At 45.5% G+C, this 143,243-nt stretch overlaps 2 protein-coding genes across 2 annotated transcripts in view; both read left to right on the top strand.

Moving 5' to 3' along the window:
* The first annotated feature begins 49,478 nt into the window (after nucleotides 1–49,478).
* On the top strand, nucleotides 49,479–122,040 carry BSN (bassoon presynaptic cytomatrix protein). The gene is made up of 10 exons (XM_072650979.1): nucleotides 49,479–50,659; nucleotides 86,544–86,981; nucleotides 87,342–94,085; nucleotides 102,295–104,488; nucleotides 104,876–105,699; nucleotides 107,041–107,149; nucleotides 107,825–107,965; nucleotides 109,052–109,106; nucleotides 109,829–109,925; nucleotides 112,848–122,040. The coding sequence occupies exons 1-8, from the start codon at nucleotides 49,505–49,507 to the stop codon at nucleotides 109,090–109,092; spliced, it is 11,646 nt and encodes a 3,881-aa protein (XP_072507080.1). The 5' UTR covers nucleotides 49,479–49,504; the 3' UTR covers nucleotides 109,093–109,106; nucleotides 109,829–109,925; nucleotides 112,848–122,040.
* A 5,038-nt stretch (nucleotides 122,041–127,078) lies between these two features.
* Nucleotides 127,079–143,243, top strand: part of APEH (acylaminoacyl-peptide hydrolase) — an 18,259-nt gene continuing 2,094 nt past the window's right edge. The window contains exons 1-18 of the mRNA XM_072650942.1: nucleotides 127,079–127,177; nucleotides 127,262–127,394; nucleotides 128,574–128,700; nucleotides 129,795–129,888; nucleotides 130,213–130,288; nucleotides 130,485–130,642; nucleotides 131,517–131,654; nucleotides 132,042–132,133; nucleotides 132,360–132,400; nucleotides 132,780–132,901; nucleotides 133,912–133,972; nucleotides 137,858–137,955; nucleotides 139,063–139,114; nucleotides 139,833–139,921; nucleotides 140,837–140,975; nucleotides 142,134–142,217; nucleotides 142,306–142,386; nucleotides 142,783–142,871. Of these exons, the coding sequence (XP_072507043.1) occupies nucleotides 127,166–127,177; nucleotides 127,262–127,394; nucleotides 128,574–128,700; nucleotides 129,795–129,888; nucleotides 130,213–130,288; nucleotides 130,485–130,642; nucleotides 131,517–131,654; nucleotides 132,042–132,133; nucleotides 132,360–132,400; nucleotides 132,780–132,901; nucleotides 133,912–133,972; nucleotides 137,858–137,955; nucleotides 139,063–139,114; nucleotides 139,833–139,921; nucleotides 140,837–140,975; nucleotides 142,134–142,217; nucleotides 142,306–142,386; nucleotides 142,783–142,871 (1,686 nt within the window). The 5' untranslated portion in view covers nucleotides 127,079–127,165. The remainder of the gene's footprint in view (nucleotides 127,178–127,261; nucleotides 127,395–128,573; nucleotides 128,701–129,794; nucleotides 129,889–130,212; nucleotides 130,289–130,484; nucleotides 130,643–131,516; nucleotides 131,655–132,041; nucleotides 132,134–132,359; nucleotides 132,401–132,779; nucleotides 132,902–133,911; nucleotides 133,973–137,857; nucleotides 137,956–139,062; nucleotides 139,115–139,832; nucleotides 139,922–140,836; nucleotides 140,976–142,133; nucleotides 142,218–142,305; nucleotides 142,387–142,782; nucleotides 142,872–143,243) is intronic.

The following is a 143,243-nucleotide window of genomic DNA, read 5'->3' as shown; positions in this document are numbered from 1 at the left end:
TCAAGTTCTTTTCCAACTCTGAGCTGATGTGGTTCTCCGAAAGGGTTTAGAGGAAGAGAAGGAAGTGGTTTGTGAACTAGACAAATAGCTATTCACAGCTGCTTGTGTTTAGATTCAAAGGAAACCAAGCTATGCCTTCCAGAAGAGTGGCTGCCTCAGACACTGAATAAATCCCACTTTTCTGCAGTCTTTTTTTGAGCTGATAAATTTTGTTTCAGTTTATCTTACAAAGCCCCTGATGTATTCACTGTTGAATCTTCCAGAAGGTAAAATCCCTGAAAAAAAGTTACACAAAGCAGCATAAAAAAGATTGCAAGTGATAGTAATGCAAGCTTCATTTGAATTTTTCGCCCTTAACTTTTTTTGAAAGATGCGGGCATGGTTTATAAATTAATGTCATTGTTGTCTAGTGTTTTTGCCATAAATGTTGGTGTCACTTAAAGTTATCTTCCTTTATGTAGCTGTCACAATTATGCACATTCTTCTCTCTATTTTGTTCCCTCTGCTCCACTTGGACAAAAGAATGACAAAAGCAGATTTATTAAGTATAATAGTGTTTATACAGCACTTTAAGGTTTGCAAAACACTTTACAAATATTACCTCACTTTGTCCTCACAACAGTTCTGGGAGGCAGGTATTATTAGCCCTCTTTTAGAGATGAGGAAACTGAGGCAGAAAGTGGCTGAGTGACTTGCCTAAGGTCGCATGACTAGTAAGTGTCAGGTCATCCTGATTCCAGGTCCAGTGCTCTGCCCACTGAGCCCCTAGGTGCTTATTATGTATTAATGATTATATCATGAAGGGCTTGCTATGTGCAAAGTCCTGTTTGAGGCACTGGGGACAGGAATGAAAAAGCAAGACAGACCCTGCTCTCATGGAGCTTATATTTTAATGGGGAGAGACAGCAGAAATGTGAGGTCATGGCTTCTTGCCCGGTGGATGGGTCCAGGGGTTGTGAGGATTAACTGGCATTTTCTGCAATGTCCTTTTCACTGATAAAACTGCCTTTATTTCTGAGGTAGAACCATTTGTCAGTGACAAGAATTTTGGTATCGAGAACATTCTCTTCTTTTTGTTCAGTAGTCTTTGTTGCTAAGGAGGCAGGGACTGGCCACATATACAGTGGGAGGTGTTTGGTTGAATGAGTCTCCTTCGTAAGGATTGCTTGCCTGGAAGATGGCGGCAAAGAGCCTGTTGGAAGCAGGATTGGTGGTCTGGGGGTGGGGAAGGGATGGGGAGAGTGGGTTATGGGGAGATACTGTTTCTGGGCTCTTGAGGGCAGGCCCTAGGGCCCTGGGCTGCCTCCATCAGCATCTGAAGGCAGGTAGTAAAGGGAGTTTGACCAGACTGACACATTTTGCCTCCCGTCTCAGCTTCAGGGCACCTAAGCTGACTTTGCCTGACCCAACAGTGACAGTTTCTTGGCAGCTGGTAGCGCTGGGGATGGAAGCCACCCTCGTGGAGAAGAGACCCACCTTCCCCACCACCATCCATCAAATTATTTATAACTATAAACAGATCTATAACACATAGTTTGCAATAATGATGGGTTTATAATGTAATCTGAAATCTTATAATGCCAATTTCCCTTCATTTCTACTTTTCTTCATTATTTGCCGGATAATCTTAACCTTTCTTCCTCCATATGAATTTTGTTATCATTTTTTCTAATTGTATAAAATATCTCCTTGGTTATTTGATTGATAGCAATTAAATCTGTAGATTAATTGGAGTGGTTTTATCCTTTTTACTGTATCGGCGCGGTCTTGCCATGAATACTGTGTATCCTCATATTTTGGTCTTCTATTTCTACGATCCTTGTTTTGTGGCGGTATTGCTTTAAGTTCTCTGCGCTCGTCTTGCTAGACTAACTCCCAGATAGTTATTAATTTGTTTTTATTTTAAGTGCTATTTCTCTCTCTTTCTCCTGGTGTTTGACAGTAAGATATGCAGAAGTGCTAGTGACTTTTAAAAAATTGTTTATTTTAAACTTAAATACAAGATGAGAAAAGAAAAAAGAAACACTGCCATATACACAGGAGAACATGAGAGGATTCAATATAAAATAATACATTTCCAATTCAAGAAAGCCGATATAGTAAATACTACACGTTTGTCTTCAAAGCTTCCCAGCTTCTCTTTGCTTCCTGGTAGATTTTCCTTTGTTCTCTGCTGTGCATTTTTCACTTTATTTTTTCCCCTTCCCTTCCTCTACCCTATCATAAAAAAGGCTATAGTTAAGCATGGAGATCTATCTATCTATCTAATCTATCTCTCTGTCATCTATAATATATATACCTATATGTATATACATATATGCACATAGGCATGTATATATACACATATTTATATGTACATATATACACATATACATTCATACACTTATATGTAAGACTGTATTATGCTTATTTCTATGTAAGGTGGATAGCATCTTCCTTCAGAAGTCCAAGTCTATGTTTTTCTGAATCAACCAGCTCATCATTTCCTACACCACAGCACAGCACTATTCCAACCCAATCACATTCTATCTGAGAGAGAAATTGTCTATGAAAACATTTTCCCTCATTTTCTACGTTCCTTCTATTCTTGGCTTCATAGATTTTATTTATACAAGAAAATTTTAAAGTAATCATGATTATCCATTTTATACATCAACGATGCTCTCACCTTATAATATAGTTTAAAGTCTGATCCTACTTAATCTGCTTCCTTTACATCTTCTTCCCCTGGTTTCTTTGAAGTTCCTGACCTTTTGCTCTTCCAAATGAACTTTGCATTATTTTCCTAACTCAGTAAGATAATTTTTAGTAATTTAATTGGGATGGCATTAAATAGAATAGTTAGGTAAAATTGTCATTTTTTTTTATTATATTGACTTTACCCACCCCTGAACAACAAATGTTACTTCAATTATTTAGATATGATTTTATTTATATAAAAAGTATTTTATGTTTATGTGTGTATAGTTCCTGTGTCTGTTTTGGCAGGTATTTTATACTGTCTGGTTATTTTAAATGATCTCACAGGGGTAGAGAACCTGCAGCTTGAAGGCCACATGTGGCCCTATAGGTCTTCAAGTGCAGCCCTTTGACAGAACCCAAACTTCACCGAACAAATCTTCTTAATAAAAGAATTTGTTCTGTAAAATTTGGACTCAGTCTAAAGACCATAACCAAGGACCTAGAAAGCTACATATGGCCTCAAGGTCTCAAGTTCCTCACCCCTAAAACAATATTGAATAAGACTGCTGACACAATGTAGTTTTTCTGTTTTGAGTAAATCTTTTTTTAGCTTTAGCTTTGTCTGAGATCATGATTTCTACTCCTGCTTTTTATGTAGTAAATTCTAAGCGTGTCCTTTATCTTTTTGTATATCTCTCATTTTTATTGTGTTTCCTCAAAGCAATATGTTGTTGGATTCAGATTTATCTGCTATCCATGTTCATTTTATGGGTAAATTCATCCCATTCACATTCTAAGCTATAATTACTTGTGTATTTTCCTTCTTCCTATTTTTCCTCTCTATCCTTCTCACTCTATTTACCCCATCCCACCTCACTTCTCTACTTTGCTTCTGCCTGCTGCTTTGCCCTTCTATTGCTTAATCTACCCTTACAAGAATCCCTCCCTTATCCTCTCCCTCACTCGATCCCCTTGCCCTCTTATTTCTCTGTGAATTTAGAAGACTTTTATAATTTTCTAGAAATATCTATATATCTGTCTGTCTGTTTATCTATCTGTATATGTGTGTATCTATATACCTATGTCTATATCTATATCTGTCTCTCTATATGTATATGTTGCTCCCTCTTTAACCCATTCCCAATGCAGTACTACCCGCCTTCCCCCCTACTAGCTTCTTCTGTATCGGTTTTTCCTTTTATGCCTCATTTGTATGAGATTAGTACTCCTTTTTACCTCTCTAAGGTTTTATTTTTTTAGAATTTCCCCATCATACTCAGCTCAGCCTAAGCCTTTCTTTCATACTGCACAAATGATGGTGACAGTCATAAAAGTACTGATAACATATAAGAAGTAAACAATTTGATGTTGTTGAGTCCCTTACAATTGTTCTTAATGTTTACCTTATATTTCTCCTGGGTCTTATGTGTTCCATTTTCCTTTAAGTTCTGCTGTTTGTCACAAATATCTGAAACTCTTTCAATTTGTTAAATGTCCATTTTTTTCATTTAGGATTCTACTTAACCTTGTTGGGTAGATTACCCTTGGTCATAATCCCAGTTCTTTTGCTCTGCAAAATATCGTATTCCAAGACCTGCAGTTCTTCAAGACAGTAGCTGCTAAGTCTTGGGTAATCCTTATGATTATTAATTAATTAAATCCTTATGATTTAAATGGTATTTAAATTCTTTTTCTCTTGTTGCTTCCAGTATTTTTTCCTTACCCAGGGAGCTTTGACACTTGGCTACGATATTCCTGTGAGTGTTCCTCCTGAGATCTCTTTCAGGTGGTGATCAGTGGGTTTTTTCTATTTCTGCGTTACCACCTTGTTCTGGAACTTCAGGGCAATTTTTGTTGACAATTTCTTGTAACACCGTATCAAGATTTTTTAGAAATCATACTTTTCAGGTAGTCCAACTGCTCTCACATTATTTCTCCTCTCTCTGTTCTCCAGATCAGTTGTTTTTCTGATGAGATGTTTTAGATTCTCTTTTATTTATCATTCTTTTGATTTCGTTTTTTTATTTCTTAGTGTCTTAGAACATCACTTGCTTTCCTTTGCCCAATTCTAGATTTAAAGAAATTATTTATTTCTTTGAGTTTTTGATTCTCTATTTCAAGTCGGTTGACTTTCTTTTCATAATTTTCTTGGATTTCTCTTTTTTCATCTAATTTTTCCTCGATCTCTCTTAACTGATTTTTAAAGTCCTTTTTAAGTTCTTCTGAGAACTCTTTTGTACTTGGGACCATCTGGTATTTCTTATTGAAAAAGGAGTAACTTTTTAAGCTCCATTATCTTCCTCTGAATATGAACCCAAATCTTCTATATTCCCATAGTAGCTATCTATGGTTGAGTTCTCTTTCCTTTGCTTACTTATTTTTATTTATTTATCTATTTATCATTTTGTTTTGTTTTTAGCGGCTAATAGTGTAATCAAGTTTTAATCCCACAATATGTGGTCCCAAGCCTTAGGTCCTTCTTACCGTTATTGTTTGAGGTCTGTCCTAGGGCTCAACCTTGGGCTGTCCTCTTCGCTACTCAGCCATGGATAGGGCACCAGCCACACTGTCCTGAAAATGGTCTTAATCCCTGCCATCCCTTGAATGACTGCTAACTACTGCTCTTCTCTCTATCCTGAAACTGAAACCAAGGGCTCTGTTCTCCTGCAAGTGCCCACAGCCAGCAAGGTCCCCACCCCTCTGCTACTGCACTCACCAGGTGTGTGCTAGCTCCTTCAGCTGCAGCCCAGCCCGGGATGTGTCTGGTCAGCACAGCTGTACTTGGGGTCTCTCAACAGTGGAAGATACTTCAACTTTCTCCTCCTCAGCCATCAGACCTCCACAGCCTGTGAGATCCAGCTGCCTAAATGGGGACCCAGCTAGCTGGGTAACTCAGCTCCTCCTCTCCTGTCTGTCACACCCTCCACTTCCTTCTCCTATCCAAAAGGAAGGTAAATTTGGATGAGCAAAGGAAGATGCCCACTTAACTTGGGGTTTACTGGCTAGATCCTTTCCATTCCTTTCCTTTCCTTTTCCCTTTTCCCTTCCCTTCCCCCAAACCTTAAAACTACTGCACTCTGAAGTCCATAGATTGTAACACACCAGACCCCTGCCCAAGCTCCACTTCAGGGCTGTTTTCTGGACCCTCCTGGCTTCAGAGTGATTATCAATAGGAACTGTGGCTGGTTCCCTACCAGCCTGGTGTTTTTCTTTTTCTTTGCCTCATTAAAGGGGCTGTGCCCTGACTGCTTCTTAAACAGGCCTATTCAATGAATGGCCATTACCTCACCCTAAGTGAGAGCCTGCAAAGACCTTGGCCTAAAGGGCCCAAGGTCTCCCAGTGCATCCTGGGTCATCTCCAGTCATCCTGATGAATATCTGGTCACTGGACCCAGATGGCCCTGGAGGAGAAGTGAGACTGGTGACCTGCACTGCCCTCCCTCACTCAAAACAGAGTCAAGTGCGAGTCATGTCATCATTTCTCTGATGGCAATGAAGGACGAACACAACAACAACAACACTATCCAAGAGAAGAAAGTTTCTAAGGCTGCCTCCCAACTCCAGCCGCCCCCGGGCTTGCTGTTTGCTGATTGCACAGAGTTGCCCTGGAAGGTTTGCACTTCACTCAGACCGAACCTCTGCCCCTAGAGGCCAGGTCTTTCCTGGGGTCTTCTCTCAGGTTGTCTCAGAAGGTCAACTGCTTTACCCTGACCTTAGTTTGTGTTCCTTCTGAGGTGATGTTCTGTCTTTTTTTTTTTTTTTTTTGAGGAAATTTGGAGAGCTGCAAGTTTTCTGATGTACTCTGTCATCTTCCCAGAATCCTCCCCAGCGAATGACTTTTTAAATTCATTTTGTATCTTCACACTTTAATGAGGCAGTTTAGTGCCTCAGTTTGTTTTCCCTCTAGTTTCCAGGGGTTTCTAAGGAAATCATCATATCACAATCTTGCCCGATTTCCTAACATCCTCTTTTTCTAACCTTATTGTTATTGTTGGTGTTTCTCGTCCTACGTAGCAGTGAGTCCTTGCTTCAGCCTTGACCTTGAGAAAGTTCTCCCTGTTTCTCCATTAGAAAAACAGTAGTTCTTAGTTAAATATTTTCAATCATGTGAAGGAAAATACTTTTCATTCTTATACTTTTCGGCACTTTTAAGTATAAATAAAAGCTTTATTTTATTAGTCTTTTAGGTCTTTACTGTTATATACTTGTTTTAAAAATTAATATTATTTAGTAATAATGAACAAGTATTTATTAAACACCTGCTGTGTGCCAGACACTGTTAGATTATGAGAATACAAATAAAAAATGGACAATCTGTATTTAAGGGGAAACAGCACATTCACAGAGTATAGACAAACACATACACAGTGATTAGACGGCACTAACAAATCAGAAAATCCTGAAATCATTATTGCAACTTCTTTTTTAAGTCAGTTGAAACAATAGATTTTATTCTAGCTTTTTATTTGAATTTTTTGAGTCTTTATGCTTTAGATACATTCCTGTTAGCAGCCATTTGTTGTGTTTTGCTTTCTGGTCAACTTTTGGTGTTTGCTTCTTTTTTATTGGTGAATTCATGAACATCCAGTTATAATTGTTAAGTTTGGTTTTCCCTTCATTAGCGCCTGTTAAACCATTTCCCTTGCTCCCTTGTTCTTCATTAACACAATATACCCATTTTGGTTTTGACAGCCCAATGTTATTCCCTATACCCACATAAATACCTTCCCTCCTGCCCATGCCAAACACAGATAAAACTTACCTTACTTTGTAACAATACCATCTTGCTCATTTCGCTCTTTCTCCATTCCATCCATTTATAACACGTATTCTAGGATTCTACTTGTGCTAATAAAAAGTGTTTTTTTTAAACCATTCCTCCATGCAGTTCAAATAACAGTGAGACCTGCCACTTTCATTTCCCCAGCTATATTTTACCTCAGGTCAGTCAATCAATAAACCTACACCTTCTAGGTTGCTGGTGAGCTCCTTACAGAAGCTGTGGGAAATAGCAAGGTCCCTGCAGCAAACCTTGAGTTCTCAACTCACATCCCTTCAGTCTTTTAGAATAGCTAATTCCATCTGTTCTTTTTCAAAAGATTTTTCTCAAGTTCCCAGCCTTTGTCTTTTCTGTGACCTTTATGTTTGACGTGACTTAAAAGTAGCAGTGTATTTATCACCTTTTTTATAGCATTTAAATCTTTACTCATTTGCTTTATGTCCTAGATTACATTGTGGCGTTTCAGCTGTTTGGTTAATTTGCATGCCAAAAATCCTGCCCATTTCATAGCAGGAAATAATTAAATTTTCTGACCTCATTGAATAGACAAAATTCAATTACCTTATTTAGCGCAAACAAACTGTTAGATTGTCCTAAAACTGCAGGAATGTCTAACAAACTTAGATATCCCTGAAATTCCAGAGAGTTGCCTTGGGTTTTCATTTCTCACTATATGGATCCTTCATGCCAGCCCTCAATGTTTGCTATGTCCATATTCAGTTATAGAACTGAGTTGGTTCACCTGCAATGTCATTTCCAAAAAGCCATTCATTCAGAACCAGATATTGAAAAGCTATCTCTTCTTGTGATGGAATATGGTCAGCATGGTCAGTTTTTTTGGTTTAAATAATTTTGAAATTAAGTTTGATTTCCTTTTTTTTTTAAGATTTAAATTTATTCATTTATTTTTAGTTTTCAGTATTCATTTCCATAAGATTATGAGTTCCAAATTTTCTCCCTTTCTTTGCCTTCTCCCCACCCTGAGATCACATGCATTCTGATTATCCTTCCCCCCAGTCTGCCCTCTCCTCAACCACTCCCCATGCTCCTCCCCCTCACTTTCTTGAAGGGCAGGATAGATTTTGATACTCCATTGCCTATATATCTATTTCCCAGTTGCATGTAAAAACCAATTTTTTAACATTTATTTTTAAAACTTTGAGTTCCAGATTCTTTTCTTTCTTCCCTCTTCACCCACCTCCATTAAGAAGGCAAGTAATTTAATATGTTATACATGTGTAGTTATGCAAAACACTTCCATAATAGTCATTTTGTGAAATCCTGTCTTGTCTCCCAATCATTCTATTTTTTCCTTTGACTCTGTCCCTTTTCTAAAATGTTTGCTTCTGACTATTCCTCCTCCAATTTGCCCTCCCTTCTATCACCCTCCTTCTTATCCCTTTCCCCCTTACTTTTCTGTAGGGTAAGATACCTAATTGAGTGTGTATATTATTTCTTCCCCCTCTTCCCCTCCATTGGGAAACCTTTTTCTTGCCTCTTTTATGTGAGATAATTTACCCCTTTCTATCTCTCCCTTTCTCTTTCTCCCAATATATTCCTCTCTCATCTCTTAATTTTATTTTTTAGATATCATCCCTTCATATTCAACTTACCCTGTGCCATCTATCTATCTATCTATCTACCTATCTATCTATCTATCTATCTGTCTGTCTGTCTGTCTGTCTGTCTGTCTGTCTGTCTGTCTATCTATCTGTCCATCTATCTCCTCCAACTGCCCTAAAACTGAGAAAGGTCTCATGAATTATAAATATCATCTTTCCATGTAGGAATATAAACAGTTCAGCTTTAATAAGTCTCTTATGATTTCTCTTTCCTGCCTACCTTTTCATACTTATCTTGAATTCTTGAATTTGAAATTCGAATTTTCTATTCAGCTCTGGTCTTTTCAGCAAGAATGTTTGAAATTTCTCAATTTCTTTGAATATCCATTTGTTCCCTCGAAGGATTTTGCTCTGTTTTGCTGGGTAGGTGATTCTTGGTTTTAATCCTAGCTCCTCTGACCTCTAGAATATCATATTCCAAGTCCTTTGATCCTTTAATGTAAAAACTACTAAATCTTGTGTTATCCTGGTTGTATTTCCACAATACTCAAATTGTTTATGGATACTTGCAATGTTTTCTCCTTGACCTGAGAACTCTGGAATTTGGCTACAATATTTCTATGAGTTTTCCTTTTAGTATCTCTTTCCAGAGGTGATCAGTGGATTCTTTCAATTTCTATTTTGCCCTCTGGTTCTAGACTATCAGGGTAGTTTTCCTTGATAATTTCTTGAAAGATGATGTCTAGCCTCTTCTTTTGATTGTGGTTTTCAGGTAGACTAGTAATTTTCAAATTATCTCTCCTGGATTTATTTTCCAGATCCGTGGTTTTTCCAGTGAGATATTTCACATTGTCTTCTATTTTTTTCATTCTTTTGATTCTGTTTTATAATTTCTTGATTTCTCATAAAGCCATTAGCTTCCATCTGCTCCATTCTAATTTTGAAGGAATTATTTTCTTCAGTGAGCTTTTGAACCTCCTTTTCCATTTGGCCAATTCTGCTTTTTAAGTAACTCTTCTTCTCTTTGGCTTTTTGGACTTCCTTTGCCATTTGGGTTAGTCTATTTTTTAAGGTGTTATTTTCTTCAGTATTTTTGGGGGTCTCCTTTAGCAAGCTGTTGACTTGATTTTTATGATCTTCTTGCTTCACTCTCATTTTTCTTCCCCATTTTTCCTCAACTTCTCTTACTTGATATTCAGAATTCTTTTTGAGCTCCTCCATGACCTGTGACCAATTCATATAACTCTTGGAGGTTTTTGATATAGGAGCTTTGACTCTGCTGTCGTCCTCTGGTTGTATGCCCTGATCTTCTTGGTCACCAAAGTAAGATTCTATAATCTGAGTTCTTTTACAGTGTTTACTCATCTTCCCAGCCAAACACTTGACTTTCTAACTCTTTGTCAAGGCAGGACTCTGCTTCTAGTGGGGGTGGGGGTGGGGTGGGTGTACTGTCCCAGGCTTCAAGGGTTTTGTATCAGCCACTTGATCCCCCACCATTGTGGACCCAGAGATCCAGAAGCAGTCTCTGCTGTTGCTGCTACTATTGCTGCCGCCCCTGCCCCCGCCACCTTGGGGCTGAGCCTGACCCAGACAGACTACCTCTTTCACCCCCTTTCACTCTTTCCCTTGCTCCTTTTTCACCTGGGTCCACAGAGTTTTCCCACTGATCTTTTTGGTGTTTGTGGGTTGAGAAGTCTGGAAACTTCCATAGCTGCCAATGATTCAGTCCCCTGAGGCCTGCTCTGGCCTGTTTGTGCTGGTGTGGCCCATGCCAGACTGTGATCTGCTCCCAGCCCAGTATGACATACCCTTCCTGTCATCCTTCCATCCTTCTGTCTTGTGTTAATGATTTGTTTCACTGTCATTTTGTGGGTTCTGTAGCTCTAGAATTTCTTTAGAGTAGTTTTTTAAGTAGGTATTTGGAGGGCTCTGGAGAAGAGCTCCGAGAAGTCCCTGCTTTTTCTCTGCCATCTTGCCTTCACTCCCTCCTTTGCTTTTTCAGCACATGACATTCCATTCTTTTCTTTCATTTCTGATCACCACTGAGTAGTCTTGCACAATTAAAAACGGTGTTTTTTGATCTGTGAATTGCCTCTTTCTGAGTGCTGATAAGATTCTCATTGATTTTTTCTCTAGCAGAATGTGAAGTCCTTGAAAGCCCCATTGTTTTCATTTAGAGATCTGGAATCTTGCAGTTTTGCTATTTTAAATTTCACTTCTGTTGTTTGTCCTTCCACTGTTGTACGTATTGTTGTTGTATCTGAGCAGCTCTGCCCTTTCCTGTGGCTTCCCGCCGTCTTTTCTGGGTTATTGGTCCTCGTGTTCATCTTTTTGGTTTCTTCATTTAGTAATCTTATTTCCAATCTTACACATACCAACCTTTTTTTAACCTCTCTTATTCTGATTCTAAACAATTCTTGAGTTTCTTCACGTTTTCCAACCTTTCTTCTAAAAGTGCAGCTGATATGGTGGTTTTTGTTCTTTTTTCCTGGATATTTCTCCTGTCTTCTTTAACTCCCAAAATAATTGTTCATTGTTTGAGAAGCTTCTTTTTTATGTGTTCACTTTTTTTCCAGTCTTTTTGTTAGTTTTCCTATAACTTTTTTCCTGTGAACATTTATTTCCTTTCCCTTTTTTGTTGTTGTTATTCTCTTATTTTATTTGGCACTGTTTTGAGGTGGTACATGAGGAAATCTGGACTTAGTCATGAACATTCATTCAGCCATCTTGCCAGAACTCCTCTTTGGATGGGGTTTTCATGGGGTTTTACATTTTAGGAAGAACTGGATTTATTTGCAGGAAATCAGTGCCTTGGCTTCCCACATCTGAGCGGTATTAGTGGGGAGAAGGGGGAAGAGAATGGGCTGAGCAGGGCGAGGGTGTAATCGTTAGCATCAATCAGCCACAGCAAACGTTTCTGAAGCACTTTGAGGTTTACGCAGCAGAGCTGGTAGGGTAATTACAACTTGTCTTACAGAAGAAAACCCTGAGACTCAGAGCATTGCCTGTTCACACAAACTGTGAGTGTAGGAGCTGGGATTTCATGCCAAGCTTTCTGACTCCCAGACCAATGTTCTTTTTCCTTTACTGCTGAGTCTCCTGGATCGTCATTAAGCTCCTTTCAGAACTGATGGAAACAAGGTCCCTGTAGCACATTTTGGGAAGATCTCTTAACTTGGCAGACCAACCAAAGCCAGGCTGACAGCAATGATGAAGGAAGCCATTGGCTTTCATTCCTTCTCCTCTAGCTATTCAGCCATCTTCTCCATGCCAGGAAATTAGGCCCCTCACCTCACCCTGCTCTTTCCCTCTTATGCTCTGTTAGAATTCAGCTTCAAAAGCCTTGCCATTATGAAAAGAAAACAAATTAAAAGAAGCATACCTTGTCAGGCATGCCTAATGACTTGCTTTGTTACAGGGGGTAGTTTGGGAGTCGAATAAAGGGAAATGAAGATGAAACCCCCTCCCCTCAAAAAACCCTCTATCAATAAAGTGAGGAAAAAAGTCAAAGAGTATGTTTGTGATAAATGCAGTCCTTTTGCCAAAGTAACTGCCTGAGCTTTGGACCTCTGAGGAGCCATGCTTCTCAGGAGTACATTTTATGCTTCTGAATCAATGAGCAGTTATCTTCTCTCATGGAAGTGGGAGCTTCATAAGCTTAAACCCAAACCTGACCATGCTCCAGAAGGGCTGGAGGAGTCCCCGGGTCCCCTGTTGAAAGTGTGTCATCCCCACTTTGCTTTTTGAATCAGCACAGTTACCAGTGAGGAGAGATAGTTTGGAGCAGGTTAGTACATAGCCAGGAAGCATCTTTGCCACAAGGACAAAGCTAGATGCTATTAGAGAATACTGCTGCCTTAGGAAGGAGACACAATGGAGGGAGGGAAAGAATCATAGCCCTGAAGTTCATGATAAAACATCAGTGTGGGTACCACATTTGAGAAGAAATGTGAAGAAGCTGAAGCGTATCCAGAGAAAGATTTCTTCAAAACTCTGCTCAAATACCACTTCCTACAGAAGGCCTTTTCTGATCCTGTTGGCTGCTGGTGCCTCCCCCTCCCTCATCTAACCCCACCCCACCCCAGTTAACTTGGATTTATTTTGTATATGTATGTGTTATCTTCCCTGATATAATAATATCCTATGCTCCTTGAGGTCAAGGACTAAAGTTTCACATTTGCCTTTGTATTCCCCCACACCTAGCGCAAGGTCTGGCGTTGTTGTTCAGTCACTCAGTTGTGTCTGACCCTTTGTGACCTCATGGACTGTAGCACATCAGACCCTTCTATCCTCCACTATTTCTTGAAGTCTATCCAAGCTCATATTTGTTGTTCCCATGACACTATCCATCTCATCCTTTGCTGTCTCCTTCTCCTTTTGCCTTCAATCTTTCCCAACATTAAGGTCTTTGCCAATGAGTTCCATCTTCTTATGTGGTCAGGGTATTTAAGTTTCAGCTTCAGTATTTGACCTTCCAGTGAAAAGCCGGAATAAATTTCTTTAAGTATTAATTGATTTGATCTCCTTACTGTTCAAGGTACTTTCAAAAGTCTTCTTCATCACCGCAGTCTGAAAGTGTTGATCCTTCAGCACTCAGCTTTCCCTGTAGTCCAACTCTCACAACTGTACATTGCTATTGATAAAACCATAGCTTTGGCTATGTAGACCTTTATCAGCAAGGTAAGATGTCTGCTTTTTAATATGCTGTTCATATTTGCTATTACTTTTCTTCCAAGGAGCAAGCATCTTTTAATTTCATGGCTGCAGTCACCGTCTGCAGTGATCTTTGAGTCCAGGAATATAAAATCTGACACTGCTTCCATTTCTTCTCCCTCTATTTGCCAGAAAGTGATAGACCAGTTGCCAAGATCTTAGATTTGTTGGTTTTTTTTAATGTTAAGCTTCTAACCAGCTTTTACACTCTTCTTTTTCACCCTCATCAAGAGGCTTCTTAATTCCTCTTCACTTTCTGCCATCAGAGTGGTATCATCTGCATATCTGAGATGGTTGATATTTCTCCTGGCAACCTTAATTCCAGATTTTGATTCATCCAGTCTGGCATTTCAAATTATGTATTCTGAATATAAGGTAAATAAGATGACAATATACAGCCTTGTCATCTTCCTTTTCCGATTTTAAACAAATAATTTGTTCCATGTTCAGTTCTAATTGCAGCTTCTTGGCCCACATATAGGTTCCTCAGGAGAATAGTGAGATGATCTGGTACTTCCATTTCTGAGAACTTGCCACATTTTATTGTGATCCACATAAGCAAAGCTTTAGTGTAGTCAATGAAGTAGATTTGGGGGGGTGAACTCTCTTGCTTTCTCTATAATCTAGCGAATGTTGGCAATTTGGTCTCTAGTTCCTCTGCTTCTTCAAAAAACAACCTGCTCTTCTGGTAATTCTCTTTTCACATATTGCTGAAGCCTCGCTTGCCGAATGATGGCATGTGAAATGAGTGCCGTTGTTCTGTAGTTTGGACACTCCTTGGCATTACCCTTCTTTAGGACTGTGATGTGAACTGATCTTTTCCAATCCAGTGGTTGCTGGTATATTGAGTGCAGCACTTTAACAGCATCATCTTTTAAATAGCTTATCTGGAGTTCCATCACCTCCACTAGCCGTATTATTAGCAATGCTTCCTGAGGCCCACGGGACTTCATTCTCCAGGATGTCTGGCTCCAGATCAGTAAACATACCATTGTAGTATCAGTCATGTTTCTTGTATAGTTCTTGCATGTATTCTTGACACTTCTTCTTAGTCTCTCCTGCTTATGTTAAATCCTTACCATTTCTGTCTTTTATCATGCCCATTTTTGCATGAAACTGTCCCTTGATATCTCTAAGAGAGATCTTTCTTGAAGAGATCTCTTGCTTTTCCCTTCTATTGTTTTCTTCTATTGCTTTGCGTTGCTCATTTAATAAAATCTTCTTATCTCTGGTATATAGTTGGTGCATAATAAATGCTTATTGATTGCTAGATTGAAGATGATCAGTATCTCTTGTCTTTCCCTTCTATTATTTTCTTCTATTTCTTTGCGTTGCTAACTTAAGAAAACTTTCTTATCTCTAGCATATGGTCTGGTATATAGTTAATACCTAATAAATACTTATTGAATGATGAATTGGAATTGATAAATATGTCACCAGAGGGCAGAGTTAGGAGCATTGGTAGAAGCCACAGGGAGGTAAATTTCAGTTCAACATATAAAAAAATCTTCCTAACAATTGTTGTTTAGTCATTTTTCAGTCACGTCTGACTCTTCATAACTCCTTTTGGGGTTTTCTTGGCAATGATACTGGAGCGGTTTGCCATTTCTTTCTACAGCTCATTTTACAGAGGAGGATACTGAGGCAAATAAGGTTAAGTGACCTGCCCAGGGTCACTTAACTATTAAGTGTCTGAGGCCAGATTTGAACTCAGGAAGAGGAGTCTTTCAGACTCTAGATGCAGCGTTCTATGCACTACACCATCTAGCTGCCCTAACAATTTCCAAAGGTGACATGTACACCTTAGAAGATAGTGAATTGATTGTGAATGGAGGGTGTATCAGTGGAATCTGAATTATCACTGTTGTGTCAGGGATGTTGATCAGGGCATGCTGATATATGTTTAACAACCAGTTCTCTGTAAAACAGAATGTATCCATGACACTTTAGGTTTAATTTGTATTATTAACATTTTACCCATCACTTTAAGTCTAGATAATCAACAAAACAATAAATCAAGCCCTAATTTCTGTCATTTTCTGGTATAAATTTCCAGGGTGCAAATGCTCACACAAAAATTTAACAATCAGCTCTTGCAAGCCAAGGCTAAGTCTCCAAGACTAGTGTTCTTACTGCTTTGTAATTACCACTGCCATTTTTCCAGTTACCAGACTCAAAACCTTGGTATCACCTTTGACTTATTCCTCTCTTTCATTTCCCTTATGTCTAGTCAGCCACTAGGTCCTATGAATCCTCCAAAATATTCTTTCTAGTGCCTGGCATATAGTAAATGATTAACAGAAGCTTATTGACTTCCTTTCCTTCCCATTTTTACTGTCTTAAACCTATTCAGGCCCTTATCCTCTCACATCTTATGTGGAAGCTTGATGTAACAAAAAACACCACTGGCCCCGGAGTCCAAAGACTCATGACACCTGGAGCTCAGGTCTTAGCTGCACCTCTTGCAAACTTTATGACCTTGGAATGAATCACATGTCCCAAGTGATCAAGTGATATTTGTTCACACCCAATATAATTATTTATGTATAATATTATTATTGTTACACATGGCAAGGAAAGGAACCAGCAATATAACAATCTCAAGTCAGTCTGACTCACTATACCTGGCCCAGAGGCAAATGGAGCAAAAGAAATGTTTTCTAGGATTTTTCCCTTTCAAAAACCCAGAGAAAAAAAATTTAAAAAAAAAAAACTCTAGAGAGCCACCTACAGCCCTCCTACCTTGGAGGAGACAGAGACGTGGCTGCTTTTGGTGTTCACAAGACAGAGGGCAGTCATTCCTTAAGATTTAATGCTAGAATAAAGCTTCATAGGCATCTAGTCCAATACTCTCCTTTTATAGATGAGGAAATTGAGGCCCAGGAAGGGGAAGTGGCCACTCAAAATCATACAGGTAGCCCTAACCTCATGTTCTTTCCTAGAGGAAGCTAGGTGATGAGTCCAGAGACCCTGAGTTCAAATCCAGCCTCAGATACTTATTAGCTTTGTGATCTTGGGCAAGTCATTTAACCTATATCTATCTCAGTTTCCTCATTTGTAAAATGAGGATCATAATAGCACCTGTCTCTCGGAATTAGAGCAAAGATAAAATGTGGTGGTATTTGTAAAGCGTTTTGCAAACTTGAGAGCAATACATAGACATCCATACACACATATATGTATATGAAGATGTATATAAAAAGACATACATATGTGTGTATGCATATATACATATATTATGTGTGTATATATAATATTGCTAGCTATGATGATGACGACGACCACAAAGATGACATGATGACAGTGACAACGGTGTTTGGTGTGATGGGAGTTGTTGGCAAAGCCATTGAGCTCCAGCCCCAGGGCTCTGGAATCCTGGATATAGTGAGTTGTGGACCTTCTCAGATGATGGCCTCATGTGTCCCACCAAGAAAAGGAAAGTAAGTCTGAGGTCCAGCTCTTGAGGGGAAAGTCTTCTTTCTCTTCCTGTAGCCGCTGTGGTTCAGATCCTCATGACCTCTGAACTGGACTCTTGCAGTAGAAACTGTTTTCCATACTTGGTTTCCATACTTGGTTTCCATAGTTTCATTCCCTCTCCCTTCCAATCTGTTCTCCACCCAGATGCCAAACTGATACTCCTAAAACAAAGATCTGCCCATACTACTCACCTGCTCAAAAGTTTTCAGTCTCTGAGCTTCCCCTTTGCCTCTGGGGAAAACTACAAAATAGCCAGTCCAGCGCTGAAAGCCTTCCATGATGTGACTCCACATACCCTTCCAGGTCTGTTCATGTAATTTGACTTCATTCATTCTCTGCTCAAATCAAACTGGCCTGTTAGCTTTCCCCTGAACTTGACATGCCATCTCCAGATGCTCTGCCTCTGCACATCTGTTCCTTGTGTTGTTTTTATACTTCCCTTCTCTCCCCTGCTTCCTAGAATGTTTAGCTTCCTTCAAAGGACAACTCCAATGGTACCTCCTACACGGAGCCTTCTAGGATTCCCTCCATTGTTTGGGCCTCTGTCTTTTGAAATTATGTACACAAGTATTTACTTCTCCATGTACATGTACCTACCCTGTAGAATACAGGGTGTCCTTAACATCTTAGTGCCTTATAAATATCAGTGAAGGCTTAGGAGCACAGTGTTGGGATCATGGTAGAGACTGTCTTGTTGTTCAATTGTTTAGTGGTGTTTGACTCTTTGTGACCCCAGATGGGGTTTGTTTGGTTTTTGTAGCAAAGATTCTTGAATGGTGTGCCACGTCCTTCTCTCATGGATTAGGCACGCAGAGGTTAAGTGTCCAGGGTCACACAGCTAGTGAGTGTCTGAGGCCAAATTTGAACTCAGGGCTTCCTGACTCCAGGCCCATACTCTATCCACTGAGTCATCTCAGAGGATGGCTCTCTAGGTTGTCTAGTCCAATCTAAATCTATCTCCCTTCTTTCATAGATAGCGTGTTTCCTCGTTGGTCCTCCAGAATTGAGAGCGGTTCCTATTGATCATAGTTCTTACAGCATTTAAGTTGTTTGTTTTTAACGTATTGTTGTTATTATGTAAATTAATTCTTTGGTTCTGCTCACTTCCTTCTTCATCAGTTTATAAAATCTTCAAAATTGCTCATTGTATTATAATTTTGATGTTACAGTATGAATTGTTCTTCTGGTTCTGCTTACTTCACTAGTTCGTAGGTCTTTCCATGTCTTTTTGAAGCCATCTATTGCCTCATAAAGCGCAACAGTATTCAAACTGTTCGTGTACCACAGTTTCCTCCATTGATGGGCATTGCCTTCGTTTACAGTTTTTTGCCACTGTGAAAAGAGTGGCTGTAAATATTTTTGTGCATAAAGAACCTTTTTGGTCCTTCTTTGATCTCTTTTGGGTCCATGCCTAGTAGTGATTTGGCTGGGCTAAAGGGCATGCACTGTGTATTAACCTGATGTGTGTGATTCCCAATTGCTTTTCTGAACGATTGTCCCCATTCCCAGGTTCACTTACAAGTGCATCGGTGTGCCTGTTTTTCTACAACCCCTCCAACGTGTATCCTTTTCCTTTTTTATCATCTTTGCCACTCTGGTGGGTGTGAAGTAGAATCTCAGAATTGCCTTAATTTGCATTTCTCTAATTATTAGTGATTTGGAACTTTTTTTTTCATATAGCTATAGATAGCCTGGTTTTCTTCCCTTGAGAACTGCTTATTCATATCCAGACCGTTTGAGGAATTGTTTCTGTTGCTCAGAGAAACTTGCTAAAAAAAAGAGGTATTTTCCCCCAGTTGTTTCCCTTATAATCTTAGCTTTATTAGATTTATTTCTGCAAAAACTTTTTAATTTTATGTAATCAGAATGATCCATTTTTCTCTTCTGTGATCTTCTCTATTCTTTGTTTGGTCAGGAACTTTTTTCCTATCCAAAAATCTGATGGACAATTTTATCCACATTTCTCTAATTTGTTTATGTTGCTATATCTTTCAGGGAATGTTATGAAATTCTGAAAAAAACTAGATCCCATAACCTTTTCTTTCTTGTCGTATCATAGTGTTGATTCATAATGAACGTACAGTCTGCCAAAATTCTTATCTGTTTTTCACAGGAGCTATCACTGAGCCATGACTTCCCATCCTATACTTGGGAAGTTGTTCTTTTGAACCTAAATGTAGAATTTAACACACATCCCTTTTTAGTTTTGGCTTATTAGATTTGACCTATTATTCTATACTGTCAAAGTCCTTTTGGAGAGCCTGGCTCTGATAAGCACCATGTAAGCTGCCCTGCCCAGCTTTGTATCATGTAACAATTTGATAAATGTGCCATCTGGGCCTTGGCCCCAATCACTGATAAGTATTGAACAGAAGCAGGCCAAGGTTGGACTTCTTTTACTATGATTGTGCACCATAGCGTAATGAAAAGAGCATCTGATCTGGCGTCAGCATCCCAGATCAGACTCTCACTCGCTCCATGAGACTGAACAAGCTATTTCACTGCTCACAGCCCCACTTTTCTTATCTGTAAAGTGAGGAAATAATACTTCTACCTCAGAGTATTGTTGACAACTGGAGTCCAAGCAGAGGAAGTGATTCTAACACCTCCTAACACCAAAGGATTCTAACAAATAGTTTTCAAAAGAAAAATGATTTTAAAAAGTCCATATTAAAATGTGTTTTCTACATAATAAAATAAGAATAGTCATATTAACTAACAATGAAATGTAAATGAACAGCTCTGAGGTTTTACTGCATACCATACAAATTGGGAAAGAAGACCAAAAGTAGGAGGTCAATGTTGGCAAGGCTGGGGGGAGACTGGCATTAATCTACTCATTCCAAGTAACAGAACTGAGTAAGAAAAATGCACTCTTGGACCCACAAACCCACCACAGCCCTTCATATCCTCAAGGAGATCAAAGACAGAAACAAAATTCCATCATCTACCAAAATATTAATGATATAGCAAAGGACTAGAAATAAAGTAGATGCCCATTAATTAGGTGATGGCTGAACAAGCTATAATTATACATGACTGTGTTACATGTGTACACAGTCTTGTTACAAAGTAAGAAATAACAAATATGAAGAATTCAGAGAAATGCGGGAAGATTTGTATGAACTGATGCAAAATAAAAGAAGCATGACCCAAACCCCATACACAGCTAGTGCATTGTAAATGAAAAGGCCACTCCAAGTAAACCAGACTCTGAATGACTGAAAAAACAAACCCCAAACAAAAGCAAATAGCCATGGAAAACAGATGATGAAATGTACCTCCCTCTTCTCTCCTGGAGACCGTAGCCTACGCTATCAGAGGAAATCACCATATCAGTTGTATTAGCTTGACTGTTTATTCCAAGAGAAGGTTCAAGAGGGGGTTGAGGAGGGAGGCACATCCACCAATGACTGTGATGGAAAAACAGATTAAAGTAGCCATATCAGGCATAGACACCTTTGTTATCAAATTTATAAGAGAATTATTTTTTAAAATCTCAGCAAATATCAAATAAAATAAGGAATAATATCCCCAGTAAAATTTTTAATTTCAAATTATTTACATCTTGGTGGAAAAAAACCTTTCACAAAATAACTTTTGTTGTGAGTCCACTTTTCATCTGTGTTCTTAGAAAGTTTTCTTGCATAGACAACTTTTTTTTCATAGAAATTGAGTCTCCCTATCTCATTCCTGTTAGAAGTACAGTGGGTACTCATGGGCCTGGCCTCATTCCTGCTGATTGGTATGGAAGCTTCAGCCTTTCCTATTTCCCACCTGGGCCAGTTCACTGCTTCTTAGACTGGCCCCTTATTCTCAGGGCTCATCATATAGATGACAGACTTAATATAAATACCTACTATAGCTCATAACTCCTAAGCTCACGTGATTCACCGGTCTCAAGAACACCCCGTAGCAGGAATCGCAGGTGTACATCACCATACCCAGAACATGGACACCTTTTGAGGCATGGGAATGGGGAAAGGTGACTCTTTTTTTTTAAAAAAGGATGATTTATTTATTTTTAACATTTAATTTTTTGACCAAATAAGAGAAACATTATGAAATACAAAATAGATAATTTTGATTACATTTAATTAAAAAGTTTTTTGCATAGACAAAACCAATGCAAGCAAGCTTAAAAGGAAAGCAGAAAGATGGGGAAGAATTTTTACAGCCAGTGATAAAGACCTTATTTCTCAAATATATAAAAAAAAACTGAGTCAAATGTACAAGAATACAAGTGATTCTCCAATTAATAAATGGTCAAAGGATATGAACAGGCAGTTTTCAGATGAAGAAATTAAAGCTATCTATAGTCATATGAAAAGATGCTCTAAATCGATATTGATTAGAGAGATGCAAATTAAAGCAACTCTGATGTACCACCTCAGAGGTATCAGATTGGATAATGTGAAAGAAAAGGAAAATGATAAATGTTGGAGAAGTTATGGGAGAATTGAGGCACTAATGCATTGTTGATGGAGTTGTGAACTGGTCCAGCCATTCTGGAGAGCAATTTGGAACTGTACTCAAAGGGCTATAAAACTATGCATACCGGTTGATCCGGCAATACCACTGCAAGGTCTGTATCCCAAAGAGATCATAAAAAAGGGAAAAGGACCCACATATACAAAAGTATTCATAGCAGCTCTTTTTGTGGTGGCAAAGAATTGGAAATTGAGGGAATGCCCATCAATTGGAGAATGGCTGAACAAGCTGTGGTACATGAATGAGCAGGCAGACTTCAGAAAAACCTGGAAAGACTTATATGAACTGATGCTGAGTGAAGTGAGCAGAACCAGGAGAACATTGTACACAGTAATGGCAACATTGTAACAATAATAGCAACATTGTGTGATGGTCAACTGTAATAGACTTAGCTCTTCTCAGAAATACAATGATCCAAGACAGTTCTAAAAGACTCGTGATGGAAGATGCTATCCACATCCACAGAAAGAAATACAGAGTCCAAATGCAGATCGAAGCAGACTAATTTCATTTTGATTTCTTTGGTGACTTTTCACTTTTATTCTGTTTCTTCTTTCACAACATGCCTAATGTGGAAATATGTTTACATGGTGGCACATGTGTAACCTGTATCAGACTGCTTGCCATCTTGGGGGAGGGGATAGGAAGAAAGGAGGGAGAAAAACTTTGAAACTCAAAATCTTATAAAAAAATAAATGTTGAAAACTATCTTTACATGTAATTGGAAAAGATAAAATACTACTTGTGAAAAAAATGTAATTTAGGCCCTGAAAATTTTTTTTGAATTCCAAATTCTCTCCTTCCCTTACTCTCCTCCCCTATCCACTGAAAAGGCAAGTGATATGATATCAATTGTACATGTGAAATAATGCAAAACATGTTTCCATATTAGCCATGATGGCCAAAAAAGACAAGACAAACAAGGAAAGTTTAAAAAAATTATACTTCAGTGTGTACTTAGAGTTCATTGGTTTCGTGGACAACTTTTAAAAGAAGTTTCTTAGTGAAGGGGGAAAAGAGAAATGGAATGGTACCTGCATGGGCCAGCAAGGGCAAGGGAAGCCTATTTTAGGACCAGGGAGACCTGAACATGTTTATAGGCAGATGGGAAAGAGTTCTTGGAGGAGAACCCAGTTTCCTAATACAGCATCTTACCTTTTGAATTAGAGGATTTGTTCCTAAGGGTCAGGAAGGGCCAGAATCCTTGGTTTAGTAAAAGCAGCATTTAGGACAGGGAAGGCACCCAATACATGTGAAATCTTCAGCAGAAGAGGTGGGATGTGTGAAGTAAAGCAGGGAGGGTGGAAAGAAAAAGATCCAAGCCCCTGCAACAGATGGACCCAAGGCCCACTGGCACTGTGCCACCTCCTCCTCCTCCCCCCTTTGGCTGCCTGCACTCCCACTCTTTTTCCGGCAAGGGCACTGAGTTCCAGATGGTAGTGGGAGGTGGGCATTGGTGAGTGCTCTACCCCTGTCTGCCATGCCCAGTTCCTCTCCTCTCTTTCCTTGGACTGATGCCCCATAGCTTCCTCAGCTGTAGCATGGTATTTTCAAGAACGTCCCAATGCCTGTACTAGCCACCACCATCAGTCCTAAGGGGAGAAGAGCATAGCAGCACAGAGTTTTGCAATTCAAAGGGACCTCAGGAAGCCTGTACTGATTTGCAAAGGTGGAAACTCAAATCCCAGTGTCCCCCACCAAGGCCAGCGTACTTTCAATCGGCAAATATATAGTAAGGGCCTACTTGGCGTCAGGCACTGTCTGTGTCTCCCCATTTTTTGGTCTTTGCCCCTCCCCTTTGAAGACCTTTCCGTACTGTCTCTTCCAATTTTTCCTGCTCTATGGGTTCGACAGATCTAAAGTGGAGAGGACATGAAGGGTGGTTTTAAGGAAAAGGGAGGGGGCAGATTTTCTTCAGAGGCAAGGCAGCGTAACAGGTAGAGGTCTAAAGTCAGAGTCAGGGACACTGGGTTCAAATCCTGGCCCCAACACTTCCTTCTTGCCTGAGGCGAGTCACTTTGCATCCTGGCTTGTCCTCAGTTTCCTCTTCTGTAAAATGGAAATAGTAATTTTTGTGCTTCCCACCTCACAGTGTTGTTGTGATGAGAAGTAATTTGCAAACCTCTAAGTACTAAGTGAATGAGAGTTATTATGCTTATTTCCACCTGAAATTTAGTTCAGTTTAGCAAACATTTGCTCTGTATGCAGAGCATTATACTTGGTGTTGGAAGAACACTTAAAGTTAGGAAAAACAGTCTTTGCTGTCATGAAGTTCACACTTTAACATGACTATTGTATATACATAGATCTCACATATTTTCATGACTATACAAAATATCACATCATAAGTGCAGAAGAGAGGTGGGAAGTGAAAGGTAAGAGTGGAAAGAGCATTATTGATTAGGGAAATGAGTGAAGACTTCCTGGAAGAGGTGGCATTAAGAGACTACAGATTAAGAGGATGAAAAGTGGAAATTTTAAGTACATTTTAAGAACATCCTACATCCAGGAAAACAAAAAGAATATAGTCCAGATGGGCTTGGATCTTAGCGTATGGGGGATGAGACTAGAAAGGTAGCATGGCACCAGATTGTGGAAGGCCTTGAATACTAGGCCAAAAAAAAGTTTGAACTCAACTCTGTAGGCTGTAGAGAACCGTGAGTGATTTTGAGCAGAGGAGTCACATGACCATCTCTATGCATCAGGGAGATTGGTCAGGTGGCCAGTGATTGACAGGAGGTGACTATGGGAGTGGGAAAAAGCAGGTGGAAACGGGGGTGATTATTTATTCCTAACCCTAATAAGAAAAGTCTGAGGAAGAGGTACAAGTCTTGTGGGGGTCACACCACTGCCTGTACCCTGAAACAGGAAAAAAAATTAGGGGAATTCCCTTGCCTAGGAATGAGCACTGACATCACCAGCTGAGATAAAGTGTCTAACATTTTTAAGAAATCTTCACAGCCAGAAGTTTGTGCAGGTGCAGAGGACCTCTTGACCTAAGGAGGAGTTCCTGGTTTAGGTGAGGAGTTGTAGGGGCCAGAAAACCTTTGTGCTCTGATGTGGAAGAGTGAACCTGGACTTTTGTCCTTCACTTGTTCTGTGAGCCACATGAACTGTGCAGGTCTAAGGAAAGGGAGTTGGCCTTCTAGTGATCCTGAGTATTAATCATCATTTGGGGTGAGGGAGAATCATACCTCTCTCTCAGGATGTAGTTATAAGTCTATAAAGATTGGGGAGGTCCTTGAGGCCTCTACCATGGGAAAGATTTTTTGACTTTCTGCCAACCCTGATTTCTTTCCTCTTGTGAGGAAATCCATCTAAGGTAGTTCTATAAATTGGGAGTGTATAGGTCCCTAAGGAAGGTGGAGCCCACCAGAGGGTGAAGTTGTCCTCATTGTTTATGGATTCAGTTATGAGTTCCTTGGTTTTGGTTTCAAGTAAATTGTCTTATATTCAATGTTTTGTTAGCCTATGTATTTATTTCCATGAGAGCTGAGGATCCCTTAAGGGGACAGGAGCTAAATTTTGATACCAGGGGGAAACCTTGGGTGAATGCATGAGCCAAGGGATTAGTTATTGAAAATTAAGAAGAGATAGGTCCACAAGAATCTAGAGCTATGTAATATAAACGCTTTTCAATCTAGTGCCCAGATCCATGGAGTGCAGGCCCTAGAGTGTAGAGAAGGAAAGAGCTCATCAGATTCCAAAACTGGCTCATTGTGACTGAGCAGAATCAGCCCAGAGGACAAAACGATGCCTCTTCTCACCTTCCTGGGTAGACACAAGGAAGATCAGGAGACAGGTTTGGGGAAATGACAGGTACTTTACAGATGAGATTTGATTAGAAATGTCTCCTAAAGTAGCCAATGGCTAGTGATAGACTTGGTTAGTGACTTGTAAGTGTTAATTAGCTGATTCTAACCCACAAGATTACACAGCTCTTTCTGTCCCCTGTGCCTACAGGACAGCTTGTGGCAGCGAAAGCACTAGGCTTGTTTCCAAAGGCCTCAACCTGCTGCTGTCATCTCCCATCTGTCCCTTTAAGACCGTGGGGCTTGGGCTGGGTTCCTTTCTGGCAGTGGTGGTCCAAGGCCTTTTTCTTTGGGTATGGGCCAGCAGTTGTCTTCTTTACCCTATATCCAATGACTTTGGGGCTTTCTTTGTGATGGCACTGGATATACTGGATGGAGGCCATGGAAATGGCTAGGCTAGATGGTTTGTGAGGCCAGGGTAGAAGCATCTCTCCTCCTGAGCAGCATTCAATTCAATTCAACTCAACATATGTCTGTTAAATACCTACTGGGGATACTGGAGAGACTAGAGTTAGATAAGACAGAGTTCTGACCCTCAGACAGGGCAGGTAAGTTTAGGATAAGACAGAAGAGATATGGGTTGGGTAATAGTACAGTTAAGAGCATTCAGAACTAGCTGAATGGATAGAATCAGAATAAATGGCTAAATAGCGGCTTGGAATGAGGTCCACAATGGAGGGCCCCAGGCTCCTGGGCCAGCCCTGTGTTGTTTAGTATTTTAAACAATGACTTAGATGGTTTGTTTATTTAATCTGCAGTTGACACAAAATCAAGAACAGGAGTTAATGGATTGGGTGACAGAGTTAGGACTGAAAAAGATCTTAACAGACTGTATGTTTTCACTGAATCTAAGATGAAATTTAGTCCAAACCTATGACTTCGTTAGGCAGGAAGCTCTTGGCAGAGAACCTTTCTCTATTGGTGCAGATCACCAACTCATCAGTAATTTATCATCTTAAAGACTGCCAAGGGGAACTTGAGAGATTCAATGACTTGCCCATTGTCACACAGCGAGAACATGGCAGAGTTAGGGCTTGAACTCAGGTCTTCCTGATTCCAGGAACAGCCCTCTATCTATTACACTATGCTCTCTCTGTAGGGAGACTTTAATAGAAATAGTTATTTTTAAAAAACCCCATCAACTTCACAAGTACAGAAGGAGGGCAGAATTAGCAGTTCATCTGAAAAACATGTGGGAAATTTAACGGTGGTGCATGATTAAAGTGTAGGATGGGGAGTCGGGAAGACCTGAGTTCAAATCCTGTCAGAGACACTTTCTACCTTTGTGTCCTCTCTCCAAGCCTTCAGTTTCCTCATCTACAAAATAGGGGTAATAGCACCTTCTTCCGAGGGCCATTGTGAGAGTCAAATGAGGTATTTGCAAAGTGCTTTGCAAATCTGGAAGGCTTTATAAATGCTAGCTGTTATAATTATTATTATTTGTAGTAATAGTAGTAGCAGTAGTGGTAATCGTAGTAGTGGTAGTAGTAGTGGTGGTGGTGGTGGTGGTAGTGGTAGTAGTAGTGGTAATGGTAGTAGTAGTAGTAGTAGTAGTAGTAGTAGTAGTAGTAGTAGTAGTAGTAGTAGTAGTAGCAGCCACATTGTCTGCAAACTAAAAAAAAATTAAAGCAATCTTAGGCTTATTTAAGGGAGGTATAGGTCCAGGCACGAGTCCAGGCATTGAATTTTGCTCTTGTGAGACCTAGTCTAGAATAGAGAGTGTTCAGTCATGGTCACTACCTTTTAGGAAGGGAACTGATAAATTTGACAAGATCCAGAGGACAGCAGGAAGGAATGACCTCAAATTCATACAGTGTGATCATTAAAAGAACCCGGGGTGTAGATCTTAAAGAGAAGCCTGAAGTGGGAATGTGATACATATAGGTTTCTTCAGGTGTAGGAAGAGCTGTCCAGTGAAAGGGGACTAACCTGACAACTTCACCCCAGTGGGTAGAACTAGGAGGGGTAAGAGGAAGTTGCAAAGAGGCAGATTTAGACACTGTCAGGGAAAACTTCCCAACACTTCCCAACACAACATCCCCCAAAGAGGGATGGACTGTTTCAAGAAGTGGCACATTCACCCTCACTGGAAGATGTCAAGCCAAGGTGGGATGACCGTGTGTTGGGCATCTGGAGGAGAAGACACCTGTAAGGAGTCTCTGATGTCCATTCCCACTCATCTTCTGGGATACTGAGGAAGGAGGATACTCCAGGCATAAGGAAAACCATGAACAGGAAGACAAGAAGGTACAGAGCAGATTCAAGGGGCAGAGTTATTCTGGTTGAATGCCTGCAGAGGAAAAGAGTGAGGCAAGTCTGGAGAGGTGATGTGGCACCAAATTTTGGAGAGTGCTATGGAATTAGAATTTTACTTGGTAGGCAATAGGGAGCTATTGGAGGGTTTTGACCAGAGGAGTGACATGACCAGATCTATACATAAGGAAGATGATTCTGACAGTGATATGAAGGGTGGCATGGAGGGACAGAATAAGGGAGTGGGAAGACCCGAAAGGAGGCTATAGGAATCATCTAAGTGGATGGGAAGGAAATCCTTCACTCTTGTGGCGTCAGGGGGAACAGAAAGGAGAAGACTAATGCAAGAGGTGTTGTGAAGGTTCAGGCAGCAGGACTGTAATTGATTGGATATGAGAATTGGGAAAAGGGCTCCTTTCTTACTGCTCAGCAGTAGGTGAACTTCCTGAGGGTGTTTTCTAGTTTCTCTTGTAGCTACGTGTCAGTGGACACACAGTGCTACCTGTGGCTGCCTCAGCGTTGGGTTCTGGTCAGACAAGGACTGACAGGCAGTCAAGGATCATCTCCCAGGCCTCTTTCAGTGGGATGCCTTCCTGAAAGGTTGGGTTCGCTTCACGTTGTCACCGACCTGAAATTCTCATCCATTGACCTTGGGTTGAAAGAAGGACGAAAGCAAGCATGTTGCTTTCTTAGGTGATGTCTTCTGGGGCTGTCTCTCTCAGTGGTTAGAGCAGCATGGCTAGATGTTTCCTAAGCTCAAAGTGAGTTCTTTCATTTGAACCATTTTGCCATAGTTCTCCTTACTGGGTTATTCTGGACATGTGTGTTCTTTGTGCCTAGGCACACTGGGGTCAGAGAGTTTGGAGGGACAGGTGTAAAGAGCACAGCAGCAGAAATCTAGGGCTGGAATGGACTTCAGAAAGCCATCCTTTTCAATACTCTAATTTTACAAGTGGGGAAACCGAGTTTTGGGAGTTTAAAGTGACTTAGCCAAGTTCTCTTGGGCAGTAAGTAGCAGCCACTACTAGAGTTATTGCTCAGACCATGCACACTGTTGTTGGGCATGAGTTTTGTACATTTGCTGTTCAGTCATTTCAGTCATGCCTAACTCTTCATGACCCCATTTGGGGTTTTCTTGGCAAATATACAGGAGTGGTTTGCCATTTCCTTCTCCAGCTAATTTTACAGATGGGGAAACTGAGGCAAACAGGGTTAAATGACTTGCCCAGGGTCGCACACCTAGTAAGTGTCTGAGGCTGGATTTGAACTCAGGACCTCCTGATTCCAAGTCTGGCACTCTCTCCACTGCACCACCTGGCTGGTCTATTATTAGGGAAAATGGAAACTTTGTAAAGCTATTATTTCTTGGCTTCTTATGATGCCAAGAGAGGGGACGTTGACTTGCCCAATCAGATCAATTCGCTAAATATTTATCTAGCACCTAGAATGTACAGGGCCTTGTGTTTAGAGCTGAAGACAGAAGCATGACAAGTACCATAGACCCTGCTCAGGTCCTCCTACTTGTGAGACAAGTCACTGCCTACAAGAAGCTTTCCATCTGAAGGTGGCTCCTTGGTGTGCTTAGTGAGAACGGTAAGAGTCAGCTTTGGTTGTTAGCTTATACTCACTGGGCATGCTTTCAGTATTATTCTGTATTAGTCAGTGTTACTGTCTAATATAGTCCTCAGTTACTTATGTGGTGTCTCACTCTGTGAGGGGCATCTCCCCTAGGGGATAGGAGACTTTAGATGCTAAGAGGAGAATGGACCCATCATCATCAAAAGACCTGGCTGGGAACTAGGAGGAACCCTAGAGGTCACCCAGTCCAAATCCCTCATTTCAGAGAAAAGAAAACTGAAGTCAAGGGGGTGGGGGAGGCAGCTAGGTGGCACAGTGGACAGAGCACTGGGCCTGGAGTCAGGAGGATCTGAGTTCAAATTTGACCTCAAATATTTACTTGCTATGTAACCTTGGACAAGTCACTTAACCCTGATTGCCTCCAAGAAAAAGAGGGGCGAGGTGTGAATTACCTAAAGCCAACACAGGTAGTCAGTGGCAGATAGAATTCATACCTAAAGCTGCTGATTCCACATCTTGTGCCCTTTCCACTATCCCTACACTAACTCCTTTTAGGTCAGGGCTAAGTAGTTTGAAGAGACTGTTTGTAAGAGTGTAGAGAAGGACCCCATGCCCAGCCCTGCCCTCATGGAATGGCCCTGCCGTCCCCATGCATGGAAAACTTGTGGCCCAGGGGCTGCTGATGCTGAGACCCTGGAGTTTCTGGGCTGTGGTCCTTTGGCCTGGCCCGGACAGTGACGCATACACTGCAGTATTTAAGTCAGTGCTAGCAGAAGGGCTCCACAGGAACTCCTGCGTTTGGCACCAAGCTCAGAGGGCACCTCTATGTGTCATTTCTGTGGTTTTTCAACTTAGACCAAAATGGAAAGACCAGACAAGGCATCTGGTGTGGTATGAATGACACATGGAGCAGAAACAATCAGAAGAGATGCTGGGGGTCCTTCGACAGTGCTTTCCACAGGCAGGAAGGGAAAGATTTCTCCTTCCCATTTCCTGTCAGACTGAAGACAAATGTCATCCCCTCTCAGCAGGACCCTGATGACAGGGAGGCCAGGAGGATCTGATGACGACAATGGTGATGATTAAAGCTAAGCAGCTGTTCTGCACTTTCTCTGTCAGCACTGGTCTAGTGGAAAGAGCCCTTGATTGGGGGTCAGAAGACCTGGGTTCAGAGTTGAGGGGTGCCACTTACTACTGCCTTTTCTGGGCTGCAGTTTCCTCTACATAAAAAGAGACAGGATGGTACAATGGGAAGAGCCCTAGATCTGGAGTCTGAGGACCCAGCCCTGCCATTTACTTCCTGAATAACTATGGGCAAGTCACTCCCTCTCACTGAGCCACAGTTTCTTCATTTGTAAAATGAGAGGGGTATTTTAATGACTCCTAAGTGCCCTTCCAGCCCTATACTCATTGGACTTTTAAGGTTCTTTCCAACTCTAAGGCTATAACCTACGGCTTCTTGTCTGAATGCAAGACTTTTAACTTGGCTGTTAGGAATTGTGGCAAGAAGCTGTCTAGGCAACTGTCCTGCCCAACATCATCCAATGATGATGCCCTGAGGGATAAAGAAATAGCCACAGAGGCTGGCAGAGTGTAGGGGCAATCAGACAGAAGACTGTAGCCCATACTGGAGAGCTGCTGTGATGTGATAACCTGCCTCTGTCCCAGAGGTCACGTCTCATTCTTGGAGAGTGGCATTTGTGTCATCCCCAAACCCTGGGGACTGGCCCACACCACCAGTCAAGTGGGTCCTGGGATGTAGCCAGATGCTTGGCACTGAAACAAAACTCATACCAGCCTAGCTTCTGTGGCCTAGGTGGGAGTGGAGAAAGCACTCGGCGGGGTTCCAGCCATGCTTTGTGCTGAGTTCAGCAGGCCAGGGATGGCAGGGTGCTCAGTCTCAGCCACAGGGACCAAGGAACCTACTCAGAATGAAGGTCAGCTAGGTGGGCTGGGAGTTCTCTGGGAGAAGATTTGAGGGCTAACTGACGGTGAGAATTCAGAGGTCCCTTCCTCTGTGGGAAGTGATCTTTCTCTGCAAATTTCCCAAAGCATTTCATTCAAGCCTCTCCTCGGCACTTTCCCTCATTGTCCCTTGAATCACGCAGGGATTCTTGCCCTTCTCCCCGTTGGATCATTAAGTTTCTCCAAAACAGGTTCTCATAAGTCCATGATCGCAATCCTTGCCTCAGTGCTTTGGAGCAAAAGGCAAACTCCTTGCTGGCAGATTCATTTTTTCTTTTTGTCTTTGACTCCATAGTACTGAGCCCAGTGTCTGGCACAGATGAGGCATTTAGCAACTGCTTGTTGAACAAATGGATGGATGGACAGATAGATGGACCTTCCTCCCCCTACCTTCCCATTCCTCAGACCTAGTAAGCGTTGGACAGAGAAGTCAACTATAGATCTCTTTAAATCAAAACACCACATGATTCCCAGTCAAGAAAGCACTATGCATACATAACCCCTAGTCCCTCCTGCTCCAAATAGCCTTTGTACTTTCTCTGTCCTGCTTCCTGCTACTGGGTTCTGATAGCTTCTGCCTCCTAATGGGAGCCCTGGCCTATTCCCTTTCACCTTCCTGAATTCTCTCAGGACCATGAGGATGCCCTCCCTCCTCTGCTCCTGACTGGTCCCCTGGATTCCTAGGCTGCCTCTGTGATCTTTGCTTGGGGTAAGGAAGTAAAGGGAAGAAGGGGAGAGGGTGGACAAAGTGCCCTATCTCTAGGCTCCAGTGTTTGGTTGGGTCTTGGTTTTCTGCTTTTCCTTCTCATTACCATCTTCCTTCTACCCCTTGAACTCCAGCTGGGGAAGAAGGTTCTAATGGAAAGCTAATGTTCCAGCCCCATCCCCATTTACCCTGCTAAACACAGAAGCTTCTCTCTTGTTAAATACCATACTTTCCACCTCCCTGTGCATCTGATCTTGGCTTTGAATTGAGTAAAAGCGATGCATTGAAAAGGATATAGCTGGTTTCAGTTCCCTACTAATGAGCTGGCAGGCTCCTGCCTCCCAGGGGGGAGTAGAATTCTCTGCCTCAGCCTTTCTCTGTCTCCTCTGTGCCACCAGGGAAACAGGAGGCAGAGCATCTGAGAATGTTTATGTGAGTGGAGGTGGGAGCAGCAGGGGGAGTGGGGGCAGGTGAACATCCACCTGCCTCAGTAGGTCCAGATGTTTAGCCTTCTTCATCAGTGTGGTACCTTGCTGACTTTTTCACTCACTGGAGTCCACTGAGGCTGTGAGATCTTTTCCTACTATACTTGAATCAAGGTAGGATATCACGTTACCAGGTTATGACCCTCAATATTAGATGGGCTGTTGTGCAGATGAAATGAATTCACATATATACAGTGCTTTGCAAACCTTAAAGCTTGATATATGTATATATATATTTAAAATAGCTATTATCATGACATCTTTCTTGAAAAGATGAATACACTAGGAGTCAGTAGAAGCAAGTTTCAGTTCCACCCTGAGGTCTCTGAACCTCACTTTCCTCATCTGTAAAGTGGAGGGGTTCCTTTTATAGCATGGCATAGTGGGTAGAGAACAGATATTAGAGTCAGATGGAGGAAGAGTTAAAAGAGCGTCTGAGGTGTGGAGTAGGAGAGATGGGGGAGCTCCCAACAAATGGCCTGGATTTTCTCAGTAGAGTGAGGCCATCTACAGAAAGAGAAGGAATTATGGATGGGTGGGGGAGCTTGAGGAAAGAGGACAAATTTTAGAACAGCCACTTAAAGGAATAAATACTCAATCTGGAAAATTTAAAGAATTGATATCTATTAGGGGTTTCTAACGCTTTTGGGGGGCAGTCTGGTGATCCTATGGACTCCTTCCTGGAATAATGTTTTTTACATGCACAAAATAAAAGACATAACATTACAAAGGAAACCAATTATATGGAAATAGTTATTAAAATTTTTTTTAAGTTTTTGGACCCTTGGTTAAGAACCCATAGAACAATAAAGGCTTAGTTGAGATTAGGTGGCTAATTTGGTAATGTACCCAGCTGGCAGAGTTGCTTGACTTTCTCCAGAGGTATTCAGTGACACAAGGGTAGAAAAAGAGAAAGTAGAGAGGAAAGTGAACCATGGTTGAGGATTAGTAGGGTATGAATGACCACAGTACTGAGGGCAACAGCTTTCAGGGTGAGAGACAATGTACATGGTTGGTTTGGTCCACCATAAGGTCAAGAATGTGAAAAGAGGAAAGTGAGACCAAAGTTAGAGCAGTGGTTTGGGAACAACAGAGAGGTATGGAGAGACTAGAATTGTTTATGAGGATGAAGAAGCAGGAAGAGGCAAAACCCAGGAAATTATGATGAGGGAGGGAGAATTTCAGAATTCAAAATCGTGGAAATGGCACAGCTGTGAATGATGGTGAATTGAGATTGACCTTTGAAAAATTGGGATATAGTTAAGAAGTCAGAGATTCATACCCTAAGAGGCCAGAGCACTTGAGGAGATCCACACATAAATGGAAATCTCCAAGATAAGAGAGGAAAGTGTGAAGAGAAAGACTATGAGCCAGGTATGAACTCCCATTGAAAGGATAGTGAAGGGGTTGGGCAGCAGCATCTGAACCATGCGACAGTGAATTGGAGGAGGAGGAGTTGCTGAGTTGTTGCTAGCGGAGAATAGGTCTGGACGTGGAGTGCCAACTCCTGTTCCCTAGCCCAGTGGGTCAAGGTCTGGAGAAAGAATCACTCACACTGTTGACCATGGTCAAGAGAGAGTAGGAGTGCTCAAAAATGTAAGGGGTGATATGGAGACATACAGTATGAAGGAAAATTGTTATTTTTTGGAAAAGAATGTGAACTCTTAAATTCCCAGTGACCTTGGAGGTCTCCACAAGATCTCGCTATGACCCTGGGGCTGATGTGGATATGAGTGAGTGTGTGGGGAGTAGTGACAGAGAAAAACACTTTCCTGGAAAGTAAGAGAGCCGAAATACAGATCATAGGGCAGTTGCACTGAGGTGACTGGAGATAGGTAGCAAGGAGAAAAGATTTTCATTAGGTCAGATGGAAACTCTCACAAAGACTGGGCAGTGCACTAGCCATAGAACTGGGACAAGAACCAGCTGATTAGGGACTCCACCAATGAAGGTCCTAGTGTAGTGTGAGAGACATTGATTTCCTCAGTTTATTACTCCAAATAGTAGGGAACAAGGAGGAGTTCTGACTGGGTATATGGGCTAATAAGTACCTGGTGATCAGTTCCCAGGGCCATGATGAACTCATACTCAAGCTACCTCCGTGGGAGATGAGATACATCCAGAAGATATTCTGAACTTGGCTTCTGATCTCTGAGTCTCAGTCAGTGAAAATTTTCTAGTATATCTGTGCCCTAAGGCATAGGTTCTCTAATGGATCTGAGTGACCTTAACACATTGTCTCTGGCTCCCTGAAGAAGGGACCTTAGAGATCATCCAATCCAACCCCCATATTTTACAGAGGAAGAAACTGAGGTCTAGAGAAGAAATTATTTGTTCACAATCACAAAGCTAGTAAGAGACACAGCTGACTGGGATTGAACTCGCCACTCTTTCTTTCCAGCTTAGTCTCACATTACTCCCTTCCATGTTCAGTCAAACTGGACTATTCTTTGCCCTCTAACTCATAATTTGTTAGCTTTCCTTCATATCTTCACTTAGGCTCTTCTCTGTGCCTGGAATGGCCTCTATCTTCCTCTGTTGAATAGCTGCTTGTCCTTGAAAGTCCATCTCAAGTGACGGTCTTCCAGGAAGATTTTTTTGATCACTCATTGGGTAGCAACCGCCTCATCAGAAGGAATGCAAACATTCCTAGGTAGGCTATCTGTGACAGTCTCACCTCCTCTTGCCATTGCCAAGAGATGGTCCTTTTGATTTTTGTAGCAATCTGGTGGCATCACCTTATATCCCTGGCTTTAGAAATGAACTATTTGAGAATATTAGTAACCTGGCCTGGGCTGGGCTTTGCTTGATTTGACTGGCCCCACCAGAACTTCGTTGAGTTTCTTTGGTCAAACCTTCAGTGAAACTGGACGACTGTTTCCCAACTTAACTGTTTCCCAGCCTCAACTCTCCCCAAACTCAACTCTCCCATCTTCTCCCTCCATTTGGATTTTTTTGTCATTAAAAGTTTTTTTGAATTTAACAAAAAACAAATAAAATTAGTTTTTCCAAATAACAGAAGATTGCACAATGAAACTGCAAATCTCTATTTTGTAGATTCTGCTTCTCTTTATAGGGCTTTACTTCATGCTTACAATCCCCTCCCTCTTTATCACCATGAGGAAGCCTTATCTGCCTTCAAGGCCCATCCCAAAAGTCATCTTGCCCAAGAAGCCTTTCTTGATTTCTCCTATTACTAATGCACTCTTCCCTTTCAAATGACATGTTTTATCACTTTATTTTTGGACATACTGTCCTCTTTCCATCCCACTTGCCAAAAGAATGTAAACTCCTTGTGGGTAGGGATAATTGTTTTTGCCTAGCTGTTTGTGATTGTCCAGTCATTTCTGACTCGACTCCATTTGTGGTTTTCTTGTCAAAGATACTGCCATGGTTTGCCATTTTCTTCTCTAGTTCATTTTACAGACTAGGAAACTGAGACAAACAGACTTAAGTGACTTGCCCAGGGTCACAACAGCTAGTAAGTGTCTAGGGCAGATCTGAACTCAGGAAAATGAGTCTTCCTGACTCCAGGCCCTTCCTGACTTAATCCACTCCACCACCGAGCTGCCCAGTATAATAGCCTTACCCAAGCATTTGTTTAATCACTGGTTATTGAATTGTTGATAGACTCTTTCTGACCTCCCATTCCGGGAGAAACCTAAGAATTCCCCCTACTACACTAGCTAGCTCATTTGTAAGATGTCCTGGAGATCATGGGAAGGAAGGCGAAGGTACACAATTCCCAGTCAGTCTTGTTAATTAAGGGAATCAGGCGTCAGTGTGTCACAGAGAAGGGCTCTCCAGGGGGAAATATTTCATTTCGAACCACTTAGCCCTTATGGTTTAGCTTTTTCATTTGCTTAGTAAGCATTTGCTTTCCCAGACAATAGTGACTGAGAAAATATACGTACCAGAACAACCTTTTCAGCCTTTCGCCCTTTCCCCCTTTCGCTTTCCTCCTTATGGATTCTGTTTGTGGTGGGAAGGTGAGCATTGCTTCCATGATCCAAATTTCCCTATTCCTACTGAGAGGGAAGACTGTCACCCTTCTGGTCGCCTAGGTTCCCAGTCTCACAATTATCCCCTCCTTTGCTTTCCCCCATCCTGTCAGTTAACAAGTCTTGTGCATTTTACCTCTACAACTTGTCTCCCATCTGCCTCTTCTCCACTTACAGGGCTACCCCCTGGCTAAAGCTCTTATCCTTTCTCAGCTAGATTACTACAGTAGTCTCCTAATTGGTGTCCCTAGCTTCAGTCTCTCTCCCCTCTTGTGCATCCTTCACAAAATGGCCAAGTTTAGATTCTGAACATTCTAGTTTGACCTCATCATCACTCCTTTGCTCAAGAAGCTTCAGTGGCTCCTTATTATCCCTAGAATAAAGTACAAGCTCCTCTTTTTGTCACTGAAAACTCTTTATGGTCTGTCTTCCTACACTGAGGTCATATTAAATCCCTTCACTCCTGATTCCCCTTAATTTTAGAGCTTTCCCTCTATTCCTTATTTCTAATTATTCTGAATCTGTACAAGCTGTTTGCACGTTGTCCCCTCCGTTACACTGTGAGAGCACGGTGCCACAGTGCCTTGCACCGAGAAGGTGCTTAGTAAATGTTTAGTGCCTGACTGACTTTATGCCGTATTCAGACTAGTCAGCTTGTGTTCCCTGCCCACAGCATTCCATTTCTAGCCCCCCTCTGTGCCTTTGTAATGACTGTCCTCCATGCCTCGGATAATCTCCTTTCTCACCTCCTTTCAAGGCTCTCTCAAATACCTCTTTCTGCACAGGAGCTTTGCTGATATCCCCAAATGTTAGCACTCGCCTCTTGCCCCCAATAGCTTTATATTTACTTCCTATATCTTTTGGCTTTTAGTCTTAAGAACTTGCCTGGGAAACTGAGGTTAAGTGACTTACCCAGGATTACACAGCCAGTATGCGTCAGAGGTGGGGCTTGAACCCAGGTCTTCCTGACTCTGAACCAGCTCTCTATTTAAAAAAAAATTACTTGTTTTTAGCATGAATTTAAAATGTGTTTGAGTTCCAGATTTCCTCTTTCCCTCCCTCCTACCTCCTACCCAGTGAAAAGAGAAGTAGTATGATGTCAGTGAGACATATTAAGTCATGCAAACATATCTCCGTATTAGCCATGCTGCAACAAATAAGTGAATAAATGAATGATAAATAAAAGAATGCGAGAAACAAAGAAAATGAAAAGGCGTGTGCTTTGGTCTGCACTCAGAGTGGATCAGTTCCGTCTCTGGAAGTGGATAGCATTTTTTTATTGTGGGTCTTTTGGAATTGTCTTAGATCACTATCTTGATCAGAGTAGCTAAGTCTTTCACAGTTGATCATCCTACAGTGTTGCTGTCACTGTTTACAATGTTCTCTTGGTTCTGTTCACTTCCCTTTTTATCGGTTCCCTTTGTATCCAGATTTTTCTGAAAACACTTCTCCCCCCCACCCCACCCCCACATACTTCTTATAGCACAATAATATTCCATTACATTCATATACCACAACTTGTTCAGCCATTCCCCAATTAATAGGCATCCTCACAATTTCCAATTCTTTCATCACAAAAAGCTGCTATAACTGCCCTTGTACATATAGGTCATTTTCCTTCTTATTTTAATCTCTTTGGGATACAGATCTAGTAGTGCTATTGTGGGTCAAAGGGTATATATGGGTTTTTTTAGCCTTTTGGGCATAGTTCTAAATTGTTCTCCAGAATGGTTGGATCGGTTCACAACTCCACCAACAGTGCATTAGAGTTCCTATTTTTTCCACCTCCCCTCCAACATTTGTCATTTTCATTTTTTGTCATATTAACCAATCTGATAGGTGTGAGGTGATATATCAGAGCTGCTTTAATTTACATTTCTTTAATCCATAGTGATTTAGACCATTTTTTCGCATCTATTGATAGCTTTAATTTCTTCTTCTGAAAACTGCTTGTTCATATCCCTTGACCATTTATCAACTGGAGAATGACTTATTTTTATAAATTTGGCTCTGTCTCCTACATACTTGAGAAATGAGGCCATTATCAGAGCCAGTTCTCTATTCATGCTCTCTCTCCCAATGCAGAATCCTGTGTATTCAGTTATTTGTGCGCATGTTTTTTTTTCCCCATTAGGAGTGAGGTCCATGAGGATGGGGGCTATTTTCATTTTTGTCTTTCTCTTCCCAGAAACTAGCACTGGGCCTGGCACAGAGCAGATGCTTTGCAAATACTTGTTGAAGCTAATTGGATATGCAGGGTAGATTTGACATAGCTCTCCACTCATGAAGGAAGAAAGCCCTCTGATGATAAGGCCTAGATCTGTAGTTGACTTTTGGTGTCCCTATCCAGGGACGTGCTAGTTAAATGTTTAACAACAGGTTTTGTTTGCAAATGTGCACAGGGCACATTTTTAAGTTTAATCGGCATTATTAACATTTCCTAGACCATTTTCTTACAACCAGACAAACAAGAAGACAATCCATCAAGCCCTGAGCTGCAGTATTCCCTTGATTTCCAAGGAGTAAATGTTCATATTGAAAATTTAACAGCTGGCTCTGGGGAGCCAGTCCTGACTGTCTGTGGCATGTCCCTGTACTGAAAGCTTGTGCTTGTGGCCTCTGCTTAAAGGTTAGAAAATGGGTGTTTAAGGAAGGAATGATTCTGCCTTCTGAGAGACCAGGGACCAAAGGGAAGGACTCCTCCCAGCAGATGGGTAGGATGCCATGATTTGGAAAGTTAAGTAGGGCTTTGGAGTCATTGAGGAGGCAGACTTCTCGTCTTATCCCTTACAATCACTGGGTGACATGCATCCCTGCAGTATCTGGTTGGTGTTCCTTGTTGTCTGCTTTCTAATTTCAGGGTGAAGCAAGGCTAGGGGATGAGACATGATAACTATCTTTAAATATTTGAAAGGCTTTCGTGTACAGGAAGAACTAAATGTGCTTATCTTGGCCCTGGAAAGCAAAATAAGGAACAATGGGTGGCAGTTGCCAAGAAGCAAATTTCAGGTACATATAAGGAAAATTTTCTCAACCATCAGGGCTGTCCAAAAATGGAATGGACTGCCTCATTTAGGCAGCTATGCAGTGTGGTGGATAGAGCCACTGGGCCTCGAGTCAGGAAGACCCAAGTGCAAATGCAACCTCAGACACATGTTTGCCTCAGTTTCCTCATGTGTAAAATAAGATAACCCTGGAAGGATTGTTGTGAGATAATACTTGTAAAGCACTTAGGATAGTGCCTGGCATATTTGTTAAGTCATTTTTTTCAGTGGTGCCCAGCTCTCTGTGACACCATTTGGGGTTTTCTTGGCAGATATTGGAGTGATTTTCCATTTCTTTCTCCAGCTCATTTTACAGATGAGGAAACTGAGGCATACAGGGTGAAGTGACTTGCCCAGGGTCACATAGATAGTAAGTGTCTGAGGCTGGATTTGAACTGAGGAAAATGAGTCTTCCTGACTGCAGGCCTGACCACAGTGCAACGTGTGCCACATACCTGCTGCCTGGAACATAGTAGGTGTAATATAAAGGCTAGCTATCAGGATCGTCATCATTATGACCCCTTCTGTCTTAAAAAGAAACGAATAACTTTTCATCTCCATTTACATACCAGTATATGTTTAAATATGCAAACAGTAACAGAAGATGGGCACCTAGGTAGCACAGTGGATAGATGGCTGGGCTCGCGGTCAGGAAGGCTCGTCTTCCTGAGTTCAAATCCAGATGCTTAATAGTACAAAACAAGAACAAGAGAGGAAAACACAAACAGAATTCAACATGAAAAAGGATTGTAAATGACTGTTTTTTTTACAATATACTTCACTTACTTACAAAATGTCAAAAGAAGCAAAAATTATATATGCCTTATTTAACTAAGTGGTAACAAAGTCATCTAGCAAATTTAATCTGGATTTTGTTACATTTAAAGTAATCTTTAAATTGCATTATTGTAATCGGTGTAGATACTGCTCTTTTGGTTCTGTCTTCTTCACTCCGTACCAACTTCATGTAAGCCTTCCTGTATTCAAAGAGTCCTATAGCCTCATCTGATTGGATCTTCGCTCTGCTGATGCACATGGCAGCTCATTCGTGCAGACCGGTCCCATGTGATTCTTATCCATGTTCCCACAGAAGTTTCCCAAGGGGGATGAATCTTCTTTTTTGATTCTGCATTTCTTGATGAAATTCTTTACTCCTGTTCTCTGAAGTTCCTTATCATTATGTGACACAACCTGTTCACACCCACCATGGGCTTCCCCTTCTGCTTTCTTCATGATGCATGCCCTTTGGAGATTGTCTCCCAGCAGGATACCAACCTATGAACACCATCCCATATTTCTTCGAATGTGTCATTTTTGTCCGTTCTTATGGCCCAGTAATATACCATTCCATTTATATGTTATAACTCATTCAACCATTCCTCAGTCCTTGGGCACATAGATGACTTACAGTTTTCTGTTTTGTTTGTCATTTTGCAATTACAAATAAGGAAGTTGTTTTGTAAGCAACTGTTAATAAAGTCTTTTGGGTAAAAACCTAATAGCAGAGTGGCTAGCTCAAAGGATATTAACTTTTTGTAACTCCTATTGCAGAATTACATATTGTTTCCCAAGAAGACTGACCTAATTCCAAGTTCCACCAGTCATATATTCTTTGTTATAGAGGAGTTTATTCTAATTGACATCCATGGTTCTACTTGCTAATTTGAGGGCTTTGATTTTTATTTACTGGATTTTGTTTTGGGAAATTGTATCCTGCAATAGCAAATGGGGGCACAAGCTGCCTGATTTCACTGGTATGAATCTAATCTTCGTTTTCACGTAGACATGTGCCTACAGCCTCCCTTACCAACATGAGTTACAGTTCCCAAGTTTCTTTTATTACTGATAAAAGATTTTCAGAGCTCTTCCCCCAGTCCCAGGTAGAGATTATCCCCCTCTAAGAACCCTTTGTCTATTCCCCTCCCTCCACTTTTTTGGGGGGAGGGGTACAGGGTACCCCTCCCCCCTCTCTTCCTCCACTTCTTTGTCGACCAGTTAAAAGCTATTGTTTCCTTATCGTTCCTCTCACCCAATCAGCCTTGTCGTTATTTCGTTTTTTCCCTTCTGGCATCCTCTTTTCACCTTTTTGTTTTGGCTCTGCCCCATCTTACTTCATCATTGTGTTAGAATCTTTGATTTTTTGCTTACTCCTTTAATTAGTCTTTTACATTTTCTGCAAGATAATTTTTTGTGAGGATTTTGTTGTTGTTTTCTTGTATTAGCATATTTTTGTTACTGAAAGGAACTGAAGGGAAACTAGACTCACTTAACCTCTTCCTCCCCACACGTTGCTCATCTCCCATTGGAGGTCTTCAAGCAAAAGCTGGATTTTGTAGCAGAGGGGATTCCTACTTCAGGCAGTGGTTGAATTGAGTGGTGTCTGAGATACCTTCCAATTCTGAAATTCTGTTTTTATGTCAAGGCTTTAATATAAGGATATACTGACTTCATCTGAAGATGACTCTAGGCCTTTTTTTTCTGCCATCCATTCCCTGGACAATGGGAAATCAGCAAAGAATTTAGAAGATTGTAAAGATCCATAAAGAAACATGCCCCGAATGTATGTTATGTCCAGCCTAGTAGGACGCTCAATGAGAGACAGTTTTCTCTCCTCTTACGTAGGAGTCATACTCCCGTTGGTGGGCCAGTGGCTAGATGCCAGGCAACTGGTATTAGATGGAATGCATGAGAGAGCAATGTGCCCCCTCCATGGTGGAGGCAGTTGGGACCACAAAAGCAAAGCACAAGAGACTTTAGAGTTACATATTATGTATGTAATACATAACAAGAGTTACATATTACATAATATAACATATATTGAATTCCTTGCCTTCTCGGTAGGCATGGGTGAGGAGGGAGGAAGGGAGAGAAGTTGGAACTCAAAGTTTTAAAAAAAAACCAAATGTTAAAAGTTGTTTTTACATGCAACTGGGAAATAAGATATACAGGCAATGGGGTATAGAAATCTGTCTTTTCCTCCAAGAAAATAAAGGGGATGGGGATAAAAGAAGGGAAGGGTGTGATAGAAAGGAGGGCAGATTGAGGGAAAGGGGTAATCAGATACATGCTGTCTTGGGGTGGGTGGAAGGGAGAGATGGGAAGAAAATTTGGAAATCAAAATCTTGTGAAAATGAAGGTTGAAAACTAAAAAATACATAAATTAATTACAATTTAAAATGAAAAAAAAGAGAGGCTATAGAGGTCATCTAGTCCAGGCATTCTTAGCATATGTGGACAGATTTTAGGAGATTTGTGAACTTGGAGAGGAAAGAAATTATGTCTTTGTTTTCACTAACCTTTGATTTCCTTTGTAATCCTCTGTGTTTTACTGATTGCATTTAAAGACATTATTATGACTGCCAGACCCCAAAAGCTAAGAACCTTTGACCCAGAGCAGCCTTTTGTTTCATACAAGAAGAAGCTGAACCCCACAAAGGGGAGGTGACGTGCTCAGGGTTAGACTCAAAGCCATCTCTTTTGGCTTAAATCTAGCATTTTTTTCCCTCCAATACACACTCTCATCCAGGGAGGAAGAATGATAGAAAAAAAGTGGCTGAGGTAGGATACAGCAGGGACGGGCCGTGAGAACCCTCCAAGTCCGGACTCCTTAATTCTTCGCATGCCATGGACCCCTTTGACAGTCAGAACAATATTTTTAGATGCATACCATAAAAACACAAAGATTACAAAGGGAATCAACTATATTAAAATATAGTTATGAAAAAATTTTATGTTTACAGATGCCACGTTAAGGACCCCTGCTCTAGGGTACATATCGGAGTGATATATAGAGGATTCTTGTTCAGGTTATCTCAGAGATCCTGTGATTTTATAAATTTGACCTGATTTTGGATGTGAACACACATAGGATAGATGATATCCAAACTTTGCCTTAGAGACAAAAGAGACTGATCTGAGCAATGGAAAGAAAGAAATGTGACTAAAAAGACTGTGATTGAATTCAATTTAATGCAAGTTTTATATTAAGTTCCTACAATGTGCCAGACACTATGTGAAGACAAAACTAAATGGTCCCTGCCCTCCAGGAGATTACCTTCTATTGAGAAGAAACAACAGGAACACACAGACATACATATAAAATGGATGTAAATTAATTTCTGGGAATAAGGAACAGGTCTAATATAAAGAGGGCAGTATTTTAATAATAGAACAAGAATTTCAGAGGGGACAATAGAAAGGTAGGGAAGAGTGGGATAGAGATACCAAAGACATGTGGCTGATCAGGAGTGTGAAGGATCGGAGAGTGGTGGTCAGAGAAGGGAACATTGTCCTTTCAGGACCACAGGAATGGAACCCCAGGGAAGTTGGTTGTCACAATGTAATCATAAATTTCAGAGAAAGAATTGAATTAGGAGAGAGAGGGAGCAATTGATGGTCCCGCCTTACGGCCAAGAAAAGGTCAGTGGAGTCTTAAGTCCAGAGAAACATTATAGAGAAACATTTACAGTATTCTACACTCAGCCTAGTCAGCTCAGATCTGCACCAAGACTCATTCCAGTGTCATCTAGATCAGGGATATCAAACACACTTCCCAGAAAACCAGCAGCAAGAACCAGATTAAATATAATTGGGAAGTATTTAACAAAATAATGAAAAATGCAATAGAACGTAGGCAATGCTAATGTGTAATTGCCTAAGTCACTTGCTGGCCCCCGGGGTCCTTACATATTATTTAGTGGCGCCATTTCTATTTAAATTAGACTGGTCTAGACCATCTATCTCCCTGAGAACATGGTGGGAGGAGTGGGAAGGAGAGATTTTTTTTCGCCTAGACTGGTGACCATTGTTGAGTGGAAAAGAAGCAGTGTGAATGTCCAGTCCTTGGTCTTTCCTGTCTGAGGAGATGCCATTTCATAGGAGTCCTTGATAAATATTGAATGAATGAAATGAATGCAGACTGACTTCATGCTTTTAAAACTAGAAACAGGGAGGCATCTGTGTAGCAAGCTGTCCCTGCTTTCGATCACCATCCATCCTGGGACAAGGGAGGGAGAGCTATATCAGGAATATGGACTGAGTTGAGCCCCACAGGATGCTATCTGTCCCAGGAAAAGGAATTGACTTCTAACGTTCCTCCCTCTGCCCCCTCAAAAAGTATTCTTTGGATGCCTGTAGGTGGGGGTGGGAAGGCAAACTGGGGGAGTTGTTTAAGACTCTATCTTAATTTGGAGAGAGGCAGGAAATAGCTGGATCCATCTGGGCTCTGAGTCACTTAGGTATATTTCAGTCATTTCTTTGGGGGTTTCTATTTTGGGTAAGATGTCTGTGACACATTCCAGAGAAGAGGGGGTGCTGGCCAGGGCCCTTTAAGCTCTTGTGGTCACTGACTTAATCTTTTCCCAAAATGAGGAACAGTATGGCACCCTTCCGTGAGTCACCAGTGTTTGATGCGCTCCTGAAATGGTTGATCCGAAATAAAAGCCATAAGGAGTAGATGGAGGAATGTTGTTATAACTTAAGGATCTTTTATTTCATCATGAGTACGGCTTCCCTTCATTGACACAAATCCAAACCCCTACTACATGTTAGGGGAGGGGCATAGTGACTGACTCGGCTGTATATTAAAATCTAAACGTATATATATGAATATAAAATTTGTCGTTCTTGTTCATTCATTTCAATCATGTCTGATTCTTTGTGACCGCATTTGAGGTTTCCTTGGCAGAGATACTGGAGTGGTTTGCTGTTTCCTTCTCCAGATCATTTTACAGATGAGAAAATTGAAGTGGGTTAAGTGACTTGTGCAGGGTCACACAGCTAGTAAGTGTCTGAGGCCAGATTTGAACTCATGAAGATGAGTCTTCCTGATTCCAAGCCCAGTGCTGTATCTGCTGTGTCAGCTAGCTGCCCATTTTATATACATATATATGTATATGTATTTATATATATACACACACACATATATATTGATATATATGTATATATAAATATATCTCAAGCAGTGACCAACCTCTGGTGCTGAGTCCCTCCGAACTTAGCTAGGCTGAGTCTCGGTGAAGTCTTCCCTTATCCCTCCAGATGGCCATCACATAACATTTTGCTCACACCTCTGTAACGTAAGCAGAAGCTGTGTGTTGGAGTTCTCTGTTTCTGCCTGGCCTCCCATGAGCTCCGTGAGGGCAGGGGCTCTATCTCATCTAAACTTCGTGCCAAGGCTAGGGGGACATCAATCAATTTCTCAACAAGCATTTATTGAGTGCCTGCTCTTTGCCAAGCACTGTGCGAGATGTGGAGGATACAAAAACAAAAGTGAAGGATTCTCTGCCCTCATGGAACTTAGAATCCGTCAAGTTTTTAATAAATGTGTATTGGTATTGTCCTTGGAGAAGACACACAGCCCATCGTGAAGCCATTCAAACTTAACTCTTGCCAGAGTTACAATGAACCCATAGTCATTGGCATGCCACAGAGAGGACTTTGGTGGAGAATTCCTTAAGACAGTTATTATAATAATCTGAGACTGGTCCACTGACCCCCTGGAATAGCTTCAGAAAACCCAGGATGAGCTGTGGTATTAGAAGGATAGAGGTGTGGAAAGCTTGAGAATAGAAAAGTTACCTTTGGTGGACATCAGTGCCAACTTTCTGATGGCCCTGTGGCTCAGCTCTCAATGAGGTGATAAGATTCCCTCACTCCTTCATCTCTTCATGGAGTCATGATCCCTACCCTTAGGCAGCCCCTCATCTGATGGGAATAAATATAGTGTTTCTCCTGGGGAGCACCTATGCCGTGCAGAAAAGGGTGAATGGATACTTATATATCCTTGGGGGTGGGATGAGAAACCAACATTAGTTATTCCACAAGTTGTGGGAGGGATCTGTCCAAGTGCTTAGAAAAAGTTGATGCAGGACTTTTAAAAAAATGAGGGTTTAAAAAAATGTTGAGCTATTTAATAAGGAGGGAAAAAAACAAGGAGTTTGATGGAAAAATGCCATTGAGCCTCCAAATATCCCTCTGCGTATGCTTAGCATCGTACCTGGCGTTGAGCTCGGCAATCATTCTTATTGTTTACATTGTTTTTGGGGCCCTGAATCAAGTTCTGTGCCTTGGGCCAGATCCCATGTGGCAATTTGCAGACGTGCCCTTTGTGCCTTTGAACCTTACCATGAGAATGTAGGCAGAGGTGCACTCAGTGACAGCTCTGTAGAGATCATCGTGAGGACGATGTGACCAGGTTGAGGCCATTGACCCAAAAGGAGGTCATGGATGGCTCGAGAAAGGAGACAAGGTTGCACTAAGGTCTGAAAGTAGAGACGTGCCTGGCTTGGTGGAGAGAATGAGAAGGTATTTGTGTCTGAGAGCAAAACGGAAGACCAGTCAAATGATTTGCTTGGTGGAGAGAAGTCCAGAAGAAGCCAGCCACCAGAAGTCCTTGTGGTTATGATGCAGGGTGTCTGTGGAAGTGAATGAACAAACAGTTGGACAGAGCGACAAATGTTGATGAAGACAGAGGGAAGGGTCCAGGAAGGTCAAGTCCCCTCGGCAACTAACCTAATGCCTACACACACACACACACACACACACACACATACATACATACATGCATACACACCACATGGGGGAGGAGGGAGACAGAGAGAGAGAGAGACAGAGAGAGAGAGAGACAGAGAGAGAGAGAGACAGAGAAAGAGCTGAGCCTAACAGAACCGGGCAACTGGTTCCAAAGGAATGACATCACATCTACCATTCCACACATTTTTCCTAGCCCCTCAAATGAGAGCATTGGACTCAGTGATCCCTAAGACGTCTTCCAGCTCCAAATCTACATTTCTATGACCTGGACCTCTCCTTTTCACATACCATACCCCTCCTAGGGCAGCTAGATAGTTCAGTGGATAGAGCACTCAGCTTGGAATCAAGAAGACTTCAGTTCAAATCCAACCTCAGACACTGACTAGTTATATGACCCTGGGCAAGCCACTTAACCCTGTTTGCCTCAGTTTGCTTATCTGTAAAAGGAACTGGAGAAGGAAATGGCAAACCACTGCAGTATCTTTGTCAAGAAAACCCCAAATGGGGTCATGAAAAGTCAGACATGACTAAAGCAACTGAATAACAGTGCTCCCCCTGGTCCCTTAGGGGTACTTCAAGGGCCAGAGAGTTATGTTTGGGGACCGGAAGCATCCTCTTCCTGAAGCAGAGAATGCTGCTGGGCCATCTTTGCCTTGGGCACAGAAAAGCACTGTCTAAATTGAATTGATGCCCAGTAAGGATTGAGTAGGGGCAGGGAGGTGACGAGAGAACGGAAGAAGAGTTTGTGGGGATAGGGACACTGACAGATACCTGGTTGGCAGAGGCAGGCAGAAAGGGATGAGGCAATGAATTTCGAGCGTGCTTAGGAACCTGATGATGTGCAGTTGAATGGAGAGGTAAAAATAGATGTGGGAAAGAGTCCACTCCGGCAAATTTGGAAAATGCCCTAGTTGGGGAAAGGCGGCTCATCAGCCCTTCCCCAACCGACTTGTCTCTTAGAGCTATTTTTTCTCCTCTGCTTCTTTTCGCCAGCCGGCGTGCCCTTATTGAAAGTGTTCCTTTAACGGTGTGGGGCAGGGATGGAAGCAGCCATTGACAGTTAAAAGGAAGGGAAGGTGGGTTACTGCTGATAAGCTCTCAGTTCCAGGAGGTGGATACTGGTTTTAATTTTAGCAATTTAAAAGAGCATAAGAACCCAGAAAAGGCTTCCTTCCTTTTTTTGTCTGTAGAAGGAATGAATGGTAGGAGGCACTCCCACACTCAGAAGGGAATTTTGACTGGGTCCAAGGGTGGCTGTGTCCCCAGGAAGTTAGTGTAGTACAGTGAAGAGGGGGCACAGTCAGTCGGCCCTGGTTTCAATCCTGACTCTTCTCCTTAGTACCTTTGTGATCTTGGTCTAGTCCCTTCCCTTCTCTGGGCTTCATTTTCCTCAACTATAAAATAAGGGGGTGTAATCAAGACACTTTCTAAGATCTCTTCCACTCCAGATCTATGAAGTACTAGTAGTCTCTAGGGCCTGCTGGATTAGCTTAACCAAGGGTGGGAAACCTGTGGCCTTGAGGCCACACTGGATGCGACCCTCTAAGTCCTCAAGTGTGCCCTTTGACTGAATCCAAACTACACAGTTTCAGTCAAAGGGCCCCAGTTGAGGACTTAGAGGGTCACATGTGACCTTGAGGCCACAGGTTCCCACCCCTGAGCTTAACCATGCATTAAGATCTCAGAGTAGGGCAGATAGAAGTAGAATGGATTTCCATTGGCTTATCCAAGTGATGTGAGGTTAAAATAATCCATTGCTTCCATACGCCAAAGCATCCATGATCATCTCACCATGGATACTCCCTTCATAAACATAGATTTCCACTTTTACTGAACTGTTCTTCATTTGGTTTAATTCAACAAACTTTTACTAAGCTACGAGAGGCAAGTATCTGGGAATGAGCTTTTCTGCACCTTAAGGCTGGTCCTCAGATGACAGGTTGCAGAGCTCATTCTCAAAGCCTCCTTAGCTTATAGTAACCAGCCAAAACTTGTCTTTCTTTCTCTAGCATAACTTGGGAGAAGTCAGAACCTCTTTGGGCACATTTAGGGCATCAAAATGGGAACTACGTAGATGAAACATTCCATTGTGCCTCCAGAAATCTGTTCCTTTGGGGTTAGGTGGGCAAGAAGGACACTTGAGTTCACTTTCCCAGTGGGCACTGAATTCACATCAAAGTGTAAAGACTATTTGTATTGTTGAGTGGGAGCACATGTGTGCATATGTGCACGTTCACACACACACACACACACACACACACACACATCCCTGTAGCCTCACTACATCCCATTGATCCTCTTGTGATGCATAGCAAGGAACCAACTTGTTAGGCTTGTGGGACTTGGAAAGTCATTTCTTAGGGTTGACTGTGCTGTGTTCTCTCTCTTCCAGGTGAAAGAATGGTTGTGTCTGAATTGCCAGATGCAGAGAGCTTTGGGGATGGACATGACCACTGCACCTCGTTCCAAAAGCCAGCAGCAGCTGTACTCGCCTTCCCTTTCTCCTGCCCACTCCCCAGCCAAACAGCCCCAGCCTCAGCCCCAGTCCCAGCCCCCAACACAGGCACAGGGGAAGGCTGAGCCAGAGAAAATTTCTGGAACAACACAGCCCGTGCTCCCACAGGGACCTGGCATCCGGCAAGCTGAAGTACCCCGAATTCCTGTGGTGCCAGGGCAGCGGGAAGCCCAGAGCCAAGGCCAGGCCAGACCCACTGTGCCTCAGGAAGCCGGAAGGGTTTCCCCTCATCCCCATCCTTCTCCAGCCAAGGGAGTCCCTTCAACCCCTGGGTCTGGGGCTCAAGAGCAAACTCAGGAGGGACTCACAGGGAAGCTTTTTGGCTTCGGGGCTTCCCTGCTGACCCAGGCCAGCACACTTATGTCTGTCCAGCCAGATGCCAGTCCACAAGGCCAGCCATCTCCTAGCAAAGGATCCCCTAAGATTGTCTTCAGTGATGCCAGTAAGGAAGCAGGGCCCAAGGCATCTGGGACTGGACCTGGACCTGGGCCAGCACCTGCGGCTGGAGGTGGGCCTGGACCTGGGGCTGGAGCTGGGCCAGGACCCGGGGCTGGAGTTGGACCTGGGCCTGGCCCTCAAACTGGGCCAGGATCTGGGGCTGGGCCAGGACCCGGGGCTGGCCCTCGAACTGGGGCTGGACCTGGACCTGGGACTGGTCCTAGAGCTGGGCCTGGACCCGGGGCTGGAGTTGGACCTGGGGCTAGCCCTAGAACTGGGCCAGGGTCTGGGACTGGGCCTCGGCCTGGGGTTGGAACTGGCCCTAAAGCTGGGCCTGGGCCTGGCCCTGCTTCAGGGCCTAAATCTGAGCTTGGGTCAGGACCTGGGGCTCTTAGTCGGCCAACGGGGGCACCTAGTCCAAAACAAAGTAAGGCAGAACATCAGACGGCTCCCAAGGCTGTCCCCAAGCCAAAGGAAGTGCCGAAGGAAAAGGTCCAATGCCCACTGTGCCAGGCTGAACTCAACGTGGGCTCCCGGGAGCCATCCAACTATAATACGTGTACCACCTGCAGGCTACAAGTGTGCAACCTGTGTGGCTTCAACCCAACTCCTCACTTGGTTGAGGTAAGGAATAAATCAGGTGCCCTACAGGGAACTGGCATCCTGTTCAGGGCTTGGGCCAAGCCAGTAGGAAACAGGAAGAGCAGAGTCCCTGTGCTTTTCCCTGTTAGATTCTCTGTCCTACTAGGTCTTCAAGGGAAGGAGAATTTAAGAATTGGGCTTGTAACTCAGCTTCCCACCTGTTTTTCTAAGTGCTGAAAACCTCTGCTGAGGTGATGGGGTAGTTGTCAAGGAGATGCTTGACTTGGTGGCTGGGTGGCTTCTGGTCTGCCTGTCTGCAGCCATGGCAGGATCTAGTGTGGGAGATGGGGTAGGGCAAGGGACAGGTTTCTGCCCCAGGAAGGGGGGGAGGGCTGCATTGCTTCGTGAAGCAGCTGGGGCATTGGCAGCATGGCATCCCTTTCCACAGGTACTGGGGATAAGCTACTAGGGCACAGAGAGTGGGTTAAGCTCTGGGCACAACTTGCAGAAAGGTCTGGGCCCAAGGCTTAAGCTGGGCCAGACTGAGCTCACCTTGGGACTGTGTCCTTAGTTCTCTCAGTCTTGCTTCTCCGATTTGGCCGAGCTCAGCTGGATTTTTCCCTCTTGCCTTTCTTCTGAATATAGCTGTGAAATGAAAACTAGTATGGCCTTTGGAAAATCGTGTTATCAAAGAGAAGGAAACTTCATATGTCAGCTCAAGGCAGTAAATGCAGTACCTAGGCACAGTACATTTCCAGCATCAGCCTGGCACTGGACTAACTCCCTGCTCCTGGCAGGTTCACCAACTCGACTTAGCAGCAGAAGACAAGCCCTGACTGCAGAGGTTCACAGCCCCTAGACACCTGGGGGAATCTGGGTAGCTGGCCACAGGAGGTGCTTTTGGCCTGGACAGATGCTGGAGGGATCCTGGTGCTTGGCCTGCCTATTCCTAGGCTTCCTGCTAAGAGGTTGGGGCAAGTGACACTTGGATGGCAGACCCTGAGGTTCTGCTTCTCTCTTCTAGTTAAACCCTGTGGGGTGAGGGACAAATGGCCAAGCAGAGCCCACCACTGAAAGTGCCTGCCTTCCAGGACCTCAGGAGGGAAATGAGACCAGGGGCTGATGGGAGAAGGTCAGTGGGGTCCTGAGGAACTCTGGAAGGCCGAGTCTGATGTTGGAGGCAGGCTTCCTGAAGCCCAACATTTCCAGCATGTTATAGTGGAAATGAGTGCTAAAACCGATACCAGTAGACTCTGTTTCATTGATTCTAACAGCGTGGATGAATCCCCTATCTTCTCTGAACCTTAGCCACTTCATCCCAGAAGGCAGGGTTTAACTAGAAGGTCTTCTTTGTCCCTTTCGCCTCTAAATCCTGTGCCCATGTGAGCAGTTATGAAGCTGTATATATGTAGAAAGAACCCTTGACTTAGAGTTAGGGAACCCGAGTTTGTAGTCCAGCCCCAAAACAGAATAGTTTTGGGACTTTGGGACTGCGTCACATCTCTGAACCTCAGTTTTCTCACCTGTGAAATGGGGATGATAATTCTTTTGCTACCTGCCTTATACAGTTATTGTGACCAATGTGCTTTATAAAGCTTTCTAGGCTATAGAAGTAGGGTCTAGAAGTCTAGGGCCCTTTGTGGGCCGTTTCGTTACTTTCCTAGTCTTTATAAAACTCGTTCAGGGAGATCTTCCTTCGCTGTAAGGCGTCTCTTTGGAACATTATGGATGAAAATGGATTTTTAAGAAGGGAGATCTCCGTTCCCACTGTCCATTTCAGTGAACGTAGCCCCTCAATTCGCTCTGCCCCAGGGCAGGCTCCCCATGGCCAGTTGCTTCAGCAGGGGCTCTCTCCTCCACTCCTTCCGATAATAGGTCATCCTGATGACTGATGGGGTAGGGTAGAAGTGGGGAACGTGGACCCAAGAGCCATTGAGGTCCTAGCACCTTTTTGGGGCCTCACAATCGTAGCTATGGATGAGTGGAGCTCCCAGAATGGACCTCTGGGTCCTTCTCAGCACCCCCAATCTAATACTAGTCCACATTTCTCTGATGATCAGGAGTTTGCAAAGCCCTTCTCGTAGTGTCCCAGCCCTTTGGCAGCAGTTCTGGGACTCAGAGGAGGTTTCCAAGTAGAATCAGATGGACCAGCTGGGCATAAAACAATAGGACTTGTATTATGACACACACTAATTCCCCCTAAGGAAAAGCTCAGGGCCCAAAATAACTCCCTTCTTCCCCTGCCCTTCTCTTTCCCCCCCCACCCCCCAAGCAGGAGCATGAGGAACAGGAGAGGAAGGGGGTCAGTGATGGCTGCCCTCAACGTCTCAATCACTCCTAGTCTCTGTGGGATTCCCAGTTCACAATCATCTTCTCACCATGGTAGCTCATTAAGACACCAGAGGTGATGGGTTTTATAGGAAGGGGGCAGGTTCCCAATAGGGCCTTTCTTATTGACTTCACATCCCTGGCAGGCACTTGGTATTTCTCCTGGTGGGGCTCAGCCCCATGTAGAGAGTTCTGCCACCCCTTCCCCTTTCTCTGCAGCTGCACAACATCCTCTGTTCATGGAAGGATCAGTGTAAGACTTAGAGCTGGTAGGGACTTTAAAAGTCAAGTCTTTGACTTGACTCTTCAGTTTACATACAGGGAAACTGAGGCTTGGAAAGTGAAGAGAAGTTACAAGGTCACATAGCTAGTAACTGGCTGAGTCAAGATTCAACCCCAAATTCTATGTTCTTTCCATTAGACCACTGCCTACCCCAGTACCAGAAAAGGCTTCCTGGAAAGAATTACTGAAGACATGGCATGGCCAGAGAGCAAAATCCCAGCGAGAAAAAGTCATCCCTGGGAATCTGGGGTTAGAAGGGGTCATCTCAGACCCCTTTCTCTGCTAGTTCAATTCAGCAGTTATTAAGAGCCAGTTAAAAAGTACATTGCCCTTTGCTAGACCCTGGGGACACGAACCTCACCAAAGCTACCAGCCCCTGCCCTCAGAGGGCTTATATTCTACTGGAAAGAAGCATAGCTCTTCCCTCTCTGAATCTACCTGAATGCACCAGCCCAGTGGTATTGGCCTTGACTTCTCTGACCTAGGAATAGCCAGGAGGCACAGTGGAGAGAGCCCTGGTCCTAGAGTCAAAAAGACGAGTTCAAATCTGGCCTCAGACACATAGGAGCTGTGTGATCCTAGGCAACTTCTGTTTGCCTCAGTTTCTCCATCTTCAGAATGGGGGTAATAGTAGCACCTACCTCCTAGGGTTGTTGTGATGACCCAATGAGATACTTAATTGTAAAGTACTTTTATTCATGTTAGCTATTATTATTGTTATCTGACAGGTGTGGAAAGTAGGAGGACCAGGAAAGGGTCCCGGAACAGGCTCCAAGTGGATGTGCTGCCCCCCACTCCTCAGGCCCCGTTGGTCCCCCACACATCTGCGCCCTCTGACCTTACTCCACCACTTCTTCTGTCATCAAAAATTCAATGATTGTTTGCTCTCGTTACTATAAGAGCTTTTATTTCTATTGTACTTTCCAGTTGTTTCCGCCCTCAGCACAGTGCCTGGAGCGTTAAGAGCTTAATCAATACTTGTTGACTGACTGACTGAGTCATAGGGTTTGACCATCCCATCCAAGATGCTCATGCTGAGGCCCAGAGTGGCTAAGCAACTTCCCGGGGACACACAGCTAAGCAAGTGATGGAGTGAGGATTCGAACCCGGGACAGCTCCAGATGCAGGGCGCTTTCCACTGCTGCTTCTTAATTTGCTTCACTTCATTTCACAAAATCATACAATTTAGAGAATTATAGGACATGGGATGCTAATAATATATGATATTTTCCTCCTTTTTTAACTTCCTTTATGCCCTTTGTTCTTCGTGCTGTCATCCCTTATCCCCTTTAGAACTCTCCAAACAAATAGTTAAGTAAAATGGACACAACGATGTATGCAACATCCCACCCCCTTGGTCCTCCCCGCTACCAGGAAAGAAAAATGTTTTCTCTAACCATTCACCTAAACAAAAAAAAAGGTTCTAACACTAGATTAAAACCTGGATCCTTTCATTTTACAGGAAACTGAGGCCCAATTCCTTCCAGCTTACTCCAGCAACAGTTAGTGCCTACTAAATTGCAAAGATTCCAGTCCCATCCTCCCCAATGGTTAGAGCCCTTACTTCCAGGTGCAGACACGGTAGGACTATGGTGGCCCAGCCTGCCTGGCTCAGTGATGAACTCGGTGAAACTGGTGACTTGAGACAGAGCCCTGGGGCCTAGCCAGCAGCTGAGATGACTGCAGGTTAGAGCAGCAGTGGCTGATCAGGTTAGAGCCTGGAGATCCCTTCAACTTGCTCAGAACGGGCCCCAGCTCACAGTCTAGGCCGAGACCTCATCTGCACCCTAGTTAGCCAGATGGCCAGTCAGCCCCTTGGGAACAGGCAGGGTTTAGAAAGCCTCATTTGCTCCAGGTGAGTAAATATTCCTGACAGCTTCTCCCTGGTGACCCCTGGACAAGGCCTGAGGAACTGCTGATTCAGTTCAAACACTTGCAAACTATTCCTGTCCTGGGTTGTTATTTTCGGTCTCTTATTAACTGCTTGGCTCTGGCACTCAGTGTCTTGGCTGCCTGCCCCATCCTGCTCCACCAGAGGTTAGTGCTATCCAGGGGCTTCTCTTCACCCCCTAGAGATGTCCCTCTGCCCCGCTGGGTCCCATCCCTCTCCTGCTGAAATGGTAGCTTGGCTAAGTTCTTCCCTTCATGGTCTGATACTCCCTTTGGGAACTACAGTTTGTTACTGGCAGAGCCTAGGCAAGATGCAGCCAGGATCCAAACCCAGGGACTATTCTTTGAGGAGAAACAATGCCAGTATTCTCCAGGGACCTCAGCTGGCCTTAGTTTGGTTGTTTGGGCTCAAGAACTGTCCTAGTGCCTGTCAACCTGAACCTAATCCTGCAAAATCCTTAACCTCTGCCTCTCATGACTAATGGGGCAAATGAAACCCTCCCAGATGATGAGACACTGCCCTCAGTAAAAGCAGATGGGGCTAGGAGGGTGGAGAGAGAGGCCATTCTGAGTCTGGTTCCCCTGAGCCAATCCAGGTGAGGCCCCAGCTCGGTTTCCTCATCTGTAGTATGAGAGGGTTGGGCTGGAGCAAGGTTTCTTTTTTATTATTATTATTTTATTTGTTTTCAGTGTTCTACAATCACTTCCATATATCTGAAATTTTTCTCCTCCCTCTCCCCTCCCTCTGAGATGGCATATGGTTTTATATAGGCTCTACACGTACATTCCTATTAAATACACTTTCACTTTAGTCATGTTGTGTAAAAGAATTAGAATGAATGGGAGAAATCATAAAACAAACCAAAACCTAATACAAAAGAAAATGATCTGCTTCATTCTGTGATCGAATTCCATAGTTCTTTCCCTGGATGTGGAAGGCATTTTGCCTTAAGAGACCACTGGGAATTATTTAAGTTGCAATGAAGGACTAAGTCTACCAGAGATTCCTCACATACTGTGGCTGTTGCTGTGTACAAGTTCTCCTGGTTCTGCTCCTTTCACTGAGCATCAGATCATATAAGTCTTTCCAGGCCTCTCTGAAATCTTCCTGTTCATCATTTCTTATAGCACAACAGTATTCCATTACATTCATATACCACAATTTATTCAGCCATTCCCCAATTGATGGACATTCCCTTGGTTTCCAGTTTTTGGCCACCACAAAGAGAGCTGCTATAAATATTTTTGTACATGTGGGACCCTTTCCCATTTTTACGATCTCTTTGGGATACAGTCCTAGAAGTGATATTGCTGGGTCAAAGGGTATGCACACTTTTGTAGCCCTTTGGGCATAGTTCCAAATTGCTCTCCAGAATGGTTAGATCAGCTCACAGCTCCACCAACAATGAATTAGTGTTCCAACTCTCCCACATCTTTTCCGACATTTATCATCTTCCTGTTTTGTCATGTTAGCCAATCTGATAGGTGTGATGAGGTACCTCAGAGTTGTTTTGATTTGCATCATCAGTAGTGATTTAGAGCATTTTTTCATATGACTATAGATAGCTTTAATTTCTTCCTCTGAAAACTGCCTGTTAAATCCTTTGATCCTTTATCAATTGGGGAATGACTTGTATTCTTGTAAATTTGACTCAGTTCTCTATATATTTTAGAAATGAGGCCTTTATCAGAGACACTAGTTGCAGAAATTCTTTCCCAGTTTTCTGCTTCCCTCCTAATCTTGGTTGCATTGGCTTTGGTTATGCAAAAACTTTTCAGTTTAATGTAATCAAAATTATCCATCTTGCACTTCATAATGCTTTAGTCAAAAATTCTTCCCTTCTCCATAAATCTGATCAATACACTTTTCCTTGAGGAGCACTAACCATTTCTGTGTAATGGCCCCGCTGGCAGCCTGGTAATGCCTGTGTGCCCTTTCTCAGGATTTTGTTTTGTTGCTTCCATTTCTAATTGGAGGGAATGCTAAATTTCATTTGGAGATTAGAGAAAAGAAAAGTGTGATGTTTTCCCATTCAAGTTCACAGATCCTCTGAAATCTACCCAAGGGGCTCCTGGACTAGAGGCTGAGATTCTCTAGACTTTATAAATAAATAAACATATGAATGAATGAACGAACAGACAGACAAACAGACAGATAGATAACCCTGGACTAGATAACCTTTAAGGTTCCTTCCAGTTAAGACCCTTTTATTCTTTTCAAGGCCTCTGATGCTGTTGTGTTTCCCTATGTTCTTCATAGTTCCTGATAGCACACAGTGTGCATTAGTCAGTTAACAGTCATCAAACATCTATTAAGCACCTACTGTGTGCCAGGCACTATGCTAGGCATGGAGGATGCAAGGACAGAGAATAAAGCAATCCCTGCTCTCAGGGGGCTTGCACCCAAATGGAAGAGACAACAAGTACGTATAGAAGTAAATGTAAAACGAAGAAAAGAAAGACAAAAGCAGAATGGTTTGGGAAGGACGGCATTTGCAGTTGGGCTTCTCACACAAAAGATGGTGCCTGAGATACTCCTTGGAAGGAGAGAGATTCTGTCCATCAGTCCATCCATCAATCCAAAAGCATTTATCAAGCACTTGCTGTGTGTTGAGCACTGTACAGAGCACGGGCAAAAATAATCCCTGTCCTCAGGGAGCTCATATTCTAAAGGTGGAGGAAGCCTGTAAATTATTGGGTAGCTATAAGATACAGGCAGAGTATCCAGGAGGTCGTCTCAGGAGGGAAAACTCTAGCAGCCGGAGGCAGAAACGAGGAGGAAGTGCATTCCAGGCCCCAAGGACAACCAACGCAAAGTCACCAAGTCAAGAGCTAAATCATCCTCTGTGAGCAACAGAGAGGCTAGTGTGACTGGATTGCCGAAAGAGGACGAATATATACAAGGCTAGAGAGATATGGTGGGGTTGGAAAGCTAAACAGAAGGTGATTTTCGATCCTAGAAGTAATAAGAAGTCACTGAAGTTTACTGAACCAAGGTGTGGTTAGATGGTTAGATAGGTGCTTAAGGAAAATCATTTTGGTGGCGAAGTGGACTAGAGCGAGGAGAGGTTTGAGGAAGGGAGATCAATGAGGCCGTTGCAGTAGTCCAAGCCAGAAGTGATGAGGCCTTGAACCAGAGAGAAAAAGGGGAAAATGCAGGAGATGGTGGTAGTGATATGGCTCAGCATCTTCTGTCTCCCCATGAATTCCCTCTTCAGAGTTTTGCAGTCCACCCTACTGCTCTAGAATACAGATGGCAGTATGAAAATGTTAACTAATACTGATACCTTGGTCTGTGTCTCTTTGTTTGGCCATTCATCAACTCTAGTTTGTTCTACTCTGGTGACAGCCTTAGGCCCAAAGCAGCAGCTGTGTGGTTAGGAAGCCTTGTGTAAGGGCCACAGGGAGTGTGTGGAAAAAGATGTCTGTTAATGGTGAGGGCAGTTGGTGCTGCTGCTGCTAATGGTGGAACTGATGAAGGTAAAAATGGTGGTGATGAAGAAAGGGTGGTGATGATGCATAGACATGATGATGGTGATGGTGATGGTGATGACTAAGGAAGAGGAGGAGGAGAATGGAGGTGTGGAGAGCCTAAAGGATGGTGGCTTTGGTTACTTTACGCCCACCTCAGGCTCCAAACCTTGTTTTTTAAATGAAATCTTTACACTTAAACCAGTCCTGGGAGCTCCCCAGTAAAGCATACCAGTTTGTATTCTGTACAGTCTCACTTCCTTCCTTGTGACCTACTTTATATCTTCTTAGTTGGTCCTCATTTCCCTGGCAAGCATCCAAGACACCTGTCCCAGGCTTAGGAAAGAGGCGCTGATTTTTTTAGTTCTGCCTGAAGTTTTAAGTATAACTTTAAATAGCTCTCTCTCTCTCTCTCTCTCTCTCTCTCTCTCTCTTTCTTTCTCTCTCTCTCCCTTTCTTTTCCCCTCTTGTTCTCTCTCTCATCCCCCTTTCTATCACTGTTTTTCCCTCTCTTCTCTTTCTCTCCTCCCTCCTCCCTCTTTCTCTATCTCCATTTCTTTCCCTCCCATCCTCTTTCTTTCCTCCCCCTTTCCTCCCCCGCTATGTAGCCTATAAGTCTCTGTCTCATTGGCATGCCAACCTAAATTCCTGGGGTAGTGTAGGTGGGGGGAAGTAAACAAAAGAAATAAAAGTTCGAACCCCACCCTCAGGAACAGCACAGGCATGTTGGAGGAAGCCTAAGAATGCTTACAAATCAGTAAACGTCAATGATACAAATGTCCCCAGTTCTAGTTTCTGTGTGCAGAGAACCATGGGGTTGGAGTGATTGGAGGTAGGGATGAGGGGGCGATTCATCAAAGAGGGAACTCTTGGTCTCAGTACTTTTCCAGGCTTCCCCATCCGAGATTAGAAGTGAATACCCTGCTCCTTTCTCCTTCTCACCAATCCTGACCACGAATTTCTCTTTCTTGCCTGGCCAGGCCTCAAACTCTGTTGGGCCCTCCTCTTGCTGGCTCTCAGCCCTAGACCTTGTAAACCACCTCAAAGTCTGAATTATGTCTTCTTTGTTGTGCCACAGGACCTAACAGAGAAGCTACAGGGGCAGAAAGCTCCATCTTGTTCTCCTGCCATGGCCACATTGACCAGGAGCAGTCTGCTTTGCAATGAGTGAGAATCTTGTGGCCCAGTGATTTATTCGGTCCCCCAAATCAATGCACGTCTCTTTTTTTGGTAGCTGGGTCTGTGGTTCCTAGTTGCTTTGGATAATAGCCTACTCTGTTGTCTTTGTGACCTCATCAGTGGAGGCCATACTGATGCAGATAGCAGCCTATCACGTCGATCCTGTCAGAACACACCTCAGGAGCCATTTAATTCAATCTATATCTAAAGGACAAGCTCCTGGCTACTGACTAGTAGTTTGACATCATGGAAATATGCCCTGCCTCCTTTGGGAAAATACTTCTACTTCACTTAGTCCTTCTCTTGATTTTTTTCCCTCCCCACCACAACTTGGAATAAGTTGTCCACACTTCTAACCTTTCTAGCCCTCCTAGGGGTTTCCTGGGATCCAAACAGTCCCAAAAGAAAAGTCTGTAAAAATTCCCTATATTCCAGGGAGAATCAGATCATGCATTTCTTGGATGACACCCTTGAAGCCATTTTTCCTGCATTTATGTGTTACAGCGGCTCGGCTTGGCGCTACCAGGAGCTTGGCATCGCCCTTTGGGGATGTTAATCTTCAATTCTTCAGGGACCACAGTACCCACAGTTTGCAGTCATGTAGCATCACCAGGTGAATCCTGGTATTTTAAAGTGGGCCTTACTTCAAGAAATTTGATATCATTGAAAGCCCCTTGTAGTTCTCTAGTGGCAGTCCAATCTGTGCTTTCTGGGCCCAGCTCACTGTCCGTTTGGAGTTTGTGCCTGAGATGTATATGCCATCGAATAATCCCAACAGGTTACTCATCCAACCTGATATCATGGTCTAACAAAAGGCGTTCTTCATCTCTGTGGATAGTGAGCCCAAACACTTTGGAGTGCTTGTTTAGGAGCCTCATTCAGAAGGCTTTACAGTGTCTGGGGGCTTGATACCATTAGGAGAAACGGCAAACGGAAGCACTTGGAGACTCTGGCCATCTGAAGAGTGTCCCTTTCCTAAATGTTCTGTAAGTTGGTCCTTTTCTGTGACAGCGGCAACCATTGCTTCTGAGGAGCATGCTATCTTTGTTCAGGCATTTCAGTCATATCTGAGTTTGTGACCCTATTTGGAGCTTTCTTAGCCAGGACACCGGAGTGGTTTATCATTGCCTTCTCCAATGGTGAGCGTAGGGCTCCAGCTCTGTGCCTCTGCTGATGTCAGTGAGCATGATGTGGTAGAACAAGGTTATTTCTGTTGTGTCTTTCTAAGAAATTTGTAAAACTTCAACATGTTCTCAGGAAATACCTTGCCTTTGAGGCAGTATTTTGCCTTACCAAATAAAGTACTTTTTAAAATAGCCAACAAGCAATAAGTACAGTGGAATTGTGTGTCCTCTATGCCTTTCAGTCCATTTTGTGATAGTAAAGATGTGGTCTCCTATGGAATATTGAGTCTGAAAGTCTACCTGCTTCCTTCTGATACCTTAATCAAGGATGTCCTTGCTGCGTGCCAAATGTACTTATTAAAAATTCTATATAAATAGGAAGGTAGGCATACAGGTTATAGGAACTGATGTTCCCTTAGCCACCTTTCATTTGTAATAAAGTCTAACAATGTTTCCACATCTTTGCCATCTTCCCCTCCTTCAGATACGACAATCTAACCTTCAGTGTCCTTGAGAGTGTGTCGCTTCCACTATCAAAGCTCTCCATGTGTACCTGGTCAGGTCCGTCTGCTTTTCCCATCTGTTTCCGTCAGTGTCATTTCTGCTTCCTTTAGAAACACATCTAGAATCTAAGTTCGGCTGCTCTGCTGCGCTTTGGAGTGAAGTTTGCAGATCTTTGCAGATCTTTTCCACATTTCTACCATTTCTTGTCTTTCTCTCACCTTCACTCTTTTTTTCTTTTTTTTAAATTTATTCATTTATTTTTAGTTTTCAACATTCATTTCCAGGGGATTTTGAATTCCAAATTTTCTCCCCATCTCTCCCCTCCCCCACTCCAAGACACCATGCATTCTGATTACCCCTTCCCCCAATCTGCCCTCCCTTCCAACACACCCTTCCCCTCCCTTATCCCCATCTCCTGTCTTCTTGGAGGGCAAGGTAGATTTCTGTACCCCATTACCTGTATTTCTTATTTCCCAGTAGCATGTAAAAACAATTTTTAATATTCATTTTTAAAACTTTGAGTTCCAAATTCAATATAGGTTATATATGTGTAGTTATGCAAAAGACTTCCATAATAGTCATGTTGTGTAAGACTAACTATATTTCCTTCCATCCTTTCCTGCTCCCCATTTATTCTATTCTCTCTTTTGACCTTGTCCCTCCCCAAAAGTGTTTACTTCTAATTACCCCTCTCCCCACTTGCTCTCCCTGCTATCATGCCCCCCACTCCACTTGTCCCCTTCTCCCCTACTTTCCTGTAGAGTAAGATAGACTTTCATGCCAAATTGAGTGTGCATTTCATTCCCTCCTTAAACCAGATTCCCACTTCCATTCTTACAAGTCTTCAAATGAATACTTGGCCATCTCTTACCAAGTTTTCTTTAAACTTATTTCCCCCACCAGTGCTCTTCACTATTTTAAGTTGATACTGCTCACAATTTTCTACTGTCCTTGTCTATAAAATCTTACAAACAAGTTTGTATTCTAAACCACTGTGATCTTTGTCCACCATATCTTTTCAGCTGGTGAGTACGTCAAGTATTTGCTGACTGAGGTGAGTTTCAGACTCTTTTTTCCGCTCATTGTTACAGATATAGTTTCATGTAAATTAAACTTCAGTATGAAATTGTTATAATTGGTGTTGACTTTTCCTCCATCCGTTTCCCATTTTTCAGTGTCAGTTTTTAAAAATTGGTCAAGCTAGAGTAATTTTAATTGCATGTCCTAGCTTTATCTTATTTTTATTCTTATAGCTTTGTTTTAATTTCGATCTCTGCTCTAATGAGTTGGTGGTCTGACTGAAGACAGCTGATTCATGAACATCTTCTACATCAGCAGTGAGTCATTTCCTGTCCATTAAAATATTATCAGTTTTATTTTATTTTTTTGTTATGTTATTTGGCATTTACTATGCCTTTCACCTTCACATTCTTTTCTCAGAGAAAATATTTGTGATGTATAGAGTCTAGAAGACTTTGACCACTCTTATTACTTACTCTTTTTTTTTTTCATTTAACTTTTAACATTCATTTTCACAAAATTTTGGGTTACAAATTTTCTCCCCTTTTATCCCCTCCCCCCCCAAACCCAAGCATTCTAATTGCCCCTATCATCAATCTGCCCTCTCTTCTATCCTCCCTCTCTGCCCTTGTCTCCGTCTTCTCTTTTGTCCTGTAGGGCCAGATAGCTTTCTTTACCCCTTAACCTGTATTTCTTATTTCCCAGTGGTAAGAACATTACATTTGATCCTAACACTTTGAGTTCCAACTTCTTTAGCTCCCTCCCTCTCCACCCCTTCCCCTTGGAAGACAAGCAATTCAATATAGGCCAAATCTGTATAGTTTTGCAAATGATTTCCATACTAGTTGTGTTGTATAGGACTAACTATATTTCCCTCCATCCTATCCTGTCCCCCATTACTTCTATTCTCTTATGATCCTTTCCCTCCCCATGAGTGTCGACCTCGGATTGCATTCTCCTCCCCATGCCCTCCCCTCCATCCTCCCCCCCCACCCTGCTTGTGCCCCTGTCCCCCACTCTCCTGTATTATGAGATAGGTTTTCCTATCAAAATCAGTGTGCATTTTATTCTTTCCTTTCGTGGAATGTGATGAGAGTAGACCTCATGTTTTTCTCTTGCCTCCCCTCTTTATCCCTCCACTAATAAGTCTTTTGCTTGCCTCTTTTATGAGAGATAATTTGCCCCATTCAACTTCTCCCTTTCTCCTCCCAATATTTCTCTCTCACTGCTTGATTTCATTTTTTTTTTTAAGATATGATCCCATCCTCTTCAATTCACTCTGTGCACTCTGTCTCTATGTATGTGTGCGTGTGTGCATGTGTGTGTGTGTGTACTCCCACCCAGTACCCAGATACTGAAATGTTTCAAGAGTTACAAATATTGTCTTTCCATGTAGGAATGTAAACAGTTCAACTTTAGTAAGTCCCTTATGACTTCTCTTTGCTGTTTACCTTTTCATGGTTCTCTTCATTCTTGTGTTAGAAAGTCAAATTTTCTTTTCAGCTCTGGTCTTTTCATCAAGAAAATTTGAAAATCCTCTATTTCATTGAAAGACCATTTTTTCTCCTGAAGTATTATACTCAGTTTTGCTGGGTAGGTGATTCTTGGTTTTAGTCCTAGTTCCTTTGACTTCTGGAATATCCTATTCCATTCCCTTCGATCCCTTAATGTAGAGGGTGCTAGATCTTGTGTTATCCTGATTGTATTTCCACAATACTTGAATTGTTTCTTTCTAGCTACTTGCAATATTTTCTCTTTGACCTGGGACTTCTGGAATTTGGCCACAATGTTCCTAGGAGTTTCTCTTTTTGGATCTCTTTCATGCGGTGTTCTGCGGATTCCTTGAATATTTATTTTGCCCTCTGGTTCTAGAATCTCAGGGCAGTTTTCCTTGATAATTTCATGGAACATGATGTCTAGGCTCTTCTCTTGATCATGGTTTTCAGGTAGTCCCAGAATTTTTACATTGTCTCTCCTGATTCTATTTTCCAGGTCAGTTGCTTTTCCAATAAGGTATTTCACATTATCTTCCATTTTTCGAATCTTCTCGCTATGTTCTGTGATATCTGTCTTTCTCATAAAGTCCTTAGCGTCCATCTGTGCCATTCCAGTTTTGAAAGATCTATTTTCTTCAGTGAGCTTTTGAATCTCCTTTTCCATTTGGCTAATTCTGTTTTTGAAAGCATTCTTCTCCTCATTGGCCTTTTGAACCTCTTTTGCCAATTGAGTTAGGCTAGTTTTCAAGGTGTTAATTTCTTCAACATTTTTTTGGTTCTCCTTTAGCAGGGAGCTGATCTGCCTTTCATGCTTCTCTTTCATCCCTCTCATTTCTCTTCCCAGTTTTTCCTCCACCTCTCCAACTTGACTTTCAAAATTCTTTTTGAGTTCTTCCATGGCCTGAGCCCATTGGGTGGGCTGGGACACAGAATCCTTGATTTCTGTGTTTTTGCCTGATGGTAAGCATTGTTCTTCCTTGTCAGAAAGGAAGGGAGGAGGTGTCTTTTCTCTGAGAAAGTACCCTTCAATAGTTTTATTTCTTTTCCCTTTTCTGGGCATTCTCCCCAGCCAGTGGCTTGACCTCTGAATATTCTCCTCACACCCACCTCCCCTCCTGGTCCTCCCAGCCAGCGTTTGGGGACTGAGATTCAAATGCTGCTTCCCGCCTTAGGGCTTTTGGCGGGGGCAGGGCTGCTATTCAGTGTGAGAATTAAGTTCAGATGGTCAGGTTGGGGCAGGGCCACCTCTCAGGCCCAGTTCCCTCAGGGGGTTTATGCACAGACCTTCCACAATGGATCCAGGCTCCCGCCTGCTTGGGGAGCCCCTGTCTGCAGCCGCCTCTCAGCTTCTATCTCCGGGGGGGGGGGGGCGCCAAGCCATGAGGGCACCCCACTCCCCTCTCGACCTGCCAAAGAGACTCTCTCACCGACCCTTGTCACCTGTGGGTGAGGGGTTTTGTGCCGCCACTGGAGATCCCGTCCCTAAAGCCTGCTCGGATCTGTACCTCTCGGAGCCGCGGCCACCGCAGGTCCGGGCTGGGCTCCGTGTCTGCAGCGCGACGGACCTTTTGCAGGAGGTTTGCAGGTCCCTCTGTGGCTGGAGGGACCCTCGTGGCCGCAGGATATCTCGTCCCCGTAGCCCGTTCGGATCTTTTCCTCACGGTGTTGTGGCCGCTGCAGCGCTGCACTCAGCTACCAGTCCCAGCACCCAGTCCACAGCGCAAAGGACCCCCCGCAAGAGGTTTGCAGGTCTCTCCGGAACAAAAATCTCCCTCGCTCCAATATTCCGTGGCGTCTGGGTGCAGAATTCACCGTGGGGTTGGTCCCCTCTAGCCGTTCTGTGGGTTGTGGGTTCGGAGCTATGTGTATGTGCGTCTTTCTACTCTGCCATCTTGGCTCCGCTCCCTTATTACTTACTCTTAAGCCACATTTTCCAACAGTTTTTTTTTTATTGATCTCACTTATGCCTACTTTTGCACTGAAGTCACCAAGTATCATCCATTGATTTAATAAGGAGGGTGTTATCCAATATTTTATATTATTTCTTGAACCTCTTCATCCTCTGCAACAAATGTTGGCCTATAAGCTACAGTTGCTTTCATGATGGTCTTTTTGCAAATACTGATGATGACCCCCTCAATGTGAAATGACCGAATGTTTCATGCAGTTATTTTTCTAAGACAGTACCTTCTGTGTTTTTTCTAATCTCTCCCTGCCACCTGCTGCTTCTGATTTCATTATAATGTTACTATAGTGACATTTCTGTCTGTGATACCACCATTTACCCTATACCCAGTGTTCCAATTCTTGCTTTTTCTCAGGGATTCATCTCTCCCTGCTTCTCTCATATCCAGTTGCCAAATTCTATTGATTCTACCTAAACTATATTTCTGAAATTGTCCCCTGTTCTCTCTTCCCACTGTCAGTATCCCAGGAGAGGCATTCACCTACACTAGGTAACAATGGTTTCCTAATAAGTTTTCTCCTCTTCACTCTCTGCCCCATCCATTCTGACCTTAATAACATTATTAGAGAATCTTTCTTCTGCAAAGATCTGGTCATGTCATGATTCTCCTTGAGAATCTTCAGTGACTACCTTCCAATTGCCAACTGAGTAACATATCAACTTCTTCAGTCAACCAATCGGTATCAAAAAAGCAATCAAGAAAGATTTATTAAGTTCCTGCTACATCCCAGGTACCTTGCTAAACACTGGGGATACAAAAAGAAGTGAAAGATATTCCCTGCCCTAAAGGAGCTCACAATGTTTTGGTCCTTCACCTGGCCTTGTCACTTGTCACTTTCTTTTCATCTCATTTCACATCACTGCCATCCACACACTTTATACATCAAGCAAACTGGATGACCACACATACTCTCTGCTTCCATGCTTTTTCTCAGCTTGTTCTCTAACCCTAGAATGCCCTTTCTGCCATTCTTGGCTTTTTTAATTCCTACCTATCCTTTAAAGCCCAACTCAGATGCAAAGTCCTTCACCAAGTCTTCCCTGATCTTCCCCAACACTTGGCACAGTGCCTGGCACATAACAGGTGCTTAATAAATGTTTATTGATTGATCTCACTCCAACTACCCCCACCCCAATCCAAAGCTGACAATGAGCTTCCATCTTGAAATTCAAAAGAGCTTTCTGTTTGCATCCCTCTAAAGCACATATGTAATATTGTATATTATAGTGATCTATGTATATGTCTTATCCCCCTACTGACTGGGTACCATGGGGGAAGGAGCTCCCTCTTATATCTCCCCGCACCTAGCACAGTGCTTTGCACACAGTAAGTTTGTTGAGTTGAATAATAAATGAGCAAATATCTCTCCAAAAGAGAAGCAGACTTTGGTGAGCTAATCTGGAGAGTGGGCCTCCTCATGTCTTGGTCTGTGCCAGGAAGCAACCTTCTTGGCCATCAGTTAAAATTCTTCTGGGCTTCTCTGGACCACATTTGTCATGGCCCCCCAAAATAGGTTTTTCCTGGCTTCAACAGGAATCAGTCTCAACATCAGAAGAGATGGTTAAATTGAATTTCCTTTCCCCTGTCAAAACCTCCTTTTTTTGAAAAATATAAACATAGAGCTCTTCAGTGAGTCATTTCATAATTAAGAGTTGTTGCTTCCAAATTCACTACCTTGTTTATTTTTGAAGGATAATAATACACTCAAGCTTAATTTTTAATTTGCTTTCTATCCAAAGTAAAGAATTTGCCAGAAAAGTGGTGGGCCTGGGATTAGCAGAGTTAGGTTTCCAATTTCTTCTTTTTTAACCTTACAAAAGTTCAAGTAACATTCCCTGGAAGCTCAGGGTCCAAGGAGAGCCCTGTTTACTGACTGGTATATTAGTCATAGCATATTAATCATAGCTATTAATATAGTTCTAATAAAATGCTTTACTCACAATAGCCTTGTGAGGTAGGTAAAATGTGTTTTAATATCCCCATTTTACAGATGACGTCACTGAGCCCCCGAAAGATGACATAACTTGTGTCCAAGGTTACACAGGTACTAGTGGTGTTTGGACCTCCCGGTTCCAAGTCCATTGTTGTTTTTCTACTTCATCCCAGAGGGCCTTGCCTAGGAGAAGTCAGACACACCTTGTCCCCAGGACAAGTGAGTGAGCAGGTGAGGTAATGACTAATTCTAGGCCAGGGTCTCTGGATCTGAGAGGGCCACTGCAGAGTGACTTGTGTGTGATGGGGTAAAGGAGAGTAAAAACATGGGATCTGACTCCTTCTAGAACCCTGAGGCCTCCAAAGATTCCACTCCAGCTGGGATCACTTCTGACAAAAACCTCATCAAGCGCTGATCCCCTCTCACAATGGGAAAGCACTTAGTGTGGAGTATTTTCACTCAACATCTGAGGATGATTGATGATCCCAAGGCAGAGGTCTTCACAGTTGCCTCCGTTGACCATCCATACAAGCACATGGTCTGGGAAAGGCACAGACTGTGGAATGGTCAAAGGGAAATGCAAGCAGCTGCTGAACAAATCCCTGGAGACTGGTTGCAGCCTATGATCTGGAATTCCCAATTTTGGGGTGAGGATGGCCAGAAGCATTGGAAAAATGTTTGTCCCAGGTGGACATTCTGCTGTTTTCCTTGGAGGGTTGATTAATACTTCTCATGTTGTCTGGATCTTCTGACAAGTCACTTAAGGTTTTAAGATCTCCACCTTCTCATCTGTAAAACTGGGGTTGGACAAGGTACCCCCTAAGGTCCCTGCCAGCTCTAAAACCCATGATTCTATGAGTCAGTGATCCCCCATCCCTTCCCTCAGCAGCTGGGTAGGGAGTGGTGCTGGGCTGGCTTAGACTGGGTTACTTGATATTAATAATCTCAGGGTCTGTTGAACAACTACTTCTATGGTTTGCATTTATCAAGGACTCTTATATGAGCTTAACCTGTACATAAGAGACTCCTTGTTGGAGGAATCTTTAAAGAGTTGTTTTGCTCCACCAAATCAATTTTTTTTAAATCACTTAACAATATACACAGCAAGGTCTTGTACTGTCTGTATCCTGTCAATCAGTTGCATGACTGTAAAGATGTGGTCTGCTGGAGAAAATCATTTTTTAAGCCTGCCTCTTTGCTCCTCATATTTTCATCAATGAAATATGCATGTAGTTCATTCTTATAAAGATTATATAAAAACAAGAAAGTAGGCGTATGAGGCAGTGGTTATTGATGTCTTCTGGGTTTTCTTGTATGGGTAATAATCCCATCTTTGAATTTTCCCCCATTATTTTGGCATCTTCCCCTCCCTTTCATTCATTGGAAAGCTATCCCTCAAATGATTTCAAGAGCGGATCATCTCCCGCATGAGTTTCCTTTGTATATACATGGCCGAGGCCAGCCGCTTTTCCCCCTTCATCTCGCATTTCATTTCTACTTCCATGCATAATTCCTTGGGACCCAATGATGGTGGTTCTGTTGTCCTTGATGAAACGATCATTATAGAAACAGAAAAAATCATCCCACCTTCTTTCTACTTGTGGGCTTCCTAATAGTTTAGTCTGCGAGGGCTCTTGGAAGGATGTGACTCTGTGGGGTTTCACGCCAAAATTTTCATTTGATGGGAAACCCAACACTAGGGTAAACAGATGTGTGCTCTCCATGACCTGGCCTTTCCTTTCCTTTTTTATATTTAAGTCAGGCAGCTCTTAAGGACAAGTTTTAACCCCAGATTATAATTCATCCCTTTGAGGCAGCTAAATTGGTACAATGGAAAAAGCTCTGGCTCTGGAGTCAGGAAGACCTGAGTTCAAATGTGACCTCAGACATGTATTAACTGTCTGACCCTGGGCAAGTCACTTAATCTCTGTCTGCCTGGTTTTTTCAACTGTAAAATGAGGATAATCATAGCACCTATCTCACAGCATTGTTGTGAGGATCGAATGAGATAATATTTGTAAAGTGCTTAGCGTGACGCCTGGTATATCAGAGGCTCTTAATTAGTGTGTATTCCTCCTCTCCCATTCACTTAGCAAACATTTAATAAGGTCTGTGCTCATTTTAGGGGGAAACTAGATAAATCGGTGGTCCTTGCCATTCTAGTAGGCAGATGAGTCACGTATACAGAGAATTATAATACACGATATTGCATCCTAAGTGCCTTTGAAAGGTGAAGGCAAGATTCTCTGAGGTCTGAGTAAAAAGCGTTGTTAGTTTTGGGGGGCATTTGGGAAGGCTTCCTGGAGCATGTGGCATCTGAGGATGGATAGGGATTGAGTACTCACTCATCAGACCAATGAATAAATAACAAGGAGCCACCTGAGTAAAAACGGTAATAACTCCCATTTCTTTGGCACGTTCCTCTATGAGATAAGAAGTATAAATATTATTTATTCCTGTTTTGCAGATAAGGAAATTAAGGCCCAGGGAGAGAAATTGATTTGCTCATGGTTACATGTCAGGATTTGAGCTCAAGTCTTCTGATTCCTTTCTACTATGCTAAGCTGCTGGCTCTCCAAAATTCCTAAGATTCGCAGTCAGTTAACCCCAAAGGTGGAGAAGAAGGAGCGCTCTGGAGACCTCAAGAGCCTAGGCCATTCCTTCTTGCTCCCCTCCTCCACAGTCCAGGATATCTACCCTTCATTAGTGACCTGGCTTGGGTCCATATCAGCAGTGCCAGCTAGCTAGAAGAGAGCTCTAGTTGACTCCAGCATCTTATAGATGAGGAAACTGTGGTTCAGAGAGGACCAGGGACTTTCTTCCCCACAGTCACTCAGGTAATAAATAACAGGACCATGTTTCAAACCCAGGTCATCAGATTCTAAACCTAGTGTTCTTCCCATGAGGTCCTGGGGCAGAGTTTGACTGCATAGACAGACCCTCCAAACCCCACAAGAGCCAGCAAGCCTTGGGTTATGTGTACTGAGCACAGCCTCGCACATGGAAGTTGGCACTTAATAAGTGTACATTTAGTTGAACCGAGTACTACCGAGTGCTACTCCAACTTTGGATCTCTTCTGTCTCTGGGGTAGGGATGCGCCTGTGGCTGGCAACATTGCTCCCTCTGGTGGTCCTAACTGTCACTGCAATTTTAGTTCTGTGTGCTCAGATTTCTCCGAGGCACTGTTGGGGTGGACAGAAAAGGGGGAGACAGTACTTACACATATGAGACAGGGAGATCAGCATAAGACAGAGGATATCCAGGAGCCCTCACTTGTAAGGGTCCTAGGAAATCAGAAAAGCTCATGATTAGAGAAGTCCCCATGGAGGAAACAAGGATGAAAGGATGGGCTGCTCACCAGGGTCAGGTAATGGAGGGAGCAGACAATGAGCACACCCAGCTTCTTGGCCTGGGTCACCATGATGAGGCAGAACTAGTGCAGGAACCAAGAGCCTTGCTCCCTCTGTGGCCTCTCTGAATTTCAGTTTCCCTCTCTGTAAAATAGGAATAACTTACTTCCTAGGGTTATTGTGAGGAAAGTGCATCTCTAATGTTTCTAACACTTCTAATTCCTATGATTTTATAAGCCTGAAAAAAAATAACCTGATAGAAATGGGAGCTATTTGGGGGCTGAGCACCTTGGGAAGGGTAAGCCATTGCTTTGCTGTAGCTTAAAACAGCTCAGCTGTCAACCATTTCCCTTCAAGAGAAAGGAGAAGAGGGAGGCATTAAAGGAATGCTCCCCGAGATGGTGCCCATCCCCAAGTTCATGTCACTGGTGCCCTCCCCCTTTTGTCTGACCCCAGGGAACAGAGGAAGCAGCACCACCCCCAGTCAGGGGTAGGGAATCTGCGGCTCTGAGGCCACATGTGGTCCTCTAGGTCCTCAGTTGTGGCCCTTCAACTGAATCTGAACTTCACAGAACAAAGCATGGAGAGAAGGGGATGGATATGAGAGATGTTGTGAAGGCAGAACCAACTAGGCTTGCCAACAGATTGGATATGTTGGGTTAGCACAAGTGAGCAGTAACAGCAGAGTTGCTGTCCTGGGTTGGGGGAGATGGTAGTGTCCTTAACACCTGCATGGGAATCCTCCTTCTACATTGTCCCAGATGAGTGGCTGTCCAGCATTTGTTTGGGAATCTCTGGTGGGCTCGTGACCTCCCAGCCTGGCCTATTCTGCTTGGGGAAGGTTCTCCTAACACCAAACCTAAACCTAGCTTCTTTATACCTTCCACCCATTGCTGCCAGCTCTGGGGCCAAGCAGAACAAAACTAATCCTAATTCCTTTTCCACATGCCACATCTTCAGATACTCTTGTCAATCTGGTCCTTCTCCCTACCAAACCATGCATCTCCCTTCTCTTTGACCCATATAATAAGGTGCTTAATAAATACTGTCTAACCACCTCTGCTTAAAATTCCCTTCCTTTAGGAGGGAGGTCATAAACTGATCCTACCTGCTTCTTTGTGTGTCTGGGGGTAGGGTAGGAAGTTACATGGAGAAGGTCCCCCTAGAGTTTGTTAAGCATGTGATCCTACCATGGCAAGAGTCCATTTTAAGGTCCATCAGTGAAAGGAAGCTCTTGCTTCCAACTCACTTGCATGAACCCAACTTATCCAGTCTGTTGGCAAGTTTTGTTAATTCCACCTTCACAGCATCTTCATATGCATCCACTTCTCTCCACTCACCACCTTGTCATCTCATGCCTGGACTGTTTGCCATAACCTTCTGATCGCTGTCCTTGCCCCAAGTCTCTCCCTACCCTGCTCCATCTTCCACTCAGCTGCCAAGGTCATCTTCCTAAAGTACAGGTCTGACACCCTGCACCCCCCCCCACACACACCTTAATAAACTCCAGTAACTTCCTGTTTCCTCTAACATCAAATATAAAATGCTCTGTCATTTGAAGTGCTTCATAACATGGCTCCTCCTCTTCTTTCCTGTCTTTTTATACTTTACCCTACCTTGCATATGCTGAAATCCAGTTATCAGTATAGACTACTTGACCAGTTCTCACACGCAACACTCCCTACTCTGTCCCTTTTACTGGAAGCCCTTCTGTCTGGAATGCTTTCTCTCCCCATCTCTGTCTGTTGGCTTCCCTGGCCTCCTTCTAGAATCAGCCCCAATTCCTACCTTGTTCAAGAAGCCCATCAGTGGTACTAACCACCGCCTCCGAGATCGCCACCTACTTACAGTGTATGTGTCTTGTATGTACATAATTGTTTACCTGTTTTTGCCTATGTACTAGACACTAGGTAAACTGGGGGAACAGAGATGGTTAGGGGATGGGATGTGGATGAGGATGCAGTAAAGAACAACTAACCTCAGTATCCTACAGGTAGAAGACCCAAGAGGTAACTGCGTCACAAAAACCCAGGAAGGAGAGAAGAGGATGGTGTTCAATGGTGCCAGATGCTGCAGAGAAGTCAAGATGACTTGGCAGTTAAAAGATCATTGGTAACCTTAGAGGGAAAAGTTTCAGTTGAGCGATGAATTTGGAAGCCAGATCACAAGGAGCTGAAAAAAATCAATGTGACAAGAGCATGTGGAGACCATGAGTGCAGTGAGAGCTTTTTCTAGTTTTACTGTGAGAAGGGGGAAGGAACTTGGACAATAGTTTGAGGACTTGATTGGGTCAAGTGGGAAGCATATTTGTGGGCAGTATTGAAGGGGCCAGTAAATAGGGGAAGACTAAAAATGTGAGAGCATGAGAGGAGGGTTGTGTCCCCCACTGCTAGAGATGAGAGGGGGTGGGATCAAGATCATAAATGGAACACTTTGTCATATTCATCATGACTGAAGACTCAGTTTCTTCATCTTCAAAATGAGAAGACTGGATCAAACTCTAATATCTCTTCTAGTTCAAAACTCAATGATCTTCCTCTTCCTCCTCCTCATCACTAATTCTAAGTGCACATCTATGTGGAGTTCTGCAATAAGACATAGTTGAGGATTAAACTAGATTGTCTCTAAGGCCCTAGACAACCCAAATGTTCATTATTCACAGGCCATATTCTTCCATGTAGTCCAGAAGGGACCACTTTAAATGCCCAAACCAATCTTTTCTCTTTAGAATGTAACCTCCTTGACAGCGATTATTCTTTCTTTCCTTTCCTTCCTCCTTCCTTCCCTTCTTTTCTCCTTCCTTCCCTCCTTCCTTTTTTCCTCTTTACCTCTAGCACTAGCACAAGCATTTGAATGTAGTAGGTACTTAACAAATATTTACTTAGTTACACTGATGTGAATTGAGTTCAGGAAGCCTGAGCCTCAGGAATGTGTCCCTTATCCCCCCACGACTACAAGCAAATGAACAACTCCCTCCTGCTGACTCTCCTAATCCTAAAGGAAAATCTCCAGTGATGGAAGAAGGTCCATTCTTGGTGTTTTCTTAATTCTCCTCCCTTTTAATCCTTCTGCAGTGGATGATACCATTGATGGCCCCCTTCTGCTGGATGTTCTCTCCTCACTGGGTTTTCCTGATAATCTCATTGTGGTTCTCTTCTTAATCTGTTGAGCTAGTCGTCAGTCTGCTTTTGCAGAATCATTAGTCATGTCCCACCTCTTATGCCTGAATGGGCCTCATGTCTTGGACCTTCTTCTCTTCTCTCTCTCTCCTCTCTTGGTGATATCAGTTCCCAAGGTTTCAATTGTCATCTCCATGCAGATTACTCTCAAACCTATCTATGTCTTTCCCTCATCTCTCCTTAATCTCCATTGCAATGTCCCAACGATAACTCAAACTCAATATGTCCAAAAGAGACCTCATTATCTTTTTTCTTCCTCTTTGCTTTCCTATTTCTGTTGAGGGCATTCCCATCCTTTAAGATACCCAGCTTTGTAACTTAGGGATCACTTTCAATTTCAATCATCCCCACGCCCCATCAGTTTCCACATGTTATAGATTCCATCTCCAGGTTTCTCATGCCCATCCACTTCTCTCTACTCATACCAAAGCTATCCTACTCTAGAGCTATATCACCTCTCAACTGAACTCTTGCTAGAGTCTCCTCATTGGGCTTCCTACCTCAAGTCTTGAGCCCCTCTGATCTATCATCCACAGAACTTCAAGACTGACATTCTTTTTTTTTTCACAGCTACTTGTGACCCTTTTTTAAAAGTATTTTTTATTTATTTTTAATTTTCAACATTCACTTTCATAAGATTTTGAGTCTTAAATTTTCTCTGCCTCCTTCTCCTCCCCCCTCCCCAAAACAGCATGCAATCTGATATAGACTCTACTCATACATTCATATTAAACATATTTTCACTTTATTCATAATGTAAAGAAGAAATAAAGTTAACAGGAGGAACCACAAGAAAGAAGAAACAAAACAAAACAGCAAAAGAAATGGAGAGCAAATAGTCTGTTTCCATCTTCATTCAGACTCCAAAGTTAAGATCACTATTCCTAAGATACAAGTCTAACCATGACCTTCCCCTGCTCAGGAAGCTTCCATAACTCCCCATTGCCTCCAGGATAAAATATACATTCTCTACCATATGGCTCTTGCTGTCTTGCCAGGCTGAACACATATTATTCTCTGTGCCAAGTTAAGAAATTCTGACCTTGTCCAGCTCCCTGGTTTTTTTTTTTTTAACTAATGAGAATCACAGAAGAGGAATGACTTGCCCACAGGGATGGGATTCAAATCCAGATCCTTGCCTTCAATTCTTCTGCTCTTTCTGTAAACAGTTTCTAATTGTATTTATCTGCTCTTGAGAAAGCCAACATACAATATCAAGTATTTTTTCATAATGGATTCAATTTATGGGAGTCAGGAAACTGACACAAATTACATAGCTGCCCTGCCTTAGTCCTCAGCTATTCTCATCCTTTCCATCTCCTGCCTCCATATAGTTGTATTAACTGTCCCTCATGCCTGGAATACTCTTCCTCCTTACCTCCACCTAGCTCCCTTCAAGTGACACCTCCTTCTAGAGACCTTACCTGATTTCCCTAGTTGTTAGTGCCCTCCCCACCCCCATCTCAGAGTGTTTATTTTGCATATATTCCTCTATTTACTTTTCTGTGAACAGTGCTGTATCCTCACCCCTAGAGCCAATAGAATATAAGCTCTTTGAGGGCAGGAACAATTGTTTGTCTTTGTATTCCCACAACCCAACCCAGTTCTTAGTATGCCTTAGGCATTTAAGAAATCCTTGTTGGTTGAGTACCTAAACCTTCACTGTAATGGGCATCTTGGAGGTAGGGAGGGGTCAGGCTTGGGAGTCAGCTAGCCAGCAAATAAAGAATTTGATCTTGGAATTGTTATGAACATCTTACTTGGCTTTCAAGGCCCAGTTCCAATGTCCCTTTCATGGGTTTCTTCCCTTCATTTCATAGAATCAGCTTCAGATACGGAGCATCTCCTTCATTCCTTACTCTGCCAAAGGCTAGAGGAATTGTAAAAAATGAAACCAACTTTTCCTGAATTCTCTTTTGTTGATTACACTGGGAGCCTATCCAAATTCATTTCCTCCTAGGTTATTTTCATTCATTCATTCAACAAATATTTCTTCTGCCTTCCCTGGGGCTGACAGCGTGATGAAGTAGAGAAAAGAATGATTTTGGAGTCGGAAGATGGAATCTTCATAGTAGGTTGGAGCTGGAAGGAGCCTTAGAGATCATCTGGTCCAACTACCTGCCTCATTTTTACAGACCAGAAAAATGAGACCTAGAGAAAAGAGAGGGATTTGGCCAAAGTCTCAGAGAGTATTGGTGAAAGAACTAGGGCTCAAACCCACATTTTCTGACTCTAGGGCTCATTGTCACTCCCTTACTCCCTCACTTCTCAGGTTTGAAATCTAATTCTGCCACTTCTGGGGGCTGTTATTAGAGCAGTGAGACTGGGGGAAGTCTAGATTCAGCAATCAGAGTCTCTAGATCAGAACTGGATCCACTCACTCGCTGAGAATAGCTGAGGACTAAGGCAGGGCAGCTATGTAATTTGTGTCAGTTTCCTGACTCCCATAAATTGAATCCATTATGAAAAAATACTTGATATTGTATGTTGGCTTTCTCAAGAGCAGATAAATACAATTAGAAACTGTTTACAGAAAGAGCAGAAGAATTGAAGGCAAGGATCTGGATTTGAATCCCATCCCTGTGGGCAAGTCATTCCTCTTCTGTGATTCTCATTAGTTAAAAAAAAAAAAAACCAGGGAGCTGGACAAGGTCAGAATTTCTTAACTTGGTGACTATCAACTTATTTAGAAAATATGTTTTGATAATTATATTCCACTATAATATGTTTTCTTTGTAATCCTATGCATTTTATTTTATGCATTTAAAAATAACATCCTGAGAAAGGTTATCTATCCATATCCTTTACCAGTGTGCCCAAGGGGTCCATAAAGGGTTTGAGAGACCCTGGGCTAAATTATCTGCAAAATCCTTCTGCTGCAAATCCTATAATCCTGTGACTTGGGGCTTTCCCCAGAATGTTCCATAATGATATCCAGTTTGGAATCTGGTTCTACCACTTCCTAAGGAACCTCTGGTGAGATCTCAGTCTCCTGTGACTATATTCACTCCTGTGAATCTAGAAAGAGCAGTGGGTTAGATCCTAAGATTCCTGGAGGGAAGAGGGACTGCCTGGGAAATGAGCAGTATCAGAGTATGGAGTTGACCTTACTTAGTTGAGGAGAGAAAGCCTCTGCCAAACTCAGAGCAAACAGGATACATAATGATACAATTTCTCTAACAGTTTCAAGTTTAAAGGACTTTCCTCCCCTAGCCCTGAGAGGCGGGCGGTGTGAGTGTTATCATCCCTGTCTGACAGAGGAGGAAACAAGCAAAGAGAAGTGAAATCAGTTTCCCAAGGTCACATGGTGAGCCAGTGTCGGATTTCCAATCTGAGAGTCATGGCCACATTTTCACTCTCCCCCATCTCCTAGATCTGGTGACTTACTGGCTTCCTATCATTCCTCCGTCCAACAAATATCTCTTACATGCATCTCTTCTCTCCACTCACACTACTGTGCTGTAACTCATCATCTTTCATCTGGATTTTGGCAGTAACCTAATTCAGGACGTCTGAAGTGTGTGTGTGTGTGTGTGTGTGTGTGTGTGTGTGTGTGTGTGTGTGTGTGTGTGTGTGAAGGACCCCACTGTCAGTCTGGTAAAGGCTATGGATCCCTTCTCAGAATAACATTTTAAAATGCATAAAATAAAGTGACTCGGATTACCAAGGAAACCAATTACATTGAAATACAGATATTAAAATGATTTTCAAAACATCTCCTAGACTCCAGGTTAAGAATCCTTGTTCTAATTAGTATCCCCTGTACCACATTCACCTCTCTGCACTCCATTTCATGCCCAGTTTTCTGAATGACTCTTCTAAAGTGCAGTTCTGACCATGTCACAATCCCACCTCTGAGATAAACACAAACTCCTATTCTGATGGCATTTGAGACCCCTCACGTGGGATGGCAGCTAACCTTTCCAGACTTCCTTCATATTATTTCCTTTCATTGATTGATTCCTCTGTTTCTGCCACCTTCCCCTTACCACTACCTTTTAGAATCCTTAGGTACCACCACCTCTGGAAAGCCTTTTCTTCTCATTGCTTTCCTTTTCCTAAAATTATCTTCTTTTGTTGTTGTCACTCAGTTATGTCCTACTCATTGGGACCCCATTTGGGGGTTTTATTGGTAAAGATACTGCAATGATTTGTCATTTCCTTCTCTAGCTCATTTTACAGTTGAGGAAACTGAGGTGAGCATGGTTAAGTGACTTGCCCAGGGTCACACAGCTAGTAAATATCTAAGGCTGGATTTGAACTCATGAAGATAAATCTTCCTCATTCCAAGCTCATTGCTCTATTTACTGCACCACCTCACTGCCTCAGCTTGCTTTTTTACTAATCTGTTTATGTATTGTAGTGTTCAGTTAGCATAAGCTTCTTAAGGGCTGGTACCTTTTTTCATTTTTTCTTCATATTCTCAATGCTTAGAAGAGCATCTTGCACATTGTTAGGCACTTAATAAGTGGTTGTTGAATTGAATCTAGTCTAACAAATACCCAGTCAGGGATCCTTTCTGTAACATCCCTAACAGTGGTCCATCCAACCTCTGCTTGGAGGCAGCAGGAAGCAGTGGAGAGAATATTGGATTTGACATCAAGAAGACCTGGGTTCATTTCTCACCTCAGACACTTACCAGCTATGGGATACTCTGCAAGTCCCTTAACCTCTTAGTGCCTCAGTTTCCTCATCTATACAATGAGGAGGTTCTGTTTGCAGGCCGCTGAGTCCCTGTCCTGCTCTAAATCTATGATCCTATGAGCTCTAGTCTTGAGGAGCTCTCTTCTTCCTAATGCAGTCCTTTGTACTTTGGGAAGTTCTGTCCAATAGGAAGTTTTTCCTCATATCTACCTGAAATCTGCCTGTCTGCAGTGACCACCCATTGCTCCTAGATCCGTGCTCTCTCGCCAAGCAAAACATTCATGATCCCTCCTTGACTTGGGAGTCCTTTATACCCTTGAAAGCATCAGTCATGTTCCATGGAGAAATCTCTTCTCCGGGCTAAACACCTCCATTTTCTCCAAATGATCTTTGCATGGCCTGGTTTTAACTCCTCTTAGCATCCTGGTCACCCCCTTCCAGAACTCAGTCTCCTTTCAGTATCCAGAAACAGACTGAAGACAGGAAGAAGGTAATGTCCAGCACGACTGGGATTCCTTAGTCTTTTCAGGGTCCAGAGACAGTCTCCTTGTAAGCCTGCAGTCTGGGATTCCATTTTCTTGGAATTTCCATTCTTCTTCACAAAGACGTATTTGTCCTTTTCTGTGTTCAGGATGCTGTGGTCAGAGATGAACATACAAAGGTGAAAAATTACATAATCCCTGCGTTCAAGGTCCTGGCGATACAAGGGGGGGGTTGTACAATATGAGGAACACCATAGAGAGGAGCGAAGGAGAGGGTCAGCTAAAGGACCATGAGGAATCTGAGGAGGAAGAAATCATTTCACTGAACTGTGGGAGACGGAAGGAATTCAGGGAAGTCTTCATGGAGGAGCTGGACCTTGAAAAAATAAAAGGATTCCAATAGTTAGAGAACTGGTTCTAGGTATGGGGGAATGGGCTACTCAGGGCCACATGTGGCCCTCTAGGTCCTCAAGTGTGGCCCTTTGACCAAATCCAAACTTCACAGAACAAATTCCCTTAATAATAACAATATATGTATGTATGTATGTATGTACATAGTAATAAAAGAATTTGTTCTGTAGAACTTGGACTGCCGAAAGACTGCACCCAAGGACCTAGAAGGACACGTGGCCTCAAAGCCACAGGTTCCCCATCCTTGGCACTCTACAAGAATGAAGGGAGACAGGTCAGGGAAGGATGTAGAGTCACAGATTTGGAGTTAGGAGGATCATAACTTTGGAGTTGGAAGAGACTAACCCTAAACTAAAACTAAACCCCAACCCTAACCTATCATGCATCTAATCCTGTGCCCTCCATTGCCCAGATGAGAACACGGAGGCTAAGTGACTTGCCCAAGGTCCCACATCCTCTAGATCTATGCTCTCTTGCCAAGTAAAACATTCATGATCACCCCCTTGACTTGGGAGTCCTTTCTTCACTCCACCATGCTTCTCAAGTGGTCATAGAATCACTCCTGATTAGGTGGTTTGGCTGCATCAGAGAAATACTGTGAGGGAGTTATAAAGGGATATGAATACTAGACTGAGGAGTTTGTATTTTATCCTGTGCAGTTTTAAAGTGTGGGTAGTTGGGAGGATGGTGGGACCATCAAAAGGCTTTGAGGAGTTGGGAGGAAAGGCCAGTTTGGTGGGGGAGATGAGTTCAATTTTGAATGACTAGAGTTGGAGGAAGGCCAGGTGGAGCTAGCTACCCCAGGCAGCTGGAAATTAGCTAGCTACCCCAGGCAGCTCTCCTGTTAGGAGAGGGTGGGGCTGGATATATGTATTTGCCAGTCAAGGAGAAGGAGGCCAGAGAGAGTCAGGTAGGAGTGAGGTTAAGTATGGCTGGGGTTGCTCCTAAAATGCTGATCTAGAGAGGACACCCCCAGCAAAGTGACTTTTGACTCCCAAGCAGTAAAACAAGCAAACAGAACCACCTTAAAGAAAGCCTTCACAAGCACTTGAGGGATTGTAGGGCAAGGGGGAGAAACTGGGGAAACTGGAGCCTGGCTGGTGGTGAGCTCCAGGAGGGACCTGCTTGCTCTGCCCTGCCCCTCACCCTACCACCACTCCAGAGCCCCCTCTGGCTCCTGCTCCATGCCTCAATCTTCCTCATCCTGAATTTGTAACATGAGTTTGCATAATTGATGCCCTCCTGTTGCCCAAGCCAGACCTTTGTTTAGAGAATCTCACTGAAGGCCCTAGAGGTGGTTCCATTAGCGAGGAATCCCTGATGGGCACCACAGCAGTGTCGAGCTTCTGTGTATCCTGCCTGGCAGTCATTGACAGGATTAGAACACTCCTCAAAGGTTGAAAGAAGGGAGACATGCCAGCTTCCTAAGGGGCTCTTCAATCCGCAGATGGTCAGAAGTCCTGATGGCAGTTAGTAGAGGAACCATCTGCCTTTATGAGCAAGCAAGCACTTCCACCTCTCTTGGCCTTAGTTTCCTCATCTGTAAAGGAAGGAGGTCAGACCAGATGATCTCTAGGGTCCCCTTCAGTTCTGTGTTCTTCTGGCCTCAAGAAGTGGTGTGGTATAGGATGAGGGGCTGGGAGTTTGGAGTCAGATGACCCCTGCTTCCAAGCAGTCCTGTCCAGATCTAAAGCCAGAATCCTTAAGGTTCATCCTAGTTCTGCTATGCTGTGAGGCTGGAAGTGTCCATCTCTGTTCTGACCATTTCTCTGGTCCAGATGGCCAGATGCTGAACCACGGTCTCCTTTCCTGACCCCTGTCCCTGACCTGGCAGGGGAGGGCCTGGCCTAGTAGGACCCGGCTTCTGCTGAGCTTGAGCCTGTGTCCCTGGTTAGTTCTCGGATGGTGGAGGTTGTGCTTTACCTGGAAACTTCACAGATCTGTGGCCTTAGCCAGCGCCACATCCTTGGACTTCCTGAACCAAAACCAAGGACAAGAGTTGCCAAAGTGACCCAGGCAGCAATTCTTCCCTTCTGATTGCCTTTAGGTGTAAATAAGAGCCTTGAGGGGCACTATGAGTCAGTGGGCCTGAGTTCAAATCCTGTCTCATCACTTACTACCTTGGTGACTTGAACAAATTACTTGATCTTTCTTGGCCTCAGTTTCCTCATCTGTAAAATTAGGGAATTAGACCTGAGGGCATAGGAAGGAGAGAAGCACACAAATAGAATAATGAACCTTAGAGTCCTCTGGGCCACACAGGAAGGAAGCACCTTCACTCTGCAATCTGAAGGGAAGCTACGAGATTTAAAGCCTGGAAGCTGAGAGACAGGAGGAAATAGCAGCCCCAGAGATTCTTCTATTTCTGGCCACTCAGGGGAGATAAAAATAGCTCTTCTTGCCTGGCAGGAGCCCCTGATCTCTGTTTGCTCTTGCTTTCTCCCTGGGGTTGGGCTCTGGACTCTCTTGCCCTGAGGCTGGGCCCTGGGCCCTGGACAAGGCTCTGAGTTCTTTTGCCTGGGATTGGGCCCAGGGTGTGCTCTCTCTCTCTCTCTGTCTGTCTCTCTCTCTCTCCATCTCTGTGTCTCTGTCTCTGTCTGTCTGTCTGTCTCTCTCTGTGTGTCTGTGTCTGTCTCTGTCTCTCTCTTATCTATCTGTCTATCTATCTATCTCTCTCTCTTTCTCTCCCTCTCTCTGTCTCTCTGGACTCAGGGTTCAGGGTTGGGCCCTGGGTGCTCGCTCATACTCTCTCTCTCTCTCTCTCTCTTTCTGTCTTTGTCTCTGTCTCTCTCTCTTTCTGGACACAGGGTTCTGTGCTAGGCTCTGGGGCTCTGGGCTGAGCCCTGGATTCTCTCATTCTAAGGCTAGGATCTGGCCTGGGGCTAGGTTTTAGGTTCTTATACCCTGGGTCTGAGCTCTGGGCTCTCTCTCTCACTGGACTCAGGGCCCGGGGCTGGCCATGCTCTCTCTCCCTGCTCATGGCTAGACTCTGAGCTTTGGGCTCTTGGGCCTGTTGCACTCCCCAGGGCTAGCCCAATGGTTGTGTTTAAGTTTCCCCCAGGGATTTAAGGCCTCACTTTATGCCACATCCTGCCTGACCTGGGCCAGTCCCTCTACTCATCAAGTATCCTAAAGCTTCCTATTAAATTTGAGGACTGGAGGGTCAGAAACAGAGGACAGGAGCTGGAGAAAGTCTAAGATCTTTTTTTTTTAATTTATTTAACTTTTAACATTCATTTTCACAAAATTTTGGGTTCCAAATTTTCTCCCCATTTGTCCCCTCCCCCCACCCCAAAACACCAAGCATTCTAATTGCCCCTATCACCAATCTGCCCTCTCTTCTATCATCCCTCCCTTCCCTTGTCTCCATCTTCTCTTTTGTGCTGTAGGGCCAGATAACTTTCTATACCCCTTTACCTGTATTTCTTATTTCCTGGTAGCAGGAACAGTACTCAACAGTTGTTCCTAAAACTTTGAGTTCCAACTTCTCTTCATCCCTCCCTCTCCACCCATTCCCTTTGGAAGGCAAGCAATTCAATATAGGCCATATCTGTGTGGTTTTGCAAATGACTTCCATAATAGTCGTGTTGTGTAAGACTAACTATATTTCCCTCCATCCTATCCTGCCCCCCATTGCTTCTATTCTCTCTTTTGATCCTGTTCCTCCCCAAGAGTGTTGACTTCAAATTGCTCCCTCCTCCCATTGCCCTCCCTTCCATCCTCCCCCCCCACCCTGTTTGTCCCCTTCTCCCCCACTTTCCTGTATTGTAAGATAGGTTTTTATACCAAAATGAATGTGCATTTTATTCCTTCCTTTAGTGGAATGTGATGAGAGTAAACTTCATGTTTTTCTCTCACCTCCCCTCTTTATCCCTCCACTAATAAGTCTTTTGCTTGCTTCTTTTATGAGAGATAATTTGCCCCATTCCATTTCTCCCTTTCTCCTCCCAATATATTTCTCTCTCACCACTTAATTTCATTTTTTTAAGATATGATCCCATCCTATTCAATTCATTCTGTGCTCTCTGTCTGTGTGTGCATGTGTGTGTAATCCCACCCAGTACCCAGATACTGAAAAGTTTCAAGAGTTACAAATATTGTCTTTCCATGTAGGAATGTAAACAGTTCAACTTTAGTAAGTCCCTTATGACTTCTCTTTGCTGTTCACCTTTTCATGGTTCTCTTCATTCTTGTGTTAGAAAGTCAAATTTTCTTTTCAGCTCTAGTCTTTTCATCAAGAAAATTTGAAAATCCTCTATTTCATTGAAAGACCATTTTTTCTCCTGAAGTATTATACTCAGTTTTGCTGGGTAGGTGATTCTTGGTTTTAGTCCTAGTTCCTTTGACTTCTGGAATATCCTATTCCACACCCTTCAATCCCTTAATGTAGAGTGTGCTAGATCTTGTGTTATCCTGATTGTATTTCCACAATACTTGAATTGTTTCTTTCTAGCTGCTTGCAATATTTTCTCCTTGACCAGGGAACTCTGGAATTTGGCCACAGTGTTCCTAGGAGTTTCTCTTTTTGGATCTCTTTTAGGAGGGGATTGGTGGATTCTTTCAATACTTATTTTGCTCTCTAGTTCTAGAATATCATGGTAGTTTTCCTTGATAATTTCATGAAAGATGATGTCTAGGCTCTTTTTTTGATCATGGCTTTCAGGTAGTCCCATAATTTTTAAATTGTCTCTCCTGGATCTCTTTTCCAGGTCACTTGTTTTTCCAATGAGATATTTCACATTATCTTCCATTTTTTCATTCTTTTGGTTTTGTTTTGTGATTTCTTGGTTTCTCATAAAGTCATTAGCCTCCATCTGTTCCATTCTAATTTTGAAAGAACTATTTTCTTCAGTGAGCTTTTGAACCTCCTTTTCCATTTGGTTAATTCTGCTTTTTAAAGCATTCTTCTCCTCATTGGCTTTTTGAACCTCTTTTGCCAATTGAGTTAGCCTATTTTTCAAGGTGTTATTTTCTTCAGCATTTTTTTGGGTCTCCTTTAGCAAGGTGTTGACCTGCTTTTCATGTTTTTCTTGCATCTCTCTCATTTCTCTTCCCAGTTTTTCCTCCACCTCTCTTACTTGATTTTCAAAATCCTTTTTGAGCTCTTCCATGGCCTGAACCCATGGTATATTTATTTTGGATGTGTGGGATACAGAAGCCTTGACTTCTGTGTCTTTCCCTGATGGTAAGCATTGTTCTTCCTCATCAGAAAGGAAGGGAGGAATTATCTGTTCACCAAGAAAGTAACCTTCTATAGTTCTTATTTTTTTTCCCTTTTCTGGGCATTTTCCCAGCCAGTGACTTGACTTCTGAATTTTCTTTCCACACCCACCACGCCTCCAGATCCACCCAGCCAGTGCTTGGGGTCTGAGATTCAGATGCTATTTCCCAGCCTCAGGGCTTTGGGCAGGGGCGGGGCTGCTATTCAGTGTGAGATTAAGTTCAGGTGCTTGGGTGGGGGCAGGGCCGCCTCACGGGCTCAGTTCCCTCAGGGGGTTTATGTGGAGACTTTCAACAATGGATGATCCAGGCTCCTGCCTCCTTGGGGAGCCTCTGTCTGCTGCTGCCTCCCGAGGGGGCCTGAGTTATGGGGACACCTCACTCCCCTCTCGACCAGCCAAAGAGACCGTCTCACCAACCCTTGTCACCTGTGGGTGGAGGGACCTGCGTGGCTGCTGGAGATTCTGTCCCTGAAGCCTGCTTGGATCTGCTCCTCTCGGTGCTGGGCAGCCAAGGCAGGGCTGGGCTCTGCTCTGGGTCTGGTGTGCGACGGACCTTTCGCGTCAGGTTTTCAGGTCTCTCTGGAACAGGTTAGTTCTGTGGCTTCTGCTGCTCCAGAATTGGTTGGGAGTTCTTCTTTACAGATATTTTATGGGCTGTGGGTTTGGAGCTAGCATATGTGCGTCTTTCTACTCCACCATCTTGGCTCTTCCCCCCAAAAGTCTAAGATCTTGTAGATAACAGAAGAGTAAGGAATGGGTGTTCTTTGCTAGGGACAAACCGTATTTGGAAGCAGCTCCTTCCCTGAAGAGAGAAAGATGGGCAAACAGGGGCTCTCTGCTTGAAACAAGCCGGGCCTGATCCTAACGCCTGGCTAAGGCCCTGCTGGGCTCTGCCTAAGCCTCATTGCAGACTGCAGTCGAGGAATTAAGAGCAGGCCGTAGAGAGATTGGCTAAAGGAATAGAAACTGTTTATTCTGCAGGAAACAAGATTGGGAGTGAGTGGGCAGTGCTCAGGGTGAGCTCTGTTGGGATCATGGCTGTGTCTGAGTGTTGAAGGGCTGCCATTTGGAAGAGAAGTTAGGGTTGTTGTGCACAGCCTCCGAGGGCAGAACTGGAGCAGCAAGGAGCAGAGGCAACTCTTGGTTTGATGGAAGGGAAAACTCCCAGCAGTCACAGCAGTTCCAAAGGAGGATGGGCCACTCCAGGAGGTAATGAAGTACCCCCACTGGTGGGAAGAAAATAGCCATTGATTGTGCTAAAGAAATAATAATAATGGCTAGCATTTATGTAGTACCTACTGTGTGCCAGGATTAGTATCTCACTTGATCCTCACAGCAACCCTGGGAAGCCAGTGCTTTTATTATCCCCATTTTACAGAAGGAGAAACTGAGGCAGAGAGAAATTAATTAATTTTATCTTCTATTTGGTCCTTCTTTTGCAGAAAAATGAGTGGCTGTGTCTGAACTGCCAAACACAGAGGCTGCTGGAGGGAAGCCTTGGTGACCCAGTCCCCACACCCTTGCCTACCCCAAAGCAGACACCAACAAGTTCTCCCCGACACCAACCCGGCCCGTCCCCTCAGAAACAGAAGGGGCCACCTGCACCGGGGCCAGGACAACCCGCAGGACCACCCCACACCTCTCCCAGCCTACAGACCAAGCACCTCAGGGCATCTGAACCCAGCAAGCCCCCAAGCGGCCCCCAGGAGAAGAAACCCAGCGGCCCAGCTGAAGCCAAACAAGTGCCGAAGCCATCCCCTCTGCCAACCACGCTCACAGAGGCGCCAAAAACAAAGGATGGGCCCAAAAGGGCTGAACCGCCTCTAGCTGACAGCAAGGGCGTCTCCATTGCTGAGGCGCCAAGAGGGAGTGAGCAGGAGGTCAGTTTCCTTTCTCTAGGCTCAAGATGGAGAGAGGTCCCAGAGTGTCTCTACATCAGCCTTTCTCCCTGCCCCCTCTCCTCTAAGCTGGTACATAGACAACACAGGGTTAGAGCTGGAGAAATCATAGGATTTCGAGCTGGAACGTGCCTTCCATCCCCCTCATTTTATATGGGGAAACTGAGGCCCAGGGAGGGAAAGGACTTGGCTAAAATCACACTGAATTTTAGTTGCAGAACCTATATTAGAATTCAGATCTCTCTACAAAAAGTGTGGGGACTCTTACCCCATAAAGTGCTCCCACCAAGGAGCAGCAAACTCCTTGCTTTTCCTTTATAATGACTTCTGTTTCCGTTGCAGGACCCAAGCAAGCCTTATTCCCAGGACCTATCCCGGAGTCCCCAGAGCCTCAGTGATACCGGCTACTCCTCCGATGGGATCTCCAGCTCCCAAAGTGAGATCACAGGGCTTGTTCAGCAGGAAGAGGAGCAGCTAAACACTGCCGGGGTGGTGAAGCCCAGCCCGCCAAGCCCTTCAGAACTCAACAAACTCGAAAGCACCATGCGGCCCCTCTTGGAGGCCCAGGGTGGTGCCCCTGCGGAGCAGGCCAAGGCCCGCCCCCAGCCACGGGAGGAACCAAAGCAGAGACAGAGGCCACGGTCTCTTTCCATCACACCTGAGGCTTTTGACTCCGATGAGGAACTGGAAGACATCTTGGAGGAGGACGAAGATTCTCTCGAGTGGGAGAACCAGAGAGATGCGCGGGATGCTGCTGAGTCGTCTGATGACTTTGGCAGCAAGCTGCGCCATGACTACGTAGAAGACAGCAGTGAGGGGGGGCTCTCTCCCCTCCCGACACGGCCAGCAGGCAGGGATGCTGAGGGTCCCGATGAAGACTTTATGAGGAGGCAGATTCTGGAGATGAGTGCCGAGGAGGATAACTTGGAGGACGATGACGCTGAGTATGACCGTGCTAAGTACAGCTTGAGGAAAGCTGCTTCCAAGCCAGGACCCGAACAGGGCCAGGAGCCTGCTCCACCCAAGAGGAGGCTGCCTCACAACGCCAGCACCTACGAGGAAGAGCTGAAGGACGTGGGCGCACCTGAGCCCGAAGACGTGGCAGCCCTCCAGGGGGGCCTGCGCCGCTTCAAGACCATTGAGCTAAACAGCACCAACAACTACGGCCGAGAGATGGAGATCAGCCAAGAGGCAGACATCAGTCTAGACAGGGAGCCTGAGCTAGAGATGGAGAGCTTGACCGGCTCCCCCGAAGACCGCTCCAGAGGAGAGTACTCTTCCACACTGCCCGCTACCACCCCCAGCTACACCTCAGGCACGTCCCCCACCTCCCTGTCCTCCCTCGAAGAAGACAGCGACAGCAGTCCCAGCCGCCGACAGAGACTGGAGGAGGTCAAGCAGCAGAGGAAGGCCCGGCACCGCTCCCACGGCCCCCTACTCCCTACCATCGAGGACTCCTCAGAGGAAGAGGAGCTCCGAGAGGAAGAGGAGCTGCTCCGGGAGCAGGAGAAGATGCGGGAGGTAGAGCAGCAGCGCATCCGCAGCACAGCCCGGAAAACTAAGCGGGATAAAGAGGAGCTCCGGGCCCAACGGAGGCGGGAGCGGTCCAAGACTCCCCCCAGCAACCTCTCCCCCATTGAGGACGCCTCACCCACCGAGGAGCTGCGCCAGGCGGCTGAGATGGAAGAACTCCACCGATCATCCTGCTCCGAGTACTCCCCGTCACCGTCTCTTGACTCTGAGGCTGAGGGCTTTGAGATTGGCCCTTCTAAGCTCTACAAATCTGGGAGCGAATACAACCTGCCCACCTTCATGTCGCTCTATTCCCCAACTGAGAAGACCTCCAGCAGCACCAGCTACTCTTCCAGCAAGCCCTTGAAAAGTGCAGAGGAAGCCTATGAAGAGATGATGAGAAAAGCTGAGCTGCTACAGAAGCAGCAAGGGCAGCAGGCCCAGTTGAGCAGCTCCTACGGTGGCTCCCGGGGCCCAGACCGAGGCCAGGGCAGTTTTGAATACCAGTACATTGAAGACTACGTGTCCAGTCAGTTGGGCTCCTCTCAGCCCCACTATGAGCCTGAGGCTGCTGATGCAGGAGCTGTGTACGAGGAGATCCTCCAGACATCCCAGAGCATAGCCAGGATGCACCAGGCCTCTTCCCGAGACCTGGCTTTCCAGGAGAAGAAGGACCGAGAAGATGCTTACCAGGAGAAGCAGTTTCTGAATGCAGAGAGTGCGTACAGTGAGCTGATGAGGCAGAACGGCGGTGCCCTCACCCCTGGCACCAGCCCCACCCAGCTGGCAGCCCCTGTGTCCTTCTCCTCAGACAGTGGTGGAAGCCGAGTTATTCCCGATGTGCGAGTCACCCAGCATTTTGCAAAAGAGACTCAGGATGCTCTCAAGCTTCTCAGCTCCCCTGCTTCTCCCAGCTCTGCTCTCAAGGGAGTGACGGCTGCTTTCACTTACAGCAAAGGGGCCCCTTTGGTCACAACTGTGGCTTCGAGTATAGCCAGCCGACCACGTGTTTACACAGCCGCAACGTCCCCTGGTGGCCCAGAGGCCCCACTCCCCACCACAGCAAGCTATGGCTCCCAGACTGAAGAGATGCCCCAGGCTCAGGTCCTCCCTGACACCGGGGGGTTACCTGGAAGAGAGAGGCTTCAAAGCATGAGCGACAGCAAGACTGGTGCTCCTTTGTCATCAAAAGGCTATCCTGGATTCAAGAGCGCAAGCCCACCCCTCTCCCCAACCTCTCCAATGGAGGGCCTTCCCCCTGCGATTGGCAGAATGGGACCCAAGTCTACTGCAGAGTTCTCAACCCAGACCCGCAGCCCACTTCTCCCCTCTGACATCCCCCGGAGTCCCATTTCCTCTACCCCGTCCTCCATGGTCGCTCAGGGCACACAGACACCACACCGTTCCAGCTCACCTCGCCTCACCAGGCAGCAGTCTTCTCAAGAATCTCCCTTTATGGTCATCACTTTAGCCTCAGATGCAGCCAGCCAAACCAAGCTGGTCAACGCAAGCTCTTCCACCTCACCAGCGTCCTCTCCGACCAGACACCAACCTACCATTCACAGCTACAGTCAGTCAGTACAGGTCAATGGAACACAGTTCCAACAGGAACAGCCACTGCACAGCTTCCCCAAGGGTGAGAGAACCCCCACTTCAAGTGCCATTGTCCCCATGAATGCTGCCAAGGGGCACATGGCCCCAGCCATGGATGGTACAGCTGCTCTGTATGGCTGGGGCTCCCTGCCTGCCGAGAACATCTCCCTGTGCAGGATCTCATCAGTCCCTGGAACGTCCCGGGTAGAACCAGGGCCCAAACCACCAACCAGTTCTGCAGTAGATCTACGGACCGCTATGAAATCCACCCCAATCATTATCACTGACCGAGGCATGGACCTGACTTCCCTGGCTGCTGAGGCCAGGAAATACTGTCTCACTTTGGACCAGTCTCCAGGACGGCAGTCCACCACGGTACAGCCTCTCATCATCAATCTCAATGCCCAGGAGCATACCCACACCTTCATTGGCACCTCTACCACTGTCAGCATCACTGTGGCTTCTTCCATGCTTGTGTCTCAGCCAAAGCAACCTGTGGTGTACGGGGACCCTTTCCAGAACCGGCTGGACTTTGGACAAGGGGCAGGAAGTCCCGTGTGTCTAGCCCCAGTCAAACATGTGGAGCAGGCTGTGCAGACTGGTCCTTACCAAGGAGGGCCCCGTGGAAAGCCCAAGGAAGCCAGCAGTCCCCAGCAAACCAAATTCGCCCGGTATAACTTGCCCAACCAGATGGCACCTCTGGTTAAAAAAGACATTCTTGTCACTCAGATGAGCGCCACGCAGAACATCAGCATCAAGCCATACCCTATGGAGCCAAGTTCTGATGCATACCGGGGCACACCTGCAGAGCTCAAAGCACACAGTGTGCCCACACACGTCAGTGGGAAGAAACCTCACATGATGATGGTGCAGATGGATGACATGACAGCTGGGGCAGTGACCAAGTTGGTGAAAGAAGAACCCACCAGTGCTTTAGACCTCACTGGGATCAAACCTGAGAGTCAAGTGGCCTGCTGTGATGTGGTCTACAAATTCCCCTTCAGCAGCAGCTGTACCGGGACTTTCCATCCCTCCCCTAAGATGCCTGAGAAAAATGTGGTGGACGCAGCCCAGCCAAGCCAGAGCAGCCTTCCGTTTTATGGGTCCCGGGAACAGGACCTTCCTGAGCCATCCCCATACAGGGAACAGGCTGCAGTGGGTCCCAGGCTCTATGAGGAGCAGAAATTGTATTCTCATGGCCTTATGGGAAGGCTTTACTCCTCAATGTCTGACACCAACCTGGCTGAGGCTGGACTGAGTTATTATCCACACAAAAGTGACCAATTCTTCCAACCCCCTGGGGGAGACTCTGCTATGGACCTTACAACCATGAAGCACTCCTACAGCATCGGCTTCGATGGCCGCTATCTTCCCCAGGGAATGCAGTATGGCTCCTTCACAGACCTGAGACAAGCCCCAGACCTGATGGGCCACCCGCTCCCCATGAGAAGGTATAGCTCAGCATCCAACATCTACTCTGATTATCGATACTCGCCACGAGGGGACCTGTCGGGCTTCCAAGAATCCAACCTGGCTCAGTATAGTGCTACCACAGCCCGGGAGATCAGTCGCATGTGCGCTGCTCTCAACTCCATGGACCAGTATGGGGGACGGCACAGCAGCAGCCCAGAGCTCTTGCAGTATGGCCCCAGGCCTGGACCTGGACCTGGGCCCAGTGCCAGCGCACAGCAGGGCCTGGCAGCCATCAAACCCAACATGATGATGAACCCAAACTTCCCTGAAGGCCGGCAGAGCTTTGGGAAGCTGGCCCAGTACAGCCCTGCCATCGGGCAAGGAGCTGGGGCCATCGGGCAGGGAGCTGGGGCCATCCGGCAACTTTTCCCTTCAACGGCAACCGTGCGTGCGGCCGATGGAATGATTTATTCTACCATCAACACGCCAATAGCCTCCACTCTTCCCATCACCACCCAGCCAGCATCGGTGCTTCGGCCTATGGTTCGAGGCATCTACAGACCCTATGGCCCGGGTAGTATTACCCCTGTGCCTCTTGCCAGCCTGACCCGAGTCCCAGTGGTTGCTCCTCGGGTTCCACTCATGCCCCAGGGGCTGTATCGATACCCAGCCCCAAGCAGATTCCCAGCCATCACAACGGCACCTGGGATTGATGGCCCCTTGTATCTGGGGAAGGCAGGCCCAGCCACCACTGTGGCTGGGAGCAGTATGGCCCCTGGACCTGCTGGGAAGCCAGTGGTGGTGGCAGCAGCTGGAGGTCTGCAGAGAACAGAACAGCCCCTGGGAAGCACTCGGGAAGAGCCCCCCGCAGCAGCCTCTGTGGGGCCCAAAGAGGCTGTCCCAGCCCCGTCCCAGCTGCCTGGCCAGAAGCAGCCTGGAGAAGTGACCATCCTGAGCAAGGTGGGGGGCGCCGAGAAAGAAGAGAAGGAAGAGGAGAGGCAGAGGAAGCAGCAGGAGCACCTGCTGCAGATGGAGCGCGAGCGTGTGGAGCTTGAGAAGCTGCGGCAGCTGCGGCTCCACGAGGAGCTGGAGCGGGAGCGCGTGGAGCTGCAGCGGCACCGGGAGAAGGAGCAGATGCTAGTGCAGAGGGAGATCCAGGAGCTGCAGACCATCAAGCACCAGGTGCTGCAGCAGCAGCAGGAGGAGCGCCAGGCCCAATTCGCCTTGCAGAGGGAGCAGCTGGCCCAGCAGCGCCTGCAGCTGGAGCAGATCCAGCAGCTGCAGCAACAGCTGCAGCATCAGCTGGAGGAGCAGAAGAGGCAGAAGGCTCCCTTCCCCCCAGTGTGTGACCCCTCTGGGAGACTGCCTCCCCAAGCTGTCACCGAGATTGCCCTAGAAATGCAGCGCACCATGGCCCCAAATGGCCAGTACTGGCCTCCAATCAACCAGGCCTTCATGGCCACCGCAGCCATGGGGATGGAGGGGACAGGGCAGCCAAGAGATCCAGGGCCCCCAAGGCCCCTCCCCAGCTCAGCCTCGGACATGTCTCTGCAGACAGATGAACGCTGGGAGGCTGGCAGGGGCCTCCAGAAGAGACACTCGATGCCCCGCCTCCGGGATGCCTATGAGATGGAGGAGGCCCATGAGCCTTACGTGGTCAGGAAGATCACTGACAGCAGTGTGCAAACTGATGAGGAGGATGGGGAAGAGCGGTACTTTATGTCCCGGAGACGCCGGACTCGGCGGAGCACGGACTGCAGCGTCCAGACAGATGACGAGGACAATGCTGACTGGGAGCAGCCTGTCCGTCGGCGCCGCACCCGCTTTTCACGCCACTCAGACTCTGTTTCCGACAGCAAGCATGACTCCTCTTCCTCCTCACCCAGGAGCAAGTCGAGTGTTGGCATCCAAACCATCAGCGACTGCTCAGTGCAGACAGAGCCCGATCAGCTGCTGAGGGTCTCGCCTTCCATTCACATCACCACCCCGGACCCCAAAGTGGAGATTATCAAATACATTTCAGCCCCGGAGAAGACTCAGAAGGGAGAGAGCCTGGCGTGCCAGACAGAGCCAGAAGCACAGGTCCAGGGCATTGTGGTGCCTCAACTTCCAGGGCCGGCAGCCATCTCTCCCTACACCCCCAGCATTCAGATTGTCACCACTGGACCCTTGGAACCCAGGCAGCAAGGACTTGGGAAGTTTGAAAAGAAGAAACCCGACCCCTTAGAGATTGGTTACCAGTCTCATTTGCCTACTGAGTCCCTTTCCCAGCTAGTAACCCGTCAGCCCCCCAAATCTCCTCAGGTTCTCTACTCACCTGTCTCTCCCTTGTCGCCACACCGGCTCCTGGAATCCTCCTTTGCTTCCAGTGAGAGACTGAACAAGGCCCACGTAACCCCACAGAAGCATTTCACTGCCGACAGCGCCCAGCGCCAACAGACTGTGCCTCGCCCCATGAAAACCATGCAGAGGTCCCTGTCGGACCCCAAGCCCATTAGCCCCACTGCCGAAGAGTCAGCCAAAGAGAGGTTCTCCCTCTATCAACAACAGGTCCTCCAGGGCAGTCAGGTAAGGAAGACACATTGGGGAGGGAAGGAGAGAGGAAATCCTATCCACCCAAAGAATGCTTTGGGACCAAAAGAAATGGGCAGGGGTGGGGTGGAGTTGAGGGGAAGGCCTGCTAACACTCTGGAGAACAGCACCTTGTTCTGGCCCTTGAAAGAAAATAGGAGGAGCCAGTGATGTTTCCTTAGCTAAGGGAAAAGTTGGCATAGGAGGAGGAGCTCAGGAGAGGTGTGGAGTCCTGGCTCTCACAACCCACCACCCTTCCTTTGCCTTACCTGAAGATGTGAGGTCTCACATGAAGACAGGCTTGTTTATAGCAATAAACTTCCAAATGGAGAGGTACAAAATGGTTCCTAATCTGTGCTCCTAGAGGATGGTAGCCTACATGGGAATGCAAATCCACACATACTTGCAGATGAATAAATAAATCTGGCGCCATTTTGGCAGCCAGAAATGGTACTGCTCTGTATGGTTTAGTGGAAAAACTAGACTTAAAGCTAACAGGCTTGGCTTCTGTTTCCATCTCTGACACTCCCCAACTGAATGACTCCAGGGCCATTTTCCTTCTATGAGTCTCACTTTTCTCATCTCTACAATGAGGATGATAATATATGTACCACTTGCCTCATAGGATTGTTATGGGGAAAGTACTTTAGAAAGCTTCAAGATACATACTATATACATGTAAATACACACACGTATGTACACGTGTGTGTATATATGTCAGTTACTATCATTAAAAGTGACTATAGTTATTGTTGTTTGTAAGACATTGTCACTGCCTTGCTTAAAGTTCTTCAATTGTTCCCTGTTGCCCACTGAATAAAGTCCAGTCCCTTAAACATTAACACTCAAGGTCATCTATGGTCTGGTGCCAACCTGATCGCTTACTGTTCCCCCCGTGAACTCTGGACTGTAGACTACATACTCATAGGGTGAAAGGATCCCATATTTAGAACTAGAAGGGACCTTAGAGGTAATCTCTACCAGGAAACTGAAGGCAGGATGAATTGTGACTCATCCAAGGTCACCTAAGTAGTATGTTGTAAAGCCAGAATTCAGATCTCGGTCCTCTAATGCCAAATCTGCCCTTGTTTAAGGACACCGTATTACCTCTCTTGCTGACCTAGCTTAATCATTGTTTCCCAAACCCTACCCTATGCTTTCTTGCCTCTCTACCTTTACTCAGTCAGTTGAAATCCTACCCATCCTTGAAGACCAAGACCAAATGCCACTTCCATCTTGATTCTCCTAATTCAGTTCATTAAATATTTCTTGGAGTGGCTGCCATTTGCATGATCCTGTGGTTGGCATTGAGAGTACAGAGATTAAAAAACAATAGTCCTCATCCTCAAGATACATACGGTATAAAGGGGGAGGAAGGAAAACTGAGACGTGTATAAACATTAGGCACAATGTTATATGGAATGGGCAAATGAGATAAGAGAGCAGCATGCTCAAAGACAGAGGACGGGATCAGTGCGGCAGAAGGGATTAGGAGGGGCTTCATGGAAGACGTGATGACCTCTTTTCTGAGGAAGAGAAAGATCTCAGCAGAAATGGAGAAGCATTTTCCAAGCATGGAAGATAAATGACCTACACAAATGTATAGAGGCAGAAGGTAGAAGGATGTCATGATTCAGCTAGTGCCCCTGTCTGTCTAAAATATTGAGCATGTGAAGAGGCTGGAAAGGTAGGCCAGAGCTTGAGAGTAAAGGGCCCAAAATGCCAAGAAGTTGGTATCTTGCCACATCAAAAGCCACTGTAGGCTTTTATCTGGGGAATAACTTGGCCAGATCCTACAAAAGAAAGATTGGAGACAAGAGAGACTCAAGGAGGGGAGCTCTGTTAAGAGACTATTCTAATAGTCCAGGTAAGAGGCAATGAGAGCCTGAACAGAGGTGACGATAGCACGGATGGAGAAGGGAGAAAAGAAAGAGATAGCAAAGGCAGAATTCACAGGGCTTAGCAACTGTTTGAATGCAGGAAGATACAGAAAAGTCCAAGATAACACCAAGGTTTCAAGCCTGAGGAGGTAGAAGGTTAATTAATTTTGGCATCAACACAAAGAGGGAAGTCTGGAGGAAAGCCAGGCAAAGATGACTAGCTCTGCTTGGGACATGTTGAGTTGGAGTTGTTGGTAGAACAGGAGGTAGAGATGTCCAGCAGGCAGCTGAAAATGGCTTCAGGATTAGAATGACTAATTTTGGTCCTAAAGAAGAGAGAGGAGAAGCCATCTCGCCCACTGCCAGGCCTTTGCAGAAGTGAGGGACTGTGGGTATGGGGTATACTGCATATCCTAGCAGACTTTTATGGCATATAGTTTAATCTTGTGGAACTTTTCTTCTTCTTCCTTCCTTCCTCCTTCCTCCCTTCATGAGAAATGGTTCTCTGGGATGACAAGAGAAGCAAATATAGGCGATGTAAGACCCAAAGATCCCAATACAGTTTTATGTTTAAAATAAGTGTAGCTGAGGTGCCCCAAAGTCTGACCTGTAAATAAAGATTTGGAGTCATGTGCATAGAGGTGATAATCTCTATCTGTGAGTGTTGTTTAATTCATCAAGGGAGATGGTAGAGAGAGGTGTGCCAAAGATAGTCACACCAAGGGGAAAGATGGAAGAAGATCAACCAAGCCAAGGAAAGAAACTAAGGAGGGGAGGGAATCAAGAGAGAACAGTGTCACCGAAGCCCAGGGAGGAGAGGACAGCAAGAAGAGATTGGGCTGTTGTTCAAGTGCTACAAAAAGGTCAAAGTGAACAGGGCCTGAAAAAAAAGTCCATTGGATTGGGGGTTCTTTTTTTAATTTATCTCCTTTTCATTTCTCACTATTTCTTTTCTTCCTCTTCTATGCCGTAAATCATCCCTGGTAACAAAGATTAAAAAAAAGAGGAGAAAAAAGGCAAAACCAGTCACCATGTCAATAGTACATGGACAATCTAGGCTAGTATTTACACAGGCTTTAAGGTTTACAAAGCATTTTACAAACATTATCTCCAACACCACCACCACCAACTCTGGAAAGTAGGTGCTGTTTTTGCTCCTGTTTTACAAGGAGAGGTAAAGTGACTAGCCTACCGCTAGGAAATATCTCAGGCAGAATTTGAACTCAGGTCTAGTCCTGACTCTAGGCCCAGTGCTATGTCCACTGCACCAGCCAGTACCTCGGATGTTTCATGGCCACAGACTCCCAGGCTCTGCAGTGAAGTGCGGAAGATACATTTCCTCCCCTCTCTTCTGCCCATTATATCATTATAATTCCACAGCATGGACATTCTTTTGTCCCTGTCTCAATCCGTACCTTCTGACTGATTAGATTTGGAAATTCAGAAGTCTTTTGTTGCCTTCGAAAGAGAAGCTTCCACAGAGCAGTAAGGGAGCCAGATTACAAGAGGCTGAGCAGGGGCTAGAGAGGCAGAGGGAGGAGGCGTTGCTGATTCTTTCTTGAAGTCCACAGGGAGAGAGATAGAGGATGATCGTCTGATAGACTTGGCAGAGCCAAGGGAAGGGGTTTTGGTCATTGTCACTGTTGTTTAAATCCAGAGGACCTAAGCAGATGTTTAGGCAGGAGGGAAGAATTTAGTAGAAAGGAATAAGAGAGGGAATGTCCTAACGAGCAAAGTCCCAGAAGAGACAGAAAACTTTAGAACTAGGACTTGATCCCAGGTCTAACAATGCTAATGCTAATAATTAGTATTGTGATTTTGACTTGAACCTGTGATTTAATTTCTGCAAAGAACTCCCGGTACAGAAATTCCTTTCCTTTGACCATTCCTTTAGTAAAAAAGGATCTCTGATTTTTGTCAGCATGGGCAATTCCTGGTGTGGAAACAACCCTCTACTGACCCAAATCATACTGTTCTCAGACTTAATAGAGAAATCCTAAGGAGTTACCTGGGGCACACAGCCAGTAAGCATCAGAGACACAGTACAAACCCAGGTCTTCTTAGTTCCACCCTAGCACTGTACCCACTACAATGAAGGTTTTTAACCTGGGGTCCACAGACCCCCGGATTTATTGCAGGGAGTCTCTGAGTTTAGATGGAAAAAATAATCACATACTTACTTTCACTAATCTCTGTCTGGAACTTAGCATTTCCTTGAATTATTTAAAAACATGATTCTGAAAAAGGGTCTGTGGCACAAAATAAGCTAAGAACCCCTATGCCATTCTGCCTCAAATAATATATTTCCTTTAAAAACAGATTTTAAAACTAAGCCAGGAGTTAAAGTTAAGCTCATTGATAGATGCTACCCTTTTCCCTTTATGCAAAATTGGGTATTTCCCCTTCTCCAAATCAAATGAGATAATATTGTTAAAAGGACTTGGCGCCATGCTTGACACATAGTAGGTGCTATATAAATGCTTATTCCCTTTCTTCCCTTCTCTTCTCCAATTCTAGGGTGTTTGTCTCATCCTCCATGATCTTCCAAAGACCTCAGCTCACCCATCACATCTGCCACTTCTTTCAGTACCCTGAGCCTAGGGAACTTGAATTTATTAGTTATCTAGGTGCCCTATTACTGTCTCCTCGTTTCTCTTGGGTTTCAATTTCCCATTAACCATTTGTGTTTTATCCTTGTCAATCCAAAGATCATTCCCCTTGGGAGAAAAAACAGAAACAGTAAGAGTTCTGCCTTTTCACCATCACCTATTATCATCCCCCCACCTCTCCTAGCAGTGACCCTATCCTCTTTAACCCTTCTCCAATTCTGGAAGGAAGGAAGGAAGGAATGAAGAAAAGGAAGGAAGGAAGAAAAAGAGAAGGGAAGGAGGGAGGAAGGAATTCTTTTTTTTCCTTATGCTTAGTATTCTTTACTAGCCTCAACTCATCCTGAGCTTTGGTGCCCTAGTAGTGACACTGTTCCTCCTGGACTGTGCCATGCTTTTAGAATCATCCTTCAACCTCGACCCTTGCTAAATATGCCTTAAAATAGGAGTTGATTAGAGGAGCTCCTTGTGCATCCACATCCTTATCTTGAGGCAACTTCTTTTCTTTGTCATTGGAATGATTTTTCTTTCCATTTTCAGCATCTCATTTTCTCGGGCTTCCCATTTGAGGGAACTCTTATCCTTAGCTTAGATAGTCCATCCTCTTTTACTCATTTGTGAACCTTGATAAATAAATGTGAACCCTGGCTTGGGATACTAAGTTCCTGAACTTTTCTCTATTATACTTTATTCCAATCAGTCTTTCCCTTGGCTGCTGCCAGCATATCTCCGTGCCTAGTTCTGACATTCCCTCCCTCCTTTCTTCCTCCCCCTGTCTGCCACACGCTCTCGACCCACAAATGTGCATTTTCTAGGGGTTTTATTTACAAGGGGAAAAGAATATATAAATTCAGAAATGCCAAGATAAGAAAATTAGAAGTGTGTATAAAATATTCTACTCAGCCAAGACTGGAGAGGACCCAAGCTTGCGAAGCTATTCTGTAGTTCGTATTTCCCAAGCCTAGCTCAATCTCATGGTTCCCTAAGCTGGGAAAGCATGCCTCTACTCTGGCCCCAGAAGAGAGAGTCCAAAACACCCCTGCTCCTACGGTCTCTAATCTGGAGATTGGCCCACCTAGGCACTCTGCACCAAACTCACTCACCTCCTCCAATTCCAAGGTCACTCTCAATCAGGAAGCCTTTCTTATTGTCAAGATGCTTTTGGCATCCCACCTGGACATCCCTGCATGTCTAAACAGCTGCTTTCCCACGAGGGAAGAAGAAGACCTCATCCAAGATGAGTTACAATTGCATCCATAACCTAGGAAAAATTAATTCAGCCTCACACCCCCGCAGCTCATAATAACAACAGATCATCTTTCTGTGGAGCTTTACAGTTGACCAAGCACTTCTCTCACAACTCCATGATATCTCCATGTTACAGATGATTAAACTGAGGCATTGAAGTTAAGTCACTTGTCCAGAATCCTAGCTGGTGTGTATCAGAACCAAAATTTAAACACAGGTCTCTTGATTTTCACAGTTCAAGGCTTCTTCTACACCAACACTTCTCTTTCCCTTATATTATAGATTGGTGTTAACCTTTCCTAACAAGTTCTAATCCAAGTTTTTACTTAGGATAGGGGAGACTTGAGTTTGTCTGCAGGCAGTAGAGAGGGAGAAGATAGAGTATGTGATAGACAAAGCAAAGTCCCAGAGGTGATGGGGTGGGATCAAAGGCATGTATGTAGCCTTGGAAAAGTAAAGGGTTAGTAAGCTCTTCCTCTGAGGTGGCCAGGAAGAAAGACGTAATGGATGGAAAAGCAGTTAAAGGTAGAGACTCTTCTCCCCAAAGGAATACCCCAATACAATCAACCCAGAGCAAGACTCTGGCATATGGCATGTTCCACAGAGCCTCTCAGCTAGCCTACCTCAAAGAGGCTGGGAGCTCAGACAATATTTCCAAGGAAGGGAGTCCAAGAGAAATCTAGCCAGGAGCCCCTGCCAGCGACTGAAAGCAGCAAATCCTACTTTTCACCTTCTCACTTTGAAAATGGTACACATTTTAGCTCTGTAATCATGGTGCATTTTTTCCCAGTTCCATACGGTAAAAAAGCTTCAGCAGATGTCTCCTCCAGCTCCTTCCCACTCATACCTCCTTTCGAGAAAGTGGCAGCCTATCTAGGGCCCCCATGCTTAGCCTGACCACAGCCTCAACGGGACTTGACATTTGAGGTTTCAGATTGGTAAAAGGACCCTGTCTGGGACGAGAGCCATCAATAGGGTGTGGCAAATCAGGGTGCTCACCCTCGGGACTGTGCTCAGGGTTGGGGGAGGGTGGTACCTAGCTCTATAGTGACTCAGGGAGCAGGTGGGAGGAGTAGATGGTATTACCAGCTGGTGCAAAAAAAAGACCTGGCATTCATCATGTAGCCCCTTCCTTCTCTTACCTCCCCCAACCCCCTACTGTCACCAAGGCAACAAGGGGGAACAGAGCTTAGGGCCACCTAACTGGCAGCACCCTCCCATCCCCCTTGTTCAGTTTGCCCCCTTCCTACCCTCTCCTGTCTGCTTCCTTGTCCAGGGAATATTCATTGGCTGTTCATTGTAATCTGAGGTCACCTGAATACCAGCCTTGGGGGGAATCTTACCCCAATGACCAGGGCCACTGATCTGAGCTAGCCACTGTTGAAGGTTTGGTTCAGGGAAAGTGTGGAATGGAGTGGTCCTCAGTGGACCTCACTGTGGCATAGGCGAGGGAGGTGAGCTTCTGGACTCAGCAGAGACATCTTGATTTAGGTCTCCCCACTGCTGTCACCACTTCTGCTGCCACTGCCAACATCCTATAGGCATCACATGCTGTGGCCCAGTTCTCTGTTCCTCATTCTTGGAGTCAGGAGCTTTGAGTCAGGAGCTGTGAAATCCTGCAGTTAGAGCTTTCTCACGCAGCAGCTGACTCCAAGTGATTCGGCCTGGGCCTGTTACCTCACTGCTCACCCTGTGCAGGTGGCAGCAGGAAGCACCCAGTGTTCACTTGTCTGCACTTTCATGCCTCAGATCACCCCTTCCCTGGTCACCCCTACTGATGGCTACCAGAAGTTCTCCCAGGAGCACTATGAGCTGGCCAGCCTGTCGACCCCATGCCTCTCATTCCTTTTTCTGACCCACTTTGCCCTAGGTCTCCTCCCTCTAGCCCAGGTGCCACATGTGGCCTGGGAATCCTGGAGCCAGCTCAGAAAGGACAGTTCCCTGGCATTTAGTGACTAACATAGCTCAGCTGTTATAGACTTGTAGAGAGGCAGTGTAGTTTAATGGTCTTAGAGTCAGAAGACTGGATTCTACATTGCATTGCTGCCACTTATGAGTTAAATGACAAGTACTTCACCCTTCTCTAGGCCTCAGTTTGCCTGTCAGTCAAGTGGGAGTGATAAAGCTTGCATCCTGTAGGTATGACATGAAAATTATATTTTTCTAGTCTTAAGAGATACAAATTGGGTACATCTTTAGTACAACTTCATTTTATAGATGGGAAAGCTAACACCCTGAAATAGGGACATGACTTGCCTAAGGTCAGTGACCAAGCCAAGAATAGGTCTGTCAGTCAGACCAGTGTTGTTCCCATGGCCCCTTCCTTCTTCTCATGGTTGGGGAAGGCATTTTTTTAGTCCTGAGGTGTTTATTATTAGCATGATAATAACTGAAGATCCTTCAAGTATTTTTATCTCTGGTGCATAAATCCTCTCAGTTATTATATCCAGGCCTCTCTCCTTTGCTCCTTAGATGTCAGCATTTCAGGCTAACACCCTCATTCGAAAGGTGAAACGGACACTGCCCAGTCCCCCTCCAGAGGAGGCCCATATGCCCCTCCCAAGCCAAGCACATTCCCAGATGTACATGGCCAGCCTCCTTCAGAAGGGCCTGGCAGGGCCACCCGTCCAGGTAACCAAAGCCAGCCTCCTCAAGGAGCTGGACCGTGACCTCAAGCTGGTGGAGCATGAGTCCACGAAACTGAGAAAGAAGCAGGCCGAGCTGGACGAGGAAGAGAAGGAAATTGATGCCAAGCTGAAGTACCTGGAGTTAGGAATCACTCAGAGGAAGGGGTCCCTGATGAAGGACCGCGCTGGCAGAGATTACCCCTATCTTCGGTGCCTTGGGGAAAATCGTGACTACATGTCGGATAGCGAGCTCAACAATTTGCGCCTCGCTGGATATGAGAGTGGGGCTGTCCATGTGAGGCCTAGCACAGCTCCAGCCAACCAGTATTCTGACTTTGCAGCCACTCAATACACATCGGCCTCCTCTTACCCTCCCTATCAGTACCCTCCAGGGCAGGGTCCTCCCCCAGCCCCCACAGCCTTCCAGCACACCCGCTTCCAGCCTCCCCAGTACCCAGTGGGCAGTGCTGGCCCCACTCAAAATGGCTTCCAGGCCAACCAGGTAGCTGCCTACCCGGCTCAGAGCACATACCCAGCACCTACTTTCCCTCCAAGCGCAGGCTACCCCCCTGAACATGGTCTCCAGGGCCAGCAGAACTTCCGTCCCACTCCCCACTACCAGCCCCAGACAACTTACCCGGGCCAAATGCCCCACCCACCCCCTCAAAATGCCCTCTTCCCAGAACCATCTGACAGTCATGCCTCCCATCAGAAGCCAAGGCAGACCTCACTAGCTGACTTGGAACAAAAGGTCCCTACAAACTACGAAGTGATCACAGCACCCCCAACTGTAATGTCTTCGGCCCCTTCAGAGCCCACGTACAGCGCACCAGCAGTGACCACCAGCTATGACCAGTACAAGGCTCCAGAACCCCCCAGGCCCAGTGACCGGAGCAGCGTGAGCCCGAGCCCTGCTCCCGCTTACTCTTCTGAATCATTGTACACTAACCTGGAGCAGAACATTCCAAGGAACTACGTGATGATTGACGACATCAGCGAGCTGACCAAGGAGAGCACGCCCTCAGCAGTGGAAAGCCAGAAGCCAGAGCCCCGGCCCCAAGTTAGTGAAGGGCGTCACACGAAGGACAAAAGTGACCTGACTGAGCCTGGAGGCCCCAGCGTTCCCTGCTGCTACTCAAAAGGGGAGGAATCTGAGGAGGATGTATATGATCCCCACAGTGCTGACCACCGAGGGAAGGGCAGCTATCACCGGAGCTCAGAGAGTAATGGGAGGATGCCAGGCAGCGGAGGGGGCTCCTCCTACTATTACGGGGACAGTGACTACAGACACTCATCTCGGCCAGAGAAGCACGGCTCCAGTACGGGAGGGCCGAAGCATTCCTCTAAGAACCTGGCCCCTGCTGTCATCTCATCAAAGCGCAGCAAGCATCGGAAACAAGGCATAGAACAAAAGATCTCCAAATTCTCACCTATAGAAGAGGCCAGAGACGTGGAGTCTGATCTGGCCTCCTGCCCCACGACGCCCTCAGTCAGCGGCAGCATGTCCTCCAGAGGCAAGACGTTTCAAGATGAGATCACCTATGGCCTTAAGAAGAATGTGTATGAGCAGCAGAAGTACTATGGAGTGTCCAGCAGGGACCTGATAGAGGAAGACGATCGAGCATACAGCAGCAGGTCCAGATCGTCCGTGAGTTATGGCAGTGAGAGGTCCAGCCACGACATGAGCAGCCGAGGCAAGTCCTACGAGCGTGAGCGAGAGAGCATGGAGAGGTTACAGAAAGCCAGCTCGAAGCCATCGTCTCTGAGCATGTCCCAGAGCCGAGGCCGGCCCCCCATGCGTAGCCAGGCTTCTGAAGAAGAAAGCCCCATCAGTCCTTTAGGAAGGTCTATGGGAGGGCCCCGCTCTTCGGGAGGGCCTCTCCCTCCCGGGGCTGGAGACAGCTGCTCTCCATTCTGCTCCAGTCACTCCTTGCCTGATGTCCAGGAACACATCAAAGATGTGCCGAGGACCCACTCGTACAAGCATGAGGAAGGTTACAACTTGGATGATTCCCACTGTGTAGTTTCAGACAGCGAAGGTAACAGATCTCTTTGGTGATTTCTGACAGAGCATGTTCAAGGCTGAGCTTGTGCAAAACCAGTAGAGGGCCCCCGCTGTTTGCCTGCCAGTGCCATGCTCTCATCCCACTGCGGGCTTCCATTGGCCCAGTGTGGGCATGGCCCAGTTCCGTGTCCGCCCAGTTCCGTGTCCACCCTGCCCATGTCCTGCCTGTGTGTGTCCCATGTGGTGATGTTCTCTCTGGGTCTCCGGAGGGTGGGTCCGAGGCTTGGAAGGGCTCTGTCTTTTCTTTTTTGCATGTGGTGAGGTGCTTGCATTCTCTCATTTTATTGCATGGCTTCAGCCTGGCCTCCATTCCCGATGCCCGAGCGAGAGATTGACTGTGATCTGTTTTTGGTTTCTGAAGCTTATCACTTGGGTCAGGAGGAGACGGACTGGTTTGATAAGCCCCGAGAATCCCGTTCAGAAAGGCTGAGACATCATGGTGGTCACTCCTCATCCTCCTCCTCCTCCCAGAAAAGACCCTCTGTCAAACATACTTATCATGACTATGATGAGCCCCCTGAGGAGGACCTGTGGCTACACGATGATGGACCACAGGGCCGCCATTCTTCCAAAGAGCATCGGCACCATGGGGACTATGGCCGGCACTCCTCGGGGTCTTCTTCCCGCCACCAGGGTGAGGAGCCTTCTCGAAGGGTCTCGAAGCCACACCCCCGAGACTCTGGCCGCCATGAAGGCAGACCTCACTCGCAGCCTTCTTCTCAGAAGAAGGCTCAGCAGGCCGACCCAAGGAGCCAGCCATCCTATCCCAGCTCTCAGTCGGAATACTCACAGCCATCCCGCCAGTCAGCGGCCTACCACCATCCCCCAGAGCCCAAAAAAGCTCAGCGGCCCATGCAGTCTGGCCCCTCTGCTCAGCCACCTAAGTCTGAGCCGCAGCAGACCAGGCAACCTCCGTCAGGACCTTCCCAGCAGCCGCTGCCACCACAATCCTCCAGGCAGCAGCAGTCACGCCAACCCCCACCACAGCAGCAGCAGATGAGCCATGGGACACAACCAACTCAGTCTCAAACACAGCAGATGCCATCACAAGCTCGGCTGCAGCAGCAGCAGCAGCAGGGGATCCCAGGGCAGCCTTCCCGGGGCCAACAGCCCCCAGCTGGTCAGCAGGCTGGCAAGTCAGTGCCAGGCCATACCCCATCAGCAGGAGCCCAGCCTGCAGGCCCAGTGAGTATGACTCAGTGTTTGGGGGTCCTCTGCTGGGGCCTCATCTTCCCATTCTCTCCCCTCCCACCAACCTGGCTGCCACATATATGGCAGAGCCGCTGGGAGTCCCAGGAAGTTGAGGTTGATAGTAGGTAGCATCTAGTGGGAGGCTGGATGAAAGAGACAGTTCAGCATAGTCAGTGCTTTTATTAACCTAACAGTCAAGATTACTTGGATCCTGTGTAAGACCCCTTTCCCAGGGGGCAGCTTCAGAAGTCCCAAGGAAGCCTGGATCTTAGATACGGGCTACAAAGACAAACCATCTGGCTAAAAGAAAGTGATCTTGGGGGTGGGCAAGAGCAAAATTAGCTGGAGGAAGCCCAGTGTTATCTGGACACAAAACTTCTGCTTGCCATGGAAGTCGTGTGCTGTGAGCCATGTTCAAAGGCCCCAGTCTGGCCCTTGTCTTAAGTTCCCTTCCATGTGTTTCCTAGATCAAAACAGAGATGCCCATCGACCAGTAGAACTGGAAGAAACCTCAGAGGTCACAGCCTCTTTCTCTCCTTTTACAGTTAAAGAAATAGTCTCAGAGAGATTATTACATGGCTTTCAAGTCACACATGTTCATAAGATTTGGAGCTGTAAAGGCCCTTAAAAGTTACATAGTCCAACCCCATTATTTCATAAATGGGGAAACTGAGACCCAGAGAGAAACCAGCTTTTTAACCAGTCCTCTCTGTAGATTCATACCAGAGCTACCTTTCACCCTTATTAACCTCTGTATTGAAAGCTAAGGCCTCATCAGGTGTATGGCTCAGCTTGTGTGGTTCTGACAGATTTCCTCAGCAGAATCTTCCATAAAGATAAAGCCTGGGCTTCCTTAACTCCCTGTCCTGGGGGGAATGGACTCACTCCGCTAACACTTAGGCCTTGAAGAGCCTTCACCTGGAATCCATGCCAACCTCAGCCATTCTAGGCCCTCCACTTTGCAGGGCACATGGCTTCTCCTTATTCCAGGAATTGTCCCACACTGTCCTCCTAAGTCCAGACCCAGATGTAGTTGCCTCTTGGCCTGGTCAACTTCTCTCTACTCTTTTGTCCTGCCCTCAGCCTCCATCCTTCCCTTAAGAACCTTGGGAACTGCTGAACTGGGATTAAGTGGGTGGTACCCACTTGCCCCATTCCTCTTTACAGATGTCCTGATCACCTGTGGCCCAGGCACCACACTCTTGTGGTGAAGGTCTGTTCCTGGACTCTGGGCTTATTCTGGGCCCAAATGGTCAAGGAATGGGAGGAGGGGCAGGTAGGAAGTGGATGTGCCCAGAAGTCCTGGTCCTAACTAAGGATACTTTAATATTGCAGCTGAAAGCTGATCAACTGGACAGCTCCAAACCCACAGCCAAAGTGCAGCAGCAGCAGCAGCAGCAGGGAAGGGTCCCGCATGCCCAGCCACAGGGGGCCACCACTGCAGGTGAGACTTCAGCCCTAGCTGCAGCACAGGATGCCGCCTGCCTCCACTCTGACTAGAATCAGCCCCAACTTCTGTTGATTCATGACTGAGAGACGTTTGGCCAAGGGCCTAATTCTCCTGTCCTTGGAGGTACATTTGCTGCCAATGGAGGATTTGCTACAGACAAATGAATCAGAAAAGGGGAGCTCAGGGTCAGAGGGGACCACAAGCAGACCAGGTGTTATCGAGGTAACCCTGGTACACAGTGCAGGAGCCCTAAATAGAAGTGTTATCTTCTAACTTTAGCTTTGCCCTTGTGGGATTCTGGAGCACATTCCTTCCCAGTCTCCTTCCTCCTATTCTCACCTCCCAGTTTTCCCCTCACATTTGGGGAATTTTTTTTCATTGTTCTCTCCCTTATCTCCTCCTTTCCCCTTCCTCCTCCTCCATCCTCTTCTTCCTCCTCCTGTTCTCCTGGCACCACATTTCATATCCTTATTCCATCTGGTCAGATTCAGAAACATACAGCTTTGTGACTGTCCCCAATCTTTGAGGATTCTCCATCCCAGAGAAGAAAAAGGGAAAGCTAAGACCACATGACCTGTTTGGGGTATCCAGTGGTATTGGTGGTGTGGCCCTCCAGTAGGGACCAATGGATGGTTTGGAATCACCCAGGGTTTTGAATTTCTTCCTCAGGTACAAAAATGGGAGCAAAGACTGGGGGAGTCCCACCAGCATCGGGAGCCCCTACGGGCCAGCCTGGGGCCGATGGAGATAGTGTGTTCTCCAAAATCCTTCCTGGAGGGGCAGCAGAACAAGCAGGCAAACTGACTGAAGGTATAGCTGGACTCTAAACATTTCCTAAAAGTCCAACCCCAACGTCCCAGGACCCAAACCTGACCCTTCATTTCAGTGAAGCCCATAGAGAGGAAGTGACTTACACAAAATGACACAGTTGGTCAATAGCACAGCCACAGTCTGAACCCAGGATCATAAGTAGAGAGCTAGGAAAAAATCTCCAAAATCTTTGAATTCAATCCCATCATTTTACAGATGAGGAAACTGAGGCCCAGGTACTCTGATAAGACATCCAGCTGCTCTTTCCACCTTACCATCCCACCTCTAACTTTCCTTCTCTCTAACAGAGATGCCAGTGGGGCAGCTGTACCAGAAGCCATTAGCAGAAGAGATTATGAAAAGCTGCCTCCAGTCTTCCCCAGTCACTCTGGTTCAGTTTTTCTAGAGTTGGCCCTGGGACTTAGGAAGGCTTCTGTCACCACCAGAATCTAGGGACTCTGACAGTGGCCTGGGATTCTCCAACTGTACCATGTTCCATTGGACTCAGGATGTCAGGGCCCAGAAAAGCTAGCTTAAATCTGCTAGAACTGGAGTCTTGAATAGGTTCTCTCATCCTCCCCCCACTGCCTCTCACCTGGCTCTGGCCTCAGCAGTAAGAACAGGAGGAGATGAGGGCCTGTTGTCTAAGAAAGTTAGAACAATGCTCCCCTTCTAGGTACAATCCACATCTTGGGCGGGGAGTTAGGGAGAGAGACAGAGACAGAGACACAGAGAGACAGAAAGAGACACAGAGAGAGAGTGTGTGTGTGTGTGTGTGTGTGTGCACACGCGTTTGTGCATGCAAGTGTGTAAAAGGCTGAGCCTGTAAGAACAGGAGAATGTTGAATAAATGTTGGGTGGATTACATGAGCCCAGGCTGAGAAAGAGGTAATGGGGAGAGAGCCTGTTCAGGAGTTCAGGCTGAGCATTGTGCAGGGAGAAGGAAGGTTGAGTTAGACAGGTGGGAAGGCCAGGGATGCTCCTCCTTTCTAAGAAAGGCAGCCTTCCCTAACTTCAGTATCCCCAGAAACTCCCCAGGGAGTCAGACTCACATCCCAAAGCTCCTTGTTTCTTTGTATTTTACAGCTGTGTCTGCTTTTGGAAAGAAATTTTCTTCATTCTGGTGATCCTGTGCTGTCAGGTGAGTGGATACCACTTGAGAATCACTGGAATCCTCCTCAAAGCAGAAAGAGCCTGATTTGAGCTTCTCCCACCTCCACTTCCCACTAGGCTTTTGAACAAACTAGGTCTCAATGATTGGGGGAGATTTGAGTTCCTAGGCCAGAACAGACCTCTTCTGCTCTGGGTTCCTATACAGCCACCCTCACCTGTCCAGTAGGACATGCCTGTCTGCCTGAACAGCAGAGAGGGACCCCATTTCCTGTCTAAAGAAGAGGGGAAGAGGCCAGAGGAAGCCATTCAGGTCCCTGCACTGGTCCCATATAGGCATGTCTTACACATCAGACCATCTCAAGCCTCTTTGGTAGGGGCCACTGCACCACATCATGGTCATCCCAGCTGAACTGGACTTTCCAGGCCCCCAGCTCTAGCCCTAAAAAAAAGGGTCTAGCAGAAAAGAAAGATCTCCACTCTGAAAGTCTGTGAGACCAGCTGTAAACCCTCGGTTGTTGAACCGGCAGACATCCATCCCCTTTCCTCAGGCTCTGTACCAACATGGTACCCAGAAGCTCCAATGATTCTGACTGCTTCTTCTCTCCTCCTTTGTCTTCCTCTTCTCTACCTCTGACCTCCCTGTGTCTCTTCTTCCCCATCTCCCTGGCCTGCCCATGCTTTCTTCCTCCCCATTGGGTGATCTCCGACCTGGTTCGTCCTCTGATTCTGGGTCCTTCTTGGTCCCCATAGATGCTTTGGAAGATGAATGGAAATAAAGTCGTTCCTGTGGAAAAACCTATGAAGAAACTGACAGATCTCACCGCAGCCGAGGACTCTGCGTATAACAGTGAGTGTGTGGCCGTGGCGTTGGGGGCGGGGACCCATGGCTTGGGAGGGAAGTTAGATGTTGTCTAGTCCAACCCTTTCCTGTTACAAATGAGGAAGCTCTGAAGCCACACGTAGTAGTTGGCTGAACCATGTCCAGACCAAGTTTCTCTGCCTGCAGACCCAGCGCCTTTCTGTTCTTTCCCTGAATAAGGACCATGGATGGAGCTGGGTTGGTTTTTTTTGTTTGTTTTTTGAATTGGAGCTGTTTTTCTCCCTGAGCATGTTCTCATTCCCATGGGGGTCTGCGGTCATGGAATTCCTTCATCAATAAACATATATTAAGTACCTTCTAGGAGCAAAGCCCAGAATTCTGCACTCGGGATGTAAAAGTAGACAATGGTACAGATCCTGCCCTCGAACAGTATGCTTGTGAAGGAAGTAACAACAGCTCACGGGGCTTCTAACACATTTTCCTCACTGCAAACCTGTGACATAGAAAGTGCAGGTATTTTTTTAACCCCATTTTACAGATGAGGAAACTGAGCTTCAGATAGGGCAAAATGACTTGCCCAGGGCTACATGGCTACTGTTGAAGCCATGTATGATATCCAGTTCCTTTTTCATTATATCATGCTGTTTCTGATGAGCCAGGACTATGAAGACATTGAACTAGGTTGTCAACAAATATGAGCCTAATATATGCCAAGTGCTCTCAGGAAACTTATGATCTGATAGGAGGAAAGTAAATAACTACGGTGGGAAGGCAAATGATGTAAAAGCAGAAGAGGTCAGAGAGAGAGCTCACCTTCATCTAGGGAATAGTAAAGAGGTGATCAGGAAGAGATAGCAGCTGAGTTGGGCCTTCAGATATTAGAAAGGGACTCCTACAGCTGGAGATGGATGGGGAGACCATTGTAGACCTGGGGGGGGGGGGTCAATGTGAACAAAGGCATGATGATGGAAGAAGGCCCAGCAAGAGAGGAGGACAGGAAGCCATCCATTTTGGTCCATTTTGGTCCAGCCTGACCTGACAAGGACAAAGAAAAATTGAGGTGGATCCACCAAGCTAGCACTGCTCAGTTAGGATGAGTAAGAGGGACTTTTACTGGTGCCTTGAACATAGTAGGTGCTTAATAAATGTGCTTTGAATCAAATAGAATAGAAAGAGCTGAGACTCAGGTGCTGAGTTCCCTGGAGGTTGAGTGTAGAGAAGCCTTCAAGTTTCTCCTCCTATCTGGGAGCCCCACTGCTCAGGCTTGAGGCCCGACCCCTTCAGGGGGTCTGTGGAGCGAGAGGCTGGGGAACACACACCCAGAGCTCAAGGGAACAGTGGTTCTTCCTGGAGAATTCCTCGCCAAACCTAGGGTGTCAAACAGGCAGGGGGAGAAACTTTACTAGCAAGTTTGCTACGTGACAGAAACAATGGTGTAAGGGGAGACAGCTCCTGATAATGAAGCCCCATGTCTCAGGGCTAAATCTTCCCTGATAAGGCTGAGTGGGATGTCCCTCATCTACTGGCCCTTATTTTTTGGACAAAGGGTTTTATGTGCCTTCTTCTACCTCTCTCCCTTCATTCTTTTAGCCTGCTATTTCTTTCTCTTCATGTTGTCCTCCCTGCCCTACACCTGAAGAAGTATTCATAGGGAATTCACAGGAGAGGGCAAAAATAATGCTGGGCTGTGAGGCCTTGGGTCATAGGAAGTCAGACATTGAAATGAAAATTGTCTAAGTTAGTTACTCTGAATCCATAGATGGGGTAAGGTGGGACAATGGAGAAGAAAGTATTCCTTGCTCCACCCAATCTGTAGGGTAGAGGGAGGGATGGGGGCTAACTTTTAGGTAACTATTTCATTCCCTCAAACAGCCCATTTTTTAGAAACATAGAATGGCCAAACTAGAGGGAACCTCAGGGGTCATCTTGTCCACCCCCCTCATTTAATAAGAGAAGGAAACTAAGGCACAGATAGGTTATGACTTGTGCTTTTCCCTTGATGCTGGACATATGGCTAGTCAGGGCTATAGCCAAAACCCTAAGCTTCTGACCCATGCCCATCGTTTTCTGATATTTCCTTAGAGTGAGAAGTTGGCTTGCTAACCTATCAGTGCCAACTTTCTCCCTGCTCCCTCTGAATCACTTATCACTCCATTGAACGCAGTACCTTTGTCCTACGTGGCTGGTTAGTCCCTGAGACCTGGAGCAGGGGAAGGAACATGGTAACTTTGAGGGCTTTTATGAGGAATGACCCCTGTGTGCTAGCCTTTGTAGATGCTCACTGGCTCCCAAGCACTAGAAGAACATGCCTTTACATCTTGGCAGTCTGCTTGTTCTGTAGGATCTAGGTTTGCTAGGGAGAAGTAAAATGCGATATCTTCCAATGTAATGGGCGACTGGCCCATGAAGGCCCACTCCTAGGAGTGTGTGAATGCTTAGTGAGCCTGCTTCAGAACAGGGCTTTCACTACCATCCATAATGCCCTCTGAACATGTGCCCAGCACCAAGCACTCATTGGCCAGTCCTCCAAAATGCTTCATTTTACCCGCAGTGCCTGACCCATTACTGATAGCCCCCCAGAGCAGATGATGCAATCGTCTTAGTCATGGGCTGGATGAATTCTTAGGGGATTATCTAGATTCTAGTCAAAACTCTTCATTTGGCAGTTGGGGAAACTGAGGCCAATATCCTTTTTTTCTGGATGGTGGACACCAGCACCTTGCCTGGGCAGTGTGAAGTTTCTCCACCTTATAAATGAGAGTTTGTTCCTTTATTAATTAGTCTTTTCTGTGCTCTCTGACTCCCTCTTCCTCTCTTCCTCCTTCTCCCCCTGCTCTCTTTTCCTCTCTTCTTTTTTCTCTTTCTTTCTTCCTTCTCTTTCCTTTCCTTTCTTCACTACCTGTTCCTTTGTGCTGAGCTGAACTTGGATACATTATTTTCCTCTTGCAGTGAAGGTTGGTGGAACTCTGGGGAGGATGGGATCTTCAGCCTTTGTGGCAGAGCCTGCCATGTCAGCTCAGGCGTTTCTCCAGCACAGAGTACACGGAGAAGAGAGTAGCCATTGGAGCCTGGCACTTGGCAGCTGTCATGGACCACTCCCCCTTGACACACAGTGGAGCCTCTGTATGACCCAGCAGGAAGGATAGTGCCCCTCAAAGTTGCACCTGCTTTGTTAAGCATGCAGTATGGGCCGCTGGCCTCTGGCTTCAGCACAGTGTTGAAAATTCCCCTCTCTTCCTGGGCTCCACCTACTAGGGCATCTCTGTCCTCACAGAGGGCCTTGTTAGACTTGGGCCACACCGTTTCCCAGGGTTGAGGAGCAGGAGGAGTGTGGTGGCATCCAAAGGCCTTCATTACTCAGATCTCCCAAAGGAGATCCCCTCTCCCATTCTGGCTGATGCCACCTTTCCAATTCGTCTCTGGCGCATGGGGCCATAATTCAGCCAACAGCATGAATGTCAGCAGACATTGGAGCAGGAATGGTCCTAGGAGATAGGTAGATATTCTGGATAATCCTCACCTTAAACCAGGACCTGTCCATATAAAGATGCAACTTTGGCCAGAGAGCCATGATGGTGAGTTCACTGGGCAGCCTTGAGTCTGGGAAGAGACCTAGAGAATGGGTCTTCTTCCCAAGGAGAGGAAAGGTTTTAATGAAGTTCCCAAAGATGGGGTTCTTAGGTTCATAGCATTTAGAGTTGGAAAGAATCTGAGGGATCATTTTGTCCAGCATTTACAGTAGGGGAAATTCAGGCCGAAATTCGGGACTTGCTCAAGGTCACCTAGGCAGTCAGAAGCAGTGCTGCGATTTGAACCCAGTTACCCTGACTCCAAATCTAGTGCTCTCTCCGCTCCATCGCAGGAATGTCTGGCGCCCAGAACTGGCAGGCCTGCCTGGCACACCGGAAATGCCTGATCCGCCACTGAATTAGCCAAGTTTAAAGAAAAGAACAGTCATGTTTCACGTGTTGAATTTGTTGTTGTATATGATGGGACCTCAAGGGGAATGTGGTGGAGGAGGGGAGTAACAAATGAAACGCGGACTAGCAGAGACAAATCAGTTAGAAAAGGCAGGGAAGCCCATGGTTGGATCCCCCTGGCATGCCAAACCTTGGCGCAGCAGCACCTGTCCCTCTCCATTCTAGTTTGGACCTGTCCATCTCTCCCAGAGAGCCACTGTGGTGGGGCTAGAGTTGGGGGGGATTAACTCAATTCCCCAAGAAAAGCATCCCCACTGCTAAAAGCAAAAGCTCCCCTCCTTCCACCTACCTTCCAAGAACTGGTTGTTAAACATTTTACTAGCATACTCCTACATACATATAGTTGTATGGCCAGTGCTATATGTCAGGTAGCTCTTAGACACAGTCTTGAGCCATATCAAAGGCACTTTTTCATCAGCCCATTCCCCAAAATGGTTCAAGTCCATGGTATCTCAGTGGAGTCTAAGAATTCTGGTAGGTTTTCCGACAATGAAGGCAGCTGGAGAGAGCACTAGACTATGAACCTATGGGGCTGGAAGGGAACAGAGAGGACAAACTGGCCTGAAACAAGATCTGCCTCACTGGCCTTTCCACCTTACGGAATTCCTAGTCTCCAGTGAGAGAGGGCTCAGACCTGTGTCTGTGAGCTGCCTGATGTGTGTGTGTTGGTCCTTTGTTGCCAAAGAAGATCTTGCCATCAGAGAAATAATGACATGACTTGCACTTGACTTTGTTTTGAGTGAGGGAGGGCTGTGCAGGTCACCAGCCTCACTTCTCCAGAGCCATCTGAATTCAGTGACCAGATATTTATCAGGATGACTGGAGATGACCCAGGATGAGGCAATTGGGGTTAGGTGACTTGTCCAAGGTCATACAGCTAGTGAGTGTCAAGTGTCTGAGGTGAGATTTGAACTCAGGTCCTCCTGACTCCTGCACTGGTACTCTATCCTCTGCACCACCTAGCACTGACCAGAGAACCCTATTTATGCAGGGGTGCTGGTAAAATGTTTCATAACCAGTTCTCTGAATTTTTTTCAAATATGCCCACTACACACTTTCAAGTTTAATTTGGATTTTGTTCATCACTTTCTTGTCTAGACAATCAATGATACAATAAATTGAACCCTAATTTGTAACATTTGCCAGTTTCCAAAGTGTAAATGCTCACACTGAACATTTAATCGTGGGTGTATGGCACAAGTCTAAAAATCACTGGATATTTTTCAGAGGGCACTTTGCCCAGCACAGAGTTAGCCTCTGCACCAGCTTCCTCAGAAGGGTCCCGGGGGGCCATGCTTCGAAGTTCCTGGCTCCTCTGTAGGGTCTAAGGAAATTTTGCTGTGTCCATAGCATGAAGAGGCTCTTAACGTCCTGATCTCTTTCTTTCCTTTCTCCCCTTTGTGGATTGCCCATTTGTGACACAGAGGATGAAAGGAGAGGTAGCAATGTTAGAAAGAGGATGGAGGGTAGGGATGGGGGAGGGTGTCACATCCCCCCCCTCTTTAACGTGTTTGGAGGTAAGGAGGCTGACTTTGAACATCTAACTGGATAGGACACTGCCTTTCTGCTCTCAAACATCTCCAACCGTAGCCATTCAGTGAGACCAAGAGCCATGGAACCTAGACTGCCTCATTTCTCCAACCCTGCTGTCACCTGGGGAATACCAGGGCCCTGGAGCAGCTTGGCAGCCTCCAGCAGCAAACTGTCCACTCTAAGCACTGTCTTTTCTGAACCAGGAGAGAAATCTAGTTATATCTGCCTAATCAGAGCTAAGCCAGAGGAGGTCCAGTCCTCCTCAGACTGAATGACCTCTTTGGGTCCCTTCCTTCTCAGACACTGTGCCAAGTGATGCTTGTTACCAGGGAGGGTTTGGAGGGAAGTAGCTTCATGGAAGAGTGGCTGGCCCACAGGTGCCCACACTAACCACACAGCTCCTCCGCAATTTCTGCCTCTTCTAGAAGTGAAATAATTCTTCTCTTTTCCTTTCCATTTCTGTTGTGAATTTGGGGGTGTTAGGCATTGCCATGCTTGGTGGCAACAGAGTCATGCAGGAGGGGGACTCGTTATAGAAGGGAGCGAAGAGAATGGGCATGAGAGAAAAGTAGCCATCCATGGATCTTGCCAAAATAACCAACTTTTCTTCCTTCCTTCCTTCCTTCCTTCCTTCCTTCCTTCCTTCCTTCCTTCCTTCCTTCCTTCATTTCCCTTTTTCTCTTCCAAGCATCTGAACTCATGGCAAACCCTAGGCTCAGTGACACAAACAGGACAGCGGATGCTTTTCCAGCTGGAGTCACCAGAGTGAGGCATCTGCCTGGAAGCCCCCCCAAGGAGTGTCTCCCTCAGAACTGCTCTCCAAAGACAGTGTCCGTAGTGACTCATCCTCCTCTCTGGTGAGCAGAGGTTAGAACGAGCCACAATCATTCTTGGGGAGACGTTTCTTGAGGAAAACTTGCCAAAGGTCCTGCTTGGGACTGTCCAGAAGCTTGGGGTTCCTATTTTGCCCTTGGAGAAGACTTGAACCTCCAAAGGCAGCGCCCCTGCCCAGCACTCCCCCTTGCCAAGTGGAGGCTGGAGCAGGGCCCAGGGGCCTTTCCTTCAGGGTTATACACAGAGTTCCAGCTCATGCCAACTGGGACTTCTTCACTCCGGGGCCTTCAAAGGTTTTTCCACAGCCTTGGAGATAGGCTTTGAGTTGAGGGCTGGGAGCCAAGGGCTCCATTTCCTTCACATTCCAGTTGGCCCCACAGTTCCCTCTGCAGGCACCCTGTCCTTGGTGATGGAATGTGTGCAGCGAGGGACTTGTGGGATTTAGAGAACTTTAAAAAAAAAAACAAAAAAAAAACACTAGGACCTAACACTGTTTCATTATTGAAATACGAGGCCATAGGACTCTGCGAGGCAGCATGTGCACTGGCTGACTTTTCCCCAGACAGATGGTGGCAGGCCAAGCGTGTCTGCCAGCCACCTTGAAGCCATCGCTGAGCATTGTAAAACATCCGAGTGGCAATGCTTTCATAACAACCATCTCCTTATTTTTACCTATGCCTGAAGATTTCTTTTTATTTCAAAAGCAGCCTTAACCATTCCAGTTTTATTTACTTGTATACCTCATATGTATTTTTCTTTCATTTTTCTTTTCTCCTCCTCCTCCCTCTCCCTTTCCCACCCCACCCCCAACACACTTTTTTTTAAACTCCTTCTTCCTTTACTCTATACCTGGTTATCACGGGGTGTCCTCTGTAGAAGCAATAGAGTGCAGTAGGCTACAAGAACCCCACAAGGAGGTGGGATGTCATCAGGAGAGGTTGCCTCTGCCATTCTCCTTCTCTTACTGTGCAATTCAAGTCCTTCTTAAGCCATTACTGGTGGGCGTGCTCAGAAATTTAAAAACAAAAACCAACGAAGCCCATGTGGTTTGAGTTGCCACTCTGAAGTTCCTAGAACCTCTGGCATGGGAAGCGAGAGGGAGCCGTGGTCAGCAGCTGGTGAACCCAGGGTAGGGGTGTCCTGGTTGGCGCCAGGATGACTGCGTTACACCAGCCACTCTCGCCTCAACAGTGTTTCAGACAACCAACCTGATGGTCCCATACATTGGAGCTTCCCTTTGACCTGAGCAACAGCAACAAGTCTCATTTCTAACGTTCTATGCAATGAAATACAAAAAACAAAAAAAAACACAAAAAAAAATTTAAAAAAACCAACACACTACACCTGTTAATATTTAATAAACTAAATGTTGCATAATAAGAATTTAATTGCAAATGTGCTATGGAGATACTGAATGGATATGTTTCTAGCTAACACCTGTGTGCGTGTGAAGTTTTCAATTTGTGGCATGTTTGACCCATTCGAAGAACGCGTTGTTGCCAAAGGGTGACCATGCTGCTGTGACTGTCTCCTGTCCTAGAGTAGAGCATGGCTTGCTACCTCTTTGCACGAATTCATCTACTTTAAAATGCTTGCCGTACTTTGCTCGGGGTTCTTTTTGCCTCAGTCCCTCGCCTATACTCAAATGCTTCTTGTCAACATATGCACTTGTTATTAAAGCATTGTCTGTGCTAATGGGAGAGGTGCCTCTAGTCCAGAGAGGGGTCCTGGGCTCTCCCACCCGTGCTGACTTACTGATGACTTTTCCCCTCACTGTCTCCTTTCCACAGATCTTGAACCCTGTTAACACGTCCCAACATGGAAATGAGTCCACCCAGTCTTGAGCCCCCGTAACCCAATATGCTCCTCTTCAGTAGATCATAGGAGTTAGAATGGGAAAAAGTCTTTGAGAAAATCCAATTCAACTCCCCCTGCCCCCATTTTATAGATGCGTCCGCTGAGGGCCAGAGAAAGAAGAGGCAGTAACTTTTGGCTAAGGTCACACAAGAAGTAAATAGTAAAGGTGGGTTATGAGTCTGAGTCACCTGACTCCACATTCAGTGCCCTTCTCATTACACCAGTCTTCTCAAAGAACCGCTGCTATCACCACCCCCACACCCAGACCATATACCCCAATGCCTGTAGCAGAGACAATCCCATGAGCCTTGAAATGGAGAAGATTAAAAAGCAGTTCAGAGGAGAGTTTGAGCAGTCCCAGATATCTACTATAGAATTTCTATCCTTAAATGAGCTTATCTTACCTCTGTTGGCCCCAGTCGTGAGGATTCCCCAAGGTCTGTGCTCAGGGCTTAGAAAACTGTCTATTCAGTAGTAAACTGGAGCCTTCAACCTCTGTGAAACTCAAAACTCAAGGTTTGGGGCCCAGGGCTTTGTGGGGGGTTCCTAGAAATCCCCCAAAATAGATTTGGTACCAATAGGTTCTGAGTTAGGACTTGAAAGGTTGTTTGTTGGTTGTCCGGTTGTGGAGAGGTTTGTTATACCTTGGTGTTATCAGTGCTGCTGAATCCTGAGTAAAGCAGGCCATTCCTGCAAGGGGATGGAGCTGCTAAGGAGCTAAAGTGAGTCCAAAATCTAACAGATTGCTGTACTTCCCCCTGCAGGAAGGGCTAGGACTCAGGATTTGGAGGCCTCCTTTCTTAGCTTTGATCAAAGAGAGACTTTCTAGGAACCTCAGTCCATATCTAAAGCTTTAAAAACACACATACACACACACACACACACACACACACACACACACACACACACACACAAAACTTTCAAAGGCTATGGAAAGAAAAGGGCCCAGAATGAGGAGGAAGCAAAAGGAATAATTCTTGGCATTAATGAAGACCAGTGTTGGAGCTGCTGACTTTTGGAAATGAAACAAAGACAAATCGGCAAAGGACTCTGTCTGGGACCCTTGAGGGTTTCTGAACTGACGAAGTGCCAAGCTTTTCTTTCCCTAGACCCCCATTTCTAAGGTAGCACTGACTTCCATCATGCCTTGGGAAGTTCCCAAGGGGCCCAGGCACATCAAAGGCATTGAGCCCACAGCCTAGTCTTTTTCTAGAGTATTGGGGTTGTATCATGCATTTCTTGGGAGTTCCTATTTCTTACACTTTTTTCTTGGCAGCTCTTGGACTCAGGAGGGGAGACTTCTCTCTCTGTTGCTTGTCTCCATCAGAGACTCTAGACCTTGAAGCCTCCTTGTCTAGAGCCTCATTTTGGTCTGGTTTTCCCCAAGGATATATCCTGGTCCCTCTATCTGAGTCCAGAAAAGCCTTGATAGGCTATCCCAAGAACCTCCAAAGGGTTTCACTCATCTCAAAGAGCTGTGCTTCTTATCTGCCGTTTGAGTGGAGGGGAACTTCCTTGCCCCCAAGTCATCAGAGACCAGTGGCTGAGAAAAGATTACTTAATGGGAATGAATGAGACATTATTAGACCAGAGACTATGTGTAAGAAGACAGTGGAGAAAGGGATGTGATTTCACTGGATCGTCTTTCTGCCCAGAGATAGACAAGAAGGGCCTTGAAGCCCTTAGCTCTAAGGGTGAGTGTTAGGTGACTCACAGTGAGCAGTTCCCAGGCTGGGTATTGACCAGCATTTGTATTAAGGATGACCTGAATTTCCTTCTGCACTGCTGTTGGGGACTAGTATTCTGAATGGCACCTACCTTTTGTTGGATTCTCCTCATGGAAGTATGGATGGAATGGAATAGAATAAGCATTTATTAAGCGCCTCCCATGTGCCCAGGCACTGTTCTAAGCGCTTACAAATATCACATTTGTAACAGTACCTCTCACTGACATGGCCTCTTCAAAGGAGCTCAGCTCACCTTGCATGGAGGAGCTTTTCTAATTATCTACTAGATGTGTGTAAAGTAGGGAAGGGGAAATATTACTCTCCCTGTTCCTGATGAGGAAACTGAGGCAGACAATTTCAATTATGTGACCAAGACCAAACTACAAGGTGTAAGCAGGAGGGTTCCCTCCATCTTACCTTTCTTCATTTAGCCTGGACTGTGTGCAAAGTGAGTCTCTACCCCCAATCCATCTCTCCTCTGAGCTCCCAGATGGCACCTAAGAGGAGACTCTTGGCAGGAGAACCATCTGGTACCTGATTTAGAACACATTCTATGGATATAACTAAGGGACATCCACCTGGAGGTCAAGAACACTTTGGGCAGTTCAGATGTGGGTGCTTGGCACTAAGTCCTGCTAAGGCATGGCTCAAGTGACATGAGAATATTACCTACCACATGGAGCCAAGAGTACTAGGGACATCACTGGAGTAGGACTTGGGGAGAGGATAGAGCAGGCAGGGTTCTGGATCTCTTCTGCTGCATGGGGGGTAGGTGTTGGATGCTTTCACACATACTTTATTTGTACTGAGGACTCTGTCCACCAATGGAAAGTTAGCATACTCTCCATACTTCACCTTTGACAGTCCTGGAGGCTACCTCTACCAGGCAGCTTCCTCTTTGTAAAGCACATGCACTCACTACAGCCCTGTTATCAATAGTTCTTGACCCCTTTGACCCCTCCCCAATCCCAGAGAACTTTAGATCTGGAAGGGGCTCTAAAGAAAGATCCTATAATACATCTCCCTCATTTTGCAGATTGGGAAACTGAGGCTGAGAGGGCTGACATGAGTGACCCTAGAACATGAAATCAGTTGGTGATAGACTTGGGTACCCAAGTACCCAGCAACCCTGACCTCCAGTCTATTAGTATGTATACCACCCTGCCTCATAGAGGGGAGACAATGTGAGTTTCTCGATCAGTTCCTGCCCTGGGATGTGATCATTTAATAACATTTAGAACCAAGCAAAAGCTGAAGATTTGAGGATGTCCAGAGAAGTTCTTCATTCCGTAAGTATCACTAGATACATCCATGTTGTTGGTTCTCCAAAAGCAGTGACCTCCCCTTCAGGTACCCCCAGAATGGTCAAGATTTCCCAGAGAGCCACTGGCATGACAAGTGCATACAGTCCGACGTCCTCCCGGGCCCTGTTCCCCCATGGGTCATCTCTCTTGGGGCCACTATGACCTGCACTCTCCATTCCTGGCATGTAAATACATTGTACAGCGTGTAAATCTCATGTGGCAAGGAGAACAAAACTCAAACCGCAACTCGTGTTGGGGGGGGGTTCGCTTCCCAACACCAGCACACCTTTTGCTTTGATGTACAAAAAGAGAAAGCCAATACTTTAATGGGTGTGCGTGTGTGCGCGTGTGCGTGTGTGTGTGCGCGCACGCGAGAGAGAGAGAGAGAGAGAGAGAGAGAGAGAGAGAGAGAGAGAGAGAGAGAGAGTAAGGAGAGTGTATTTGGGGGAGAGAGACTGCCTCATTTAGTCCTTCAGATTGAAGCCCACAACTCTTCTGCCTTTCCCTAACTTTCCTTCTCTTCTCCCTCCTCTTTCTTACCCTCTCCTTTCCCAAGTTAGAGGAGTCATCTGTAGAGATCTTACGGTTTTGCCAGCCCCTTCCACCTGGTGGCTTCCATGCCTTTCTCGGGCTATTCCATTTTGGGGGTGGGGTCTTTTGTTGTTGATGGGGCAGGGGTGGGGGTGGGGGGGTTGTACAAAGTCAAACCAACAAGTTTACAGTTGTAAGTGCAATGACCTAAGTCCTCTATCTGAACATTGTAAATTGTGTGTCTGTCCTGCTGCTGCGCCCTGTGAGAACTCTGTAGTATTTCAATGTACCACCTTCTGTATTGTGACTCAGTATGAGATATTGCCCCTACAAGGTATTTCTGTGATAACAGAATAAAAGAACTTGATATAAAGCATGTACCGGCTCCCGCATTGTTTCTGTTTTACTGGGGGATGGGGGCAAGAAGTCATTTGCAAAAGCAATTAAAAGCATCAAATGCAAGCGTCCACAAGAGACATTGTTCTGCCAATCCATGGAGGCTGCTTTGGCTTAAAGCGCCCATGGGACCGTTCATGCTAGATGTCCTGAAGGCCATGGCCAAAACAGAGCTCAGCGCCTTTCCTCCCCTGCCCCTCTTCCAAACTGGCCTATTTCTCTTGAGGATGCCACCATCCTTCCAGTAACCCATTCTCCCCACTCCTTCCTTTCCCTCACCCCACATAGTCAATCAAGTTGCCAAATCTTATCATTTCCAACCTCCTTGTATCCATTCCCTTCTCTCCAATCACACAACCACTCACCTACTTCAGGTCTTCATCACCTCTCACCTGGACTATTAAAATAGCCTCCTAAGTAACCTCCCCATCCCAAGTCTCTTCCTATTTCAGTCCATCATCCACACAGCTGCCAACATGATTTTCCTAAAGCTCAGGGGTGATCGTGTCATTCCCCTACTCAATAAACTCTAATGTCTCCCTGTTACCTATAGGATCAAATCAAAACTCTTCTGTTTGGCATTTAAACCCTTTCACCACCTGGATTCATCCTCTCTCTTTAGTTTTATCACTCCCCTTCACACTTACTACCCTCCGGCTAAACTGTTCATCTTACAGTTACTCAGATGTGCCAGCTAACTCCATGTCTTTGAACTGGCTGTCCCTCATATCTGAAATGTAATCCCTGCCCAGCTAGGTGGGGCAGTGGATAGTGCACTGGACTTGGTGGAGTCAGGAAGTCCAGAGTTCAAATGTAGCCTCAGACACTTAACAGCTGTGGGAACTTGAGCAAGTTACTTAAAACTCTCTGCCTTAGTTTCCTCCAATGTAAAATGAGTTTAGTAGCAACCACCTCCCAGGGTTGTTGTGAGGATCAAATGAGATAGTGCCTGGTCCACAGTAGATGCTGTTTAAATGTTAGCTATTTATTATTATTACCTTTGATCCTTAGAATCCCTTGTTTCTTCCAGGCTCAGCTCGAGCCACCTTCTCCTGAAGGCTCCAAACGAAGCCTTTCCTGATCCCCCTGGTTACTAATGCCTTCCTCCCAATATTTTCTTGTATCTATCATGCTTCTGTTTTGCATATTCCTATCTATATGTATGTTTGTATCCATTCACTAGATTGTAAGCTCCTCAAGGACTGATTCACTCTTACCTTTATATTCCCAGCACCTACCATAGTATTCATGGTGCAACCAAGGTTGCAAACATAAGCAATCATGTTATGGCTTGGTCTGTTTATTGATCCCTCAGGCACTGGAAAGCTCTGGGTCACTGAGACCTCAACAGATACCTTAGAAAACTGGCTGAATGGGTTCAGTAATTTGCCTTGGTAAACTTGTGATGTCTTATCTAGAAGACCCAGGAGGTCTGATCTGTATCTGCCTAAGATGTAGCTCCATGTAGCCCCTACCCCCACCTGATCTTTGACTAATGAACTGATTAATCATTAATCCCCCTGGAAGGGGGGGGGGGAGGGCTTTGTCCTTGGCCCTACCATTCCACACTTTTATCAACTACTTAGATAATGGCATATCTGGCATTCTTATGAAATCATGGAAGAAATGAAGCTGAGTAGACTAACTCTATATATTAGACAACAGTTTCAAAATCTATTACGTGTTTCTGAATTTAAGGAAGAGAAACACAGCTCATAGTCCCAGGGAATTTACCTTTTTTAAGTTATTAAAAGAAGATCTCTTAACAGTTTGAGATGCAGCCACCTTAGACCCTTTCTTTATAATCCCTAACATATCAGAGCAAGGATAAGCTTTCCTAGGCCTAGCAGTGCCTTGCCCATAGAAGACACTTAACAAACGTTCCTTGAATTCATTAACTTGAATCGCTGAACTGACCCGAGTGGCTCCTAAATATTGGGGCATATGCTATTTTATGCTCAGGAGCAAACAAAAGGAGCTGGTCTCCTTTACACTGCACCAGCACAGGGTAAACAGGCTCAGGAACATTGGGAATGCCCATCAGGAGTAAGGGACTGGGGGAATTCTTTTGGGGCTTAGTGGTTGCACCTATCCATTCCTGGGATATCCCCTGGGAGAAGAGGTCTAGACTACTTTAGTAAATGAAAAAATCTCAGTAGGCTGGAGCAGTGAGCAAATCCAAAAGAGACAGAACATTTCATAGGAATTAATGTAAAGTTCTATATTTAGGTTCAAAAAAATCAACTATACAGGTCCAGAATGGGGAAGAAATGTCTAGACTGTTACACATGAAAAGACCCTAGAATTTTTCAAGAACTCTAAGGACCATGTGAATCAATAGCTAGAAAAAGAGTTAATAGTTACATATTTCATAGATTATAGAGCCATAAATCTGGAAATGGAAGGGACTTTGGAGGCCAACCCCATCAATTACAGATGATGAAACCAAGACCCCGGGGAGGTTCACCTACTCACCCAAAGTCACACAAGTGCAATGTCAGATGCTGGGAATACAAAGAAAGGCAAAACCAGTTCCTTCAGGCCATACAAAGGAAGGAGGCAGTGTGTCCAATTCCAAAATGGGCCAGTATGGCTAGATTGTAGACCTCGAGGAAGTAAGTCAATACTGAAAAGCTAGAAGGGGGCAAGGTTATGAAGAGTTTCAGGGGTCCAACAAAAGACATCTGATCCTGAGGTTAATAAGGAGCTAGTGAAATTTATTTAATAGGGAGGTGACACAGGAAGAACTCCATTTTGGAAAATCATTTTAACAGCTGAGTGGAGGATGGATCAGTCTGGGGAAAGACTTGAGGAAGGAAAATCCATTAAAAGGCTATTTCAGTAATCCAGAAAAGAGGTGATGAGAGTCAGAAGTAGGGTAGTAGCTGTAGGAATGCAGAGACAAGTGTGTTGTAAAGGTAGAAATGACAAGATTTGCCCACTGAATGGATAGGGGAGATGGGTATGAGCAGGGAGGCCAGGTTGATGTCAAAGTTGCAAACATGGGTGACCAGGAAGATGGTGATACCCTTGACAATAACAGGGCATATTTAAGGGCATTTGTAATGAGTTCTGTTTGGGAAATATTGAGTTTGAGATGTGTATTAGACATCCAATTTGAAATGTCCAGTAGACGGTTGGTGATGTGTTTTGGAGCTCAGCAGATAAATGAGGGTTGATATATAGATCCAGGAATCATCTGCATACAGATGATAATTGAACTTTGGGGAGCTAATGAGATAGTAGAAAGACAAAGAAGAAGAACAGAGCCTATGACAGCATTTAGCACAGGGCCCCAGTGCTTGGCACAATGGCTCATTTTGGGTCTCAGGAAATCTTTATATTCCCTTATTGGGAACTGCAAAGAGCTTTTGTTTATGTGGGTTACATCTACCAATATTTACTGTATTAGGAATTAAAACTAATCATTTAAAACATTTTCTTATTAATTCATTTAAAATAACAATAATGAACCCACCATATGTTAACAAAAATAACATTTTTTATGAAAAATAACCATAATTTCCAAAACAAAAACAAATTTAGTGAGAAGAGTAGTATTATTTTACTCATTTGTAAATCTCTTTAACTTCTAGCTTAATAGAAGACAAATGGATTCTCAAATCTGCTTTTGCATTCCATCTGTTATGATATATTGTTTTAAAGTATATGAAGAAAATCCAGCTTTACAAAAATGTGAAGTTGGATAAGAGGAGTATTTTAATAGCCTTTCCACATCGTTGTGGATATCTTCTCTGATGCTATGCCAAAACTCAACAGGTGCTAGTTTCTTAAAGGTTAGTTGCAAAGGAAACTGTATCAGTGAACTTTTCATGCTCTGTTACATTAAAACCCAATGTATCTTGCACTTCAAATGGATATTTTACTCGCGTGATTTTATAGCGTGGAAATTTGGAAATTATTGCTCCATTAAATCATGCAGAGCTTCCAAACGTTGACACATTTCATTACATAATATCTCCCCAAAACCACATTTGTTAATATCATTACGCCCCTCGTCTGAAAAGCCACAAAATCCCTAAGTCATCACTAAGAACGGTTATCTAAGTTATCTAAGGCCTGAGTCCTCCTCTGTAGGACCAGGACAGAGTCCACTCCAAGGTTAAGATCTTATGTCCTGGGAAGGGCCTGGAGCTCACCCAAAGATAAAAGCATGGAACTTTCCAAGTACGGAAGGAGTTTGCCACCTCGCTCTGAGATGATTATTTCCTAATATAATGATATGAAAATAAGGAGATGAAGTCCTTTCTCCGCCTCCTAGCTGCCCTGGCTTCCTTCTCCTCTCAGGCGAAGCTGCCCCTTTTGCAGACAGCCTTTCCCGGTTCTGTTCGATGAGGTGCTGGCCCATTTTATCCTGTCTCCGTCTCATTGTACGTAGCTGCCCGTGCCTTGCCTCTGCCGCTAGACTGATCCTCAGGAGAGCCGGGTTTCGCCTTCATTGGCGTCTCCTGTGCCTAGCTCGGAGCGCTCAGACCAGTACTGGCGGGCCGGAGGGGCTGAGGCTGCTGAGAAGACGCGTCATCCCCAGTTCTGGGAGAGGACGGGACCCTCAGGGGGGGCTGTCTGGGTTTGGACTGAACTGGATTGGAGGGAGCTAGGGCTGTACACAGTCACCAGCCTCACTCTTCCTCCGGAGCCACCTGGGTCCGGTGGCAGGATACAGAACAGGACGACTGGATCTTTACACACCGACAGGCCACGCCAGCCCCCTGAACGTCCAGGGCCCGGACAAACCGAAGGGGCGGGCCTGGCTGGAGGAAAGGTGCCCACCAACCAGAAGAGCCTTGTCCCTGAAGCCCCGCCCCTCAGGAGAGGGCCAGAGAGCAGTGGGCGTGTCTTTTGGTGGGGCGGGGCCTGGCCGTACGGAGAGCGGCGGAGATTGGTGAGAAAGCAGTCCGACTCCGCCTTCCCTGAGCCGCACCCACTCCGGGCCCACCTCCCCCTCCTATTGGGGCGCCCCGCGGAGGGGGCGGGTCCTAGCCGAGCCCTTTGCCCTAGGGCGCTGCGGAAATGCGCGCCCCAGCTCCCCGGGCACTTCCGGGCCGCGCAGCGTCCCCGCCCCCGGACGCTCGGGAGACGCCTCCATGGAGCGACAGGTACGGGCTCGGCGCCCTTCAGCTCCGGTTCGGCTGCCTCCCGCTCTGCTGCCGCGGCCTGACCCGTGTGTTCCCCCCGCGCAGGTGCTGACGAGCGAGCCGGACGAGGCCGCGGCGCTGTACCGCGCGCTGAGCCGCCACCCCGCGCTGGTCTCCGCCGGCCTGGGTGCCGAGATCACCAGCCAGTACGGTGGCAAGTACCGCACGGTGCACACAGGTGCCGCACGGGGAGGGGCAGGGAGGCCCCGAGGGGCCTGCGGGCACGTGGACGGCGCGCGATCCGGGGATCCAGGGACCCAAGGGTGCGGGGCGGGCGTGACGGCCGCGGAGAGGAAGGCGGCTGGGGGGTGTGGCCCCGGGGGACGCGGAAAACCGAGGCCGGAGATGGGGCTGGGGGTCACGGCCGTGGCGGGGCCCGGAGATCGGGCTGGGGGTCACGGCCGTGGCGGGGCCGGAGGCCGTGGGCGGGGCCGGGAGATCGGGCTGGGGGTCACGGCCGTGGCGGGGCCCGGAGATGGGGCTGGGGGTCACGGCCGTGGCGGGGCCCGGAGATCGGGCTGGGGGTCACGGCCGTGGCGGGGCCGGAGGCCGTGGGCGGGGCCGGGAGATCGGGCTGGGGGTCACGGCCGTGGCGGGGCCCGGAGATGGGGCTGGGGGTCACGGCCGTGGCGGGGCCCGGAGATCGGGCTGGGGGTCACGGCCGTGGCGGGCCCGGAGATGGGGCTGGGGGTCACGGCCGTGGCGGGGCCGGAGGCCGTGGGCGGGGCCGGGAGATCGGGCTGGGGGTCACGGCCGAGGTGGGGCCCGGAGATCGGGCTGGGGGTCACGGCCGTGGCGGGGCCCGGAGATCGGGCTGGGGGGGCTGGGGGTCACGGCTGAGGTGGGGCCCGGAGAGCGGGCTGGGGGTCACGGCCGTGGCGGGCCCGGAGATCGGGCTGGGGGTCACGGCCGAGGTGGGGCCCGGAGATCGGGCTGGGGGTCACGGCCGTGGCGGGGCCCGGAGATCGGGCTGGGGGTCACGGCCGTGGCGGGGCCCGGAGATCGGGCTGGGGGTCACGGCCGTGGCGGGCCCGGAGATCGGGCTGGGGGTCACGGCCGAGGTGGGGCCCGGAGATCGGGCTGGGGGTCACGGCCGTGGGCGGTGCCCGGGATGACCTCGTGAGCTAGGAGGACTTCCAGCCAGTTCTCCCACGTTTGGACTTGTCCGTAAAGTGGCGGCGTTGTACTGGCTGAACCTCCACGTTCTCCTTCAGCTTTAACGCTCGCGTTCAATGGCCTGGTGGCCTCTTCGGCAGGATGACGCTGCGGGGACTGGGGGGGAAAGGGCTTGGGCTGGGAGGCGGGGATGAAAAACCAGGCCGAACTGGGGCTGCAGAGTCCGGGCTTCCCCTTACAGAATGGACCCAGCGAGACCTGGATCGGATGGAGAGTATCCGGTTCTGCCGCCAGTATCTCGTGTTCCACGATGGTGGCTCTGTGGTGTTTTCTGGACCTGCGGGCAACAGCATTGAAACCAAGGGGGAGTAAGTGTTAGGGGAATAGCCCCGGTACCTCCAGCTGCAGGGATGCTTGTTCAGAGGCTCCTAATCCTACTTCTCCCAAGCCTTCGTTTCTGGGCTGCATCCATGGGATATGTCACAGTAGCCACTGGATAAGCTGGCTGATTCTACTTTCAGTATTTCCTATGGTAGGACCTGATGCATCTCAGTTTTATTGACTAAATATGTCCAACTACTTGCAGGTCTTTCTATGGGAGGTAAGGCTCCCCTCCCAGAGTTTACAGTTTATAAACTGCCACCAGGTCTAGAGAGACTCTGTGTGTCTCTCTAAAGAGAGACAGAATTTCAAAAGATAAAAGAATTAAAGAAAAATTAATGCTAAACTGTTCAGCACTGACTTTTTCCTGTTCTTTACATTTTTCCAGACCTCTCCTCATCTCCAAGAGTCTCGAAGTCATTCAAAACTGCCATTCACAAACTTTTCTGTCTCCAAGGCGCTTCCCTTCCGTCCTTGCCTTCCCTTTCTAAAACTCCTTCACACTGACTGAACTGGTTTTTGCCTTCATGGGGACCTCTAGGCCTCAACTCCTCCCTGACCTCCCATCTTGAATCCTAGGATCAAAAATATCATTGCCTTTTTTATTAGCACCCAAAACTTCATGATTCTCTTGCCTTCTTACTAATCAGTTAAGTGGTATATAAATTATAAATGTGCTAACAGTTCAGAGAAGGGAGGTAGCCTTTGATACCCAAGTAGTTGAAGGAGTTGGGATTTGAACCAAGTCTTGAAGGTTGGGTTGGATTTCAATTTTTGTTTGAGTTTATGGCTCATCGTGTTTTATCTGTGAGAAGTCCCAGCCCAACAAGAAGTTACTTTTTTAAAATCAAATGTTATTATTTTAATGAACAGAAATCTATTTTATCTCCCTCTCACTTTTCACCCCACTGAAAAAGAAAAAAAGAAAAAACAAATTCCTTGCAGCAAATAAGTATAGTCAAACAAAATTCAGGAAGAATTATTTTTTGATAAGAATTAATCCTGTGAGCTGGCAACCGCCCAACAGACAGAACTAGCTTTGGGCAGGGTCAGGAATCATCTGGTGGTGATGTTCCCACAGGCTGCTGAGCAGGGATTCCCCCTCAGGAGCACTGAAGGCTGTGCTGCGAAAGACTGGGAGTTCAAAGACTGGGGAAGAGAAACAGTTCCTGGAGGCAAGTCTTGTCATAGGAGCTTGGTTACACTGGGTGTGGTTCTGTAGGGCCTGTTGGCAGGACGTGGCTTTATCTTTGACAAGGTGGAGGGTTCTCTTTGAGGGCCAGAGTGAGGGAAAATCTAATAGATAAGACATGTAAGGGCAGGAGGTGGTCCTGGGGATCTTCCCTTTTTCATAGAAAATGACTAAGCCAGGCAAAAAAACCAAACCAAACAACCGTAAAACCAGAGAGTGATTTTGCTGCTTTTGGAGAGGAAATGGACTGATAGATGTAGTAGATGGAGGAGAGCTAGCTGAGACTTTCACACTGTCTTCACCTCAGGTTTGGGCAAAGAACTGTAAGCTGAAGAATATCAACTTAACAGCGCTGGAGAAGCATGGGATTGTGTATGAGGATGGTGAGATTCCGTAAGAGTGATAATGCTAACAATGACTCACACTAATGTACTACTTGATTGCTATAAATTGGAAGTCAGCCTTATCCAGAGCCTGGAGAAAGGGCTGGAAAGCAGCCACCCATAAGGGGAGAGAGGGATGGGGAATCACTGTAACACCCAGGCAAGATTCAGGCACTTTTGTTCTCCTCCTTCCTAGATTGTTTCGGGTGCCTGTCCTGGTCACACTCAGAGAGCCACCTTCTCTATGTGGCTGAGAAGAAACGTCCCAAGACAGAATCTTTCTTCCAGACCAAAGCCTTGGAGTTCAGTGATGAAGAGACAGCCAAGCCAAAGAAACAGGACCAAGCAGTCAAGGTACAGACTGGTTTTTGCCCTAATCCTTTGTAATTACATTTCCTTGGCTTAAAGGGAAGCCATCTTAGTCCATCTTTGCTGTAGCCATAATCAGTGTGTAGTATGATAACTTTAAGACAGTGGTTAGGAAGGGATTGATGCAGTTTGAGAGGTTCAGGGACCCATCAAGGACTGAAGTACAGGAGAGGGTTGTTTGGAATGAATTCACGTACTCAAGCATTCTTTTAGTCAAGTTGGCAAAGATTTATTTTAACACCAATATGGCTGGCAGACCTCTTTAGGGAACTTGCAACCTAACAGGAATGATGCTGAAGCTTATATAGGAAAAGTACTAGATTATCTGGCAAATATGTTAACATACAACCTTAGTTACAGGTGTCATTCACTACTGCAAACCAGGAGTAGGGTTCCTAAGGGGTGTATTTTTGGTCTGTTATGTCTGTAGCAAGATAGCTTTGAGAGTTGATATCTGTAGCTTGACCTCTGGATTGTATATGATCACTGGGAATCAATACATGATAATTCTATGATTATAAAATTGTCCTGTTTTTATAAGAGAGTTTCTTCAGAGGTCAGCTTGTTCTTGCGAGGGGGAAAGATAGTTTGTTTTCATTGGGCCCACTCATGAGTAATTGCTAGGTATAGTGCCCTTGGGCTGGGAAGAAAACTATCAGAGATAGTGTTTTGAGGCTAGGGAAAAATGTGATCTTGAAATTGGGGTCCAAGCACAAGCCCCCAAGCACCTCATCAGGATCACTTGGAAAACCTGAGTGGGGTTGAGGGTATAGAATATCTGATCAAAACTAGTTTGAGAGATCTTTTTTGTGGTTTCTGGGTTTTGTGAGTGTTTGGTGTTTTGGTTTTTTTTTTTCAGGGGGATCAGTATATATTTCATGAAGACTGGGGAGAAAATTTGGTTTCCAAAAGCATCCCTGTCCTGTGTGTTCTGGATATTGAAAGTGGGAACATCTCAGTGTTAGAGGGAGTCCCAGAGAATGTCTCCCCTGGACAGGTCAGCATAGCTTTCTCTTATTTCTGACCAAGACAAAGGAACAGTTCTTCTGAGGATGGTCATCTGAGTGTTTAGAAACAAGACCCATTCAGCGATAAAATCTTGGAGTTTTTCAATGAATCCTGAATAGGACATTCTCTCTAATGTGACCCCTGAAGCAGGCACTGACCCCGTACTTTGACCCCTAAGTGTTGATGAGATGTAAAATCCCGTGTGTGCGTGCGTGCATGCATGTGCATGTGTGTGTGTGTGTGTGTGTGTGTGTGTGTGTGTGTGTGAGTGACAAACCTCAGTGAATCTTGGCTTCTTGAGGACTCTTCTAGTTCTGACCACGCTTCCCCTGGCCAGTTACTGGGTGCTCTGAGTTTGGTTTTATGTGTCACATAGGCATTCTGGTCTCCTGGTGACACTGGTGTGGTGTTTGTGGGCTGGTGGCATGAGCCTTTCCGACTAGGAGTGCGTTTTTGTACCAACCGCAGGTGAGAAGAATGGGAACAGATTGATTGGGCAAGACTGGTCTAACTTCTCCTTGTGCTTCCTGTATTTGACTTGGCTACTTGCTCTGAACTGGAAGGGTCCTGGGTCTTTCTGTACTCTTGTGGTTGCCTGTCAGCTTTCTTCCAATGTATTTTTAAGGGGGTGAAGGAATAATGGGGATAGGAAGGCTCTAGTCTGGGGCACTGAGACTTTCTCTGGTGGTTCCAGGTCGGCACTATTCTATGTAGACCTCACCGGTGGCAGATGTGGTAAGTGACCCATTTCTTGTGTCCTACTTGTGCCCTAACTTTCTTAGGTCCTACCAGCACAGATTCCTTTCTTTTTTAAAATCTGAACCCCTAAACAGAATGGGAAATGAGGATTTTACTATTAGAGACCTTTCACACAATTCTTAAAAGCATTGTTAGTAATGTGATTCAAAGGCTAAACCATACGCACAAAACATGCTGCTCATTTTGGTAGCAACAGATCAATATAAAAACCAAACATGTCACAATTACCCAACCATCTCCATCTTTTAAATTTTGTTCTAGTGGTTGAAGGTTTGGAGTCCAATGTTCTTTCCATTCTTTCCTTCTTTCCATGGTCTGGGATGTGCCCTTTCTCACACCTCATTTCTTGTTACAGAGCTCCTCTCGGAAGACTCCATGGCTGTGTGTTCTCCCCGGCTGAGTCCAGACCAGTGTCGTATCATCTATTTGCGGTATACAAACCTCAGTCCCCATCAACAGTGCAGCCAATTGTGCTTGGTGAGTCTAGAGCAAGCCTGCCATCGAGTATTCTAGGATTGAGCTGAAGGAGTCGGCTAATGGACTTGACAGGCTTGCCTCTCCTCTTTAGAGACTATGTGAGCATCTCTTGTGTCTGCTTATCCCTGCTGGTGAACAAGCAGCTAGAGGTAGTGGTGGGTTATTGAGTTCTGCAAAATCCAGGCTCAGTCTTAGCAGCTGAGCACAGTTGGCATTATTCTACTATATTAATATATGTCCTTGTTGTTTTTCCTCTTAGAATGTAAACTCCTTGTGACTAGGAATTGTTTCATTTATTATATTTGTATCTGTAGCGCCTAGGACATTGCCTGTGCTTAATCAGTGTCAGTGGATTGATTTGGCATGTGTTTCTCTTTGAATTGGAGGTACACCCCTCAGTAATGGAGGCAAACTAGTGCAGAGCAAAGATTCTTATCTGCTGGGTTAGGGAGCTCTCACTAAATCACACTCAGCAGTTTGGGGTTCTGTCTTTATTTGGGTGCTTAGAAAGTGATCTCATAACATAGGTCTGCTTCCCTGGAAAGCATCTATAAGCCTGTGTTAACATCTTATCTGGGTTGTTGTGGTGTTTGTCCTTCATTCTCAAAGAGGACCATAACATCAAGAGGATGACAGGACTTGCAGTTGACTTTGATTTGAGTGAGGGAGGGCTGTGCAAGGTCACCAGCCTCACTTTCTTCTCCTGAGCCATCTGGGTCCAATGGCCTGATATTCATCAGGAGGACTGGAGATGACCCAGGATGCATCTGGGTACAGTAGGAAAGCTCTGTCTAGATTGTAGGCAGGCAACTGCTGTTAGAGACAGTCAGGATTCCTTCCCTGTCACTGACAAAGACCTGAGGCCTTTCTGAGTCAGGTTAAGAGTTGGACTCTGATCTCTCATGGGACAGACTCTCTGAGGCCCAGGGGGAATTGGGCTGGTAGCCCATTTGTGTTGATATGTGAAATTTCGTCAGCTGAGATGTGACCATTTTCACACTTTCTTTCAGTATGACTGGTACACGAAGGTCACCTCAGTCGTGGTGGACGTTGTGCCCCGACAGTTGGAAGGTGAGATGCTGATGACTTGTAATTACTTGTTTGAGGGTTGTAATTTATGGGGTACAACTATCTGGCCAGCCCCTCTGCTGTAGTTTTGATGACAGGGCATGTTTGATGATCTTGGGTTAGCTACTAGTCATAATTTCTCTGTCAGTCTTTGACAAATCTCTGTCATTCTTTTACCTCCACTGACCTATTTTTTGTCAGGAATTGGACAGGATTGAGGCTTTCCTACTCCCCTCTCACGATCCCTTGAGGGAGAAGAAACAAAGGCCCCAACAGCTGTGTTATCACAGCTGCTCTCAGCAAAAGCACAGTTAACAGAGATGCAACTTTCCAGCTTGTTCCTGCAACACAAATTGGTGGCACTAAGACTTTATAATTAGATTCTTACAGATTAGGAACATTCCTAGGGACAGGAACGGATTTGCCCAAGGTCACACAAGTAGTAAGGACCACAGCCCACATGCAGACCTCAGATCTCTTGGTTTTACAGCCAATATCATTTCCATTATACCGTGCTGCCTTTCAGGACCTGAGTTCCTTTCAGCACAAACGCTATGCTAGGTTCTGAGGCTCCAAAGACAAACTAAATGGCCCTGCCCCAGCAAGCTTACATTCTCTGGAAAGAGTGCCCAAGGTAAATATCAAACAAGGTAACTTGAAAAGGCCAAGATCACTAATATCTTTAAGGGTTCGAGGAAGTCTTTTTTAAGGGCTGACACTGGCTGACAAAAGAGAAGTTTCCAAAAAACTTTGCATTCCAGGAAGAAAGAAGAACCTGTGGGAAAGGCCAATCAGGAAATGGCACATTCAGTGTGTGGAATGGCAGCAGTTCATTTTAGTTGGAACCGAGAATGCCTGCAGGGGAGTAATGAGACATCAGGCTGGAAAAAGTGGGGTTGGAATCAGATTGGAGAGGCGCATTCAGACTTGGCTGCACTGAAATGAATGGTATTAGCATGGCAGCCCCCACCTGGAGATGCAGTGAGACTCACTGAGGCAGAGCCAGTAGGCAGCTCTAGGTTGTGGATGCCAAAGTCTCCCCCTTGTTAAGGACGGTCCTTGGAAACCTTTGTGTTTTGGGAACACTGCCAAGGTGCTTATTGTTACCAAGGGGGAGCTGGGTAGAGCAGTGTTATAGGTCATTTCCTGCCAGGTATGAACCCTGGAGGCTTGTTCTTTTCTGCAGCATTGCATACTGCTTGAGGAGGGATTAGCCTTTCAGCCATTGGCTTTGGTTGCCTTATCGGCTAGCTTTTTAAGGAAACATGTTCTAATTGGAATATCTAATAGGAAACTAGTCATTTTACAGGCCTTGAATGGTACACCTTCCATCTTCCTCCATCTCCCTTGGGAGAGAGGTTGGCATGGTCTTTACCTCGATATTCCAGTGACCATTGTAGCCACCTCAGGGGAGTGTTGTGTGTCACTGTCCTTGTCAGGAAGATCTCTTCACCAGTTTGTTGGGTAGGGCCCTATTTCTACCTGTCAGCTCTGACCTTATGCTAGAACTTACCTGCCAACCTGCATCAAATTTCTGTGGGGACTTGATGAGTTTTCAGAGCCCAGACGGACCTGGGTTGCATCCTGGACACTTCCTACTTCTGTGCTTAACCTTTAAGTCTCAGTTTCCCCATTTGTAAAGTGAAAGATTGGTATTGGCTCCTCCCTCGAAAGGTTATCGTGAGGAAAGTAACCAGCAAACATCAAAGCTCTGCAGAAACATAGATTGCTGTTGTCTCCTAACTGCAAGGGAGCTCACAAATAGCTGCCGCTGTACGGCCATCTGATCGAGGGTGGGGAATGTACAGAGAATGCTCACCCTTCACAACAGGACTACATGGAGGACACTAACTAGCCTTTCCTGTTAAGGCTCTCACCTTCTGGTTTGGGGGTGTAGTTTAGCTCTAAATTGAAAGATTGCCTTTTCAGCTGGAAAGAAGACCCTTTTCTGGCTTTATCATTTCACGCTATGTTGAGTTGTCCTCTCCTAGAAAAGTGATTTGGAAGTCTGTAACCGAGTAATGACCTCGATACCTAGAGTTAGCAGTAGGGTTAATCAGGCCTAGACCCAGCTGGGCCTGAGCAGCCTTTACTGTTGTTGGGACTAGAAATAGCCCTGCTTCTAGGGGAAGAAGCATACATTAGGATGAAGCTTTGCAGGGCTTGGGGCCTTGATACCCTTTGGATGAAAGACCTGCCTTGAGAGTCTTGTTGGGTTGGTAAATCCTCCTTTTTGAGACTGAGAACGACTGTGAGTCTGTAATATGAGGCTTCTCTAGCAGCCTGAAACTCCTCCTCTACAGAAAAGGATCCCCCACCCCTCCCCCCAGCTGGATTGGTGCCTTTCCCTCCATCTTGCAACACTAGCACCAGGTAGTCCTGATCAGCCACTTGTTTCCTCTGCCCAAAGATCAGCAGGCAGTGGGCAGTGGGCAGCATTCAGCTTTCTTGGCATGATGTCAGAATTACTTAGGAGATTTGGGTCTTAGGTCAACACCTTAAGTATCTTCTGTATGTAGATAAAGCCATTGGCACTAGACCTAAATATATGTACCCCACACACAGAGGGATAGATCCTGTACCTATGATTTCACAGGTGAGGAAGGAATAAGCATTTATTAAGCACCTACTGTGTGCCACGCACTGTGTTAAGTACTTCATCAATAGTATCTCCTTTGATCCTCACAACAACCTTGTGAAGGAATGCTATCATTATCCCTATTCGGTAATCGAAGAAACTGAGGCAGGCAGGGTTAGGTGATTTGCCAGGTTAAACAGCGAGTCTGTATCAGAGGCCAGATATGAAACAGCCCAGTATTCTCTACCCACTGCGCCACCTAGCTGCTTCTCTTACACACACGTATTGTATGTACGCTAAATACCATCTTACATATAGACTCAAGCCCTATCTTGCTTATGGCCCATATGTTAGGATATCCTAAATCACTTTAAGAAGGCTTTTAGGATTACTGTGCATCTTAGGCATTGAGAATTAAGCGGTTCCTGTGTGCCAGGTGCCTTTTGTAACCTAGCTGAACAGCACAGATGTAGTGGAGTCCGTGATAATAGCACTCACTCATCGAATGCTTTAAGACTTGCCAAAGGCTTTCTGCAGAAATATTAATATCCCCACTTTACAGATGAGGAAATATGTGCCCTCAGTTACACTGTTAGGAAGTATGTAAATTCCAAATATAGAAACATTGGCAAATAATTATGATTTAAGTTTTATGTTATAGGATGCCCCGCAGACTTTTATATATATATATATATTAGGCTCTATTTCATGCCCAGATTTCTGTGCAGTTATTTTAATAGGATTATTTCTTAACTATCCTGGAATCCAGGTATGTCTTAGTGCCAGTTTTACAGATGAGAAAACTGAAACCCCAAGCTTTTAAAGGGGTAAACCTATCAGAATTCAGGCCAACAGGAAGCTTCTTTCTCTAAGCAAACTCCAAAGCTGCCCACACTTCTTTTATGTGCTAATCAATGAATATATTCCACTTAGATTTTGATAGTTTTCAGCCAGATTTCTAAATGTTTGAAGACCTTTTTCCTGGGCCACAGTGAGCCCTCCTTCCCCTCACCCAGGGATTAATTCCAGCCCCAAATGGTCTTTCTCATTTTCATCTGGCAGGACCACCTGTTTTCCACATTCACCTCCTCAGTCAGACTTGATTCCAAAGATACATAGTAGAAACAGAACTCACTTCCTTGTCCTCGTGTCTTTTTCATTCTTTTCTGTCTCTAAGTGACCCTTGTTCTCCATTTCTGAGTCTCAAGCTTCCTTCTCAGAGGCCAAAATTTTTATTCTTTGGGTGGTGAAAAAGTTGTTAAGTCTTGTGTTTTCTAAGATTCTACTAAAGATCTGATTCTGTTCCTTAGATCACTTTTCTGGAATATATTGTAGCCTGTTGCCTTTGGGATGTTGGTCAGCTGATAGTCAGAGAGTTGTCTTTGATTCTGGCCTGCGGAGCCGACAGGTGAGGAGAATGGGCACCTCTTGCCACAAGAATACATTTAGTACTGGGCAACATTCTGTACTTGGAAATGGCATGTCTTGTCCTTCCTGGGCCCCTTGAAATTCTGGTTTACCTCCCTGGACAGTTTACACAAGACTTGAGGCTCCTCCCCAGGAAATGAAGCCAGGCCAAACATGTCCTCTTACCTTCTTCACAGAAGGAGATGCCCCTCCCTGAGTTGGGCATTTTATGGCATGCATGCCAAAGGTGGCATATTTAGTGATTTTGAGTGGCAGAGCTAGGACAAAATTGTCTCTGCTCTCCTTGCAAAATTTCTTTTTCCCTTTTAGTTGACTCTCAACTAATCCTTGCCCAGGTCTTGAATGACAATTGAGTCATTCTCAGCTAACACTTTTTAAGTTGTGATCTGTCTCAGAGGGTTTGGGATTTTTAGAGGGAAAGAGAAAGGAGTCCGTCTTTCGCCCTCCCCTTCTGTCCCTGAATTCCCAGTGTTAGGGCTTAGGAGGATGTTTCCCTAGGATGTCCCACATAGCTGACTTCTGGGTAGACAGAAGGAGGGTGTAAACAGTGAGACAGCAGTCAGCTTCCTACCTCTCTCAAACTATCTTTTCTAAAAAGCTGCCAACGCTTCCCATAGCACATATCTCATTCCTCTCTGGGTTTTCTGCCCCTAGGCAATGATGATAATGGTAGGATTCAAGAGGAGAACTTGTGTTCTCCCAAGACAGTCAGAAGGAGGCAGAGGATCTAGGGCTACTTAACACTCACATTTTTAGATGGTAAGAGGCCCAAAGAAGTGAAACAGCTTGCCCATGTTACACAGGTAGGAGGTACCAGAGCTGACATGTAAACCAAGGCCTCCCAAATCCAAATCCAGGATTCTCTTCACAAGCACTGAGCTTTGTCTCTTAGATTTCAGCATCTAGGTACAAAAAGGCAACTGCCCATTTGGAGACAATGAAAGCTATTGAAGTGAACCATGGAGGTTGTATCCTTTTAGACCACTGGGAACAAGAGAAATGCAAAACCTCATTGGAAAAAGTACTCACTTGGAGTGGAGCTAATGCTCTAACCTGGGACTATCCTTTTTTCCCCTTTCTCCTACAGGATCTGTTTGCAGTGAATACCCAAACAGGCAGTGTGACCTCCCTAACATTTGGTATGTCGTGGCAAAAGAATGTGTTAGCTCAGTGCCCTTCAAAAACTTGAGAGCTCAGAATCACCATGATCCCTTGGCAGCATATTCTGATATCCCATGGGGCAAGGGATGAGAGCTGCTCCAGCAGGTGCCGGGCTTTCTTCATATGCCCTGCAACAGCTCTGCAAGCCTATTTTTGGGGGGGGCAAATCAGCCTTCATGTGTAATAGTCAGCATTTTCTAGAATTAGTATTTTTATTTCTCAGTTTACAAAAATCTCTATTCTCTCCTTTCCATCTACCTCCCATTGAAGAAAGAAAAGGAAGTAGTATAGCCAAGCAAAACAAATTTCCCAAATGGCCGTGTCCAAAAATAGCTCTCATTGAACACCTGTGTATCCCCAACCCTGTGCTAGCAAATTGAATTGTTGAATGCAAGTGTGAGATCTGGTCTCTGACTTAATGCATTCACAGTCTGTTTGGAAAAACCAGTGAACACAAGAAAAACAGCTAACAATATCTGACAAAATGATTAAGTATTAAGTTATTTAATACAGACTCTATGCTTGGGGTTGGAGACACTGGCATGGTGCTGAGGGCAGGGAGAGTATCAGTGTGCGTAGAACTCAGCACATTTGAAGGGTCTGTTTAGTAGGACCTAACTTTGTTCAGTGAATAGGGGAGTGGTGAGGCATTTGTATCTAAAAGAGATCCTCAGCACCCTATCTGCTGCATTCTAGGGTTGCCTTTGGGAAGCTGGAGGCTGCTCACAATTGACCAAGACCTCATGCTAGTTCAGTTTTCCACTCCCAACCAACCACCAAGCTTGGTAAGTACTTTAAATGCCTTTGAAATGGAAAAAAACAGGGTCACATCTCTCTCTCTCAATTTTCACCTCTTTTTGATTTCTCCATTAAGAGTGGCAAGAAATGCTTGGATAGGCCCAGTAGGTTTTAATAATACCCATCCAGGACTGTGAGTTGAGAGAGCCATATAATCCTATTTTCAGACCAAAAAGAGATAGGAACAGTTTTTCTTGATCAAAGAAAACTCACCCCTGACACAGGAATGAGAGAAGGTATGGGCCTGGCAGAAGAGGATGGCATGGACCTCCTTCCTTTCAGAACAAAAGCCGGAGGTTGCAGATGTGGTCAGTTTCACTTAACTGAACGATGATGGTTGTTTCAGATGCATTGAGTCCGAGATGCCTCCAGCTTGAAATGCCTAAAAGGTGGTTGGGAATATGGGATGAAGTGCAGGAGGAAGACTGGGGCTGGGTGGATAGAGACCCCTGAGTTGGATTGTCAGGTCCCAGGTCTGTTCTCTAGTATATGTTGAAGTTGTTAGTCACACTCTGTATTTTGACCTTGCGGCTCAAACCAAGGCTTAGTTGAAGAGAAAGGCATGCCTCAGCAAGGCCCTTTGACCTGGTTATGAAACGTCTGTTCCATGCTCACCGCCCATCCCCCACCAATTCATTTCTAACTTGACAAGTCAAAGATGAGTCATCAGTTTGGCTTTGGTGATCTGACTGAGTAGTGCATTGTAAAGTTGAAGTTCTACATTTTACTCAGCATTGTGTCCTTACGCTGAGTCACCATAGAACAAACACATTTTCCTTCCTCTGATCCAATGGTAAATTTTAAGAGACTTCAAAATGCATTTTTTTAAAAGAAAGAAAATGGTGTGAAGAAGCCAGTTAAAACCAGCAGGTTCTTCTATAATAGGTTTCTCTCCTTGGTAGAAAGTGGGGTTCCTGCCTCCCTCAGGGAAGGAACAAGAGGTCCTCTGGGTAACCCTGGAAGAGGCAGAGACCATCCCAGAAATCACTTGGTCCATCCGTGTCCTGACACCTCCTCCTGAGCAAGAGAACCCAAAGTACCGTGAGTGTGAACAGGAGTCATCCAGAGATGGGAGTCAGGGGACCCTAGTACTGGGGATGGCCCCAGGGATGGGGCAGCATTCCAGTGGAGGGATCGATCCCCTGAGAAGGGGAAAAGTTCATTCCTCCAAATTCCATGAAACGACAGGCCCTTCCACACACACAATGACCCTCCTTTGGGTAGATTCTACCTTGCTGTTCTCATATGCCACAGACAAAATCCCTGGGAATGTTTGGAGTTTGCAGTTTCAGCGCAGTGTAACATTAGTAACTATCTTCAGATTTTGCCTCATAACTTCGTTACTTTTGTATGGCCATTATTGTAATAGTGTTGGAATTTCAGTCAGTTGTAACTTTACAAGGTTACCATTTGACTTGATATGAGCTGGTATCAGTAGTGCTTTCGACTCACAGACCGTGGGCCATTGTAGAACACGGAATGTTAAGAGATCTTTTAGTCCAACCCCCTCACTTTTCCAGGTGGGAGAACTGAAGGCCAGAGTGAGGAGTAACTCAGATTTTCTTCTGTCCAAGGTCTCACAAGGGCTGCTCAGTTCTAACTATCATGGGCCCAAGTGTCAGGAAACTGCAGGCCAGATAGGTGAGGCACTCAGCATGGCAGAGGTCAAGGAGTGAAGGACAGGGAAAGCAGCAAGGTGAAATTGTTCACGACATCCCCTGTGGCAGTCGGCCTCTGCATGCAGGCCGGTGGTGACTGCAGCTGCTCCCGAGCTCGAACTCTTGGGCTGGGGAGGGACAGGAAGGGCCTGGCCCTTGATAGCATCACACCCACGTACTCAGGCTCCAGAAAATATTGGCTCCAAGTCGGGACTAGAGCCATGGGCTCTGAAAAGAAGATGGTGGGGAAGGCCCCTACCTCACATTTACCTTCTTCCCTGTCTCTCTGGGAGAGCAGGCCCAGCTTCCAGCCCACCCCGTGGACATGTTGGCAGCCCTTGTCAGGCTCCTGTTCCCTGGGGTTCTCCCCAGCAGTCAGCAAGACTGTGTGGGCCCTCTTCTCCGAGTCCTTCTCCAAGAATCCATGGTGTTCCCTTTAGTGGAAGCCTTTCTCTTGGCCAGGCAAATTCATGATTTCTAAGAAAATCCTTTGAAATACTGAGACCTCTCCAGCTGACTGTCCTGGTTTTTTCCCTTGTAGCTGGCCTTGACTTTGAAGTGATCCTGCTTCAGCCCCACAGCACAGCTGAGAAGTCCAAGATCCCACTTGTGGTCATGCCCCACGGTAGGCTTTCCACTCTCCCAGTCTGCCACTCCCCAACCTATCCTTCCCTTTGGAGCTCCTCCCAACCTAATTTCACCTTGCCTTGTAGGGGGACCCCATTCGTCCTTTGTAGCAAGCTGGATGCTCTTTCCCGCTGTTCTCTGTAAGATGGGCTTTGCTGTCCTGCTTGGTGAGTGAGGGCCTGGGGGAAGCATTACCTGAGGGCACCTGCCAGGATTTGGGGGGGGGGGGGCCACTCTGGCAAGGTGATAGTGAGCATCTCTGGCTGGAACATCACTGACTTCTAGCAGAAATGGAGCTTATCCAAACTGCCCTGGAAACAGCAGAGTTAACCCATGTCCTCTGGCTCCAAACCTGGTACTTTTTTTACACTACATGGTGTTACATTTGTCTGATTGTAAATTCTAAGCTGCTAACGCTTATGAAAAAAATCAGATTTATTTGCATAAGCAGCATAAGGAACTTGAGGGGAAAAATAATCCCCCCCAGATGTGCAGACCCCTTCTGTGCAGTGTAGACAGGGGTATTGCCCTGGTCACTTTCCACTCTCTCTTTCCATTTGCAGTGAACTATCGAGGTTCCATAGGCTTTGGGCAAGATAACGTCTATTCCCTCCCTGGAAATGTGGGAGACCAAGATGTGAAAGATGTTCAGGTACAGGATGAGCAGAGAGGTCCCTTTGTACAGTTCCCACTGTAGGGAATGAAAAACTGGTTCCTTACCCCTGAGATCATCACAGCTTGGGACTTGTGGTCTGCCCCAAGACCCAGCTACAGACTGTTTCTTTTTGCTGTGGCCATGCCACTCATGGGCAGAAAACAAGGACCCACCTGACATTTCAGTGCCTGTGAACCCACATAGTCCCAGTCACCCTAACCAGGCAGTCAGAGGCCCGCTCCTTGGACGCTTGTTTCACAGGCCCCCAGCAGTGCCCAAGGCCTGCAGTCTGCCAGGTATCTCTCAGAGCCCTCTGCTGCATCATCCAGGTTCCCAGTGTAGCCACTGGACTGTTGACCAACAGCCTAT

Source organism: Notamacropus eugenii, chromosome 1 (assembly GCF_028372415.1).
Source record: "Notamacropus eugenii isolate mMacEug1 chromosome 1, mMacEug1.pri_v2, whole genome shotgun sequence".
Taxonomy (NCBI): domain Eukaryota; kingdom Metazoa; phylum Chordata; class Mammalia; order Diprotodontia; family Macropodidae; genus Notamacropus; species Notamacropus eugenii.
The sequence above is the reverse complement of the archived record's forward strand: the minus strand, read 5'-3'. Positions and strand labels throughout refer to the sequence as shown.

Bases quoted from the DNA above. Each gene is read 5' to 3' on its own strand.
- BSN (XM_072650979.1), top strand. From the start codon at position 49,505: ATGCAGAGAGCTTTGGGGATGGACATGACCACTGCACCTCGTTCCAAA. The intron at 50,660-86,543 runs GTAAGGAATAAA...CTTCTTTTGCAG, and splicing joins CAACTCCTCACTTGGTTGAG to AAAAATGAGTGGCTGTGTCT. The intron at 107,150-107,824 runs GTGAGACTTCAG...TTTCTTCCTCAG, and splicing joins ACAGGGGGCCACCACTGCAG to GTACAAAAATGGGAGCAAAG.